The sequence below is a fragment of the Poecilia formosa genome, unplaced genomic scaffold (genome assembly GCF_000485575.1).
Source record: "Poecilia formosa unplaced genomic scaffold, Poecilia_formosa-5.1.2 Scaffold129, whole genome shotgun sequence".
Lineage (NCBI taxonomy): Eukaryota > Metazoa > Chordata > Actinopteri > Cyprinodontiformes > Poeciliidae > Poecilia > Poecilia formosa.
In genome coordinates, this window is record NW_006800068.1 from 1 (window position 1) to 144,179 (window position 144,179).

Below are 144,179 nucleotides of genomic sequence, written 5' to 3' on the forward strand. Positions count from 1 at the left end.
GGAGAGCTGGGAGCAGGTCTCACCCTCTCAGGAGGAGAAGTAGAGAGAAGGGGCAGCAGGGGGCGCTGCAGCAACAAGTCAGAAACACTCAGGATGATGAAGTGGAACCAACATTTAGTCTGTTAGGATTCAGTTCATGTGGCAGATCAACAAAAAGTGGTGAGTAAATTGTAAAATGGAAGCAAAAATCCACATTAAGAGCATGAAAAATGCAGCATGTATCTGTTTTCAGCTGATTCCAATGAAGCAAAACTCAGTCCATCAGTCAGAAACGTAAAAACTAAGGCACAACTGCAAAACAAAAACTTTAATTACAGTATTCAAGAGGCTCCATGTAACTCTGGAGGAGCTGCAGAGATCAACCGCTCCTGTTTTATGGACGAATATTAAAGTTTTTAGTCTGCATGTAGAAAAAAAGCTGCTTTTTGGTGTAACAAACTAAAAACCAAAGTGAAAGAAACTCCTGATATAATTTTAAATCTAACTGAACTGTCTTGATGTGACACTGAACAGCAACATGAGGAAGACCATGGCTGTTAGCTTGTGCCGTGTTGCTAAGATGGTGTCCACTGTTAGTATCAAAGCACATCAAACATATTTGTGTTTGAAATATATTCAGGGTTATGAAAGAATCTAACTACATTTTTCCAGTTGAATATTCTCCACACCTCGATATTTCTGGGCTTTTACATTTCACAGAAACATTTCACCAGAATAATTTCTGATTCTGTCTCATCTAAGTATTTACTTGTGCATAGTTATTATACTTAGGGTGTTTTAACACCTGAGTGAAGTTGGCCCTCCCACCTTCTTCAAATCAGATAAAATTGGTGTCAAACGTTAGTGCTACGTTTGTGCTGGTTTGTGAAGCAAAAATTTTCGTTTGTGCCGCTATCATTTTAGACATATAAAGAAATGTTTCTAGAGGTCATCCAAGGTCAACCAACCCCCCACCTTCTTCAAACCAGACAAAATGGGTGTCAATCAACTCGGCTACGTTTGTGCTGGTCTGTGCAGCAAAATTTTTTGTTTGTGCTGCTTTGGCTTTGAAGATATTAATGAAAGTGTAAAGGTCAAAAGGTCAACCAGCCCCCCCAACTTTTATAAAATCCAACTTTCTTTATATCTTTAAAATGATAGCGGCACAAACGAAAATTTTTGCTGCACAAACCAGCACAAACGTAGCACAAACGTTTGACACCAATTTTGTTTGATTTCATAAAAGTGGGGGGGCTGGTTGACCTTTTGACCTTTTTGCTGCACAAACCAGCACAAACGTAGCTGAGTTCATTGACACCCATTTTGTCTGGTTTGAAGAAAGTGGGGGGTTGGTTGACCTTGGATGACCTCTGGAAACATTTCTTTATATCTTGAGAATGATAGCGGCACAATTTTGACACCAATTTTGTCTGATTTGAAGAAGGTGGGGGGGCCAACTTCACTCAGGTTGTTTTAACACCTGGTAGTCCAGTAGACTCGGTTTGATTGGGAACAGAAACTGCAACATTTGGTTCATTTTCAGACTACATTGTGTCAAACAAACCAAACACATTGAAGAACCTGTTAACCTCCTCACCTGTGGGGGCGCTACACCAGCAAGGTAATAACACAAAAAGCTCTGAAGAAAACACTGAGCAAAACCTCCTTCCTCACAAAAACTAAACAAATGGAGGAGCGTCAGTAGGACCAGTTTCTTTTTGTGTTTGGTAAAAGTCCACAAGATATTCCTCCATTAGCGCGAGATGCTTGTGTTTCTTTCAGAGGTTGGACCAAGTCAGTGTTTTGTAAGTCTCAAGTAAAACTCAAGTCTTTATTCTCAAGTCCAAAGTCTGAAACTTTTAATTTCAAGTCTTTTTAAACAATGCTGCAATTATATGTTAAATGTAAAAAGAATTGCACCTCTGTATTGCACAGTTCAGTTAACCTTAGCTGCAAGAATGGTCAGACTTTAAACTATAATTTTCCAGAACACAGAGTGTGAGGATTTTTGTGTTATAATCTTTACATTTATATTACTTTAGATTATTAATCTTACCTTAGCAGTCTTATATTATAGATAATTGTGATCTTCATTTAGAAGTGTTGGCCCTTCGCTGTCTGTGTTAAAACTTCAGACTGCTGTGTTTAAAACTTTCTCTCACTGATATCTCAAACTGAAGGTTTTCAGAAGGCGCGGTGGGCAGCGCGCTGCAGCGGTCCTCTGCATCTGCTGTTTTCATCAAAGTTTGGTAAAAACTCACAAAAGTTGTCTTTTACGTAGGTTGTCGAAAAATACCTATCAAAAAGTCATATAAAATGTTCGACTTTTAAGATATTTTTACGATGATATATTTTACGCATCATCCTAAAAATATTTATTTATCCCTTGTCTGATCTTACAGGGAGACGGAGACCTCATTCTAAGCTAATTTTTACTTCTTCCGGTCGGCTAACGGTAGCTAGCTACAAGCTAACATGTTTAGCATGTTGAAGTCAATCTGGAGCTCCTTTTTGAGAACCAGCTGTTCAGGTGGAAGAACCTGTTCATGGAAGAACTGTACTTCGTACTCTTCACCATCCTGACATGTATGCAAGACTGTCGAGAGATAAATCACCTTAAATAAATAGCTAATGCAGCGAGTAGCATGTTTAGCTAACTTGTAGTATTTGTCCGTGAAGGATTGTGACCCGTTCAGAGTCCGTACTTCCGGCTCAATGGCCGCTGGATCCTGGGACGATACGCAGGTAAAGATGATGAATGGATAATAGAGAACTATTTTTATTTAGTATAACGTGTTTATCCTGTGTTTGCAGTCTTTTTCAGCTAATATTTATATTGTGTAACCTTTATCGATAGTGTTGAGCCAATTCAAGCCACTTTTGTAATTGACATAAGATTTTGTGGGATATTATATGATCTCCTACTATTAGGTAGTTTGTTTATTTTGCTTTAACTGCATCAAACATGATGGTTTAACTGCAGTTACATAAAAATGCTGAGGCTAACTGTACAGTAAAACTGGTCTATGACTTCATATTAGGGCCTTTGAAAATGGAAAAAGAAACATTAAATTTCAGCCAAAAAACCCTCAAAGTTTGAGCTTAACCTCAGAAATTTTTTATAAAACACTTGGAAATTTTTCAACTCCAAAAGTCTAAAATTAGTGTGAAAAAACTCAGAAATTTTCAGATTAATCTAAGACATTTTCTAGATAAAACATGAAAAGATTTTAAGCTCCAAAAGTAAAACAATTAGCGTGAAAAACCTCAGGAATTTTACGACTAATCTCTGAAGGTTTTTATCAAAAACTTGGACATTTCTGAGCTCAAAGTTCAAAATGTTCAACTTTTGAAACTTTCAACTTTAGTGAAGTTGAACATTTTCAGGTTTAGGAGCTCAAAACATGTCAAGATTTTTAAAGAAAACCTCTGAGATAAATCTCAAAATTTGAGTTTCTTTCTTGCAAATGTTCATCTTTTGGAACACAAATTTATAATTTTTTTTCTAGACTTTTGTTTGGGGTAGACTTTACTTAATAAATGTTTTTCTACCTACAAAATGGCCCTAATACACTGTTGGACAAGTCTGAAAGTTTGCACTTTTAAGCAGACCTTTGGGAACCCAGAAAGCAGCTGAACTGACAAAAGACAATATTTGCATTGATTTACTGTTAAATTTGTGTAGAATAATATAAGATCCATAATAATTTGATTACTCTGTGGGATTATATCATTCTTGTTGATTAATGAAATATAGGAGATCATTCAATATTTGATTTGTTATTCAATAGAGTCCCTGTCTTGCTGTATCAGAAGAACATGTTTTACTGAGCAGGTTGATGATGTTTATTTTTCTTTGCAGTATCATTTTAGTCCCTCATACCCAGGTATTAAGTTGCATTCTGTCAGGATTAGACATCTGGTGCATTGCAATATATTGTTGTTACATTTAATAAGACAGAAAATAATTCCAGTAGACAACACTGAAGCAAACTTTGGTAACTTTATCAGGATGATTCTTTCCAGAACATGAAATATGCTGCAAATACACCAACATTTACCAGGTATTTCTAGTACAAATATCTTTTTGCACTTTAAATAAGACAAAACTCATTTAAAAGTAAGTTTTATGAGCTTGTTTTAATTCCATCCATCCATCCATCCATTTTCCTTCACCCTTGTCCCTCAATGGGGGTTGGGAGGGGTGCTGGTGCCTATCTCCAGCTTTGTTTTAATTCCTTAAAATAGATTTTTCAAAAAAGTATTTGTTCAACTTATAACAACACATTTTCCTACAAGTGAAATAATCTGCTGGTAGGACCAGTACTTTTGATCAGTATTCAATAATTATTGATTTTAAACAAGCTCCTATATCTTGTTAAAACTTAGTTTTGTCTTATTTAACGTGTGATAAGATATTTGCACTATAAACAAGGCAAAAGGATTTGGTCTTTTTCTTTTGTGGCAAACAAAGAATGTCCATTTTTGCACATTTTCACAAAAGTCTTGCAATGGAAATGATTTTTACAAGTCATCAAATCCAGTAGGGTTTTTGTTTTTTTTTAATCAATGAAAATTTCACATTAATTCACTCGGAGAAACCCTGATACTCTGCAGCAGGAAAAGACTTCCAGTTTGACACAAACCACAGGCTGTCGATTCAGTTTCAGTTCACGTCATCTGCATCGCTCTGACAGGATTCATCATAACCACCCTTTGTGATGACACTTCACATTCCTCAGTCAACTGATTGGGTTAAAGCCCGTCTTTCCAGTAACGGGAACCCGGATCCATTCATCACGACAGCCGTTGCCTTAATGCGAAGGCTGCGGCGTCACCCTTTGGATCCGCTGCTTCTCGAAAAATGAGAGCTGAATGTCTAATGGGGGCTTGTGCATTTATTTCCATGAATAATGTCCAAACTGATGGAGTCAGATGTGACACTTCTTGACCTAATTTCAAGACAATCACTCGAGAAAACAGCTGTAAAGTCAAAAAACGGATGCAGACATGATGGACACGCTCGGTTTAGGCTAGCACTGTTTTGAAGCTTTCACCACTACAAGAGCTGCTCTTATATTGACTTGAAAAATAAAAATTAACCTGTTTTCTTCTACACAAAATGAAGCAATTTCTGGCTAACTTCAGAATATTTTAAACCTGGCAATGTGTATCACTAGGGAGAATATTTATTTGATGAAATTGTTTCAAAGCTCGAGGGGTGATAGCGGAGTAACAAAAATGTAATCATACATTCGTCAAATGACTCTGGTACGAAACTATAATTTCCAATCTTCTCCTTTAATTAATTCAGTGTGGGTAGAGTGAAATTAAAGCACAGAGTTTCCACTTTAGGCTCATGTTCAACTCTCAAAAGGACATTTTGAAAATGTTTTCAACATTCAAACCCAATTCTCAAGCTAGCAATCCTCGAGCGTTTAGGAATCTTGGTTCATTTGCTGCTCTCGCGCAAAATGTGTGAGGATTTAACATATGGGAGTGAAGGATAGAGACGTTGGTTGCTCATTGGTGTTTTTTTTACAAACAATCCAAACTAACGCTAATGATGAATTCACACCATTGTGTTTTGTAATTTCTAATACTAGTTTCTACAAAGTTTGGTTCGTTTGGGGAAGTGAACGCGAAATCGAACTCTGGTCCACCTATAAACTTTGGTCTCAGTTCGGTTAAAGTGAATTCTGTTGTGGTTCAAATGCATGTGTGAACACTAAGTGGACTGGAGACCGCTCCAAAATCAGGAAGTGAACTACAGTGCATTGCAGTTTTGGTAAGCACAACTAAAACAAACAAATGTGTGATTCTAGTGCTAGCGGTAGAAATGTGTTGTGGTCTTTTACCAAAGACAAAACAGAAATCCTGCGACTGCTTTTTTTCTGTTTACGTGTTGTGAAGTTGCGCTCAGTGTCTTCTCTTGAGTTTTTTATGTCGTTTCCTTCAGTGGTTCTTTGTGCAGCACCCCCACAGGCGAGGAGGGGAACAGCTTTTTCAATTAGTTTGGATTGTTGGACACAGTGCAGTGTGAATAACAACCACAGCAGCTGGAAATGTAACAAATGTTGCAATTCTGCTCCCAGTCGAGCTAAAACTGCTGGATTATCAGGTGTGAAAACACCCTATAACTTCTCTGGCTTCTTTCCTGACCTGCCTGATCTGTTCCTTGGTCTTCATGCGATTTGTTGAATATGGTGCGTCATTGGGGCCAAAATTAAGACTATTGCGGAGGCAGCAGTGGCTACTTCCTTGTTGTGAAAGTTTATATCCTAAATAAACCCATAAACTGATCTGATTATAGACTGGAGCCAGTAATAAGCAAATGAGAAGGAGGTAATCACTTAAGTTAGCTTTGCAGAGGCTAACAACTAGCATACATACCAGTTACCATTGTTTATCATTATTCAGATCAGTAATTGGCTTTAGAATCGATATAATCTCCTGTGACGAGAAAATAGCCACCTTTGGGTGGATAATCAAATTTTTGGCGCTAAAGTTCACTAATGTTCTCTCTCAAACCTCTAACGGTGTCAAAGGACAGCTGGGTTTATATTTCATGGTGTTCTGTCACATGAAATCCCCAAAACCAAACGTGTTTGCGAGTGTGGCGATAGCTTGACAAATGAGTGTGAAAACAAGGCACCGAACGTTTCTGTTGTGACATTGTCGTTTGAAATGCTTCAGTCCGACACCAGCTTCCTTCGTAGTAATTATCCCTACAGTCGTTCCCTTTGGTGCAAACTGCAGAATGTTTAGATCAATCACATCCCGTTGGTTGCTTTGCAGTTTCTTTTTTAGCAGATTGCTTGCATCTCTTTTAATCCTTGGCAAGCATACAAGGAAATGGCGTCTATCTTTGTGTTCAGGCTTGGCTCAGTCCAACAGCAGAACGGGTCCAGAAGTTTCCTGCTGAGCATGCATGTTTTTCTTTCTGCAGTCATTTTTATCTCGCGTTTGACGACAGAGTTGTAGATAATTGTTCCTCCAAGGAGGCTGGATAACAAGACTGAATGTCCCGAACTCTGAGAACCCAATTAAACGGCGTCGCCGGAAATGCCAAGAGAGAGGTGTAAGACTTTAGCTGACCCGTTTGTGGATGAGTTCTGAGGTACCGTGGTTCGCTGGGCTGAAAGGCACCAGGCCTTTAACAGACCTTTCCCCTGAACGTGTCCAACCCGATCCGGGTCTTGACCGCCAACAGACGATGATGACGTTGACAGAGTCCTGCAGCAAGCCCATGAAGAAGAAGCGGCGGCGGCGCGGTTTTGGACGGAGCTAACGGACGCGTTGGATGTTGGACCTGGGCTGGAGGAATGAGCGGCGATGTGTCCTTGCTTGGTAACGGGGACAGCGGTTCTTACGCAGCGCCCTCTCAGCATGTTGTGGAAAGCTTTTTTGAACTCCCTGCTGAAGCACGGGTAGATGATGGGGTTGATGCAGCTGTTGAGGTAACCCAGCCAGAAGGTTATCTTGAAGATGGTTTCAGGAGGCTTACAGGATGGGAAGATGGAGCCTGAGGAAAGAGAAGTAAAAAAAAAAACTTAGGTAGAAGTGTAAGGGAGGGTTTGACATCCTGGAGAAAGTTACTGAGCAAGAATTTGGTGCACAAATTAATTCTGAATATTTTGTAATTCACAAAGGATTATGGTCCTTTCACACCAAACTCACAACAATCACTTGATATTTTGCTCTAGACGCTCTTTGGAACGAGCCGTAATTTTCTGTTGCCGGTCTCAGATTCATCAGCCGTTCAATGGTGGATGAAATTGAGAGAGTGGCACCAAAATATTACTAAGTCAATTACTAATTCAGTTGATAAAAAAAATGTAATCAGAATACATTTTAATTTAGAAATGTTGACTATAAACTGGTTGAGCTTCAACAGGAGAGTTCAGCATTGCAATAAGTTGACTCCAGACCTTGTTTTTTGTCAGTGTTATTGGTATTTATTTGACAGTAATCCATCAGCAATACTTTAAAAATACAAAATATTACCAAGTAAGACGAGACAAAACTAACGTACAAGTAGCTTTTAATCGAGCTAGTCAGGTTTTAAATTTCCAGGATTCTCAATCAATTGGTGATTTAATTTTAAGATGTAATAAAAAGATTAACGCAGCTCACACCCATCTGATTGGAGCAACTTATGTTTAGAAAGTCTGGTATTTATCATGTAAACAAAAGAACCTGAAATAAGGATCAGAAGCTGAAAATATTTACTCTCTTCTGTCTGCATGTTAATCCAAAGCTGGAAAATGCTGAAATGTGGCATTTTTCCAGCCACTTTCAGACTAAATTAATCCTGTTGGGGCTCCCTGCCTGGTCGCTGGACTGTTGCCTACTGCTGGACTCAAAATGCATGTGCACTCATCCAAAACGCTCGAAATATTAACTTTTATAACCGAAATCCGATGAAAACCACTTTGTGCCTTTCCTCATAGATTCACAAATCTGTCCAGTTTCCTGGTCTGTTGATTCTCTTTAAATCGATGCGTCACAGGCGTTTACAGACACTTTGGTGTTCAGAAAATGGAGCTGCCTTGTAAACAACTGGCTCTCTTGCAGTAACTCTGCAGCTTCATTGAAAGCTGTCATTAACAGGCTTGAAACGGGCTTTTCATCAGCAGAGTTTTGAACATAAATGTGGTTTTTCTGAGAATGTCATAGAAAACGCTGAGGCAGTGATAGTCTGAGAGCAGCTTCATGAGCTGTGAAGGTCTGTCTCCATTGAAATGCATGACTCTCCTTATATGACTGGCTGCTTTGGGAGTCAGCGGTGACTCTGGTATTGCAGTCCATTAAACCTCCTGCGTGTTATCTATAATAGTTTTCTCTTAGATGAGAGCAATAGGTGGGTTATTCCATTTCATCTCGCAGAGGAAGCCCATTGTACCATTTTGTTTGCTCTATTTGCTTGCTTGTAATTGAATTTCTTTGTCTCCTTTCAGCGACGTAATAGACCGAGTTGGGTCAAGACACAGGAGTCAAAAAAAGATGGCCTCCCTGTTGTCATGCTCACAGCGAATTAATTAAAGCGCCAAGGTTCATGCCTCAACAAAAGCGGCTGCTAAAGCGCTAATTTATGTTACAGCTTTGCATTTTAAAGAGTTAATCTTTCCTTGGACCTTAAATGAAAGTTGGCTTTGTTCTTTGTGGCATTGATTCAATGTTCCTCTGGGATTTTGGTTGGTATCGACTTGGCAACATGATGCATTTTTATGTACTACAATTTGTTTGTTCCTCCACATCCTGGCTAAAATTGCTCCACTGGACTTGATGATTTAGAGCAGTCTTTCTCAAACTGTGGTCCGCTGGCACCCCCTAGTGGTGTGCGAGGTACTGCAGTGGGTTCACTCTACTGACTCAGTATACTTCATTATGCCTGGATAGAATATTATATTTTTTCTAGTAAAAATTGACATACTCTTTGGTTTCTTTAGACTGTTCTATAAGTAGATAGTTCTGACGTATTTGGCGATCCTCTCAAATTATAAATGTTATTTAATAAATATTTTTTATATACTTTTATGTATTTTAATCAAATTTTTTCCCCGTCTAAAACTGTTAAGTTTAACAGTTTTGCCACAAAAGCAAAAAACAAAAAAGTTATTTATGTCTCTCTAACTTTACCTGTTTGTGGAAATTCATCAATAAACATCTTGAAAAACTTTTCCAGACTTAAAGTGAACTTTTTAAGTTTATTCTGTATATGCCAACATAAGATTAGGGGCATTGAATAATAGTAGCGCTCAATTTGCGTGAATCCATCCAGGCCAAACAAAGACATTGGTGACATATCCATTTTCTCCTGCATAAATCATCTGACATAATAACTTGTTTTCTTGGCAGGCACATCAAATCCGAGCCTCGCTTGGAAAAGCAGAGCTTAATTGCTCCCTCTGGTTGAATCGCTCAAATCTGCTGCAGCTGCAAACAAATTGCACAGTGACGGCAATTTACTACAGATACTCACTTATGAAAAGGTTGAAACTGTGGTTCTGCAGTTTCTCTGCGGCTCTTTTACTTTTGCTTTTAATAAACACTCAGACATGTTATGTTGGCACCCCTGAACTCTCCTCACAACATGAGGCATAGCTATCTCATGGTCGCAGCAAAAAAAAAAAAAAAAAAACACTTAAAAGAAGAAACTGAAGCTCTACTTGGGTAGAAATTTCACTTATACGTGTTTTAGAATGTGTAGTTGTGAATATGTAAACCAAAATGTCAGAAAATTTAATCTTAGTTCATCCATAGGTCAGATTTATCTCCCCTTGCAGAGTGACTTCACCCCATCCCTCAGCTGGAGGGCAAAAAGTTGCTGGCTAACGATGATTAGCATTGGTTTTAGCTGTTAAGTTGTCAATATAATGCGCTAAATCTGAAATGTACGCATTTAAGAAAACCTGCTTTGCTACTAATTGTTAACACTATGACAACACTGTGTTGGTGGGACTATAATAATTACATCAAAAATCAAACATTTATAAAACGCCTTGCAAGCTCAGTTGCAAGGCGTTTTATAAGTTAAAAAGTTTTAAAAGTTACGTATTCGCTTTGTAACGTCTTGTGTTCTGGTGTGAAGAAACCATGTAGAAACAAATTGTAATATGAATGAAAATTATTAAACTACAAAAGACGAGCGATATCTGTAGCTTTACAGTACGAATAACCACGTCTGTAGGTGACAGGAGAACAGAATATGGTACATTATCATCACAAGGTTTGATGACACCGGCTAAGCCAGGTGGTTGGGGCGATCATCCAGCGGCCCGCCGTGTGTTCGAGTTAAAAAATGTTTACAGTTGACAGGAAATTTGGAGATATGACTTGATAATTCTGTGTTATTGGAAGATGAACATCTGAACACCAACTATAAAGTTTTAAAAATGCAAACATTTTTTAAAAACTTAAATAAATAAGCAATGCTAAACCTGGTGGGGGCACAAATAAAGCCTGGTGGCCCACCAGGCTTATAATACACTGGAGGAAACCCTCTGTCATGAATGTCACGCAAAATTGAGTAATGAAAAAAGTCATCTTGTAGTTACCTACCAATTGGTAAAACCAGGAAAAAGGGGAGCCAGCACAGGATGAAGCAGCCGACCACAATGCCCAGCGTCCTGGCCGCCTTTTCTTCCCCTGAGAACCTCAGCAGCTTCGGCAGAGGAAACGACGGCCGCTTGTGCGTCCCCGCCTCCTCGCCATCTTCGTGTTTCCCCGCCTGAGCCGCCGCGTTTCCCCTGTGCATCCTCAGCGTGACTCCTCCCATCTCCACCTCCTCTCCCTTCGTGCTCTCCCTGATGCTTTTGGTTTCTCGTCTCGCCACGGTGTAGACTTGGCAGTACATGGCCAGGATGATGGCTAGCGGTATGTAGAAAGACCCCAACGCGGAAAACAAGGCGTATCCAGGTTCCTGCGTGATTCGGCACTCTGTTTCGTCTTCCGGGTCGGGCTCCTTCCAGCCGAACAGCGGGCCCACCGATATTGCAGCGGAGACTCCCCAGAGGGCCGCCACCGCCGTCAGGCCGCGCCGTCCGGTGGCGATCGCCGGGTAGCGCAGGGGGTAGCTCACCGCCAGGTAGCGGTCGATGGAAATCACGCAGAGGCTGAGGATGGAGGCGGTGCAGCAGAGGACGTCCAGGGCGGCCCAGACGTTGCAGAAGGAGCGTCCGAACACCCACCGGCCCAGCGCCTCCGAGGTGGCCGAGAACGGCAGCACGGCCGAACTCAGCAAGAGGTCCGCCGCTGCCAGGTTGGCGATGAAATAATGCGTTACGGATCGCCACTGGTGATGGAGCAGCACGGACAGGATGACCAGGATGTTACCAAGGACGCCGAACAACAGAAACACCACCAGCACCGCTGCCAACGCCACCGCCTTCGCCACATGCACCTCGGACTGGGCGGACGAGCTGCAGTTGGGGCAGAAGTCATCTGGCGAGAAAACACTTGTGTTCTCAGTGGGAACCATTATGGTCGCGCTCCAACAGAGGACAAAAGCTTCCCCAGCTGCACAAACCGCTCTGCCGCTTCATTTGCAGATGCACTGTTGACTCTTGCCAACAACCCATAGATCATGAGGTTCGGGTTCCTTTGGCTGAAAGTCAAGTTTGGTCACAGTCGGTCTGGAAATGCTCAAAAAGCAGCCACTGGTCAGGATATCTGTAGAAGAAGGAAAAATATTCATACTAGTGACATTTACCAGTAAACAAAGCGAAGAGATGCTGTTTCTCTGTGGGTGGAGAAGCCAAATGACAAAACACATTAAACGCAAATGGCAAAACAAAGCTCATTACATCTGAGACGTGGTTAAAAGGTATACATAACAATCTTCTCCCTTCATTAGATCTGCAGCAGAGATCAGAGTAATGAAGTAGAGAAAACACACAATTATCCAGAAGTATCGCAGCCTGTTGTCTTTCTGCCTCTGCAAACGAAATCAAAGTAAAGACACCCAGATGGAGTCGAAGGAAAGACTGAAACAAACGGAAAGAAACTGATCAAACGAATTGATTCCAATATGTGATCTAAGAGTCTATCAGTAGAGAGCTGCACCCCTAAGGCCTGGATCCAGGAGTTATTTAGGCACACTAAACTGCTCCACTTTTGGAAATTTTCTAAATTTTAAAGGAAAAATGTTTGCCTTTGAGCTCAAAAATTCAAGTTTCTTCTCTACAAAGTTTTATGTTTTTTACAAACCAATCTTCAACTTTTCAAAATCAAAAATTTCCAAATTTATTCTTCCAAAATTTCTTATATTTATCTGAAATGGTGGATTTTTTTTTACTTTCTGAATCTGGAAATTTTGTTCTTTTCTGTAAAGTTTCCAAGATTAATTTAATCAATTATCAAATTTTCAAACTCTGAAACTACCAAATTATTTCTAGAAAATTTCTGAGTTTTTTTTTTTTTTTTTTACGTCAATTTTGGATTCCTTGAGCTCAGAAATTTTCAATTAAAAATTTTTTTTTTACAAAATTTCTGAGATTAATCACACAAAAAAATTCAGTTTTTTTGGCTGAAATTTTTGACTTTTTGAATTTAGAAATTTTGTTCTTTTGTATCAAATTTCTCAGATAAAACTTTCTGAGTTTTATTTTTTATTTTTTGGTAAATCTTGACTTCAAGCTCAGACATTTTCAAAAGAAAAATTCTATAAAATTTCTGAGATTAATTTTAAAATTTCTGGGCTCCTAATCAGATTTTGACTTTTCCAGCTCAGACATTTTTGTCCTTTTCTATAAAATTTCTGAGATTAATATAAAGAATGTCATAGTTTTTCAAGCCAACCTCTTAGGTTTGGATACAAGGAGCAATTCGGATCCACTAAACTACTCCCAGTTTCCCAGTTTCTTTAATTCCTTCACATTAAAGTTAAAAATAATAGTAATTTTGTTTTTGTACCAAAGTACCCCCTATCTGAACCGTAGGTTCGGTTCAGTTTGGCCATGTTGAAGCTCTGAACTAACGCTCAGCTTCATCACTTTGAATTAAAATAAGATGTAAACACAAAGACACCAGAGTGGAAATGATGATCTCCAGGGAGCAACAGCAAAATCATTCGCAGCATTATGAGAAACCCAACCAAGCATGCAGCGAGGCCATAAATGAAAGCCATATAATTATGTTTTTAAGGGCAAACAGTCCACCAAGCGCCAGCGACAGCTCTGCTGAAGGTCTGTCTTTCTGTGTCTGAGTGCCTGTGTGTGTGTGTCTGTGTGTGTGTGTGTGTGTGTGTTGGGCTTTATGTCATTCGTCGGATGACAGGCGGACAATTGAACCGTGAGGAGTGCGCTACACAAGCCCCCTGCGAGCGCTTCAGGTGCCGATAGTCTCACTCCGTACCTTTCAGAGTGAGAAATGTCACCGGCAGAGATAAGCTGCGGCAGAATGAAAAAGCATTTTAAAAAAAAGTCATTGTCGCATGTCTGTGCAGAATCAAAGACTTGTTGTGCTGCACGTCCTGTTGTGAGGCGGAACCACACACTCCCCATCACTGGATGCTGCGATTTCAGGAGCCTGAGGCGGAGCAGAAATGAAAGAGGTGAACTGCTTGGAATGAACTGTGACTCTGAGTACAGTTATAATGAGATTTCTTAGTGTGAGGAGGCAGGGCTGTAAAAACAACAGGTTATGCTCTATGCAACACATGTGGGTGCTGCCCTACAGGGGCGCCAAACAATGGTGTAGAGATTATTCACAGTGACAATTTTTAACACCTGTTTAGCACGTGTAAGTAAAGTATTAAGGCTGTTGTAGATAAAAGTAGGTTTCTGCCAAAAAACTCTGAAATTTAGAAATTTTACTAGATTAGTTTTTTTTTTTTAGTAAAAACATCAAAATTTCTCAGTTTGAAAAGCTGAAAATTGAGAAAGAACTCAGAGACCTTGAGATTAAAAGTAATCCGGAAATTTCCTGAGTTAGAAAAACTTGAATATTTGTAAGAAAAAAAAAACTACTGGAACCAGTGGGATTAATTTTAGAAAATTTCTAGAAAATATTTGGAAATTTCTGAAAAATTTCAGCATTCAAATTTTTCACTTTTCGAGCTCAGAAATGTAATTTTGTCTACAAAAAATTATTTTTATACTAAAGATTAGTCTCAAAATTTCTGAGTTTTTTTTAGAACATGTTTCTTTCCAAGCTCAGAAGTTTCCAAATTGCTTTTTAGAAGAATTTTTTTCTTCTCTCAAGCCCAGAAATTTTAAAATTTTCTCAAAAATTTCTGAGTTTTTTCCAGAAAATCTTTGATTTAAAGCCCAGAAATTTCCAAATTATTTTCTACAAAATTTCTGAGGTTTATCTTAAAATTTTTGACTTTTCAAACTTGGAAATTTCCAAGTTCTTTTATAGAAAATGTCTGAGATGGACCTCAAGTTTTTTGGTAGAAGTTTACTCCATTTTTTCTTTTTTTTGCTATCTGTGTTGTTAAGGTGCTGCGCTAATGTGGGCACCAAAACAATGGTGTAAATATTATTTCTCGTCAGCATTTCCTATATTTAGCAGCTTTTTGCGAGTGTAAATGATGATTCATAAGAGAGGAACCTCAGAAAGTACAAAGTTGCGCTCCTGTGTGGAGTTTTCTGTCTGAGTGTGGGAGTGTTGGTGTGTTAGAGGGAAATGAGGGTCAACCAGGAAATAAATGAGCGCCGAGCAGAGGAAAGGAAAAGCAGCATCAGTGATGCTTCACTCCTCTGCAGCAACACGCGGTTTGCTCTCTGGTTTGGAGGCGATTGATGGGCGGTGCAGTAAGTCAGCGGCAGGCGACATGTTTATGTTGGGAGGTCGTCTGGGTGACAATCGGTAGATTTTATTTGCATGGGCTTTGATAAATAGACGTATTGTTGCAGCCACATATATAAAAACCCCATAACATTACGACCACTGACAGGTGAAGCCATTTATGCTGCTGTTGTTGTTGCAGGGTGATAATGTGGTTCACACCTGAATGTTTCTGCAGAGTATTCACCTCCTTACAAAATATCGGTTCTATTGATCGAGTAGAAACTGCTTCTGATTGACTCTGTTTTTAAAATTAACTTCATATCAACAAGAAAGTGTTTTAAAATTTTATTCAGGCTTAAAAATTACTGTTTTCTGGCTGGAGTTGTTTCATATTTTCTAGAAATTTTTTGACTTTTCAAGCTAAGAAATTTCCAAATTGTTTTGTAGAATTTTTTTAGATCAGTTGCAAAATTTGTAGTTTTTTTTTTTACTTTTCGTGTTCAGAAAATTCTACATTGTTTTCTAGAAAATTTCTGAAAATGATTACAAAGTTTCCTAGTTTTTTCTAGCAAATCTTTCACTTTTCAAGCTCAGAAATTTCCGAATTGTTTTCTAGAAATTTTATTTAGATTAATTGCAAAATATCTTTGTTCTTTTCTAGAATTTTTTTTTTACTTTTTAAGCTGAGAAATTGTGACTTTTTTTCTATAATTTTTTTTTGGATCAATTGCAAAATTTCCGCAAATTTGGCTGCATCGTTGCTGATACTTTCTGTCTGGAAGGGTTTGAATTGTATGCCATTTCAGATAAAATAGCCAAAAAATTTGCTAAAATAAAATGTGCAAACACTAAAAAACAGACTAAAATAAATTGGAGAAAAACAGGTGAGAATGGCCGCCATCTTTTTAAGTTAATGGGTGGAGTTTCTCCTCCTCCTCCCTGCATTTCCTGCTATCTGCTTTGTGAATCTGATGCAGAAATGAATCAATTAGCATGAGCAATGGAGCTGCACAACATTGAGGAGATTAAACGGCTTCATTAATTCCCGGCTCAGCACGGCGGCTGGTCGTGATGCAGCCAAACTCTCTCCAGTTCATGTTTCATTCATGTATGGTGAGATTGTTGCAGGGCAGCAGGCGGAGAGCAGCACACAGATGAAATGATGATGGGTTATAATGTGTGAAATGACCTTTTCAGGGTGGTCATCGCCTCCCTGCCCTCCCAACCTTCATCGCTTCACTGGAAGCAGAATCACACCACCTTCCTCTTCATTCTTTCTCTTCAATTTGTGCTGCAAAAACGCGACAATAATGGAGATGTTACAATGATGCCTCTCAGGAAAACGGCATTTTCTCTGCTGGTAGCTGAAACTGAACCCCTGCTCTCGTCCTCCAGAGATAAGATTTGATCAAAAGCCAGCAGCCAGCGGTATAATTTACATGTGAAATGTAAAGGCGGCTCTGCTCTTGTTGCTGCATTAGAGGATGTAATGGACTAAAGCTTCGTCCTTGGGAACCATCATGGAGAAAACGCTGTTCAGTTTGAAACAGGCAGGGCTGTTAGTCGGACTAATGTGGCTTGAAAAAGCCGAGGGAGCGTCGTCATCACACATGGTATGGACGTACTGTAAGGCGGCCATGTCTTTTAAAGAGAGGAATCATTTGAATTCCTCTCAGACCGCAACCCAACTTCCTCCATTATTATTATTGTTGTTATTCCTGAGAATCATTTGAATTCCTCTCTCAGACCGCAACCCAACTTCTCCATTATTATTATTATTATTCCCGAGAAGTTTTCCTCTAAACGTCATAGAAGTATTCATATTTTGTTAATTTATAATAACTAATATTTCCTGGTCTGTCGCTTTAATTCTTTCATGCATGTTTGAGAATTTTTTTCATCTCCATGGCAACCATGGAGATGATATGCTCTTCCTCAGAGCATATCAGCTCCTTCAGACTAGTCAGCAGCAATTAGCAGACCACTGGTGCTTTCTGTTTCAGCAGGAATATTTTTCTGGGAGATTATCCTCTAAATGTTGCATGGGCTCTGGTAGAAATATTAATATTTTGTTAATTTCGTAGCAAAAAATCGATTTTCTTTTTTGTGCCATTGTGCATTTTAGGTGATAATTGAACAGATCTGCATAAAATGTTGGGATCTCTTGATAAAGACCTGACCCATCTTTAAACATCTCCACAACTTCAATCCTGACCTTCTTCGTCAATGTACAAGACTCTAACAAGGAAGGAGGCTAATTCAGATAAAAACAGACACTTTAGTGGGACTTCAGCCACTATTTTAATAGATTTTAATGGGTTTTTAGAGCATAAGGTTGAGGGAACAAGTTTTTGTCTTCAGAGAAATAAAACTTCTGAAAGTTGGACATGCATTTGTGTTCACCCCAAGTAAAAGTAAAAAGTAGAGTAACAGTTCAAATTGTCAATCATTTAATATTTAAAAATTACATAATCTGTATAAAGTTAAGTGGAAATGTTGGTATTTTAAGGACAACAATGACAATAATTCATATAATAAACGAAAAATAACAAAATCAAGCAAAATAAATGTTTCCAAATCAGTTTCTTTCTATAAAAAACATCAGAAACTTTAACCAAAACTACAGCTGTGTGTGTCTGGTGAATTTTGGTTAAAACATGTTTGATTTTCATTCAGTTGGTAGAAAATCCAGAAATCTTACTCAAGTAAGAGAAGAAATACTCGGTAAATAAAAGACTAGTCAAGTACCGAGTAACTGAACGAATCATGTAATATTTAAAAATCACATCATCAGACGGAGCAAAATGTAAAGTGGAAATTGTTTGGTTTTTAAGGACCAAAATGACAATAATTTATAAAAGTAAAAAAAAATAAAGATAATTTTTCCAAATCAGTTTCTTTCAATTAAAAACTTTAAGAAAAGCTGCAGCTATGTGTTTATCTGGTGAATTTATGTTTGTTTTTCATTCAGTGCGAAGAAAATCCAGAAATTTTACTCGAGTAAAAGCAAAAAGCACATTTTAAAAAGCCCAAGAAACGTTAGTCAAGTAAATATAACGGAGTAAATGTAACTAGTTACTACCCAACTCTGGTCACGACTTATCAAATAAGTAAAAGACAAGCATATTTCTGTAAAACTTTCACGCTGCAGCTCAATAAAAACTCATTTAGATTCGTCGGCGCGTCTCCAAACTCTGTGATGCTAACAGTTGTTGAGTCGTCTGCAGAGCGAAAAGCACTGGAGTGATGAATTACATCAGAAGAAGTCCATTTCCTAAAACGTTGGCCATTCTCCTCAGGGATGAGTCACTGTTTGAAATTCATAATTCAATGCCTGAGCGACATCCGTGATCACGCTGCACTGATGGGATGCATCTGCGGGAATCCACCGCTAAATTTAAATTAGCACTTTGTTTTAGGGATTTTTAATTTTCATTTCTAACTCCTAAATCAACCTACCTGTTTTTTTTTTAAGGTTTACATTTTCATAATGTTTAATCATTCCAAATTAAAAGCAAAAATATTTATAAACTGGAAGCTGCACTGATTGGTAGTTTAGTGCAGGAAGGAAGCTGCAGGATGAAAGGAGAAAAACAAAGTCTTACCTTTCTTTTAATTTTTTTTTTGAGTGTGAGAGGAGAATTGAGCTAATTTTCTCCGAGGGCAGCCATTCGTCACCGAGGCAGCCAGAGAAAACCGGGAGAGCGCAGTGGAGGAAGTGATTTCTTCCTTCCTGCAGTCGGTCCTGCTGCCTCCTCTGATGGAAAATACAACCAGAGTGGACCTCCAACCTGATCCGCTGAGGCTCCGCCTCCCGCCAGCGCGCTCAGACGCTCTGAGGTGTGAGGCGCTGCCTGCGTCCTCACACACCAACAGCCAAACTACCTCCTCTGGAGCGCTGCATGTTTGAGCTGGATCTGGTAATTACGGTTCCTATAATGAGGATAATAGAGATAAAAAAACGTCTTGTTTGATACTAAATAGTAGCAAAACATTACAACCAATTAAAAGCCTGAATAAGCTCATAAAGTGCCTCACATCTCATTGGATTATTATCTTTTTCCATAGTAACGACTAGTTTGTTTGAATAATTAAATTGCTTCACTATCATCAGAGATCATCAAAGATAATCTACACTGCTAGAATTTGTTGCCTTTTTGTGATTAATTTGTTTTCATTCTTTTTTATTGTTCCTACAATAAAGAAAACAAAGTTTAAGATAATACTTGCTCAAACTTGGTAAAAATGTGCAAGTTATTATCATTCTATGGAGGACTGATGGTGCCAAAACAGGTGGTAAAAATAGAAATAATAAATGGCTTTCTATAATAATTAATGTGGCAAATATTTCATCCGAAAAATTAAAACTAATAACTTTCTCAACTTAGAGCGTGGATCTTGATGTTGATCCCATCTCCATATCTCTGTCGGAGGGCCAAAAGCTGCTGGCTGACGATGGCTAGCTTTGGTTTTAGCTCTTAAGTTGTCAATATAATGTGCTAAATCTTAAATGTATGCATGATATATTCAAGGAAAAGGGATGCATTGCTTTGCTACTAATTATCAACACAATGACAACTAGATAACAAGGTCAGGAAAAAGAAGTAGTTCAGTTATGCTAGCTTGACTTTGACAATCTTATATGTAGATGTGCTGTGGAATTCTGTGTGTTTCGGTTCAGTTAGAAAGTTTAAAAATAGGTCGACCTAAAAACCTACTCTGGCAGATCAGTAGATCAGGTGTTTAAATGAGCTAATCAACCACCGCAGTGGTAGCTAATCTATCACAGTGATCACTTATTAATAATCTAAAATTAACACCAAGCCTGAAAGCATAAAACTGTGACGGACTGAATGTTCTGTTCTCTTTTTGTGGGAAATGTTTGAGTGTTTCTTGGTGTTGAATCCTGAAACATGAAGTGGCGTTGTTGTCGGTTGCTATGGCAACGGGTAGCTTAGCCAACACGGAGCGTGAGAAAAACAGTGGTTTTGAGCTGTTTAACGGTTTTTCTACGTTATTTTCCCCTTTGCTGTGGCGCTCTGCACTAAATAATCACCTCCAGGATTCATTTAGCTAACAGTCGTTCTTTGCAGCATGTAAATGACATTAAAGAAATCTAAATAAATAGACAAAGGAGAAAAAAGGAGGGGACAATGTAGAAGAAATATTAGAGAATTAATCAATTTATGGTACGAAAAAATGCTCCAACAAATGTCCATTCATTTCTTTTTTTAGCTTCTTTCATGTTGTTATGACTTTGTGACGATATTTAATATCGTAAATACTGGTAGTCACGTTTTGTCACATTTAGTCAGGAATATGAGCAACGGTGTGAAAAAAATCTGATTTTAGCAAAACAAAAATCTGCTGTGTGAACGTTCTTTACTTTATTTCTCTGATTCAAATGTCTGGTGTTACACATTGGGAATTTCTTGCATCACAAAACTATATTTATATAATCCACTACATCTATAATTCCCACAATACGTTGAGAATAGATGGTTCAGTATTTTCTCCATCTTTCAAAAAAGAGAAATACATCTTTTGCGAGATGCTCTTCGCCTTTTAAACATCAACACTGGCCTTGAAACAGAATGACACATTTGCCTGGAAATCTGCGAAGCTGACAGTTTGTTTTGTGCAACGCTGCGTGGGTCGGCGGTTTAGGAGAAACTTGAATTTGCGTCTGAAGCGTTCGCCTCCGCGCTAATGTCAAGAATAAGAACCTGACCCTGGCGGCTGTGTTTCTATGAAAGCCTGGATCAAAAACAAGCTTTGAAAAGGATAAATTCACAAATAAAGCCAGAAACAGGAGCTGCAGAGGCTAAATTAAAGAATCCAGGAACTGAATTAGGTGCAAGGCAGAGAAGTGAACTTTACGTTGAAGCAGCAGTAGATGGTTTTAAGTTTATAGGGGTGAGTGGAAAAGCAGACAGAGAAGGTAAAACAAAATAAACATCTTTTCTCGCTGAGATGATTAAACTGAAGCTGAATCTTGATTAAATGAAATGTTTGCTGCATCATCTGTCGATTGTTTTCTCAGCACCTCCTGCTGGGTTTTATGATCTCTGCCAGATGAACATTTAATGTGTGTCAACATTTAAAATTCTCCTTTATTTGACAAGATCCACAAACATTCATGTACCAGTTTGCAGGTCCTGGTCTGTGAAAAACCTTCGTTCAACGCAGCCGTTTCCACGGACGTATAAAACACGGAGATGAGACGAATTAACTAATTCTGAGAAATAAAAATATCCATTTAGAGAGAGAGCGCCGTTTATTACGATACACAGTCAGTCCGTCTGCAGAGGGCCATGTGGAGAAGCACCTGCAATTTTTATTTGTTTCAGTGTTTCTTTAAATACATCACCAGATTGAGTTGGAGTAAAAGTAGCTCAACTTTAACATATTTTTACTCAAGTAATAGTAAAACAGTATTTGGTAAAAAGTCGACTGAGAAACTGGTCAAATTATCAATCAATTAATACTTAAAAATTGCATCATCAGTCGGACCAACATATAAAATTGAGTGGAAATTTTGGTATTTTAAGAACAAAAACAATAATTCATATAAGTAACAAAAACAAAAAATTTGTTTCCAAATCAGTTTCTTTCAATAAAAAAACTCATGAAACTCTAACAAAAGTCTGCTGAGTTTTTGGTTAAAACATTTTCATTCAGTGGGTAGAAAATCCCAAAATTTTACTAAAGTAGGAGCAGAAATGCCTCATAATAAAATTACTTAAACTACACTGTAGTAAAAATACTCCTAAATGTATTTTTTTTTTCAAAAAAGTAAATGTAACCAACTCTAAGAACCCAACAAAACTAAAAGCCCAAACTCTCTCAAATATAATCCTGTTTCCATATTTTAATATGATATTGTCCAAATATCTCAGACAATAGTGTGAAGAAGACTTTAAAGGAATAATGACAGTTATTAAATTATGTTAAAGATTAAGTGTCAAAGTTTCTTTCTGATAGCTTCAGGTATTTTTTACCAGTTAGCCCACGGTGTTTGGTAAATCTGGCCTTCGCTCCTCTTCGGTTCCTTTCCAGATATTTCACTGCCATTTGTTTGACTTTTCTGTGCGCTCTGTGGTTGGGACAAACAAATATTTTACAACCCGTTCCATTTATAAATCTACCATATAGCTCTGCTTTTTCCACTCAACCTTTAATCTTTTGAAGCTAATTCTCTAAAAAGTGAAGAACCATGAAGTGCTTTTTATCAGCTGTCGACCTCTGCAGTTTTATAGGGTGCAGTTCACCTGTATGAGCCTCAGTGTTTTTATAGTTTTTGTCTAAATTATTCATATAAAAAATGATACATCCCAGACCAGATGGCAGTAAGTAATAATAAATAGTTATTATTTGAAGCTAATAGCATCTGAAGTCCGATCTGTTCAGTGCGTTGTTGGTTCTTCTCAGACAACAAAGAACAGTTCTCAGTAACTGAGATTCCTACCTTTTCAAAGGAATCCAGTCGCTAGAGAACGACACATCAACACTCAGTATAATCCCATTAGGGGATTCCACATGGTTGTGTTCTTGGCCCACTCGTATTTTCTCTATGAATACGTTGCATTTTATTATTTACATCCAGAAATTTTGCTCATTTCGCTCAAAAGCGAGTCTTTTACTTATGGTAGAACAATTCTGCTAGCAAAACGAAACCCGGAGACGTAGCTGTTATTAATTTAAATATATGACTCAGAAAAACCGTTGGAAGAAAAACACAAAATCACTCATTCTTATTTTTTTCTCACTCTGTGTCGGCTTCGCTACACACAAACCCCGTTGCCTTAGCAACTGACTGACAACAGCTCCACTAGTGCATCAGGATTCAACACCAAGAAACACGCAAACATTTCCTGCACAAAGAACATTCAGCCCATTACAGTTTTATTTTTTCAGGCTTGTTCTTTATTTTGTGATTATTAATAGCTAATTGCTGTGGTGGATTAGCTAGCGCTGCTATTAGCTAAGCTAACACAGCGGTGGTTGATTAGCTAATCTGAACACCGGATCCACTGACGATCTGTCAGATTTGGTGTGTTTAGGTCGCATTTTTCCTTCTTTTTCTTTTATTGAACCGAAACGCCAAATTCCACAGCACCTCTACATGTTAAGTTGTCATAGTCAAGCTAGCATAGCTGACCTGCTTACCTCTTCCTTGCCATTTTTTATGAAAACTTATTTCCTGAACTTGTTATCTTAGTTGTCAAAGTGTTGTTGTCCTTTTTTCTTTTATAAATCATGCGGACAATTAAAGTTTTGCGGATTATGTTGACAATTTGACAACTAAAATCAAGGGTAGTCATCGTCAGTGAGCAATTTTTTTGCAACAAAGCCCTACAATTTCAGTGTTTTCCGTATTGTTAGCTTAATAAAATAATTGTATTAATTCAAATATTAAAAAATATTTTTAAGAAATATGACTGGCAATTATGCTATTAGGCTAAAGATATATGGAGACGACAGTCGTATGCTTCAGCATGAAAGGCATTCGAATATCGGTACTATATTTTGACAGATTAAACGTAAAACTCTGTCAACTTGTTCCAACTCAGAAATGTGCTTTTTACTACTTTTGAGAAAACATTTTCAACATTCTTAATGAGAAATCATCAACAAATAGTCTTGGTAGTTACTTTTAGATATTTAGGATTATTTAAGGTTTCAACAAAATGTATGGTTTAAAATCTTTTAAAATTAAAACTAATACAATAAACTTTATCATCATCAGTTGTACACATGCTAACTTTCTTCTGCTAGTGCAGATCCTTTGTTTTCTCACTCGACATTTTCAGCTGCAGCCAAATCTAAACGAGTCTACCTGCACACTCCCCCCGTCCAAAACGGAAAGCAGTCTGTGTAAAATTCAATCTTACTTGTCATCCCTTTTGATTTGGGACCAAGGAAATTGCAATTGCAAGCTTCGCTCAGCTGACATTTTGACAAATGATGGTTCCAAGAGTAATAACTGGAAACGGGAAACAAAGCTTTTGGGTTTTCTTCAACTGGGTGCTGTATCAACCACAGCAAAAGAAATTACTGTTGCCTATGCAGAGAGTTGGGTAGTAACTAGTTACATTTACTCAGTTACATTACTTGACTAACTTTTTAAAAAAAATGGAAAAAGAATCATATTTGAGAGTTTTGGGGCTTTTTTCACCTATAGAAATAGTTTTGTTGGGTTCCTAGAGTTGGTTATATTTACTTTTTTTATTATCATTATTTACTTTTGGAGTATTTTTTTTTTTACCATGCTGTATTTTCTTCTTTTACTTGAGTAACTTTATTATAAAGTATTTCTACTCTTACTTGAGTAAAATTTCTGGATTTTCTACCCACTGAATGAAAAACAAACATGCTTTAATCAAAAACTCTCCAGACACACACACAACACATCTACAGTTTCTGTTAAAGTCTTTTTTTAGTTTTTTATTGAAAGAAACTAATTTGGAAACATTTTATTTTGCCCGATTTAGTTATTTTTTGTGACTTATGTAAAATTATTGTAATTTTGGTTCTTAAAATACCAACATTTCCACTTAACTTTATATTTTGGTCCATCTGATGATGCAATTTTTAAATATTAAACAATTGGTAACTTGATCAGTTACTCAGTAAGTACTTGAGTAACGTTTTACCAAATACTTTTTTACTTTTACATGAGTAGAAATATGTTGGAATATTGCTACTTTTTCAACACATTTCAATCTGCTATTCTCTGTTCTTAATGTTGTATAATGTTATAAAAATAGGTTCAGTTTATTCATGTCGGCGTCTGTTTTCCGTTGGTGCTCCATGTCCGTTCATTAGGTTATGATAATTTGTTCAGATATGTGGGTTGAAAGGTAGTGACTCTGATAAATTAGACGTTCGGCTAATTGGAGCGTCTAAATCGCCCTTTAGTGTGGGTGGCTGTGATTGAGTGGTGACCTCTGCAGAGTTTTTCCCACTTATTGGCTATGGATCATTTGACTCAGACGTCATCGTTTTCTGTCGTCTAGCTTTGAAAACATATTTTTCTTCTCAGTAATCAAGCAAATTAACAGAAAGTTGAGTGGAAGGAGAAAGTGTGTTACTCGGCAGACACCTTCCACCAGAAGAGTCAGTTACAGACATAAAAGGTCTTAAATGAGGAATCTGGCTGTTCACACGAGGTTGTATCTAGGTGTATAAAGCAGGAAAGTTGAGTGGAAAGAAAAACTGTGGTAGTAAATATATAACTGTGTATAATGAATTTTCACTTTTGAGTTAAATTAATGAAATAAATTACTTTTCCATGATATTCTGTCTTTCTACAGGGATTTTTGCATTTTCTCCAGGTATTTGTAGTTTCTCTCTGGGTTCTTCAGCTTCCAACAGTCCTAAAACATGTTAGCTTAATCTGTTTCTAAACTGATATAAAGGATTCACATCAGCCTGGTTTAGTCCACTTTAATCCAAATCACTGGTTCTTTTGATGAGGTGTGAAGCAAACTCTTTTTCGCCTAAAACTACTACTGTAACTAATCAAAACTAACCTAAAAATAAACAATGTTTAACCAATAATAACTATAAAATCTAGTAAACACATTCTAATTAAAACTATTAAACTAACTTGAGACAAAAGTAACAATTAAATAAAGCAAACTATGAACCTGAGTTTGGTTGAAGTGAACTTTGGTGTGGTTCAAATGCATATGTGGACGCCAAGCGCTCCAAAAGCAGGAAGTGAACTACTACGCAGGGCATTTTGGGTAAATGCAACCAAAATAAACGTGCGAGTCTGGTGCTAGCTGGAGAATTAGCTTGTAGTCTTTTTACCAAAGACAAAAGATAAATCCTAACCACTAAAATCTGACGCTACTCCATTTTTATTTACATTTTGTGAAGAAGGAGTTTTTTGTGTTGTTTCCTTCAGTAGTTCTTTGTGCAGCGCCCCCACAGGCGAGGAGGGGAATAGCTTTATTCAATTAGTTTGGATCGTTTCATGTATTGCGGTGTGACAGCGAACCGCAGCAGCTGAAAATGTAACAAATTTTGCAATTTTGGTCCTTAACCCAATCAAATCTGCCGGACTGTCAGGTGTGAAAACACCCAATGTGTAAGTGTGCATTCAGGGTTTTATGGCATATGAAATAAAATGAAATTATTTCAAACAAGAAGAAAACATTAGCAATAATAAAACATAAAAAACAAAACTTCCATATCCGAACAGAAGCAGGAAGAAGACAACACTTATTAAATCCAAACTACCAAATATATCCCATATATTACTTATTTACTTATTTAATTTTTCACTCTTGTCACAATTTTATATCTGTTGCCTTAGCAACCATTTCTCCCAATGACTGATTGATAAAACTGAAGAATCACGCCCTGATTATTACTTCTGGTAACCTTTTGCAGTTTCCTGAATGTTAAAGGAAGTGAAGTCGACTTTATTGGATTATCTGCGACGCTTTCTCAGAATTAAACGTGAATAAATTATTCAAATAAAATTTCCCCACAAACACAAAAACTGCTCTTTAAAAACATTCAAATTTGTAATACGCTTCTTTAGTTCTCACGTATTTTCAAACTTACTGATACTTTCATTGAAAGAGCAGTGGAGAAAATAGTATAACCAACAATCCTGACAGTTTTTGGAGGTTTTCTCATGAAAATAATAAATCAAAAGTCTTATCTGGATCATGATAAATGATGGGCTAAACGGTAAATTCCTACCCTTAGTTTCTTCTTAACTTGACGTTCATTGAAAGGCAAATCGTCTCCGCAAAAACACAAAAAATGGAGGCACAATTAAGTTCTCCTATCTCACCAACACAAGCCTTTACCTACCTATGAATAATTTAGTATTTAACCACCTGAAGCTGATAGCAACAAAACATATTTCTGTGCCAAGTGGAGGCTGTGTTTGTCTTCCCCTGGCAGCAGAAGTGGGGAGAGAGAGGAAGACTCTGCCGAAGTGTAATCGGTTCAGTGCCTGCAGTCGGCCAAAGCGAGAACATCAGTTATGAGGGGATGCAGTGGGAATCGTGGTGCAATAATGCCTCTTCCAGACGCCCGTCTGCCAAGACGCCGAGGAATCTGACCTTTAAGCAGTTCTGATATTTGCTTCTAGAAAGGTAGCAAAAAATACGCAGAAACTCCCCAAACAGCGGCTCAGCTGCAGGTTATGTAAAGTTTATAGTTTCAATCATAAAATAGGCAGAGAAATGGAAGGAAAACGGAGGATTGATGAATTAAATGCAACACAGTCGTTTTTTCAAACCACAGGAATACCATCTGAAATCTAATGGCAGTTTATGACAATAAAAGTGTGACCAGTGGGAGAGTTTCAGAAATTAAAAACAAACAAAGGGAATAACATAATTACCCAGTAATATTTTTAATTTCCTATAAACTTTACATCTTTTACTACAGAAACATGGTGGTCCAATTTGGTGTCCCGACCTTCAGGATTTGCATCACTAACCTGCACAAATATTTTCATATTTATTGATACTTCAATTGTAAAAACACTGGAGAAAATAGTAAATCTAACAATCCTGAAAATTTTAAACATCATTAATTGGAATTCAGGGTTTCCACAAGAGTATTATAAGCCTGGCGGGCCACCAGGCTTTAATTGTGTCTCCACCAGGCTAAGTGTTGCTTATTTATTTAAGATTTAAAAAATGTTTGCATTTTTTAAGACTTTGTAGTTTTTGTTCAGATATTCTTCCATTAACACAAATTATCAAGTGATATTTTTAAATTCAATTGTCAATTTTAAACATTTTGCAACTCAAAAACACGGATGAATGACTGCCTGAGCGCCCAACCACCAGACTTAGCAAGTTTTCTGGGTTTTCATCACTTACCTGCACAATTTGATACTTTAATTGTAAAAACACTGGAGAAAATAAGAAAGCTAACAATCCTGACTCATTTAAACATCATTAAGTTGAATTTTTCATGATAAATAAATCAAAATTCTTATTTTGATCATGATGAATGATAAATGATGCGATAAATGCCCACATTTACTCTGTCATCTAGTCAAAAATGTAAACATTTAACACGCAAACTAAAGCCTGTAGAGTCTCAGATGGACATGTTGGGTTTTTTGTAATTTCAGAAACCATTACATGTGGGCGACCTTGGAGTGAATTTGCTGGAACGTCCAGTCCTGAGGAAATTGGTCGCTGTTTGAAAAGCTTTCTATTTGTCAGTCGTGCACTTTACAATCCTTCCCAGATTGACATCAATCGCTTTTAACAATTATACGTCTGCTTCTTAACAAACATCCCCATCGTTTCCCACATTTTCAAGCAACTGTAAAACACAATTCAGAGTTCAGGGAGGACAGTGTGTGAAAAATGCTCAACAAAAAAGTTGCAACAGAAAACCGCACAGCAGGAAGATCTATAACTTAGATCGATTCGACCAGAGGCAGCAGACACATGAGACGTCTCTGTCACTGAAGATAAATATATTACCTCTGCGTCTGCGTTGAAGGAGGCGAAAGTTTGATCACAGATGCCTCAGACACCTGTGGTGAAGTTGCTGACCCGTCGAAGAGGCTATAAATAAATCAACCTGAAACAATAAACCCAGAGAAGAAGCAGCCTGTTTATCATCCTTACGATGTTATTGATGCGTTCGGCGCGTCCTGACCTCCGTTAACGGTCGTCACGCCGCATCGTCACAACGCCCGTTAACGGTCCGCATCGTCAGGAAGAGGGAAACCAGAGCTGCGAAGTAACCAGTTACATTTACTTAATTACATTCAGAGGTGGGCAGAGTAGCAACATGTTTTTACTCAAGAAAAATAAAAAAGAAATGACTCAAGAGTAAAAAGTATTTGGTAAAAAGGCGACTCGAGTACTGAATAACTGATCAAATTATTTAATATCTAAAAATCACATCATCAGACGGACCAGAACGTAAAGTTAAATGGAAATTTATGGTATTTTAAGGACAAAAATGGCAATAATTCATTTAAGTAACAAAAAGGAACAAATCAAGTAAAAGAAAAATTTTCCAAATCAGTTTTTTCATTAAAACAAATAAATAAAATTATGACACTTGTAAGTTGTACTCTAGTAGTATTTTTACTCAAGTCAAAGTAAAAATTACTCAAGTAAGAGTAAAAAGGTGTTTGGTTCTAAGTCTACAGAGTAACTGATATAATTATCAAAGATTTAGTATTGAAAAATTACATCGTCAGACAGACCAAAATGTAAATTTGAGTGGAAATTTTGGTATCGTAAGAGCTAAAATGACAATAATTCACATAAGTAACAGAAAATAACAAAATTAGGCAAAATAAAATGTTTCCAAATCAGTTTCTTTCAAGAAAAAAGTGGAGATTTGTTGATTTTGTGTGAATTTTGCAGATTTGTGAAAAATTGGAAGGACTCGTTGGTGTAATTTGGGCCACATAAAAAGCTACAGCGTGCCAGATTTGGCCCCCGGACCTTGAGTTTGACGTTTGTGGGAAAAATCAAATTTGGAAAAATATTATTTTGTCCGATTTTGTTATTTTTTTAATTAGTTATTGTAATTTTTGTCCTTACAATACCAAAATTTCCACTTAACTTTATATTTTGATCCGTCTGATGGAGTAATTTTGAAATATTAAACGATCAGTCACTTTTTTACTTTTACTTGAGTAAGAATATGTTAATTATATGTTAATTATGCGACTCTTTGCATATTCTGCCAATGTTTCTGTTTTTTTCTGTAAAACTATGTAAATGTTTGAGGCGTCTGCCATCCGCTCCTGCATTTATTTCATGATGCTGGTGCATTTTGAAACAGTCAGGCTTAGTCATGCTCCCACGGCAAACAAGTCAACCTTTAGCAGAGTAGAATTTATTTTATCTGCATCCAGATACTAGAAAGAATAAATACCAGCCTCCAATGCTGCCGGTTATTTATCCACGAGGTTAAACTCATTGTACTTAAAGTGAAATGTGGATGTTGCATAAGAGAAACAAAGAGGATTTTTAATGCATTTTTAAGATCATGGAGAAAGCTGAACGTTATAGACACCTTCCAAAAAGAGAGGAAGCCATAAAAGCTCAGCACATTAATGGAAAGTTGAGTGGAAGGAAGAAAAATGTGCACAAACAAGAACATTTAATTTCTCTGAAAATTTACAATTATGATGGGAAAGACTGAAGACTTAGCAGTTATCCAGGATACAGGGTAAACCAAAAAAATTTATTACTAAGGAAGCTGACTGCAAACATATTAAGGGAAAGTTTAGTGGAAGGAAAAACGGTGCCACTCTGTAGAAATTAGAATATTAAAACCAATAAAAAAAGGTATTTTGTTCATCAGACAATACTCGTCTTACAGTTTAAGAAAATAAGACACCAGAGGTAGATGCTAAAGAGGCTAGGTAGTTTGTGTTATATTCAGATGTATTGATGGAAAGTTTAGTGGAGGGGAAAACTGTGCCACTCTCTAGAAACTTTAAATTTCACTTGTGACCATCTCTGGCTTCCTCTGTAACTATCTACATTTACAGTGCTGTTTTTAATGTAAAAATGTCCATAAGCATGAGTCGCCTAAACAGTTTTTTATTTCTGTATTTTTCAGGGAAGGTTTTCTGTTTCAGGGCTCAGAAGAAAATATTGAACTCTGGTTGATGAGAGGAATCCTGAAGAACATCAACTATTATTGAGCAAAACCAGGTCGGTATTTCTCTGCAGCTCACCGTGAGCGAATCTGAAAGCCTGGAAATACAAAATAAATCTTCTGTGAAACTCAGACCGACTTTAACAAGAATTTATTCCCCGCAGAAATCAGATAAACTCGGTTTCCCCACAGCCTTTCAATATTTCCTCTGGTGTACATCAGTGTGCTTATCCAATGATAAAAATACACTTTTTTATCTTTTAAATTTAACTTTTATTTACACAGAATGCAAGTTTGTGTTTTTCAGTGTTTAAATTATTGTCAGCATTAATTTAACTCATGTGAAGGTTGTAAACTTTTGAACTTTCATTTCTAAGTTAAAGAACTTAATTACCAATATTGCAAATGAAATTATTTTCTGCTTTATCGTGCAACCAAACAAACAATCTGTTCCAATCTGACAGAAAAGAAAGAGGAAAAAAGAAGGAAGAAAATGGGGGGAAAAGAAGGAAAAATATTTTTTTAGCAAAATATTTATTTGTATAATAATTTAACAAGACACTATTAAATACATAATCGGGACATACTTAATAAATAAATAATTATTTAGGAAAAAGAAAAAATGGAAATAGTAGGAAGAGGAAAAAAGGAATAAAACTGGAAAAAAGGAGGGAAAACAGAAGGAAAAAGAAATAAGGGAAAAATGAAAAGGAGAAAATGGGGAAAATGGAAAAACCGAAGGAAAAGAAGACAAGAGAAGAAAAGAAGGAAAATAGGCAGAAAAGGAAAATAGGGAAAAAGAAGTAAAAAGAAAAAAGGGAAAATGGAAGGAAAAAGAAAAATGGGGACAAATAAAAAAGAAAATAGTAAAATATGGGTTGGGGAGCCATTTTACACATTTTTAATATAAAATAATCAATCGAGCTTATTTGTCCAGCAGACTTCAGCAACAATTCAAAATGCCTTCCATCATAAAAACACAGAAATTCTCCTGGACGTTCAAGCCGACCTGCGCGGCGCTTCGGTGTTTTCCTCCCTGCAGAGACACGGCTAAATGTGTTCCAGAGAGATTATGTCGATCCTAATTTAATTCCCTGAGATGGAAACGTCTCTGGAGAGACGTGAGGGAGCATCTACAGTATTATTTAACCTGCTGAATTAAAGCGTACTATGTACCCAATTATTCAACAAATGCATTTAGAGATGAGCCAAACAGGATTTGAAATCAGCCCTTTGGTTTCATTAACGTGTAAAGACTCTGGGGTTTGCTAAAAACAGAAGTAAGTGAGAAGGAAATGAAGTGGAAACGATGCTTAAAGCCAGACGCTAATGGCTGGGATTTATCTCCAGCCTCCTCAGGACTGTATTAAACTCTGCAAACAGAGGGATTATGTTCATGCTAGCAAGCCAGAGCCATTCTTTCTCATCTTACACTGCAAAACATTAAAGTATTAAACTAATCTGTTTGCATGGAGTAAATATTAAGCTTTCAGATTTGTCATTCTCACTCATCTTTTTACATGGAAACACTTCAGTTTTAAAGACAGGCTGCCGAAATGTTTGTTGTTCAACACAGAAAATGGTTGAAATGAGTGAAAAAGCAACAAGACAAAATAGAATATTCAGAAAGTTTGGAAAACCAGTTTTAAAATCTCAAGAAATTAGGGTTGACTCAAGACTTTTACTGTGTATTTATGAAAATAAAATAACTTAACCATAGTTTAATTACCTCCATTTTTCTTCCAATCTAATCCAAACAGTTTAGTTTTTGCTGATGAAAAGGAAGATGTTCATTTTTGGGAATATTGTTTTTTGTCTCCCTGAGGTATTTTGTATGTCTAAAACAATCAGTTTTGGCCTCATTTGGCTTCTTTATTCTTTACCACTCATCTGTAAATGGCAGATTTTTGGAGTTGTCATTTCATCATGTTTCCTCCCATTCGTCCAGATGAGTTCATCCAGTTTAGGTCAAATCTCATTTCCTGGACGGAGAAATCCTGCAGACCTCTCATAGAAGTGTTTGTTCTACTTCATATTGGGTTACAAGGCTCTAACATGATCTCTGACATCTAAAATGAGACCAAGAGACACTCAGATAAATGAAAAACTGTTGGGAACTCAGCAGTCCGGCTCTCCGAGGTGAGCCGAGTTTCCTGCCAGCCCTCCCACAGCGAGAGGAGCCTTTCTGCCTCACAGAGGTTTTTATTTTTAACCGCCACAGCAGCAGGAGCTCAGGTTTTGTCAGTGGTGAGAATAGGACCTTGTTAGCCATTTGATATTTCCCATAAAAGCAAATGCGGCTTGGAAGAAATGCAGGGATTTGATTCCAGCAGCCACTTTTTAGGGAACAGAAGCCAGAATCTGTTACCATGAAATCATATATTGATGCCTTAGTGGGGCAGTATTATGTAAAGTTGACTTCTTTGAGCTTTACATCATATCATAATGTAAAAAAAAAACCTGGAGAATTGCTTTGATTCTTTCATGCTTGTTTGAGAAATCATTTAATCTCCATGGCAACCATTCAGCTGTACAAAACGCCTGGTTGGACCTAGCTCCGCCTTCGAGACGCAGCTCCTCCTCAGAGCTGCAGTTTCTAAGCCATAACGTCCAAACTCATCTCCTTCAAACTAGCCAGCAGCAATTAGCAAACACCTGGTGGAACTGCTGAGCTCATTTAATGAGCTACTTCTCTGTGAAACGCTGGTAAAAATGATGTTAAAAGAGGCAGAGTTTCAGGAAGAGCAGGAGCTTCTTACAGAGACAGAGGCCCAATTTCAAGGCGTTAATTTACAAGGTAAATTTTCTTTTAAGTTAAATTTTATACATAGCATTTTTATAACAACTGAAGGTAACTTAGTCACTTAATTGTGCTATAAAATGGCATTATCTGTCTGGAAAACACATGATACTGCCCCTTTAAGAGGTTCAGTTCATTTAATTGCATCTGTTTTATTAATTGTAACAGCTGGGATATTAAATAACAGCTATCAGCTCGTAATTCAGTAATAGGATTACTAAACATAGACTATCATGTCTCATAAATCCTCAGCTGTGCAGATGAGTCTGATTTACTATAGAAACAAAGGATGTTGCTGACATGCAGTTTGGAGTCTGCAACTTTCTTCATTCCTGCAGTAGTGATGGTCAAAGCTTTTAACATTATTTTTATTTTTTCTGTTTGTGGTTCTCACAATGATTAAAGTGTTGCTGCTTTAACTGTGTCGCCTTATTTATGACGGTAAGGAGTTTGTGTCTGAGTGCTGTTCGTTGTTATGGGACGTCCTTGGTTTCCTGCCATGTGCAGAGACAGACGGTAAATTTTAGATTGTTCCCTGCAGTCGGATTGGGAGGCTTGTTCATGGAACAAAAGTCAGCATGTTGTTTTCAAGGATGCAGTAGAAGTGTCTCAGTAAACAACGCTTTAAGCTAAATGAACTATCATTTTTCCATATATTCATCCGTCAGCAGATAAGTAAATTTACTACCTTCGTCTGACATTAAATGACACTTAAATGTTCCTGTTTTAGTAATGTTTATATTCAGAAAATAACATCCAACTCAACTAAGTCAACATGTCCCCATTCAAAGTCCAAAAGCCAGTCAGAAATGCTAGTTAAAGAAGCTAATATTGCTAACACCATAAGCTAATATAAAATATTTTTCTCACTATTTTGAAGTAAATCTATGGCAACAAGTGTACTAAAAAAATGACTTAATTTCTGCAAAAAATATCTGAGACATTTTTCAGAAAATACAAAGACATTTATGGGTTTCAAAAGTTAAAACATTTGCTAGAAAAATCTCAGAAATTTTGAGATTTAACTAAAAAAACGTGAAATTTTCTGAGTTGCAAAAGTTTACAATTTTAGACTTTTGAACCTCAGAAAACTTACAAAACTCGAAAATAACGGTAATAACGGTACAATTTACAGGACCGTACATTACGGTACACTTTACCGTACTTTACGGTATTTATATTCAGCTGTTCATCCACGTGTATAGTTTATGTAGTGGCAATATTTAACCTTAAAAGACATTTATTCAAAAATAAATCTCAAAAATTGCGTTTTATTTACAACAACACTGTATTGATGATAATTATCTTTCTAGAAATTAATTACAGATTACTTTAATTGATTTCTTCCTCTTTAAATCACGGCTCGACGTAACCGCGACCAGGCAAGAAACAGACGGGATTTGCGTGTGCGCATGCGCCGTGAAGGAAAAACAAGGAAGTTTTTCCCTCAATGGAAACGCAGTGGATGGGACAGAACTTATCAACAGAGTGAGGCTAATTGGGTTTGTTCTGCCTCATGTAAAGGTAAGAGAGTCAGCGGCGAAACTAGAGGAGCCGTGTTCGTCTATTTTTGTACTTCGTTTTTTTCTCCCAGCATAACTTGTTGGAGGCTAATGCTTGAGCTAATTAGGCAGCTAAAACGCTAAACTCAACCAAGAGCCTTTTAATTGAGCGAATATCCCTTCATAAATTAGCTAAGCGTTTTAAAAATGCTCCTAATTTAGTATTAGGAGACCCGGACGCCTTTAAAAATATCCTCAGTTTAACGACTGATTAAACTTGTATTAAAAATCTCATCTTATACTAATACGTCCTTTTCAGACGAGTTGCAATTTAAAGCTGCTACTCAGATTTATTAATATAACCAATAACATTTACTTTAGCTTCAGCTCCTACCTGTCAAACCTGCCTTATTCAGTTTTCCTGCTAGTTTTATTGTAATTATTTGAGCAAGAAATAAACTAACTTCACAACAACAGGCTTTAACGATGACATCACAAAAGACACAAGGCAGCTAATCCCCTTATTAGTGGTCTTAGTAAGTTAGAAAAGAATGAACAACTCCGTTTTTAGTATTAAAAACTCACAAAGATGTAACTTTGACAACATGCAAACACAAGTTGAGAATATTTTCAATCCATTAGGTATAAACTAGATCCCTGCTCCTCCATTCAGACGAATAAATGGAGTCCTAGATATTTCTGTAGACACCTAGGAGGGTTACTTTTTCTCTCCTGCTTACATCCTGGCCTTTTCCAGGATGTTTTTTTTTAACATTTAATATGTTGCTCATGTCTGGGTTTTTTTTCTTTTTTAGCAAAGTGTTTTTCAAGGATTTCAGCTCAACAGCTTCAGAAAGTTTTATTATGGCACTTCTTTAACTGCAGTTTCCTTTGCAGCCTTGAAAAGTGTGAAGTTTGTCTAGTGAAAGTAAACAGTCTTTCATTTTATTTAAACAGCTTCTAGAAGTTTTTATATTTGCCAAAAAGATTAAACTATTAAATGTTTCCACACTTTCTCTTCTATCCAGTTATTTTTGGAAGTGAAAAGCTTGAATTTTGTGAAATAATTTCTACAATTGTGTAAACCACCCTAACAAGGTGCATATTTACAAAACAATTAGCAATGAGTTAACTTAGCGTCTCCAACTTGGTTTAAATATGTTTATTAGGGTAAACACTTTACAAACTATTAAAATCCAAATGCATTATTCACCTTTTCAAGTTTTTGGGAACCCAGAGCTTGTTCCAGATTCTCTTCCTTTTTCTTTTTACTTCAATAGAAAATTAGGATTTTATAGAAACACGTTTCAATAAGGTTATTTTTAATCTGAAAAAAAAAAAACTTTCGATCTGTTCATATTTAGAGTTTAGATGAATGTTTTAGTTGTCATTGTCTTGTTTTCCTGAGAACCTAAATAAATATGGAAAGCAGTAAATGACTATTTAGATAAGGAATTATTGTTAACTGAATTTCATAATAAAAAAGTTTAAAACATTGAAAAGGAAAATCTGTAAAAACCTCCCTTGTAAATCGATTGCTACGTTCATGTTAAAGCTTTGTTTAGGAAGAGTTTGCACCTTTTTTTCACTCAAATTTCTGGAGTTCTCCGTTAAATTTTTTCTGGTTTAAAAAATTAAAGTTTTAAAAGTTAAACTTTAATGAGGTGGATGGTGGAATGCAACCATTAAGCAATGGGAGATAAACCTTTTAAATACAGATCTACTTCCTGATTTATCCACACCTGGATGTTACTAAACTACTACTGAACTTTTCCAGACTATATATTGACCTTGTTCACTTGCCAGTTTTCTGTTTGGATTAATCACAACTTGTATAAAAAGCTGTAAATGATTCGGACTACCAGCCTGCGATTCTCTCCCCAAACAGCTGTTATGCTACGCTAACAGCAGCTGGAAGCAACATGTTGACAGCTGGATTATCCAACAACAAGGTCAAGTATTCCCGACTGGCAGCTGATGACGATGGCTACATCGACCTGCAGGTCAGCGCCTCATCGATACGTTTTTAATATTTTTATTGATTGATTATGCAGTTAGAATTAACACTGATCCACTTATTTCCCTTCTGATACCGATATCTGAGGATTAATATCGTCTGATACCGAACAGACACAGAAAAACAGCCTTTAATTGACTTAAAACGTCTCTTTTTTCTTTACTTAAATGTATTGAATTACAAATTTATTTGATAACTTCACTAATTTGGTCAAATGTCTAAAAGCAACTTTAATTTATTCAGTCAGTGCAATTAGGAGTATAACAGCCAGTGAAAATAAATAATAAAAAACTGAATGTGACAAAATCAATAAGTTGATACCCGATATATCGGCACTAACATCGATATTGGCTGATATTAGTCATTTTTTAGCATATCGGTATCGGCTCACAAAATAAAACTGAGATTCATTTCCATCTTGTTGCTGTTTTTCCCCGAAGATGTCAAAACGATAAATATATCGATAAATAATGGGTATGTGTAATAAAAGCAATATTAATATCAAATATTGGTATTGGCCAAAATATTGGTATCGGTGCATTCCTAAAATAAATTTCAACAAACTTGTATTAAATGGTTCAGAAAGTGTAATTATAAATTATAAATACAATGTAAAATAAATAACAAAGCACAGAATCAGAACAAATACAGATATTGATGTTGGATATCAACTTTAAGTGTAAAATGTTTAATTGAATTGGTTCCAAATTATGATGATTGGAAATCTTTCTTGTTTTACTGCATAATAAAATTTGCTGTGTTACTAGTTCAAGAAGAGTCCACCAAAGATCCCTTACAAGGCGATTGGCGTGGCAGTAATCTTGTTCCTGATTGGCTCCCTGCTGATCATTTTGGGAGCCCTGTTTCTGGCCGGGATCATCAATGTCGAGGTGAGTTTGAAGTTTCTTCTTCAGAGATTCTGCTCAAGAAATTGAAGTTTTTCACACTTAAAGTTAGGAAATTATGCATTTTTAGCTCTGGTTCAGTTTATTTTTGTAGCATGTTTATGCCTGCATGATTTTTATGGTCAATATTTGCCTAAAAATGGTCAAAAATGTTTGTTAAAGCAACTATAGTACAAAGAAGAACCACAAAAGACCTTCAGAAATTATTTAAATAAAATTATAATTACATGCACTCGTTAAATGAAACATATTAGATGTTTTAAAAAAATTATTAAATACAATAATCAAATAGTTAAATGTAAAAATAGTTCATGAAATGAACTATGAATATACATTTTACAGAAAACCAAATAATTGTATTTTTTATCATTACAGTCCAGTGATCTGTGCAGGTTGCTGCTTGTAGCAAGGAGGAATATTAAATAACAAAATTTTATTTTAAAACATTTTTATTTAATTTTGCAGTATAATAAATTCAGGTTTAAATACGTAAATATTTAACACATTATTTATTGAATTGTTGCACTTGTGGCCCTTAATACAACAGAGAAGAGTGAAATAATTAAAATACGCTCTTAATGATATTAAAATATGACAATCCTTAACATATCTATTATCAGATTAAGAAATTATTTAAATATTTTACATTTTATATGGATTTTTATTGGATTGTGACCATCTAGTGAAAGTAAAGAGTATTTTATTTAAACAGCTTTGTGGACTAAATAAAGTAGCAAGTCAGGCAGCCTAAGCTGCACATGAACTGTTATTATTATTTATGCCACTTGGTGCTACAGATATTTTTACCGTATCGTAGCAGGAAAAGCCCAAGTGGAGCAGCACCTGCTGACTTGGTCCCATTACTCGACCCGGTGAGCTGTGAAACCTGAGGATGCTGCAGCCGCCTCACCTGCAGGAAACATGGCTGCTTCCAGTCTGATAATTAGAGCCGTCAAGATGACTGCCACCAGTGACGTCTGCCTCCGTTTTGGACAAACGCTGAAAATAGACACTTCAAAGCTGCAGCTAAAACAACCAAACCTCAGACTGGACAAAGAAAAGCTTCACTGATTGTAACAAAAATGACAGAAATACATTTATATTTCAGGATTTGACTAATATTTAAATTAGACATAAGTTGCTCCTTCAGCTTTTTGCCTGCCTCACTCACTCACTCACTCACTCACTCACTCACTCACTCACTCACTCACTCACTCACTCACTCACTCACTCACTCACTCACATAGTAAGTCAGTCACTAACTCATTCAGTTGTTCACTAACTCACTAACTCGTTTACTTATACTCAGTAAGTCACTCATTTATTTATCTCTCTGTAACTCACTCAATTACAGACTCACTCAGCTACTAACTTCTAACTCCCATTCACTCTCTCACTCTCTTAATAACTCACTCACTCTGTAACTCATTCAGTTGTTCACTAACTCATCACTCGCAGACTCACTAAGTTACTAACTCACCAACACCTTCACTCATATTTACTCGCTCACACTCACTAAGTAACTTGGTAGCTTGCTAATTCACTCACTACTAACATACTAATGCTCTCACTCACTCACTCACTCACTCACTCACTCACTCACTCAGTAACTTGGTTGTTCGCTAATTCACTAGCTGACTCACTAACTTGCTCCAAGTTTTAATTTCTTTAAAAAAGCGAGTAAAGGAAGTTAATCCACCTGCATCAGACTACAGGATTACAGTTAGTTATGCAGCAGTTCTGTTTGGCGAAAAGTTGTCAGAGCTGATTGATGAATGAGTTTGGTTTTATCTTTTTATTTTTATTAATCTCAATTGCCGTTTTTGAACAGCCAGGAAAGAGTTTATCTACCAAACGAGGTCAATTTCTTTGTTTTTAGACAGAAAAATTAAAGATGTGGAGTTAAATTTCTGCAGTGCGGCTTTAGTTCTGCACCAACACAGAAAAGCAGATTGTTTTAAAGCCTTGATGCTGCAGTGATGCTGCAGTGCAGCTCTGGAAACCAGCAAGCACGCCGACCTGCACCGACTCGGTGCACGATGCTGCCATCTGGTGGTGGAGTCCAGCGCTGCACCCTGACTGACTCATGGTTTACATAAAAGCAAAGCCTCCTGCTGTGCTTCTGATTCACGTTTACCTCCCTTGCTTTTTCATTTTCACCCTCACTGTTTGATGTTTGTTTATTTTTTTTGTTTTGCTCCCAGAATCCTGACTGCACCATCCCCGTCATCGTCATAGGCCTCCTGGTCTTCCTGCCCGGCTTTTACCACCTCAGGATCGCCTACTACGCCGCCAAGGGTTACCGCGGTTACTCCTACGATGACATCCCGGACTTCGGCGACTGACCCGAGCGAATGTTTCCTCTCTGAATCGAATGTAGCAGAACGAACGGAGCGGTGGAGGCCGACATGATGGAGCTTTGCTGAAATGTTGCAGAAATGTATAACTGTGAGATGTTTCTTCTTTGCTCTGTTTGCTCTTGTTTCTTCTTCGCTTTATTAGCCTCCACGCCGAAGCACGACCGACCTCAGAGACTCCAGCTGCTTTATTAGCAGCAGAGGAAGCTGGCCTGCAAAAACGCGACACAGAAATCATAATGTGTTTCTTATTTACCGTCGCTCCAAGGTGGCTGCAGCTCCATACTCGCATCCTTACTGGTTCTTCTGGGACGGAGTGTTTGCATTATAATCCAAAGTAGATTTTTTATGGTGTAGGTATATTTTTTAAAGTGTTTGTACTCTTGCTCTGTGTTTAGAACGTTTAAAATCAGTGTTTCCTTTTGTTATGCTGGAGCGACAATAAAGAATGTTTTGACGTTGCTGCAATGAAGCAGAAAATAAAATATTGGGGTGTTTATTAAATGTTACGTGTTTTGAACTTGTCAAAAATGTTAACAAATGTGGTTTATTTAAGGTTTTAATCAAAGCTGCAATAGCATGTTAGGGCAATTATAGATGAGGAGGAAACGGGAGTACATTTCTACCAAAAAGATCTGAGATGTTCTAGAAAAATCAAGTTTGAAAATTGGACAATTTGCTAGAAAAAAATTTTAAGATTAATTTCAGAAATATTTGAGAAAAAAATTTTGGGAATTTTGGAGTTTTTTTTTTTCCTAGAACATTTCTGAGGTTAATTAAAAAAATTATTTCCTTTTTGGCTTTTCAAATTCTGAAAATTTTCTTGATTTTTTTCCAAAAAAGTTTGAAATTATTCTCAGAATATCAGAAATTTCCTCTTTTTTTTATATGTCTATACAATGGCCACATAGTACACTGCTTTACTTGATATTAGTATTGCTAATAATATTATATTCCCTTATATAAAAATATATATTCTGTCCTAATATTACTAACATGATGTTAAATTATGTTGAAAAGTAATTTGTCAGGGTTTTTTTCTATTAACTTAATTTGGAGTTATTTATAATGCAAAATGTATGTAACATTTTATTTTAATCTTAAAAATACAAATGGATGTTGGTATTTTAATTAAATACCAAGTTAATTAAATTGGTATTTAATTAAATTAAACAAATTGGTAGAAAATGTAGAAAAACTTTCTTTGTTGTGTCCGATTGCATAGTTTTATATCAGATGTTCTGATCCGTTAATGTTTTTGTCACCTTTTTAACAAAAGCTTTTTCATTCTTAATTATCTGGAGCTACTTTTTACTTTAACTTGATTAAAAAATATGTTGAAGTATTATTTTTCATTCACTTTATAGTTAATTTCACACTAAAAATAGACAAAACATTGTTTTTCTCACTGACATGAAGTCAGACTCATTTTTTAAACTTTTTATGCCAGCTAAGATAACCAGAATTGTTTGAGTTTGCTAAATCTTGGAATATTGTTTGCATTTTTTTTTTTTTTAGATTTAACAAACAAGCGAAAGAAAGTTTAATTTTGTGACAAAATGGGGGGAAATTGTTTGAATTTCCCCGCACAGTTCTCCCAAAATGTGTGAATAGTTTCTCAATATGAAAAGAAACGTGTTTTAGAAAAACTGCTGATATTTGTGACATTTTTCTTCATGATTTTTAACGGAAGCCCAACAGTTTGGCCTCCCGCAGGTAAAGGGCGCCCTCTGGTGGCTGCAGCTGAGACGGACGTCATCAGGGGATTGGAAATGGAAAACGTGTCAGCTTTAACAAACAAACCCTGGATTTAAAATTCAGGAGCTTCCAGAGTTGGGATGTGCTCTCTGGTCACGATGATGATGATGATGAGTTGGGCTGAACAAGGAAGCAGCAGCAGCGGTGGGAGGGACGGCGAGGTAAGAGGAGAGGCGTCACCTGTACGTGAAACGAACACCTGTTGCCCGGTGGGCTCTTAAAGACGCACAAGAAAAGGTTCGTGTTACACCTGGGGATCCTGGTGGTTTTTGTCGCTTAAAGGAACAAAACCTCCATTCTACTCGGTTTCAAACTGTCGCTTCAGTTGGACTGGAGGGAACATGTAGAGGATTTATTTTTAAAGGGAATCCACCAGCGAACCACAGGTAAGGTTAAAAACACGATCAAAAGTGTTTAAATGTTGATAATTTAACCCTATTGAGCTGTGTGTGACTATTTAAACTAAACTAATGAACTTTCTATGGGTTATAATGTTAGAAGAGACTTTTATATTGATATTTTTGGTTTAAATACACAAACCTCCTGTTTTTTTCTCCTTTACTAACTTGGTTAGCACTTTGAACTCATAAAGGCAAGATAAGGTGCCTGATTACTGATAAGCTGGAACATAATATCAACTCTTTCCAAATGGTTACAAAGAAATGTCGAACGAGTCGTAGCTAGTTAGCATTTAACGTTGGGCGAACGTTCGGACGTTAGCTAGACGTTAGCTTGATATTCTTCGATTGTTTAATGGTACGGGTGGGCGATGTGGACGTTTTATCGCGATATTTTGTGGTACTGTTGTGATAAAAGGTAAACGACACTATTTCTTTTTAAACTAAAAAAAAAATAGTGAATGCATGACGACAATGGTACCTCACAAACATAAATACTGCTCTTAAAAATGTATACTAATTTGTAATTGGCTTCTTTAGAACGCCATAAAGAAGTGTGATATGTCACTAAAATGTATTTAATCATATTTATTTGTCCGAATAAATTCGTCCGAAAGTTGGGCGGACATTAGCTAGATGCTAGCTTGATATTATTCGATTGTTTAATGGCATGGGTGGGCGAAATTTATCACGATAAATTATAAGCGACGCGATAAATGCCTACCCCATTTATTGGTACAGTATTTCATTTTGACATCTGTCTGAATGTTGTCTGCTAACAAAATGACTTTAACTCCACTTTACCAAATGACATTGTCAGTGAAACTTTTATTTGAAAAGTTTAAGTGGTATAGAGCATTCATTTTAATTCGTGGGATGTCATAAGACAATAATTAAATATAAAGGAAAAGTCAGCATTTTATAACAATAATGCTTTGTATCAGAGCTAGGCTAATTAACTCTACTTGCATATATTTTTTTTAAATTAAGTAATAAGCATCCATCAGCCCATTTAATTAAATATTTTTAAAATAATATCAGATGGACAAAAATATGTAATTTAACACAAACAATCTGTGAAGTGCCTGGAAAACACTACATTTAATTACTATCATTTAACTACCTAGACATATATTTTACAGTGTTTAACTATGGTTTTATCAGGGGCTGAAACCTTTATGATGTGTTATTTGGACTTTCTGATAAACTGAACTATAAATTGTTCAATATAAAAGTTTTTTAGGTAGCAAACTTTCAAAGTAAATGCATATAAACAAAAGGTGCTTTTGGGAGATTTTTGCTTCCCAAATAAAAAAAATGTTTGCATTAATATGTATTTGTCTGTAGTGTTTAGTCTATCTTCATTTATCTTCATTTTCCAGTGTTAATTGGCAAAAATATCCATAAAGTCCCCAGATGAGCCCCGTTTAATGATTTCAGAAACCCTCTTGTCGGTTTTTATCGAGCCTCTTGACGCACCAGCTGGGCTCCCGGTTTAATGGATAATTTTTCCCTCTCACCAAGTTTACGTCATCAGAAAAACGAACTCAGTGGAAATTAATTAACCTGAGAAGGAGAAGAGCCCGTATGGTGCCTCTTGATCTGCAGCAGTACCATAAACACTTCATTTTGACAACGAAAGGAGACTGAAGTGGAATTAAATCACCAATATAATAAAGGTCACATCAGCCCATTAGCTGCTGGTGTCAAAATATTGACAGGAGCTCTTTTAAAACCTTGAGAAACTGGAATTAAGGATTTTATAAAAGCCTCACCTTGCTTCTTGGGCTATAAAACATGGCTGTTCAAATATTATTTATACAGAAAAAATGTAGTTTTAGGCATTAGCAAAGCTTTGCAGAGATGAGCTTGTGGCCTTGAGCAGTTTCATTTTTCAGTTCTCAGGATCTAAAGAAGGCGGCTCTGACTTTAAATTAAAACCAATTAATTTTTGGGTTTCTTCTCAAACACCCTTTGGCTGAAATATTAAAATCCTAATTGTAATAATCTCTTAATATTTCATGCAACAACTTTGCCTTGAATCAGTTCTGAGGTGAGTTTTGCAATGCAGATCAACAGAAAGACAATTATTTTATTCAAATGATGAGATACTGTTGTTGTCTGCGCAATACAAATGGCAAAAAGCAAATTTGTTTGTCATAAAAACAATCATTAAGGCCAAAATCGTTGATTTTAGCTTAATCAGACATAGGGAGGGGCATTTATGATTTATCATTTATCGTGATATGCTACTTATAAGAATTTTGACTTATAGTTGCCATGATGAATTTCAGTTAATATTTACACTGCAAAAACACAAAATCTTACCAAGTATTTTTGTCTAGTTTCTAATTTTGTCTTATTACAATTGAAATAAGACAAAACTAACTTACAAGTAACTTCAGCTTGTTTTAAGTAAATAATTCCTTAATTTTGATGAAAAAGTACTTATTCCTTTGGCAGATTATTTCACAAATGAGAAAAATTTCTTGTTATAAGTGAAATAATCTGCCAATGGAACTAGAACTGGGTTGCTAGGCAACTATCTGGGCGTGTCTCGGGTTGCTAGGCAACGGCTCAGTGGAACATTCTTAATAGAACTAGAACTTTTGGCTCAAAACAAGCTTCTATTTCTTGCTTGTATAAGAGATTATAAGTTATTTTTGTCTTATTTCAAGTGAACTAAGATATTTTAACTAGAAACTAGTCAGAAATACTTTGATATTTTGTAATTTTTGCAGTGTAAATGCCCCCAAAACTATCCATATTATCTGGACTGTTAATTTGACTATTTTCTTCACTGTTTGTTCAAATAAAGCATCAATAAATATCAACAAATATGACTACAAGCAGTTACTGTGTGCAGCTTGATGATACAAATAAGTTTTTAATGTAACTAATGTTCTAAAGAAGCATCTTACTAATGGGAGATGTTTTCCCAAGAGCAGTATTTTAGTCACAGCCACACAGTTATCTAAAAAGATGTAATAAATAGTCACGATTTTACCTCAAAATATTGTAATAAAACTTTAAGTCCATGTCGCTCGCCCCAGACGAAGGTTGCAAATTGAAATCTGTTGTCTGCTTCTTTAAGCCGTCTTCTTGTCTGATTGGCCTTTCAGTTGATGTTGGTTCTCGACTCGTTTCACTGTGGAAAAGGACACTATGACTAGCTTTCAGATTGATTTTTGTTTTAAGGTTGTTTTAAGGTTTTAAAGGTTGATAAAGAAGACACTGTAAATGGAAAAAAATGGAGTAGCGTCAGGTTTTGTAGGATTTGTCTTTCATCTTTGGTAAAAGATCACGAACCATTTCTCCTGCTAGCGTAGTTTGCTAGCGCACAATTGTTTTGGTTGTATTTACCCAGAATGCCCTGTGCTGCAGTCCACTTCCTGCTTCACATACGCATTCAAACAGCGCCAGAGTTCACTTCAACAAACCGAGGTTTTTAAGTGGACCAAAGTTTGCTGTTTTGAGTTCGATTATGTGTTCACACCTCCCCAAACGAACCAGACTTTCTTAGCAAAACAACTAGACTCTGATTAAAGTAGCCGACCAGACGGGGTTGGTGTGATTGCACCCTTATTGCAACAGAAAAAGAGGCAATTCGTGGCCACTGTGAAGTTACAGACTGACTTTGTGACATTGGTTTGACCTCCATATTGCTGCTCTTTACTTTGTAAGCCAGGGCTTTACAGTCACTCCATCTATGGGGTCAACAAGACATTGTGGCATTCACCTTGATTCCCAGAAGAGATGCCAAATATTTGCACTCCAAGCGTTTGTATGGCCACTAAAGTGGAACCCTCTTTATTTCGCCGGTCCTATTTTCCCCCTAAGTGCACATCAAACCGAGCCAGACGGAGAGTACCCATTGTGATGGAAGGAGCGTGTTTGGATTTATAAAAACCAGCCTTTCTGACACATGTGCAACGATGGGAAAAAAAAATAAGATGTAGATTAACAGGGGCCAGGCTGAATAAAGTAAGCTCCATGGGGAAAACTCTTATCACGGTAACAAAGACGAACCGAGTTGGAGCAGGGTGAATGCCAATGAAGAGCATTTTATTTTTTATTTCTTTCTTGAGAGAGATGGCTGACAGTAGATGTTCCAACATGACATTTTACAGCCTCAAACGTTCCAGTGATGGTGAGTTTGGCAAAGAATGACATGAAACTTTAAATACAAGCTGGAATAGGAAGCTATAAAAGATGAGGGAGGAATTTCAGGCCAAATTTAAAAATGTATATTTTTGACATTTTTGAGTGTTTGGCCTTTCATATGAAAAGCATGTGTTAACGTTTTGATCTTGGGCGCTGTTGGTTCTTCAGATTCGTGACTGGCAGGTAAGGTCAAATACTGAAAAGTCACTTTTCTTTTTACCTTGTCATTAAGTTCTCTCCTAAAAACAGCTTTTCAATCTGAAAATGCACATTCTTTGCTGCACTTTGGTTTGAAATTGGTAAAAATTAGCCTTGCATTCCCTTAAACTTTTTGTTGCACGCCTCAACAACTACATTGATTAAGATTTCCTTAATTTAAGGAAGGAAACTTCCTTAAAGGAACATTTTAAACCTTGTGCAAAGTTTTATTTGCACACGTTTTAGGACCCCTCCAATTTGCTCTTGCTAATATAGAGAGATTTGCTCTCGCTTATATAGCGAGAGCAAATCCTAGGAGTCCTAGGATTAAACCGTTGTCTTTACAAATTATCTGGCATCTATCTAATAAACTATTTGTGGAAAATTTGTTTTAAATTGAACTTCGCATAAATGGTTTGTTAGATGCAAGTTAATTTGTAAAGAGAACTTGGAGTGCCCCAAGGTTTAATCCTTGGACCCCTCCAACTTGCTCTCGCCATTTCAGGTTATAAGAAGAAAAAGTAAGATTAGTTACCAAAACTACGCTGATGAAAAGCAGCTCTACGTTTCAATGTCATCAGGCAACTTTCTTCAGCTGTTCACATTTTTCTTTGTATTTTTTTGTAGAATTTATCTCCAAATTATTTGCAGAAAATCTTCCTATTTGTCGTTTAATTTTTATGGAGTGTGTCCGAAACAAATTAAACTAGAAGATATTTTTTCTCCACCTTTCTTATCATTCCAGGTAATCAGAAAAGCAGAGTAGGAAATAAAATCCAATCGAGTAATGAAGCAAATCTTTCATCTTTTCTTTCTCTCGCTAAAAAGAGAGAATTTGCTAATGGCGGGTTTGCATTTGGGGCATTTAGTGATCACGAAATCAGCTCCCAAAATGACAAACGGCCATAGCTTCAGTGCCTTTTCTGGCTTATCTGGTGGAGTATCTGGGTTAAAGACGATAATCCTTAAAAGCCACAGCCGTACTTTGCGCTTGGTGCTTTTCAATCCTTTTTTTTAACAGAATTGTGTCGGCACCATTAACATTTATGAAGTGAAATCTCCTGCCTAACAAATTAGCAACTCTATTAACTCAGCTTCTGCGTTGCTGCTGATTTCCACATCTTAGAAAAATAAAAAGAGGTTTTTACATCTGCTGATTCTCTGGAGTAATGAATCAAATTCTCAAACTCAGATTTTCTTTTCTTACATTTCAGCTTTAATGTTGAACAGATGTTGAATGTTTAATTTAATTAATCAGTGAAAGTACAATCTATCCACCATTGATTTAATTAAGCTAAAGAAACAAATCTAAAAAAAGACATTAACACCAGTTTCACCCTCAGTCCCTTTGCTTTCCTGATAATGGTTTTATCTGGCCCAGTTGTTTTTAAATGTTTAAATTTAAGACTTGTAGACATTACATGAAATTAAGTTAAAAATTAAATTTTAACCAGTAAATTTTCCTTTGGTATTAATAAAATATTTTTTAATATAGATTCAAAATTATGTGCAACATGAATGAAAAACACCCTCATAAAAAGATAAAGTGACAATAAATATCTGGAAAGAAAAATTAAAAGCAGTTTACTGTTTAATTTATAGAAACGCATTTTATAATTAAAATTTGACAATGCGATCAGGAGAGGAGGCGTCAGAGGGGCCTGATCGGCCAATCAGAGGTGGAGTCGGGAGAATGATGTCATGCATAGCCAATCAACAAAATTTCCCTTTTTTTTGTTTTTAAGTAATCGTCAGATTGGCCTTCAGATTCTTTTTAGTCGCAGGAGTTTTTTGCATTGGAAGTCTCTTTAATGTTTAATCATAAATATCTGAATTAAGCAGGTGGTGAAATGTTAGTCTGGTATTTGGAGTAATTTTGGTAGACTGACCTCTTTTGAAGGTCACTACTGTGGATAGTAGCTCCGATTGTGGTTTTCTGGAATGGATTTGTGACTTTTTCCAGGTCAATATGTCTTAGTGATTTTGTTTCTCATTTGTTTGTAACATTTTTTAAGATCCGGAGATGATATTTACTTAATGATTTTAATGAAGGGATAGCTGTTTTAAGCCTCCTTTGTGTTGTCTGACAGGTGCTTATTTAATTCACTTCCAGTCTAATTTCAAGTTTTGAAATTAGCAGAGAATATAATTTAGCAGATTCAGTGGGAGAACACAGGAAAAAAACCCTGGTATTTGCTTAATGATTTTAATAATTTTTGCAAAATATAATGTTTATGTTTAATAACTAGTTACTGTATTAAGTTTTTATAGTGTGAAGCAGAGTTTAGATCCTTTAGCTGAAAGGTCAAAGTTGATTCTGCTGTTATTTAACTCCATATTTCAAACTTTTGATCTTGGTTATTTCTCTTGGTTTCACCCGAGTTGTGCGTCTTTTTACCCTTTTCCAAGTGTTTTCTGCTTCTGTCTAGAGGTTAATGTCCAATCCTGTTCCTGGCAGATAGAAATGCTCCACATCCTCTGAGGAAAAGTTTAGTGCTTCGTTTTCCTTAAAGCCGCCGTCTGAGTAAGAATCGATAATCTGGCATGGCGTAAAAAGAGCAGGAAGAACTTTTTCCTGCAGGAGGAACTCAGTCTGATGGGAAAACATTTGTTTCCCTGATGAATCTGAGCTTCAGTCCTGATTATTCAGCCTGTCTCCTTACGCAGATGGAGAAGGCCGCAGCAGAATCCGAACAGCATGCCTGTCACTGACATTTCTATTTCAGTCAGGTGATAAATCAGCGAGAGACAAGCTGCTTTGCTTTGGGAGCTACCTGCTCATTCATTATACCTTTAAAGCGCGTGCCGGCTCCGCAGCTGTGCTGTCGGTGTCGAGACGGAGGCAGAATGCGTCTGAGGGAGACGCTCCGAGTCTCCATGGCGTCCAAACAAAGCGGCCGTGCGTTTGTTTGGCAGCTCTCACAGTTTTTAGTTCTGATTTAATGACGGAAAATGTCCTGCAGCTTAATGAGATTTTTTGTGCCTCTTATCTTTCCTCTCGCTGTGTTTGCCTCTCTGTCTGTCCCTCGTATCTTCTTTATTTTTTTATTGCTTTCTGTTTTGCCACAGACGCACAGTTCTGACCAATAAAGCTGCGAGAAACCGATTTATTTATCTGGAGCTGTCAGTTGTGTTTTCTTCTTCTTTTTCTGATGCGTCCTTACAACTTTTATGTGCAGCTGTGTATTTAAAAAAAGCAAACTGTAGCTTCATGACACATCTTTTAGTCTTTGTTGAAGCTAGCTTTTCAGAGTGATGCGTCCAGGCGTATTTGTGGAAAGTTGAGTGGAAGAAAAAGCTGTGGTGGGGCAAAAAAAATCTGCAAAAGGATCAAATGAAGATCTTAATAAAGCTTTATTTATAAAGTATGTTAAAAGCAACAAGTACCCAACAAAGAATTAATAAAATATATATTTATTTTTATGTGTAGTATTTTGGGCTTTTTTTTTTTTTTTTACCTTAAACTCCAACAAAAACTCCATCCAAATAGTTGCAGATGTTGATAAAATAACATAAAAAGCCAGAAAACTTGATGTTTGGTACATTAAAACCAACTAATGTTACTTTCAATACTACTAGCCGTTGTTAGCATTGTTAGCTTGCAGAATCAATGGCGCACTCTCTGGGTACTCCGGCTTCCTGCAGTCCACAAACATGACCCTACCTTTTTCCTTCCACTCAACTTTCCATTGCAACACTCTATCATCCATTTTTATTACTCCTATTTAAAATAAAAAAATTCAGAGAAATTGAATTTTGGGTTTTCAGAAGCTGTAAGCTGCATTTATGAAAATTAACAGGAATAAATGAATAACTGTTGGAACTAGTTTACCGTGTAAAAGTTTTGGTTTGAAATTAATTACTGACTTATTGTCGAACGCTCCAAGCTGAAGAAAGACACCAAGTGATGGACTGCCAGGCTTGGAGTTGCAGTTTTTATTTCTCCTTCTTTGCAGAAGCGTAACGTTGCGGCTTATCCTTGGCTGCCTTTGTCCACTTTAAATCAAATGCAGTTTGTTCAGCATAAAGTTTTTCTGTGAGGCGGCGAGAAGCCAGGCAGGTGAAGGACTGTGGATTGGTGTGTTTACGCTCCAGCTGACGGTGATGAACAGAGCGGCTGCAGATTGAGTTTTAACTTTCACATTAATTCTGGGGAAAGTCTCGTACGCCGTTTGCTGAGGCATGGGCGTGGGTTGAGCGGAGCACGGAGACTGTTGACAGCCGCCGTAATTGTTTTGCACCGGTTCAGACTTTGCCCCGGCCCTAAAGATGAAGACGGCCATAAAAACTGGAGTGAGAGTGGGAGTGGGGACGGAAAATGGGATCTGCACGGCCGCTGCCGGGGCCGTGGACTGTGACTGCTCACAGTCAGGAGGTGGAGAAATCATTGAGAATGTGACAAGCTGATCGTTCACATTTATCTGACTTTAACGCATGTTTATGGCGACTGATTTTAAGATGCTGTCCTAAACTAAAAACAAACAAAACGCTGAATTTGACACCTTAAATTGACCTGCCTGGTTCAAGTCTTACTCTAGTTCAGTTCCTCTTACCCAACGGGGTGAACATTTATCATGATGAATTTCTTATCTTGGGTATTTCTGTCGTTATTATAATAAATTCTAATTAATGATGATCAACCCACCCAAGAACTGTCCTTTTTGTTCAGTTTTTCTTTTCTTTTTTTTTTTGCACAAAAAAGACAAACACTGTCCTTTTTGTTTTATTCGAAAATCAGACTTATTATTTTTCTAAATTTCCATTCTGATCCAATATTGAGTAAAATTGAAGCTGGTATTGTTGATACCAATTCAACACCAGTACTTTGTTGAAAACATTTAGTTTGCCTGTTAAATAGACACAACTAAGATTTTCACCAGACCAAAAATACTTGGTAAAATTGAGTGTTTTTGCAGTGCAGGAGCCTGAAAACCAACATCAGCTTCTAACTTTGCAGTAGGAGCTGAAACAGCTGGTGGTTGGACCTTTCATAGTTGGAACAGCTGCAGCTTTTATTTTTCTAACAACATCACAAATATTCAGGGTGTGTGACAAATGTGTGCAAAGCTTTGGTGTGTCCCAATCTAGACGGAATGAAAGAATGTTTTAAATTAAAAATTCATCTCAAACATTGAAGCAAAGCTGAACCGTTTGTTGGACTTTATTGATACGGTTGTCCTTGACTGCAAAGCCTTCAGCCAAAGACCTTTAAAGAAAACACGTGACTCCAGAGATTTATTTGGCATTTATACCATTAGGGTGTATAAAAAGGAGAGTCAGGCCAGGCTCTCTGGCTGCAGAAGCTGCTGTTCCCATTTGTGTAATGATATGGGATGAGTTCCAGTTATTGGAAAACTATAGAAAAACCCAGAGTTCTCTTCTCTCCCCTTCCTGTAAAACGATGACAGAACTGACAGCTCGGTTAGAGTCTTCTTAGGTTGGAACGCTGTCACAGATGGCTGTCATCTTATGTGCAGCCAAGGAAGTAATGGGAATGTGACAATTGTGTGTCTTTTGCCAACAGGCTGAACATGCTGCAGGTTGTTTGACTGACAGATATGGGGTCAGGAAGATCACACTGGCAGACTTTCGCTGCAGTTGTACTCATTTGCCACTTTTGTAAGTATCTCTTTATTGATTCCAGTGGAAATATTGTAGATAGAATACCTGAGTGTCCCAAACTAGCCTCTCTTTTCGCTGCTTATAAACTTTTTAGTGACCACTGATGGTGGGAAGTCAGAGGTCCGTGGAAAGGTTGGAGGCTCGGTGGATCTGGAGTGCAGTTTTCCACCAGCAGGGCGGCAGGCTGGGTCATCTGCAACCCAACATGTGGTGGAATGGGTGCGGCAAGGCGTAGACATTCCTGTCCTGATGAAATTTGGATCCTACACACCCCGAGTCCATCCACATTTTGAAGGTGAGTGGCACTTATTAAAGTAATTTGGACAATAGACGCATAACGAATATTAGAAAACTGATGATAAAGTTTTCAGACTGAACATCTGAACCTCATCTTGGGCTGAAGAAACGGCAATCCTGCATGAGAGACGAGGTTTAATGTGGTACTTTAAGGTCTAGAGAAGAGAAAAGTTCAGAACCAACAAGTTTAATATAGTGTTGCAACATGCTAACAGTTGCTTGGTGCTAGCATGTTAGATAAACCCTACTACTGCACTGTTGTTAGCTGCTAGCATTAGCTGTAGTGTTAAAGTTGGTATGTTATTGTTTACATCCGGTAATTTTGTGCATGCGCTTGATGTTGGAGGGTGAAAAGACGATTCTTTCACATGCCGTCCAAAGCTACGCTAGTAGAACAACTAAATGAAACCTAGAGATGTAGGGATTATTCATTTAATGCAGTGTGCCACAGCAAAGGGAAAAGTTATGCAGAAAAACCATTAAAGAATAACTGAAAACCCCTGTTTTCTCTCTCTCTGTTTGCTATACTACACACAGACTCATTGCCATAGCAACTGACAACAACTTTGTTTCAGGATTCAACATTTTAAAAAAATACTCAAACATTTCCCACAAAGAACAGAGCATTCAGTCAGTTACAGTTTATGTGTTTAGGCTTGATGTTTATTTTGCGATTATCAATAAGTGATCGCTGTGGTAGATTAGCTTCCGCTGCTATTAGCTAAGCTAACACAGCGGTGGTTGATTAGCTAATTTAAATACCTGATGATCTGTCAGAGTTGGTGTTTAAGTTGCCTTTTTTTAATTTCAACTGAAATGAAACATACAGAATTACACCACTCCTCTTCATGTCACATTTGTCATAGTCAAGCTAGCATAACTAGCCTACTTGACAATTACTAGCAAAGCACTGCGTTCCTTTTTCTTTTACATATCATTCATTTAAGATTTAGTGCGTCATGTTTACAACTTAACTAAAGTTAAAACCAATGGTAGCCATCGTCACGTTGCAACGGGTCCATATTAGTTGCTAACTGGTAGCACTAGCATGTAGCTATCTGTAATGCTAGCACCTTACAGTGGACCTCTACTTATTTGAAGGTTAGTTCCCTGTGTGCTAATGGTTGTTTTTTTTGTTTTTAGAAAATTAATTAATTAATAATTTCCTAATAAACGTCAATATGAACATTTTAGCTTTTAGAACATTTTTTATTTACTTCTCAGATATTTACATTCTGCTTTAATATAACAGGGTGACTCTTTACCAACCAGATGGAGACTTTGTACTTTATGCAAACAATTCAGAAATAAATCTTAAGATTTGTCAGCCATATAATGCATAGAATTATGGAATTAAATTAAACTTTTGTGTGATATTCTAACTTTTAGAGATGCACCTGTTTGAGGAAGTGTGGCTTAGTTGGAGGGTTTTAAACTGTATTGCAATTTACTGCCCTTTAAAAACAACCTGTGGACATGTTTTGAAATTTGAAGAATGGTTTTTGTAATCTCCATAGGCAGTTTTAGAAACTGAAATTTATGCACGACTGTAAAAGCGGCCATAAACCCTTGTACAGAAAAACCTTTGGTTCCCTGAGGAAAGTTTTTCTGTTTGCCAGCACGCTGATGTCTGCACTTAGCACCATGCTTGAAATACAATTATTCCTGCCAGCATTATTATAATGTTTGTCTGTGAAAATGTTCTCTCATTAAAGGCAATACAGGCGGTGAAGTGAGTGCGCGTCTGGCTGGAGTCAAAAACGAAACGAGACTCTTGTTCTCGGATTTCATTCTGCGCCACACCTTGGTGGCCTTTCAAACAAACTCTGGCATTGCATCACCGCTTATTGTTCACGATCGTAGCCGCGGCACGGTGAACAAAGACAGTCGGAGGTGAAAAAAGAGCCTCAATGGGCGAGGGCCGCCTTTGTTTGGCTTTAAAGTCACAAACAATGGGACAAATGTGGACAAAGAGAGAGCTTGTCTGGGTGGCTCAGAACTTCGCTTTTGTTCAGGTCCAGTTTTTCGCGCCTTGGAGATTCCTGTGGAGATTTTCACTCTAAACTTGTGCAGGGTTTTTGTTTTGGATATCCTACAAAAACACAAATCTTACCAAGTATTTTTGGTCTAGTTTCTAGTGCAAATATCTTAGTATTGTCTTATTTCAAGGGTACTAACTTTTAAGTAACTTTTTAGCAAGATGAACAGGTGTGTCTTAAGTCAATAATTCTTTTATATTAATTAAAAAAGTTCTAGTTACATTGTAGGCAGATAAATTAACTTATAACATGAAAAATGACATGTTATACGTGAAATAATCTGCCATTGGAACCAGAACTGGGTTGCTAGGTGACGGGCTGGGCTTGTTTGGGGTTGCTAGGCAACAGTGGAATAATCTACCAATGGAACTAGAATTATTTTCATCAATTTTAAGAAATTATTTACTAAAATTATTTACTTAAATATGACACATGACACTATTAGATATCCAAAGAAGGTTTAGTACAAAATAAACGACAAAAGGTATGAAGTTAGGAAGAGAAAATTNGCCGTTACTTAGCAACCCCAGCCACGCCCAGCTCGTTACCTAGCAACCCAGTTCTAGTTCCACTGGCAGATTATGATGTCATTTTTCCTGTTATAAGTCAAATAATCTGCCAGTGGAATTAGAACTTTCTTTATCAAAGTTAGGGAATTATTTACTTTAAATCTGTCTCTATATCAAACTAAAAAGTTACTTGTAAGTCATTTTGTCTTATTTCGAGCTTACTACGATATTTGCACTATTATATATACCAAAATTACTTGGTAGGATTTTGTGTTTTTGAAGTGTATGTTCTTACACATCAGGCAAAGTTCTGACTAAAGTGCAGTTTTTTTTTTTTTTAAATCCTGGAGTATCTTGGGGAAAAAAACTTCAAAGAGTGAAATTAATTGGTGCATTTAACACTCAGGTGGGAGGTAAGCAGGCAGCAAACTGGTAGTAAGTATAGCTTTTAACCTAATTCGTTTATTTCCATCAACATGAAAACCGAGGAGGGGTAGCCAGCACCGATTAACATTTGACTGCATAATTACTGCTCTCTAAATTTCCTTCAACACCCGTCTTACTCCCTGTTGCATCACTCATTACACGCTGTGCAACTAAAGGCAGTTCTCACCCACACCGATTGATTTTTACATCCAGCTGAGACATCTGATATGTCTAAGTTTAAGAGAGTTTCTTCAGAAGAATGGAAAACAGATCTAAGGTGATTTAATCTGATGGATGTTTAAATTTTTTATCAGAACTGAAGTTGTATTCGACAGCAAATCTACCTGGGTGAAAAATGTGCATGAACTGTGCCAAGATGTAGTTTTATTCTTTTCTTTTCTTTTCCAAAATCAGACCCTTCTTTAAATTATGTAGTAGCTCATGAGTGGTAAATAAGGGTGGGAAAAAATGTTTTTTACCTCCTTTCTTCCTATTTATTTTCCTCGCTATTTCTTCATTTGCTGATATAGTTGGTATTAATTATTTTTATTTGAAATAATAAAAAAACGGGTTTAAATTAGGGATGCACTGATCCACTGAGGTTTAGTTTTTACTGATATCAATCTGATACAGATGAACTGAAATGAATTAAAATGTTTTGTTTTTTTTTAAACACAGACATAAATGTACTGAATTATAAACTTATTTGATAACTCCACACCAGTACAGCACCAGTAGACACACCAGTAACTCCACAGACATGTTCAAACAATGCAGTGCAGAAATAACAGGCAATGGAAAATAAATAATAAAGAAACTGACAAAAATAATAGGTTTGGCTACTTTGGTCAAACATGCAAAAACAAACTTTATTTCGAATGGTTTAGGAAGCGCAATTAGGAATTGGAAATATAATGTAAAATAAATGACATTGTTCAGAGCAGAAAGCATAGAATTAGACTGAATAGATCTGCCCTTATGCTCACCAATACCCAATCTAGAATTTTTGTAAATTAAGAATAATTGTCTGAAAATGTCTAAGTTTGGACTCTAGTGGGTTGCATACAACTGTACTTTACACTTTTATTTGTTAAAATATTGAAAACCTTTCACCAGCTCCTCTCATGTCACAGACATGCACTATTTTGCTTTGGCAAATCAAACTAAAATCCCCCGAATTTAAAGTTTTATTGGTTGTAAAATGTGAATAATGAATACTTTTGCAAGGCAATTGGAACGAATGGAGTCCATTTTTTAAAGAATGTTCAGTATTTAGATCAAGACGTTTCACTTGCATATCCACATTTCATTGTAACAATGTTCTCAGATTTATCTCTTGTGCTAACGGAGAGTAATGTGCTGTAATCTCCGCCTTTAGTTTTGTGTTTGTCGAAGGATCAGGACCTGCTTTTAGTTTGAGTCACAGCCTTTCCCCTCTGAGTGGGGAGCCACTCCCACTCCAGGAAACCCGATGCTGACATTTACATGGCAGTAAAGTCAGGGTGAACCTCAGCCGATTGGCTGAATTATCAAAAGTGGGAGCAGCAGCCACTTTAATTCCAGCGCAGGCTCGTAAAAGACGCTCGGCTTTTGCTGCTGATTCAGGCGCCAATCTGCAGCATAAATCATCGTCAGAGGAAGCAGGGCAATCTGCTGGTTGCTCATAACCTTAAAATTTGCCTGCTTTTTGAATGACAAATTACACGTTTCTGCACACCTTCGTCATTCCACGTCTTTAAATGGGCAAGCTTGGTAACAACAAACAGAAAACCGTTTCTCCTCCGATTCAAAGGGCTTGAAAAAGATGCTTTGTCCTCGCTGATGCTGAGCTTGAGCTTTCTCACCGGTGCTGGTTGCCAGGGCAGTAACAGGTGCAGCATGGGAAACTTGGAGTCTTTAGTGTTGAAATGAGCAGTGTGCATTTCAACCCCTCAGGCGTGTTCTCGGGTGTCAGAGCCGTTTGGCTTCAAGAGCCAACTGATGTTTAGCTGCTGTGATTCAAACGCCAGGTATCCAAGTGAATAAGTCTGCAGAGGCTGACGCTTCGGTTCCATCTCTGCCCCACTTTAGTGGGTTTTTCCATGTTTTTCTGTGAAGTGGGTTTGTGTGGAGTAGTAATGAGAAGTCAGTATCTTAGAGGCATTATGCAAGAGTCTCCTAGGGAAGTTAAATGGTAAAACGGATAACTAATCTGAGTCAATAAGTCAAAAATGGATGATTGTTTTAAGTATTCTCTTCAAATTGAAGCTGAATCTCAATGAGTTTCTTTACTATAAACAGGCATAGAAATATTTATAAAACTATCTAGTACAATATGCACTTTTTGATGAAACTGCTAGGTAAATTTTATGTTTTTGGTGTTCTACTCTCTTAAATTAACCCACTTCCTATGAGTTGTTAGCTTAGCTGTCAGCTCAGATGTTAGCTTGTATAACTTTTAGCTTGATTGGCTGATAGCTTAATGGTCTGTGAGCTTGGGTAGCTGTTAACTTGACTAGATGTTAGCATCAGTTGCTAAATTTGAATACTTGTTAGCTCATGTAGCCTGCTAGCTTCAATGACAGTTAGCTTGGATACCTGCAGCTTGAATTAATGATAGCTTGAATAGCTGTTAACATGGGTAGAATGTTGGCATGAATTTGAGTACTTGTTAGCTCAAGTAGCTTGTTAGCTTGTACACCTGCAGGTTAAATTAATGATGGCTCAAATAGCTGTTAGCTTGTATAGCTGCTAAATTAAGTAGTTATCTTGAGTAGCTTGTTAGCTTAAATGGCAGATAGCTTTCTCCAATTAATTTTAGATAAATAGCTGTTGGCTTGAATAGTTGTTTGGTTGAGTAGCTGTTAGCTTAACCTAGAATAATTTCTCCCTGGTTTATGGAAATGGTTGGATGCAAAGATGTATCTCTTTTTTTTAATCCCTGAATGCCAATTCGAGCTTATTTTCTCTCCATATACTCCTAGTTTTATTTGATTCCTTCAAAAACGAGATTCGCTGGCGATCCCCCTGGGTTGTGAAGACAGCTAGCAGAGGTCTAAGTGTTTGTTGTTGCAGAGCAAGTGATCAAAGCGTTAATGTCAGCTCTGTGGACAGGAAATATAGTCCCAGGTTGGCACCATGCTTCTGCTGACTTTATTAAAAGCAAATACAGCTGTATAAATGCGCTGTCCCTCTGAAAGCAGGAGCAACATTAAACACGGTTAATGTGCTTCCTTCCCATGTGGACAAACATGATAGCCTGGTGCTGGGATTGTTCAGCGGAGCATCAAGTTAGGCCTCTTATTTAGATGAACTGCTTGAATTCAGATGTTCATCCATGACACGGTGGCCCTGCGTAAAGCCACAAGCAGGACAGGGCGCAACCCGAAACCTGAAAGCTTCTCCTCGACCTGCCAAGAGCTGACGACATCTCCTGGAGATGATGCGGGCTCTCTGCCCGAGGATATCACATTTTCAGGGACATAAATGTCTGAGGCGCTCAAAATGGTATTGAATTTAAATAATTTTTGTCTACAGGCTCTTGTCAAACCAAACAAGACACTTTGTGGATGATTTCCCCAAAGGCTTCTTTTTATAATTTGAAAACTTCATTTCTGAAATGTTACACATCCATTTTGGAAGATGGAAAATCAATACGTCTGATGCGTCTTTCGCTCTCGATAAAATGTTGTAAAATCAAAAGCCGTGGTCTTTGCAGATATTCCTTTTGTCAGCGTTGTTCTGACTCGTTTGAGTGCTTTATGAAGGGCATCAAACTGGAGCTGAGAAGAACGGGAATATTGGTTTTTCTCTGATAGTCACCGCTTGATAAAAATGTCTCAATACTTTACGCAGATGATGACAATATTCCCTCTGCTTGCTTTTGTCTTTCAAGAAAGGACATCAATGACTGTCTCGTGTTATAATTCATGCTCTAATATTTAAAAGCGGCTCATTTCTGAATTATTTTCTTTACTTTTGCAGAGTTTCACTCCATGGTTTTGTGTTTCAGTGTCACCTAAGAGCATTGGGGGAAGGAGCCTTCAGGGGGATTCAGTCAAAGGCAATTTGACAAATAAATGCATTGTGTGGTTGAATTGTGCTGACAAAGGGTATTGTTTGGTTTGGGCGTTTGAAAAACCCACATAGCTGCTACTTTTGATGGCGAGTGCTGTGTGCAAACAGATTAACATAAAGAGAAGAAGTGAATATTGTTTTGAAAAAGTTTATTTGTAGGAACCTCAGGCCTTGTTGTGGTGGGTTTGATGATATATTTGCCGTATTTCTGTCCCAAAAGAGCACGTTTGAAACCTCAGTGTTTGCATTTTGCTTGTTATTCCAAATTTATTTTATGTATTTCAAAGTTGGGTATTAAAATGAAGTCAGTAAGAGATTGTGTGGACAAAAAACTCCCAGTTTCACAGCATTCGCCATTTTCAGAAATATACTAAAATGTTATATTCTTCTACAGTTTTTACCTCAAAAACCTTAGAAGAGATGTGTAACTGAATTTTAACACAAAAATGACTTTTTAAGATGTTAAATTATACTGAAGTGTGAGCAGGTGCAACAGAAACTACAAGGACACCAGAGCAGAACCTTGAGGAACTCCATAATGTAGTGGACTCATAGAAAACCTGTAAACTGAATGAACTGCAGAGACAGATTGGCCCAATTCTGTAGATGTGAAGTAGATCCTGATGGTAATATATCAGGAAGTAGACATTATTTATGCAAATTCAAAAATATCTTATTGATTCCAAAGTGAAATTAAATGTTGTTGACTCAAAGTCTTCAAAGCGTTCCTGTAGATGGCGATGGCTGTTGGCAGGTAGCAGTCAGTATTACAGCGAATCTGAAGAAGCCTCTGACTGAAGACAGTCTCATGAAGACGCTGGTCAGGATTGTCCATTATTTTCTTGAATTTATGAAGAATCCTTCTCTGTATCGTTCCACAGTCGTAACCAGAACAGAACCAGCCTTCTCTATCAGGCTGTGTTCACTGTAAAAACACAAAATCTTACCAAGTAATTTTTGTCTGGTTTCTAGAGCATCTTAGCATCTTAGTAATGAGTCAAACTAACTTACACGTCATTTTCCAGCAAGATAAATAAGCTTGTTTTACATAAATAATTCTAGCTCAAAATTCTAGTTCCACTGTTGGAACATTCCACTGAGCCGTTACCTAGCAACCCCAGCCTAGCCCAGCCCGTTACCTAGCAACCCAGTTCTAGTTCCACTGGTAGATTATTTCACTTATAACAAGACATTTTCACCATATTTTTAAGTGAATTATATATTCAAACAAGCTTCTAGATGTCCTGAAAAAGTTGCTTGTAAGTTAGTGTGTCTTATTTCAAGTGTAATGAGATATTTTCACTAAAAACTAGACTAAAACTACCAGGTATGATTTTGTGTTTTTGCAATGCTGAGCCTTTTTAGGCCCCTGGTTCTGATACTGCAGAAGAGACGACGCGCTCAACAACAGATTTAAAGAAAAGCTGAAGGATGAAAGTTGTGCGTTTTCAACAGTGAAGTTGTAGTTTGGGCAAAGAAGAAAATGGAAATCCTGTTGTGTGTTTTTACATCGGTAATGCAAAACTAAAGCCATCTCATTTTACTACATTTGTGATTTGTGATCTGACAGCTTAATAAGTTTGTCCCTGTGTACACATAGACCTTACCCTCTCAGGTTCATATAGTCAAAAGTTACTTTGGCCAGTTTGACCAGTTACTCAATACTTGAGTAGACTTTTTACCAAACACATTTTTAATTTCTTGAACATCTTTTTACTTGAGTAAAAATATGCTGAAGTAGTGATACTTTTACTTGAATACTCTCTGTGTGTACTCTACTACCTCTGATCCTCTGCTGTGGATTTTCGGTCTCGGTTTGGATTTTTTCTTTTTTCCCCACACAGCTACATCTTCTTTTTGTTTCACTGCAGCCTGGCGTGAAGCTCCTGCCTGCATTCAAATTCAACCACTAAACTTTCTTTACTTTGAATATTTTATTGCCTCCACCTGTGCTGCCGTCGTGAAGGAGGAGAAACAAGGCGAAGAAACATTTTCTTCTGCAAATATACGGATGTTTTTCTGACTCTGCATCACGCTTAAAGAACCGACGCTGCTTTAATACCTTCACCTCCAACCGTGTCGCCTCTTTTCAATCCGCCTGCAGACGAAGCCACGTTGGTTAGCATCCAGCTGTATGTCTGCTCCATAAATTCTCCATTTCACTTGTGAAAATGTCAGACAAGCATGTGGTTGAGGTTCTGCTTGCATAAAAGTTTGGGTTCACTGAAATGTAGCTGGAAACTAACTAGTGAGGATGTTGTTAAATTTAAGTGTTTTGTTCTTAAAGGGGTAGTGTTATATGAAATCAGCTTTTTGGAGCTTTGCATAATGATATTTCCTGGAGTGTTGCTTTGATCATTTAATCTCCATGGCAACCATTCAGCTGAAAACGCCTTGGTGGACCTAGCTCCGCCTTCGAGGCTCAGCTCTTCCTCTGAGCTGCAGTTTCCTCCTTTCAGCTCCTTCAGACTAGCCAGCAGCAATTGGCAAACGTCTGAAAAACATCCGATTTCATTATAGGAGTTACTTCACAGTGAAAAGCTGGTAAAAATGTTGTTAAAAGGATAATGGTCCTGAAGACAGGAGTTTCTTAAAGAGACAGAGGCCCAATTTCAAGCCACAATCAAGTAAATATGTGCCTGGAAAATACATAATGCTGCCTCTTTAACTAATGCTCTCATATTACTTTGCTGTTCTTGACTTGGTTCCAGGTTAGATGGTCTTGGCAACAAGAACATTTAAAATTCTACCTAATAGTGGCTTAATGAGAGACGATCTGTGGGCTCACATAAAGATAGAAGATGTAGATAAGATAAAATATAAAATTTTTGTTTTGTAAATATGTGTGATGTAATTGGTTTGAGTTCATGGGCTCTTATGGAACCAGGCAACCCGATCTTTTGTATTTATTTTTCTTCTAACAGATTTTCTTGTTTTACGCTTTCAAGGTTGAATTTTTTGTTATACAGCCCTTTATCATTTTAAGTCTGTGAAAAGCACCTCAGAAATAAAATATTTATTTACGCTGCCAAAACACAAAATCTCACCAAGTAATTTTGGTCTAGTTTCTAGGAATAAGACAAACTAGCTTAAAATAAACTTTTCAGGAAGAACTATGCACTTGTTTTGAATAAATACTTTAATACAGATAATAAAGCTCTAGTTCCATAGAACTGCGTTGCTAGGTAACGGGCTGGGCTTGGCTGGGGTTGCTAGGTAACGGCACAGAGGAACGTTCTACCAACGGAACTAGAACTTTTTCCATCAATATAAAGAGGTTATTGACTAAACAAGCTTCTATATCTTGTTAAAAAATTACTCGTAATTAGTTTCTTATATTTTCACTAGAAACTACTTCAAAATCACTTGGTAAGATTTTGTGTTTTTGCAGCACACTTCATGTTTTTTAGTTGAATTGTCATATTAGTGATGGAATGAAAATTACAGAAATTTCTGAGAGCTCTTGTATTTCAAGAAATTACTAAACGACAACAGTAAATAAACAAATCTGGAACAAACTTCCAGAAAATGTAAAAACAGTCGAAACGCTGAGTTCCCTTGAATCGGTGCTTCTCGATTCCAGTCGTCAGGCCCCCCTGCTCTGCATGTTATAGGTGTGCCTCTACTTCAGAACAGCTGATTCAAATGATTGCATGACCATCAAGTACTGCAGAAGCCTGTTAATCACCAGGATATTGAATCCAGGTGTGTGGCAGAAGGGAAACACCTAAAGCGTGCAGGGCAGGGGGGCCTGAGGACTGGAATTGAGAAACACTGCCTTAAATCAAGCCTAACCAGTTCAGCGTTTCTTTTGACGCATAATAAATGGATCATTGATCAACATATTTGATGATGTCACTCAACAAAAATGTCAAGTTTGGTTCTGATTTTTTAATTTGTGCCTGTATGTTTTTATGATGTAAAGCACTTTGAACTGCCGTGTTGCAGAACAGATGGGCTTCCTGCTCCAACACCCTGAATGGATTCAGCAGGACGTGTTCCTGCATTTGATAAAAGTTGCTCTAGTGGGATTTTACAAATTTGATCACTTTTCATTTCTGCATCATCTCGTCTCGCTCAGATCTTTTTCTTTTCCACTTCTATCCGTTTTCCCCGGCTGAAATCCAGCAGCATTTCTGCCTCCCGTTCAGCGCTGCACTGACCTATATCACAGGAAGGCAGCGGAGATAAAAACCAGAGGGGGTCAAAGGGCAGGGTTTTGAAACGAGCTAATCCCTTGAGTGTATGCTGATGTGTGTTTTGCTCCACTTTCGCTCCCACTTCTGTCCCCTCCCTGTGGATTTGATCCCCTTTGGCGGCGAGGAAAAGTAAACAGGGTGTGTTATCTCTGGAAGCATACCTGGCTCAAACTTCCTGGATCTTTTTTTTTTTTTTTTTACAGTCAGGCCCGTCTCTCGCCGCCAGGCTCCCTCCAATCCACTGAATCTGTTAATAATTACCATCACAACAGTGACTTCCCTGTGGTACAGAGCGATCCTGCAGTCTGTTTGATGCTTTCACGTTTTATTTTCTTCCCGAGGAGGTGCAGTTTTTTCTTCCTTTCTGTTGGATCTATCCGTTAAGGTGTGAAATCTACATGGACAGTTAGTCTGCAGCCTCCGAGAGATAAAGGGTTGATGTTACAGGCAGCGCTGGCTCCTGGGAGCCGTCACCTGGCAACCAGCAGATCCAGTTTCTGGGTTTGTGTGTGTGCGCAGCGTTGGTTGAGCGCCGGTTTCTGTAACTGAAAAATAAAATAAAAAAAGAAAAACTTGAACCTTTTTTTGTTTTGTTTTTTGGCTTTGTTTTTCTCCACAAATAAAACGTTGAAAGGTGAAAAGTGAAGTCCAGTCTGGCTCTGTCCCTGCAGGGCGGGCGTCTCTGCTCAGCAGCGCCACCCTGAGGCTGGAGCGCCTGCAGCTGGAGGACCAGGGTTTCTACAGCTGCCGGATATTTCAGCTGGACAAACTGGAGGAGGAAGAGCAGAGCAGCGACTGGACTCGACTTTCTGTGACCGGTGAGCTGCATCCTGCTGGATTAATGCTCTGAAACCGAGCCATCTTTGGGATAACAATGTGATTTTTACCTTCCCTGTCATTGGTGAGCGTCAGGATGGCATAGTTACTGGAAAATGTAACTTTCATTGAATTACTGATTACTCCTTGAAAAAGTAACTTGGCTATTTTACTGATTACTCGAACTTTCAGCAGCTGCTGACAACAACCCTCCACCGCCTCAGTACAATAATTACATTGAGTTTTTCCCAATACTTAATAGCAAGTTATTTTAAATTTAATGGCAGAATCAACAATGTGTCTCCACTGAAAAGGTGGAGCTGAAGGGGAGACGGTTAATGATTACAACAGCCCAAAAAAATAAAAAATAAAGTAATTTTTGCATGTTTTTTGTGTTCCACTATTGTCTGGGAAACTAAATAGGATTTTATAGCTAATTTTATCAATATGTTTAGCTAACATAGCTAATTTTAACAATCTAGTTGAACATGTAGCTAAAACTACATGTATAGTTAAAACTATATAGTATTACCTATGTTTAGCTATTTTATTTTTATTTATATTATGTTAGCTACATGTTTTATAGCTAAACATAGTTTTAGCTATATTTTAGCTAATAAGTTGCTAAAACTACATATTAGCTCAGGTTAACTACACAAACAATGCTCAGCGCTTAAATAAAAGGCCACAGGATTTATTCTTTTGTTTGTTGAAGATGTTGCAGCTTCTTCATCCATCCATCCATCTTCTGTACACCCTTGTCCCTTGGTGGGGTTGGGAGGTGCTGGTGCCTCTCCAGCTAATGTTTGGGGCGAGAGGCGGGGTCACCCTGGACAGGTCACCAGTCTGTCGCAGGGCAACACGGAGGACAAACAACCATGCACACACACTCACACCTAGGGACAATTTAGAGCAGGGGTCACCAACTCCAGTCCTCGAGGGTCACCATCCTGTAACTTTTAGATGCATCTCTGCTCAAACACACCTGGATCAAATAAACTGCTCGTTTCCAGCCTATTGCAGAGAGGAATGAATGCTGGTGAGGGAATTCAGACATTTTGGAGCAGAGGTGAATCTAAAAGTTGCAGGATGCTATCCCTTGAGGACTGGAGTTGGGGACCCCTGACCAATTAACCTGACAGTCATGTTTTTGGACTGTGGGAGGAAGCCGGAGAAAACCCACGCATCCACAGGGAGAACATGCAAACTCCACACGCAGCTTCTTCATAACATAGTTATTTCTAATCATTATAAAACATTTTTATATTTGACAGTAACTCGTATATAACTTTATTTTGAACTTTTAAACTGAACTTTATTTTGAAAGAACACAGAAGCTTTTATTATGCCGAGTTTGATTTATCTTACAAAAGTGAGTTTTTACTGGGAGTTGGATGTGAAGATCAATTTGAAAGTCCAGATTTGTAATTGATGGTTGATTTAGGCTAATTAATATTTCAGATGTACTTCTACAATAATTACTAAGTAACTGTTTTAGTTTTGGCAGTTTTTAGATGAATTAAAAACATGTTTTAGATGAAGACACAACCAAACCTCTGCACAGCGGGAAGCTGGTCTCATTTCCTGCTTAAAACTTGCATCATGTTGCAGAAATCTTGTCCCATTCAGTCAGAAACAAAACAATCCTGACCCTGAAAGAGCTGATCAACGGGGTGCAGCTGTGGCAGAAAAACAGATTAAAGATGCATTTATCCAGAATTTAAATAAAACCCCAAACTCTTGTTCCACTTGGTGGGATTACAGCAGAGCCTCCAGCGTTTGCTTGTATGAAATACCCACCTAAACGTAGTTCTTTAGTTATTTATAATGCGCCGTAATGATTTAAGGGAAAACATTTTACCAGAAGATATCCAGCTTCTCTGCTCCTCTTCAGAGGTACATTGTTTTGATCCAATTTCACAGTTTTCTGTTTTTTCTCAACACATCAAAGTCTAAATTTTATTTATTTATAACCCAGAAAATGAAAAGAATGGTTTATAGCCTCATTAGGTAGTTTCTGCCTCTTTAAAAAGTGAATCTTCCATAATGTCTGCGCTTATGTTGCGTTTATTTTGCTCTACAAAATAAGCATCATATGACAGATGCTATAAATTATCAAACTTCTTTAAACGCAAAACTTTTAAATGCTGCTTAAAGAAGTTGGACGTGTCTAAAGTCTCTATTTGCATCAGGTAATATTTAATAATCTCTGATTTCAGGGGTAAAATAAGTAGTTATTCCTGTTGACGGTTTAAATATTAACTCTGGGTATAAAATATGGATTATTATCTCTTTTTTTTTCCGTGTGTGTGCTTTGAAGTCTGTTTGTGTTTGGAAAACCTTTCGCTGTCGCTGCTCAGAAGAAACGATCAGATCAAAGCGAAGCTGGACCGTGTGAGAGTCGGGAGCGATAACGGGTTCTTCACCCGCTTCTTCCGCAACAAACCACAGCGCCTGCGCCCTGCGAGGCGAAACAAGAGTCCAGCAGTCAGCAGTTTTCTCTGAAAGTTCAAATCGAATCTGAGAAATGCAGATTTTATGATTCACATTTATGCATTTAAGTCCTGACTTTAAATCTTTCAAACCTCATGCAAGAAATAATAATCAAATGTGTTTTTATTTTGAAAAACGGAACTGTTGGCGCTACTAAAACTGTTTGTATCATATTTGATACAACAGGCATTTAGGTATAAAGTTTGGCTAAATTACTTTTTCACAAAATTCCAATTTAGTTTAGATTATTTTTAATTTCTTAAGTTAACATAATGTGAAATCTAGTTTGATCTGGAAAAATAACTAAAGTTGCAGCCATCTGTAGCTAATCTCGTTTTTCTCTGGTTTTATTATTTTAATCTGTAATCAAGTGACAGCAGGAAAGCTTAATTAAATGACGAATAAATAAAAACATTTTAAAAAGCTGCATTTCTGTGGAAAAGTTTAACACAGATCAACTTTTTGACAGAAACATTTAACATTGTACTTTGTTTGTTATACAGTTATTCCAGTGTAATTCCACTAATTAAGTGCAATTTATTATAAATTGCATAAATAAATAAATTATGATTGTCCGATGAATTTGCAAAACTAAAGACATTTTAGTTTATTCATGTCTGTAATTTACAAATTTCAATACTTTCATAAATCATACTGAAAGGAAAAAATACATTTGCAAATAACACAATGTCAAAATGTATTTAATTTTCCTTTTGTAATTATATGTAAACATTTAAGAATTTATTATTTGATTACAGTCAGGTGAAATGATGGAGAGAAAATGTTTTGACTCTTTGATAATCCTTTGATTTTTATCTTGTGGGGGGAAAAGATTCATTTCCAGCTTGTTTGTGTTTTCTCTTTAGCCCCGCCCACTTTCACCAAAGCCCCGCCCCCTGTGGTCCAGGCCCTGGTGGGAAGTCGCCTGTCTCTTGACTGCGTTGCTATTGGCAACCCTACGCCAACCATCACCTGGCTAAAAGACGGCAGCGCCGTTCCCAGTGCAAACCTTCAGGTACACAACCAATAATTTACTGGATTTCTCCTAAATAAACAAACAAAATAAACTTTAAAAAGTTTCACTCAAATGACATTAAATTAACTTTTTACTCACTTCTGAAAGCAAAGTTTATTGTTGCGGTTTTCTTGTGATAGTCGGACGTTGAGTGCGATTTGAAGTGGAGTCTTCAGAGTCGTTCAGCTTCCCCTCTTCCCTGAATGTGAAGTGTTTGTCGAGTTTTCCAGTCAAGGCCGCGTTTGGGGGCAGCAATCGTCTTTCTCCCTTTATGCTTCTGTTTATTGTGTAAAAAAAAAAACATGCTGAAAAGAAGCACCTGCTGTTTCTTAAAATGTCTCTTCTCTGGATGTCTGTTTTTTATTTCAAGAGGCATGTTGTTGGAAGAATAAGAGCGGCCGCGTAAACAGCACTTCTGACCTCTGACCCCCGTATTGAATTCAAAATGGCTTCACCCACTCATACGCCGAGCCTCTCTTTCCTCCCCGCTTAAAATTATAGTTTTTATTATTTTCAGTTATTCGTTAGGGAAATATTGACAGAGTGCATTTAAACTGGTACTACTAAACATATAAATCATTTAATTTAATTTATGTTTGTCATAATTAAAATACAACTGGAAATAAATTATTAAATATATTTCAGATGTGTCAGTAGGTTTGTGCTTTTTTTTGTAATTATTATTTAATATTAACTTCAGTTTAACTTTTTACCTGTTTATTTACAAATATTTAAAACTATTTAGTTTATTTTTATATATTACTATAAGTATAAATCTATGAAATATAGCGTGTTTTTCTCACTATATAATGCAAATTAATATTTGTGGAAACCAGATTGTTTTGACTTATTAAACAAATCATGAATCGATCACTATAAGTTTTAATAATTGCCTTTAATGTTGATTTCTTCTTCTTCTGTTTTTAATCCATTTTTTTCCTCATATGTTGTCACCTGTGTATTTATTTCTGAGTTTTCTACCACCTATGATATTTTTGCTTTGTTTTGAGTTTTTCTGCATTAATATTTTTTGATTATTATTTTTTAAAATGTGTTTTTATTATTAATCAATGTCAGTTATTATCTAGTATTGATCATAAACTGATGAGCAATAGGAAGTGTTACTACACCTAATGACTCAGTTTGTTCTTATTTAAGAAGTTTTCTGCTGCTAAAACAAACATGCAGACGGGAATGTTTTCTTATTTTTCCCATTTTGAAGAGTAGCATAGAGCATCATGCTGTGTAGATGTCGCTCCAGCCGGATAAAATCCCAATAAAAGTCACTGGAGTTTCAGGTTTTTACTCATCATTGTCAAAAATTATATTTATTTTACAGGAATTGACAGCTAAACTGATGATTTTCTACTTTCTTTACCTCCAGGAAATAAATGTATTAAAATTAATGTTTGATTTTTGTATTTTTTATGCTTCTGCTGCTGCAGTAAAAGATCGTTTTCTCTTCAAGTATCTTTATTTCATTAGAGTTTAATTAGTGAAGTGAGAGTGAAGAACATTATCTCTTTTGACAGCTTTTGTTTGAAACCAACTTGCAAGAATTTCTTAATTTTTCGACGAGGAAACGTAAAGGAATGAAGTATTTATTCGCTCTGCAGCCGCTGGCAGAGAACAGCAGTGAATATCAGCAAGTTTCTGGCGCCGGTGTTGCATTTTTAATGAGCGTAACTTTTCCTTAAAGCGCCTCTCATGTGAAATCATCCTGAGTTTCTCCGTCTCGTCGCTCTCACCAGGGAGGAGCGCTGTCTCTGCCGGCGGTGACCGCGCAGGCGGCCGGGCTGTACGCCTGCCACGCCTCCAACGCCGAGGGAAACGCCAGCCGCGTGGCGAGGCTGGAGATCAAAGGTCAGCTGTCGCCGCCTGTCTGCCTTTGTGCCTGAAGACGCTGTGATTTATATTCCTCTTTCCTGGCCTTGCGTCAGACGACACCGTTGTATTAAAGCTCAAACTGAAGTCATCCTTATTTTATTTCACTTTGAAACCAAGTGAAAGTTTAAAAGACGAAACTGGGGATTTATTAGCATCGTGGAGTCTTTCTGTTTTAATTTGAGTTTTTTTACGCAGTCATGACTGGCTGTCAGGAAAATGTAAAAATGAGTCAATTTTGAGGACAAAAGCATGAAGAATATGCAAATATGAATCTGTGCATCATTGGATTACACCGACACAGCTCTGCATAACAAACAGTGGGATTTATTTCTGACTTTCTCCTGTACTCCTACTCCAACTCCTACTGCAGATCCCGTTCCTCAGGAGAGCCAGGAAATATATTTACATCATTTTTTAACATATTTTACTACCGAACATCATCCAGGTTTAACTTAATTTGAGGCTCTCGCAGTCGGAGTGGTCACATTACAACTAATAATCCTCATGAGCCGACTGAAATCACTTTATCTGGGCTTTGGCGGCGGCTTCCTGCTGCGTTCCCACACGGGTGGATTAATCCAGACTAATATCTGATCTGCATGAAGTCGGTCTGAAAGCCGTTGGTGACCTCCGACCTGTTACTCATGCACAGATGTTGGATTACCAGCCTGATGTGTGGTGACTGCTGCAGAGATTATTGTTGTTTACATGTAAAGCAGGTGGAGAGACGCGCTTCTGCTCATTAGCCTTCTGCTAACGGCTGACTTCACTGCAAAAATGATTTTTTCTCACTTATTTTAAGTGTTTTGCTTCTTAATTGCTGCAATATAATATTGCAGTTTGAATGTATTACTTACTATGAGTATACTTTGGAATAGCTACAAAGTAAAGAATTTGTTTCAAAGTAAAAATTTATTTTGCTAATAGTTGTTGGTGCTAACTTAGCTGCTAATGCTAAGTTAGTACATGCTAGGGTCAACGGTAATATTATTTCCAAGAAGGAAAAAATGTTACCATTAGGTAATGCTAACTTAACTTATATCCTAGCTAAGTTAGCATTATCAAGTTAGCTAGCAATAGCTATATCTTAGCTAATTTAGCTGGGATATAAGAAAGCCTGTATCCTATCCTATTAATTGGTGTAGAGCTTTAGGGTTAGCATAGGTAATGCTTCTGCTAACTCTAAAGCTCTACACCAGTTAATAGTTATGCTAACTTAGCTTACTTAGCAAATGCTAAGTTGGATAATGCTAAGTTAGCTTGAAAGTATATGGCTTCACAGACGCAAGATATCCTTAATAAGGTATAATACCCTAGGTAGGTTAGCATCAGCTAGCAAATCCCAGCATTACTCAACTTAGCTGGAATATAAGATAACTTTGATAGGACATAAGCTAAGTTAGCATAACTATTAACTGGTGTAGAGCTTTAGGGTTGGCATAACTAACTTTTAAGATCCCAGTGTTGATGTCTCCTGCATTTATGACTAATTCCCATCCGTAAGAAAATGTCCACATGGAAGAAACTAAATTTCAGCTCCAACTTTCTTTACCCACTAAACTTTTTACCCCAACAATAATCATCTTAAGACCCCAGAAACATGACAAAACCAGAACAAACCCACACAGAAAGTAATTCCCGTCATGTTGCAGCTGTCTCTTTCCTGTCATTGTTTGGGCCCAACACGTTTGTTTCAAATAACCACTTCCCACAGGTGTCATAGCTTGATTTTCTCCTTGTCTTTGTGTATTTTCCAGCCCGTGAGGCTGCCCGCTCTCCCTTTATTAGCTCCCACCGCCGCCGTGTTTCTCTCAGTCTCGTGTCTATATGCGGAGCGGTCCAACATCTTCCCTCTGTCAGGTGTCAGCTTGTTGTCGAATCTTCCTCAGACCCTCCAGCTTTTTAAACTTCAGCTGCTTTACTTGCTGTTTTCATGTATTTTGGCCAATTCTGTGAAAAAGCTCTTGCTTCCATACAGATTTTTATTATTTTTTTTATTTTTAATAACACTTAAATTTTTCAGAATATCAATTTAATGTGGTTATCCAACAAAATATGCTGAATAAAATTTCAAATTATGATTTGAACTGTTGAGGGGAAAAATAGCTCTTCAAATTTTCCCCTAAATCTAGTAACCGCCTGAGTCGGAAAACAAACATTTGTCCTCCAGAAGTTGCATCTTCCTGTTTTCTCTTCAGGTTTTCTAAAGGTTTTAGAGTGAAAAAAGGTCAAATAATTTTTGCATGAAAACGTTCCAAAAATCCTGTTTAAAAATGTTGGCACCACTTTTAATATTTAAATGTTTGTTTTTCTACACAGATTTTAAAGTTGTTTTTGTTTCTTCACAAAAAAGAAGCATAAAAACTCTGTCATTTACTCCTGTTCAGGTCCGCCTGTCATCATGGTTCCTCCTAAAGACACAACCCTCAACATGTCCCAGAATGCACTGCTGCAGTGCCAGGCGGTGGCCGACCCTCCCAACATGACGTACGTGTGGCAGAAAGCCGGAGAAAACGTCCATCATATCGAGTGAGTGGAGCAGTTTCTAATCTCGGTTTTACTGAGTTTAATGTCTGTATAGATTCACACAAAAGCTGCTTCAAGCTAAATCTATAAAACTGTTTTCTAAAAGCTTGTTAGGCTTGGATGACAAACTTTTCCTCTGTCTGTGGCTTGAAAATTGATGGTTTTGACCTTCGGTCTGTCCCTCCTGTGCTGTAAAAACGATTCTTTGCTAGTAGCAGTAGTGCTTCTAGTTTCTCTATTTCTCTGGGATCATTTATTCTTGTCTTATTACAGCTTCTAGTTGATCCAAATAAGATCTGCTGAAGACAGAATTGCTCTTTAGTCAGACTGAAACTTTGCTCTTGATGTAGAAGATGTATTTATGTTTTGTTGTGTTTGTTACAAATAAAAATGATCATAAATTTTCATTGTAACTACATTTTTGGGTGTTTCTACCATATTTGAACATCTAAATCTATGCTGCTCCTCCAGTTACGGTCGACCTCTTGGATTACACGGCACAAAACACCGAAATCTTACCAAGTATTTCTGGTCTAGTTTCGAGTGCAAATATCCTATTACACTTGAGATAAGATGAAAGAAACTTATAAGTAACTTTTCAGCAAGACATGAGCTTGTTTCAAGTCAGTAATGAAAATCTTCCATCAGCAGATTATTTCACTTATAAAATGGGGAAATTGTCCTGTTATAAGTGAAATAATCTGCCAATGGAACTAGTACTGGGTTGCTAGGTAACGGGCTGGGCTTGGCTGGGGTTGCTAGGTAACGGGCTGGGCTTGGCTGGGGTTGCTAGGTAACGGGCTGGGCTTGGCTGGGGTTGCTAGGTAACGATGGGACATTCTACCAACGAAGCTAGAACTTTTTAATTGATATTAAGGAATTATTGACTTAAAACAAACTCCTATTTCTTGCTGAAAAGGTACTTGAAAAGTTAGTTTTGTCTTATTTTAAAAGTTCTGAGATATTTACACTAGAACTAGTCCAGAATTGGTTAGTAATATTTTGTGTTTTTGCAGTGCAGGAATTAAAGATGGTCTTTGTGTGGCTAGTTTTGGAAAAAATAAAAAGATTAATGACACTTTAAACTGTTTTTCATTCACCGGTTTAAGGAGATTCAGATGTGCTCACCTCAGTTTCTGGTGTTTAATTTCATCGTAAAAAAGCGAAAACGTGCAGCAAAGATCGAGTTTGTTGATGTTTAACTGGGAGACGGAGGATCTGAGTGTAAATGGTTGTGATTACCAGCGTTCGCCATCCAGCTGCTGCTGGATATGGCGCAGGTCAGACGAGCAGATGGGGGTGAAGAGGGTTGGGGTAATTTCCATTAGGGCTCCCCTCGTTAGCGTTTCCCCATTGAACGCATCGCGACTCATTACAGTCGAGCTCAGGTTAATTCTCTACACGATTTTAATGAGGGCAGAAATTCAGAGGGGCATTTGGAGTTGATGTGCAGGAAATAGCTGGCAATGCTGGAGTTCAAAACATGGAGATGATTTAATTATCTCTTACTAATTCTGGAAAATTGGCTCCTATGGAAACCAGTGGAGGTGTCAGGCTGGAAATCCAGTTTTTGAACATTTACCTTCAAGTTTTTACGTCATATTTTGATAAGTTTGGAGTGAAAACCGTCGACTTTTATGAGCCTAAACAGGAAAGGAAGGAAGGAAATACGGAAAAAAATGAAAAAAAAAAACAGTAAAGGAAAAGAAACAGAACAAATGGAAGGAGGAGGGAGTGAAGGACAAGAAAAGAGAGGAAGAAAAAAAGAGCAATGGCACAAAAAGCAGAAAACCAAAGAAAGAAAAAAAAAAGATGGAAGGAGTGAATGTAGGAAGAAAAGAGGGGAAGGAAGAATTGATGAAAGAAAAAGGAGGAGAATTAAGAAGGGAGGAAAAGGAAGAAAAGAAATTAATGACGGAAGATGGGAGGAAGAAAGGAACAAGGGAATAAAATGAAGGGAGATAAGAAAGCAAAAAAGAAATGGGGGGAAGCAGAGAAATAAGAAGAGGAAGAATGAAATGAAGGAAGAAAGGAAGGACTGATGGACTGATAGAAAAATGAAAATAGTCATTTTTCAAACATCCTTGAATCAAAGCGTCGTTCTGACCCAAAGTGAGCCTCAACACAACAGGAAAACCTTCCGTTGTAAACTCTGTTCTGCTCCGGCGCCGTAAACCCAAAGGTCGTTTCCCAACGCCGCTGTCTGCTGGCGCGGCCAGAACCGGGTCGGGCCGTAAATGGCTGCCATTTACAGCCAGGCAGGACGCATGTGACCCACACCGTCCTGCTGCTGGGAAAATGAAACCACAGCAGAGCTGGGACTGGAGGAGCTGGGGGAACTGGGAATCTCTGGTCACACCTTCTCCTCTCTCCATCAGCTTCTGATGTTGGTTTGAGAACATTTGCTACTGTCTGTTATCCTTAAAAAGCCTTAAATTCACAAATGAAAATTAGAAAATTAAGGCATTAAAAAAGTCTAATTCATCTAAAACTAAGGCCTTAAATATTTTAAAGTCTTAATTTCATGTGCAAAGAAATTAAGGCCTTAAAAAGTCTTTAAAATTAATAGAAGGCCTTAAAAATGTCACACAAAAAATTAAGGCCTTAAAAAGTCTTAAAAATTAATAGAAGGCATTAAAAATGTCTAAAATTAAGGCCTTAAAAAGTCTTAAAAATTAATAGAAGGCATTAAAAATGCATGTGCTTTATTGTAAGCCCCAACCATTCCCTATAAATACATACATATATATTTTGTGTCTTAAATTTAATTGGGGGTGGCATTAAAAGGTCTTATAAAGTCCTGCTGATGAAGTAACATAAAAAAATGTTTTTTTAAAGTGTTTTCTGTCCACTTCAGATATAAACAAACCTCCACTGTTTTGGTTTTCGTTCCCCTCGTTGTTCAGATTTACTATCTGGATGTTTCCTGTGCAGGTCTCTGAAGTCGCGCGTGAGGATCCTGGTTGATGGAACGCTGCAGATCGTCCGTTTACGGCCAGAAGACTCCGGGAACTTCACCTGCGTACCGACCAACGGGCTGCTGACCCCGCCCACCGCCTCCGCCATCTTAACTGTGATGCGTACGTAGCGTTTTAAATGATTTCCTAACGAAGTGAAGGTTCTGCTGCTGCAGGCGATTAAAGACGGGAATTATTTTTACTGAACTCTGCAACAAAGGAGGGAAAGAAGGAAAAACGTCTCGGTTTCCACTGAGCTGCAACCACAAGGAGGGATGAAAATGGGGATGAAAGAAAGGAGGGAAGAATGATAGAAGTATAAAAGGAAAGGAAAACTAAAAATTGGGAGGAAAGGAAGGAACCTTAAAAAGATGGGGGGAGGAAGGTAGGAAGAAAGGATAGATCAGATAAAAGAGAGGAAAATAAAAAAAGGAGACAAAATAAAACGAAAGAAGCTAAAATTTGGATAGGAAAGGATGGAAAGAAGAATGAAAGAAAGCAAAAAAAAAGGAAGAAATGATGGTAATAAAATCAGGAAGTGAAGGAAAAATGGACAGAAAGGAAGGAAACAAAGATGGTAATTTCTACTCGGGTGTAGATTCAGTGTCTCCCTTCCTGGCTCTAATAATCTGACGTCACTAATTTAGCTAAATATTTATTGTTGGGGGTTATTGTGCAGCACCATTTTCAGGACCTACCTTCCTCATCATCACCTCTGATCTAACAGGATTTATTTATTTTTAATTCACGCAGCAGGAGACCCTGAGTCAGAGCAACAGATTAAAGTAACCAACCCATAAACGGCTCAAAGGAAGCGAGTCCTTAAATAACGGCTTTAAACTCCACTGCTCTGGTTTACAGGCTCCCCATTGATTATTGATGCCGACCTGAGTGAGAGCGGCCGCTCTCTGGATCCATACGCTCTTTAGCTTCTGATAGCAGAACATCGACTTTTCAGTTTTTATTTAATAGACGGAAACCTTTAGAGAAGGGCTCAGGTTGAACTGCCGTTTTTTTTTTTTTACATCTTACAGGAAAACCCCAAAACTCAACTTATTAAACTTTTACCTGTTGTTTTAGAGAAATGGCTAAAGCTAAACGTTTATTTGTTGTGCACAGTTGACTGAGGCTTTAGAGCAAACCGTCCAAACTTTTAGGTGGTTTTTCCATTTTAAAATGATTTAAACAGACATTTTCATCAAACAACGCAGAAAAAAAACGATTTATTGTAAGTCTTAAGAAATTAGTACAGTTTTCTAACTATTTGGGTTGAATGTTTTCAATTTTGAGAGAAAAAAGTCTCAACAACCAAAAACTATAACTTTCTTCTAAAATGTTGCCAAATTTGATGGTGGTTGCCCACGTTGTTGCGTTTGTGCCTTCAGATGATAGAAGAAAAAATACCAAACATTTTCCATTTCAGAAAAAAGATTGTAAAAATAGTAATAATAATAATACTGGAGTAAAAGCATTGATACTCATTCATCTAATCATCTGCAATTAGAAGTTGCTCTGGCAAAAGTTAAGTCAAGTTAAAGTACTAAGGGAAAAATACTTTCTCTTGTAAAATAAATACTCCATTATTTCCTTTATGATTTAAAAAGTGACTAAAATGTGCTTGTTCAAAAGGTTGCTGGTGTATTCAAGAAAAAATGCCAAGTTTTCAGTTTGTTTGTTTGAAGAGTTGCTGTTTCTCCATAATTACCTGTTAGCGAAGAAATGCTCATATTGTAGCATAATTAATCACACCGTTTCCTTGCCGATTCAGCGTTTTCCTCTTAGTTCACTCAGAGAAAATACATCATCCTCAGCTCAGCTGGATGTCAGAACGAACAAGTTTTAGTCTGCAGATTCTCTCTGCACAAAAACAGCAGGCTGCTTTTAAAATTGCATTATTGACCCCAAAGGGAATTTTGTTTCAACTCCAGATTCTTCAAAAAGTTATGACAGATAGTGATGGCTGTGTGTTTCATAATGTTTTTGATTTTATGTGAAGTCCTTTATGTCCCTGGTTGATGGCGTCTCCATGTGGCTGGCAAAGAGCAACCCGATCTGTTGCCTCAAATGTAGGGCTTCTTCAGCAGTTCTTTTTGTACAGGTTCTCTCTGAACAAGGAGTTTGTCTTCTGAGCACAGAAAAACAAAGTTGTGATCTGATTTTTTCCCCAGAGGAAACCTTTGATTTGGAGATAATTAAATCCTTGACATTTTGTGTAAAACAAGTCTAATATCTCGTTTTCTTTGGTAGAACTGTTGAAACATTTTCAGGATACTGAGGCATGACGTAGCTTAAGAGTTTAATAACTCAGATTTGTGTTTTAACTCCACTCAGACCCAGCCAAGGCGCTCCAAATGCCCGAGGAGACATACCTTCCCACAGGTATGGGCGGCGGGATCCGATGCCCGGCGGCAGCTCAGCCTCCGCTGCTCCGTGTGGATTGGATGAAAGACGGACAGCCTCTGGATCTGTCTCTGGTAATGAACAGTAATCTCACCATTAGTGAGCGGCGCTCACTTTCAGAAATAAGCAAATTTCTGTGCATCATTATGTTGTCAACAGCAGTTTAAGTGATGGTGGTTCCAGGTAAAGTAGCTGAATCTATTCATTTTCCCTCAGCAGAGCTGGATTTTACGCTCCAGTGGATGTTTTGAAGGATTTGCAGAAATGAAGTTATTGACGTGTCTGCTTCAGGCTGGGAAGGCGTGCGTGTGTGTGTGCGTGCGTGTGTGTGTGCGTGTGCGTGTGTGTGCGTGTGCGTGCATGTGTGTGTGAGGAAAAAGAGTAAACAGCCTTGCTTTTTCAATGGGAGTTGGGAGGAAAGTAGCAGCAATCAGATCCCCTACAAGGCTGTAAAAACTGTTTTGTCAGATAATTTTTTTTGCCTGTTTTTGCTTTTTCTGTTGCACTTAAATGTCTCAGATCATCAAAACAAAATTCACTTTTTTATTAAAAGTGATAAAAATCCACTTTTAATGATGATTTTATCTGTTATGAAACTTCACTCCTACTTACTTAGAACCTGTCTGACTTCATGAAGTAGGCTAAAAGAGTGTAAAAACACATCACGATGCATCCTGTCTGTTATTCTCATAAACTCAAAACTGCAGAAATAAAACTATGTAAACTGTATTCTGAGAGGTTTTACTCTGGCAGTGATTTTTACTCAGGCAAGAAGTTTGTTTCTGATAGAAATATGAGCAATACTCCAGATAATAAAACTATGTAAAAGGATTATCAATAAAAATATTAATTTATTTAGCGTTCATTCACATCAGCCATGTTTTCTTCTTTTGATGTCTTTTCATGTCGTTCCTTCAGTAGTTCTTGGTGTAGCGCCACCACAGGTGAGGAGGGGAACAGCTTTTTCAATTTGTTTGGTTCTATGACAGCCTCGTTCATAATTTTCCTGATTTTATGGGTTATGATGCTGTCTACACAGAAGTTTATATATTTGGCTACATACTCACTCATGACATTTATGTCCTCTCCATGTGGCTGGCAAAGAGCAATCCGATCAGTAACCTTAAAAAAAGCCTGCAGAGTTTCTGCAGCTGTTCTTTTTTGTACAGGTTCTCTCTGAACAAGGAGTTTATCTTCTGATCACAGAAAAACAAAGTTGTGATCTGATTTTTTTGCAGAGGATGTCTTGATTTGCCACTCCTCTAATCTTTTATTCCCTTTGCCAATTCAGATTTAATTCGTGAATCTGTCTGGGCCGCTCCAAAGTGTTTATATTATATAAAAATAGAACTTTAAACATAAATCTGCCAGAGATATGAACAGTTCTGGGCTCAGCTGTGTATAAATATATATGTAAGGGAAGGACATCCTCTCTGACATTCCCTCTGCTCATGATGGAAATTTCCTGCCGGCTTTGCAGTGGAAGGCCATTCAATCACGTGCATTTTAATGGATATGGGTAATGTGTCCAGTCTTAAAAGCTCTGGAAGCAATCCCTCAGGAATTCCTCACCTCCCTGTCGTCCCCGACTTTCCCTTCGATCTTTTTCCCCCTTCATGGGAGGAATGAGTGGAGGACCCATTACAGATTAGGATTTCCCTTCACTTACCTTTTACTTCTCCTGATTGGAAAACCGCTTTTCCTCTTATTGGTTTCTTTCTCTTAAGGTAAAAGTTAAACTTTGTTTTCTCTTGTAAAGCCTCCAGGTTTTCCTCCCATCTGTATTTTTGACACTGGGTGTGATGGATGCGTCAGCGGATGAGACGCACTGCAGGAGATTGGAGCAGAGGCCTGGAGTCGGGCTGTTATTCTGCCAATTATTCCCGTCCTGCCGTGGTTTTCACCAGCCGCAGCGATACTTACGGCTTCAATCCGCGGAGAATAATGGCACTTTTGGCTTCATTAAGCCGAGTGGAGAACTTTTTGAACACAGCGAAAGCTTTTCACTAAAGGCATAATGGAAAAAATTACTTTGAGTGCTTTTAATTCTGTTCCTCAAAAACTGATCATGAAACCTGAAAAGAACATTTGTGCTTCGTTTGATTGAAATAGCCAGAAAGAATATATGTATTTATGTTTTATGTGATTTTTATTGGAGATAATGTTTCTTTTCGTCAATGCCAGATGGATAAAAATGCATAACATGGGAGAAAAAGAAAACATACTATAGATTAGTGACAGAAATCTCCTCTCAGAAGGTCAAACACCTTCGTAGTTTCTCACATTTTTGCTTTTCCCATACATTCAGGTGAATGTGCATGAATTATAATGTAAGTAAAAACACATTTATGAAGTAATTCAGCTGAAAAAGGGAAACTTGTACATTATATTGGCCAACTGGACAAAGATGGATGCATTAAGCATTTCTATCAGTTAATTTTGATGACAATGGATAAATTTGAATATTAAATTAGACACAAACACACACAATCTAAATGATTGAAGAAGATTGAACAGATTACCATTATTTCAGTTTGGCTTTTTTTGCAACGACGCATATAGGCAACCAGTTTCTCTATGTCACATGTGTCAAACTGAAGGTCCGTGGGCCAAATCTGGTCCACCACAGCGTTTTATGTGGTCCTCTAGATTCTAGACTAAATGTGCTTAAATATCATGTTATCAATCAAATCAATGCAGTTGTATCTGTTTACTGCCAAATTATATAAATTTCTCTAGTTTCTTGATAATTATCATAGAAATTCACTGAAAATCAACAAATTCCCACACTAAGAAGTGAGAGTTTATTGCAGATTCTTCTCAAAAATTGTCAAAAGCTTTCTTACTAAATAGCTGCCTCATCTTTAATTGATATCTGATTATAATAGTCCATGATCTACATAGCAAATAATAAAAAGTTGCATTTACCATCAGAAATGAGCGCAAATATTTCCAAATTAACCACTAATACTTTGACTTTTATTGCAGAAAATCACAAAAAGAATCATGAAATCCTGGAGGGACTAAAAAGATGTTCAATAATATTTAATTTTAAGAATTCATTAATATTTTAACAGTTTTTATCAATGCATTCCAGCCCTTTAAGAGTATCCGTGATCTTGATTTGGCCCAAAACGAAAATGCTCTAGATAATTTAGATGCTGTAGATGTTACGCCTGAAATGTGGAGACAGGACTAAAGAAAAACAAAGTTAAGTTGTGCGCCTTTCCTCCAGTATCCAGGATGGACTCTGAAAGCCGACGGCTCTTTGGCGATGGCGACTGTCAATGAGGACGCAGCGGGCAGCTACAGCTGTACGCCATACAACAGCTACGGCACCATGGGGCCGTCTGGACCCATCAGGGTGGTTCTGCAGGTCGGTACGAACACGTGGGTCACCTGCTGAAAGGTCACGCTTAACGAGAGCCAAAGCTCATTTCACCAGCAATTAATTTAATAAATCCTGCAAAAATAACAAATTTTACCAAGGGTTCTTTTTATCAGAATTAACCCATTATTGACTTAAAAAAGCTCATATTTCTTGCTGAAAAGTTACCTTTAACGCTGATCAATTTGTGAAAAACGCTAATGGAGATGTCATTAATCTGTCTCGTTTTGTATTTGCTCATCATTTGGCCGCACCTTCATCAAACTGTTCACATTTATTGATTTACTTCTCTTTCTCTGTGATGAAATATTAAAATATTCAAATATTGCTGCCATAAACTCTGAGGTTACGATGACATGTTACGTCATAACCTCAAACTGTAATATATTTTATTGGGACTGAAATCGACTGACCAACACAAACTTGTGTAAAATTGTGAAGTAAAGAAAACATTTTCCTACCTAAAATACTGGCTGGCCTTTAACTAGGCCATTCTAACGCATGAAAAGTTTCATTGCAGCTCCTCCAGAGTAACTTTGGGTCTCTCTGCTGCTTCCTCCGATCAGTTCTGTGTTTACAGTTGGGCGGCCATGTTGTGGTAGTTTATGCTAATTAGTTGCTATGGTAACTAGAGGAAATATGGACATAATGAGTTTTATTAGTATAAAAATGTGTATATTTGCTGCTGTTTACCATCTTTGTGTTTGAATAAAAATGTTTGGTTTGAATTTATGTGTTTTTAAACTTATTTGACATTAAATCTCTATTCAAATCCAGCATGATGATTTTTCTCACTGTGTATTAAGAAAGAAACATTTCCTTGACCTTTTCCCGCCGACCTTTTGAGACCCTCCCACATTAATAGAAGTCAACTTGGCCCGACTACAACGATGTCGCTTAGCAGGGGAGTTAATTGTGTGGCTAATCCTCTTGTTATTAAGATAATCTAGTCCAAGGCGGCGGTAATCCAGTCTGGAAATCCCTTGTTTTGCTTTGCTGCGATGTCCTTGATTCAGCTTTCTGCTTTGGCGCTTGGCAGGACCCCCCGTCTTTCAGCATCACTCCAGCCGAGGAATACAGGCGGGACGCTGGCAGGACGCTGCTCATCCCCTGTCAAGGAAACGCAGCCGCAGCAGCCACCTGGAGCAAGGTAAACCTGACAAATAGAAATACTCCAAATGAAAACTTACATTTTTTCTTTAACCAGTGCTGCTTGTCTCTCTATGAAACAAAGAAACGTCTAAGAAATGTTACCGAAAGCCTAAGAACGGACAATTAAAGCCTTGAATTGGGCGGGAAATGCTTGGGCTGGCATTGTGAGACCAACTCTTCCCTGGCGGCCATATTGATAGGCTGTTGCTGATTATCCACAGAAAAGGTTATTAAGAATACTAATGACAGCAGTATCTCTGGCAGTACCAGAGATTACCAGGATCCAAACTTCATGGTCGCATGTGACGGTCAGAACCGGATCGGTACATCAGGAGCTTTGCTTTTGGACTCTGGTCGCTCTTCACCACAACAGACCAGAGCAGCGCCTGAATTACTGCAGCCCAATCCTAATCTGTAGGCCCGACTCCCGCCTCATCCCAACGTCACGTTCTGACACTTCGACCTGAAGCAGAGAGCGACCTGGACCTGGAGGGAACGGGCCGGAGTTTACTGGAGGCAGTCCGGAAGAACCAGAAGACTTAGAATAGCTGACCGCTTCACAGTCATCCATTCAGTCGTTACATCCGATGTAGCTCTTAGATCAGTAACATTTCGGCGTTGTGTGTTTAAATATCATTTGTCTGAATCGTTGTCTCCTTGTCTCTCCAAAGCTTTGTTGAAGGTTTAATAAACTGGTTTCTAAATCCTCCCAGAGTTTCTCTGCTGCGGCCAAGGAAAAGACGAGGAGGTTTGGAGTGTTGGAGATGAAATGTTCCCTACAGTAAGACGCAGCTCAGTCATTTCACACACTCGCCTTTGGCGATCCAGTCAAAGCCCAACGGATTTCACACAATCCCCTGTGATCTATTATCCACACCGTCCATTTCACCTGGATAGAAGCCACATTATCGGGATAAAGGCCGGACTACCTCCAAGAAGAGAGCAGAGAAACACCATCCAAAGGGATGACGAGGGGAGGCATGACTGTTTTTCCTCTGCAGGGATTTAGAAAGAAACCAGTCTGGAAAAAGTTACTTTAACTCTGATTTACTCTGGACTAAGTTGACCCATATAGTTCACACGTAATTATCTAAAGTTGGGTTGTCCTGAACATCTCGACTGCAGGGAACGTATGAAAATATTCTAAAATTGTTTTATCAGTTTTATCTCGTTTTATTCTGCTTGCTATAACTGAGAGATCATCTCTGGTATCTCATTCATTCCTTTAACACATTTTGTCAGATCACTACCACCAACATTTGTGTTTTTCTGGGATTTTAGGTAATAAATCATCATAAAGTTGCATAAAATTGTCAAGTGAAAGTAAAAGACTCTTAATTTTGTGAAAACTGAAAGTATTTTCAGATGTCTGTTCTGTGTAAATAAGTGTACTGTTTTTTTTTTTTAGGTTGACCCGGTTCGTTCTGTTTCTTACTCCATCGAACCCAACGGCTCCTTGCTGCTGCAGCCTCTTCTGAAGGACCACCAGGGGGAGTGGGAGTGCAGCGTCTCGAACCGCGCTGCATCCATAGAGACCCGCACACGAGTCTTTGTCCTGGGTGAGTCCGACATGTCCAGCAGGTGATCAGTAAAATAAACAGCAAACATGCTAGCATGACAGAAATCAGCACACATTATCTCTGGTAATGAAGCTGGATGTTCAAAACGCAGTATGCAAGTATTCTGATGGAAAGTTTGGTGGAAGGCAAAAGTGAAGCAGGGGAAAAAATGGCTAAGACCCATTTAACAACTCTTCATTTACCCCCTCTTAAATAAACTAATATATTTGCTAAACAATTCTCACATGACTGCTGTGCACCTTTTTTCCTTCCACTAAACTTTCCATGAGTATATTTGCATCCAGCACTCTGAACGTTTATCTTTTTTAGCAGCAGTCTCCCCGCCAAAAAAGAAAATACTAAAAAAAAATACTATTTTTTAGTATTTATTTTGAGATGGTGTGTCATGATCACATGATATGCTACCATATTTTTTCCTTCAACTAAACTTTCCATGAGTATATTTGCATCCAGCACTCTGAACAGTTATCTATTTTAGCAGCACTCTCCTCCCTAAAAATAAATGCTAAAAAAATAATTTTTTCTTTTTTTCTATTTTTTTTATTTTTTTGAGATGGTGTGTCATGATCACATGTTACCATATTTTTTCCTTCCACTAAACTTTCCATGAGTATATTTGCATGCAATGCTCAGACCGGCCACCAGAGGGAGTGGCAGTGCTGTAGTCTTCTTCTTTGGTTTTTTTTAAGTATTTTTTTGACATGGCATATCATGCTCACTTGATCTACTACAACCTTTTTTCTTTCCACTAAACTTTCTATGAGTATATTTGCATCCAGCGCTCTGACCGGCCACCAGGGGGAGTGGCATTGCAGCAGTCTTCTTTTTTTGTCTTTTTTAAGTATTTTTTGACATCGTATATCATAATCGCTTGATCTTCTACCACCACATTTTTTCTTTCCACTAAACTTTCTATGAGTATATTTGCATCCAGCGCTCTGACCGGCCACCAGGGGGAGTGGCATTTGCAGCAGTCTTCTTTTTTTGTCTTTTTTAAAGTAATTTTTGACATCGTATATCATAATCACTTGATCTTCTACCACCACATTTTTTTCTTCCCACTAAACTTTCTATGAGTATATTTGCATCCAGCGCTCTAAACGTTCATCTTTTTTTTTTAGCAGCTATCTTCTTTTTTGAGATGGTGTATCATGATTACATGAGCAGTTTTCTGTCCTAAAATCTTCTCGGTCCACCTGTACCAGCCGGCGCCTCCGCTCCGCTCCGCCTCCGATGTATAAATGCAGAACTTCAGTAGCTGCACCTCTGACCTTCTGCTCCGTCGGGTATCTGGAGCACTGGCCGGTTTCCACCAACTCCTCTCCTCTGCTCTCGCTGCAGGAACCAGTCCCCACGCTGCCGCCGCGCTGGCCGTCTCTCCTGGGCCGAGCCGGGCCAACCTGTCCTGGGAGGCCGGCTTCGACGGGGGATCAGCACAGACGTTTTCAGTCTGGTGGGTGTAAAGCCGCCTGCTCTCCTCTCGGGCCGTAACCATGGCGACCATCGACAGCCCGGTATTGCTCTATTGATCTCCGGGATGAGGAATTCATTTATCTGCCATCACCTCCTGGCGGAGTGGAGTGTAGCTTTACGATGCTACGGCCCCGAGAGCGACGATAGAGAACGGCTGATAAAAGCCGACGTAATAAGCTTGTTTCTTTTGTGAGTCAGAGTTTTTATCATCCAGCCGCGACCTTCAGGGAGTTTATTTGGGGTTTTATGTGACAGAATGGAAGTAGAAATGGATCCAGACAAACTTCACTCAACCAGAACAGGAATAAAACTAATTTTTCTTTTGTGCCAATCCAGATTATGGATGGTCTTAAAGGGCCGGTTGTGCCAGAATGTATTCACATTTTTAAATCCTTAAAATGTAATATTATTAAGATAAATTAAGTTGCCTCACAAATTTCTCAAGAGTTGCTGTAGATTCTCCTGTAGCAGTCCGTATTACAGCCAGTCTGAAGAAGCCTCTGACTGGAGACACTGTTTCTGAATGTTTTGACACATATTTGCTCTTATTTAACAGAAAACAATCAGCAGATGTGTTTTATTGAGCTCAGACTCATTTTCACATTGAATCTGATCCAGTTTTTCCTTTTATGTTTTGTTTATGGCACCTGACATGGACAGAGTTCATGGCTGCTTGTTTTTGTATTTCCTTCCAGTTAAACTTTGTCTTTAAAAGGATTGTATTGTTCCCTGACAGACGGTTTCACTTTTCACACATCTTAAAAAGGTGAAGGGTCAGATAACTGATAGAAAAAAATCACCTTTTCCATTAAGTTTTCTTAAAAAATCGAACCACTTCACTTCACTTGCATCAAAGCTCTCGTCTTTTATTTTCAGACTGACTGGAATATTTTCCTGTCGTTCTGAATAGGTTAATGATTATTTTTTCCTCTTAAAGCCCTGAAGGTCAGATAAAAGCTTCATCTCTGGTAGAAAGATAAAAATCACACCTAATTGGAGTTGCGTGCGCTCTGTGCAATATCGGCGATCCATCAGAGCTTGTCTCTGCCGTGAAATCCCGAGCAGATGATGAGCATGAATGATTAATGAAACCTACTTTCCTGTCATGTTTCATACAGCCAGACTCCCAGAAACCCTTGCTGCTGTTTTGTTCTCACTCCTCCTCCTCCTCTCTCGGTCTCTCCGGCTCTGCAGGGTGAAGAGGATTTCGGCGAGCGGTGGCGACGGAAGGCAGGAATGGTTCTCCGTACCCGTTCCCTCCTCATCCGGCACCAGCCTGCAGGTTTCGGGCCTTTCTCCCGCCACCGACTACCAGTTCAGCGTCTTGTCTCAGAATAAGTTTGGCACAGGGCCTTTCAGCGAGATCGTAATTGCACGCACTTTGGGTCAGTCCAGTTTTTCTGGTTTGCTCTATTTTTTTTTGTCTCTGCAGAGCCAAAACCAACTATTTACACACAACCTGCTTCTCTCAGTAGCTTAAAAGCCATAAAATTGAAAGTAGGAAAATAAATTTGCCAGTTCTGAAGAAATCTTTAGGATGAGGTGGTTTAGAAATGGATATATTTCACAAAACTGCAGTTGAAACACTTTTTTCGCATCACATGACGAACAGCTGGATGTTACTACTGGAAGAAACGCCAAAGAGAGTCTGACTTTCAGCAAAAAAAAACAAAAAAAAAAAACACTTTTTTATGCAAATACTGGTAGTTGTACTCAAGTAAAAGTAAAAACTAGCTGCCATGAAGTTACTCAAGCTCCACCCGGGCGTTTTCAGCTGAATGGTTACCATGGAGATCAAAGCAACACTCCAGGAAATAATATTTAACGTGATGTAAAGTGGATTTTATGTAATACTGCCTCTTTAATTATTTTCTCCTCAGTGGAGCTAACGTTAGCTTCTCTTCCTCCTTCGTCCCGAACACTCGGGGTTCTGCTTTGATTTAATTTTTTTCCCTCTGATTGACTGAAAGTCTCTGATTCTCCCCGCATTAGATTCTCCAGAGAGGAGCGTCAGACCGAAGCCCCCCGCCTCGCTGTCAGCTAATCAGAGCTCAGCAGGTGTCGTCCTGCAGTGGGCCCTCCCTGACGCCCAGCAGCCGCCCATCACAGGCTTCGTCCTCCAGTCCCGCTCTGCCGCCGCCGCCGCAGCAGAGGACTGGTTTAATCTGGAGGAGAACATCAACGCCAGCAGCAGCCACTTCCTGGTCAGGGGTCTGCAGAAGGTAAAGAGCCGGTCGCTCTGCCCTCTGGTTCCGTCTGTGCTGCAGTGGTTTCAGTTAGTAGACGACATGACAGTCATCACTTCCATCTTTTATTTTTTTATTCCCTCCCTGTGCCTGCCTCATCTCCCCCTTCCCTCTCCTGTACGGGTCTACATGAATTCAAATGAACTTCATTAGCATTGCAGACAGCGCCGTGTGTTGACAAAGTGTGGCTTCATCTTCCCTGTGTGTGTGTGTGTGTGTGTGTGTGTGTGTGTGTGTGTGGTTTCAGGACCGTGTGTACGAGCTGCGGATGCTTTCTCGTCGGGGGGAGCTGCTGAGCGAGCCCGGTCCATCAGTCAACGTCTCCACCACAGGTAGGAGTTTGAGAGAGAAAGCAGCCTCTCCTCTTCAAAGTGACGCCGTCGCTCCTCAGCGAGAGGAATCAGAGCGAGACCCCTGGGAACGATGCCCATTTCGAGCCCGGCCCACAGAAATAGCTACACTAATTTTTTTTTCTTCTTGTTCGACTTTTATTTGTGTGTGACGTGAATGTTAAATCAGACGTAAGAGTCAATCAGCCTCAACTCAAATCTGCTTTTGTTTAAACAGCTGTGCTGAGCTTCAGTCATCTGGCTGCAAAACAAACATGTTCAAGGTTTGATTATGATGATCAGGCTCCATCAGGAAACCAGACTAACAATTAAATTTAAGAAAATCTATACATTAGTACCAAAACCATTATGATATGACAATGACTGATCTGTTGAGACATTTAAATTGTAAAGAAAGAAATGAAATAATGAGTTGATATGCAGTTAAGCTTTCAGGATTGTAGAAAGACAACAATGAGAATAATTATTAAGAGGGAGACATAAAAATTAAATAAGATGGACTCTTTCTCAAAACTGGGCTCACAAAACGATACAAAGAAATGTTTCAAAATAAATTGGCAAAAGATCAAGTTGACTAATCAGCATTTAGTTTGAACAAATGGTTTAAAACTTCCTAATTTGAGTTTATTGATTTATTTATTTCAAACTGTTTTTTAAAAACAAGGAGAGAAAACATATGAATACATAACCAAGAACAAAATAATTAGCTTAAAACTACTTTTCTGTTTGAAAAGGAGCAAAAAGAAATTAACACTAATTTAGCCCTACCGCTTATCACAATTTAATGAAATATATCACTCAATAATTATCAAAAATTTGTAATTAAAACCATGTTAAAATATTCATGTGCTTGTACAATATACTGGGCGAAACAGCCAACAAAAAAATTACATTACATAGACAAAATTATCACAAAATAACTCCCAAGACAAGAAAATCTACGTAATAATAATAATAGTAGTAGTAATAGTAGCAGTAGCAATAACAGTAACGGTAGCAGTAGTAAAAGTTGTAGTTGTACTGAGTTTTGTGACTTAAATGCTGTCACTTGGAATTTAGTCATTTATTTTCCTACTTGTGGCTAAACTTACAGTCACTTATTTGTTTGTTCTCAGTGACGGAGAGCTTTGCGGCTACGTCTACGTTTGTCCCGGAGCCGTTGCTAGCCGGTGTGCTAGCCGGGATCGGCTTCATGTTTCTGGCGCTGGTCTTGTTGCTCGGTTCTGCCTGCTTGGTCAGCCGCAGGAGGGACCGTCGCCGCAGGAAGACGGAGAACGGTACGTATCCATCCTCCAGTGAAGACTCGGCACATTTTAATGAACCGCATGTTGAATGTGATCATTTATTCAGTAAAATATCGAGCCACTTCATATCTGTGAAATAAATTACCCTTCCTCATCCATCCAGTTGTAAAAATTATGGATGTTGTTCATATTGCTTACTGATTTGTGTAATTTCTCAATAGGCAGTGATAAATTAAAGGGTAATTAACTTTAGCTAGCCTAGTTGCCTTGAGTCATCAAAGGGATCCAAGATTAGTTTAACATGTTGGCCTAAATACGTTGTACTTTTTCTATTAACTAAAACATTGGTGTTTGTGGTACACCAAAACTCATAATTACTTCAAAAACATTTACATCTTTTGTTAGATTTTTCACCCATGGAGGTCGCCATTTTTACACCTGCTGGGTTGATGATGCATAATGGTCCAATCTGTACTGGAATCTACAGAGTAAACACAGAAAGGCTAACTTTACCTGTTCATATTATATTTCATAGGTGTAATTTTAGATGAAGCCACATGGTGTCACTTTTGGCTGTAATTTAAAAAGAAAACAGTGAGGTGAATCTGGATAATTTCCCACATGACAAACAAGAAGAGAACAGTAGGAGAGAGCTGGAGCAGAACACAACTTCCAAAGATGTACATTTGTGCCCTCAACATTTTTCTCCAGAAGACTTGGAGTCATTTGTACGAGCAAAACTCGGCACTGGAAGCTCTTTTAAGTGCTAACAGAGCTCTGTGCCAGTAGCGGGGCATAACGGGGCACTACTGGCGCCCCGTTACGTTCAGACCAGACACAGAGCTATAGCAGTACTTACTGGATCACACAGTCAAACCTGAAGTACGTGTCACTCATTGTTTCATTTACAAAGCTGAAGGCAGCAGCAGTAAACACCAGCTGCTACGGCCAACTCTGTCCCTCTTCCTCTGTTTGGTTCTCCTCATCTTCATCACCTCTTGTGATTTTTACATTCCCATCGATTTCAACGCACTCCAGTTCAAATTGAAAAGACATTACTCATGCTGTTTTGGCTGGACCCAGCCAGGCAGTGAGACATCATGCATTGCAGCGTGAACAACATGTTCCTGTGACAATATTTTATTAACATTTCTAAAAACTAAATAACCTACAGTATTATTACTGTATTCTTACAACTAAAATATTTCTCAAATAAAGTATACTGTTAAAACTAATCATGGATCCTTCTAATGGACTCTTGATGGGGTTGATTGGTTTTCATTTCCTGGTCAGAAAGTCATGCACCATCTTACACCTCATCCCTCCCTTTCAGAACCCCTTCCTGCCATCTATAAGTGCTCCCCATCAATGTGAGTACCCCTTTATCACTCCACTGCAATATTAGACAGTAACCTTTCCTTTTTCCTTCCTTTGTATGTGCTGAAAATGCCAACAGGTTTCTGTTTCATCTTCTTATCTCCCTCGCGATGATCTATCCAAGCTCCTGGCTGAGCTTAAATGCAGTCAGTTTTTCTTCCACTTACAAATCTCTCTCCTCTGCCCTTCCCCATCTTTCCCCTCACTCTCACAGTAAGACTTCAGGCTCCAGTAGTCCAGACAGTCTGTTGAAGAAAAGCCTCCTCCCAGCCAGCTCCCACTACCCCACAATCTCTTCTACCACTTCCTCCTCTCAGACGGACTGCTCCAATTTGAGCACAGAGAATAGGCGCAGGACTCTAGAGCCAACCTACAGCAGAGGCCGCCTTACCAAGACAACTTCTTTAATTTCTCCCTCCATTGAGTTGATCTCTAGAGGTCCGGATGGCCGGTTTGCAGTTGGTGACTATGACACATTAAGTGTTAACAGCAGAACAATTTCCAGAGCCAAAAGATCTGTGTCACTCCACTTGGAAAAGGAGGACAAGAAAGACCTGCCGTGTGTGCTTTCTGTTGACGTTCCTCCGTTTAAACTGGAGGGTGATTCAAGTCAAATGCGCAGCTTGGGTCAACTCCCGCCACTTCAGGAAAACTACATTGTTTCGCCTGATCAGAACAGCTTGTACTCAAACACCAGTTTTTGCACCATGCCTTGTCTCAGCAGAAATACTGGACTGCCTCCAGTATTTCCCGTCCTCCCACATCTCCGAGCCAGCATCGGTCAGCCTTCAACAACAGCGAGCAGCTTGGTTCTCCAAATGGAACATGAACGTGAGAAAGGGAACCTTAGTCGGTGTCTGAGGCTGGCACAGGAGAGAGAAGAAATGGAAAGGGAGCTTCGGTTGTACACACTAGAAAGAAACTCCATGAAAGTCAAGACAGAGCAAAGAGAAACAAGCAATGGGGACGAAAGTGTTGAGAGTCTTATGTGGGAATACAAAAGCAGGACCTTGCCAAACATTTATCGTCACGTTGGTAAGGAGAGATCTAGATACCTTACATCGTCCTCAATCAACTGGGAAGCCCATCCTTATGACTCAAGTTCAACTTTGAATCCAATCAGAGATCATTTGAATACATCTCCCCCTTCCATTCCTTCTTTTTCTCCCTATTTTCTTGAGTCATTTAATAAGAAACCCAATGGTGTCCGCCACTCTTTTGTTGACACCTCAACTCTCCCTCACCAGAGGTGTCGAGTAGATCCATCACAAGGCTACGATAGTCCAAGACGATTCTCATCCTTTGACCCCCAAATAAGTCACTCATTCCACAATCCACAAAAAGAAAACATTCTCAGTAATGGCACAATGTTTCACAGCAACAGAAACACTCCAGATACAGTAAGAGACTCTACAAGATTGGACGAAATGCTCAGTGAACCATTTGGTTCAGTTGGCAAAGAGTCGTATGTCGAGATGAGCGTAGACGAGCCGGAGTACGAGTTGCCCACGTTGCAACCTGCGAAGCCCATGTTACACCACAGGATTGCCTCTCATGTTCAACATGGCTGCTCGCTGTCTCAGAGAAGCAGGCATGAAGATATGAAAAGAAGCACAAGCTTCAATTGCAGCAGGAATGCTTCTGTCAGCAGCTTTGACATGGCCCATCACGGTCAGCAAACCTCAGGACCAGAACACTGGAGAGCTAGGACCCGAGGTTCCAAAACCTTGGACCGCAGTCAGAGAAGTCAGAGTCTAGACTTGAGGAGACAGAAGAAGAGTACCTTTCTCACACCATCCGCATGGGTAGAGTCACTCAGCCAAGAGGACTGTTCAGTTGAATTGTCTCATACAAGTACCAAAACTGAGCAACAGTTCTCAACTGCTGCGGGTCCAACTCATAGTCCAAATCCTGATGTGCCCCATTACCGCCAACCTAGCCCCTCAGCTGACACTGCCAATCATCCAACTCCCAATCAGGGCACAATGAAGGAATCGGGTTATATTGTCAGCCTGAAGGAGGTTTCCACATACTTGCCGCCCATCAGCAACGACTTGGAGGCAGTGGAGGTGGACTCGGGAGGCTACGAGGAAGTGGCAGACTCTGGTGGCAGCTACAGTAGCTACGCTAGCAGCGGCCGCGGCAGCATGGAGACTGCTAACGGGCATATGCCCTTGTCTCACCTGTCCCCAACGCTGACAGACTCACCTGTGACTGCAGAGGACTCTCAGGGGGGATCAGACCACAAGGAAGGTGGACAAACAGAACCAAAACGAAGGTGATGAGTCACACCGACTTACTGAATTTTGGTTTAGTTGAAGACGATGTCAGGGATTTTAGATAATCCTCTATGGTCACCATCAATGTGAGCCCATTACTCATCAAATGTCTGAAATGTCAATAACTGGTAACTGAATAGAACAAAGCACATTTCAGAATATAATTCAGAAAAGGTTGTGGATAGTGGCTTTACATGCAAATAGTAAGCTTAGCATGCTGATGTAAAAGCTATTATGCTTTAGTGCATTTAGGATCTATTATAGGCAACCTAATAATACGTACTAAAGTTAATACATCATGCTTAGAAAAATGTTTTGGGTTTTTTTGCTTGTTAAATTTTGCCTCCTGGTGTTTGATAGAGCTAACAAAATGTCAATTTTATCATGCTAAAGCTAAAATTAGCATGAAATATGATGGATATAACAGCTTTAGCATGGCAGTATATACAAATTTTGTTAAATACTGCAATTAAATAAGTCACTCCTATAATAGTGACAATACTAAAGCTAACATAAACATGCTAAAGATAATTGTGCTAAAGTTAGCATTTATAATGCTAATGTTATAGTACTTAATCTAATATAAGCAGAATAATTAGTATACAATGCACATTTAGTCATGCTAAAGAATTGTCTTCCAATTTATTATGCTAAGGTAAACGCTAGCATACTAATTCCAATGAAGTGATTGTTAGCAAGCTAATACTAGGGCTATCATGCTAAATCTTTCAAGAGTTCACTAATACTAATTCCCAACCAAAAACTAATGTAAAAAAAGTAAAGCATGCTAACACTAGCGCCTGCGGCTAATGTTTTTGTTCCTCTTTAGGAGGCAGTGTTCGGTAGATGAGAATTATGAATGGGATGCTGGTGACGTCTGCTCACGGCCTGGAGAAGAAGATGGTGAGAATTTTAATTTTCTAGATTGTAAATTAATGTTTTAAAGCAAAATTACCCAAATTATCTGCTTAATAGATTAGTTAGTAGATTTTTATACTTATCCACATAGTAGCTCTGTTTCACTGTTGTCACCTAAACTGTGTACTTTATAATATTAATCTTTCTTATTTTGTATTTTTGTATTATGCAGCAAATTTACATTATTACATGCTGTTATTTAATTTTACTAATTTTTGTAGTTTTATATTTAAAGCCTCACCTCCAGTGAAATATCTACAGTAAATTCAGAATGAAATATTGACATTTAGATTAATTGATCAGGTCATGAGTATGGAAAAGAATATAAATTATGTTGCAAAAATAAGTCCAAAATGATTAAAAATATAGAAAAAGTACATTTTAGGTGACGTATTTGGATTTATGTTGACCTTTTGAAGTTTTGAGCATGACATATTAAATATTTTACCTGGTGCTATGTTTAATTTTTACACATTTCGAAATGGCAACCAAAAAAATTTGAAAGATATTAAATTTAAAAAATGAAACAAAACACCAAGACCTGCATGACGTAGTGAGAATTTCATATCAGGGTAAAAAAACCCCGCAATTACAAGCATAGAAATTCTGTCCCTTTGGCTGTGGTTTAAAATTCCTGTTTAAACCACAGCTGTAATAAAAGTAATATTCTTAACCAATAACAATGGCTCTAATATGTTCTTTAACTTTCACCGTTTGTCTTATTGAAGTAGCTTTGGATTGTGATGGAAGCCAACATTTAAAAAACTAATTTCTACAAAACTTTCTTCTGCCTGGGTGACATTTGTAAATATATATCCTTGAACAAATTTAGAGAAAGGTCAGGTCTCTCTTGGATAAGTCCGTTTTTAATATCCAGCCCTTAAACTGTGACTGTTTCTCACACATGGATGTTCACCATCAAGGAGATGAAATTTATACATCAAATACCAGCTGAGGTAAAAAAAAAAAGAATGAAAATTCACAGCTTGTAATTTCACAAACTTCTTTTCCTTTTGTACCTGCAGGCGTTCTCCCACCACCGAACCCACAGAAGCTCGCTGCCAACAGGAGCCGTCCCAGCATGCCGCGCTGCGAGAAAGCACAGAAACGTTCCCCAGCATTCGCGTCGCTGCCGGGGCATCAAAGCAGGCGCTCTGCTGAGCCAGAACCAGACGCCGTGCTGTTCTGACAGCGCCGCCGCTCGCCTCATCTCACCTGGCGCTCCGGGTGACAAAAGCTCACGCTGGAGAAAGTGAGCTCTTCTGTGATCAACCTCATTCTTTTTTTATTTAATTTTATTCCAAGAGTGGATAAAAGATGACCAAAGACGAGAGCTTTTTTTGGCAGGTTTGGTCTTTTTTAGCACAGAAATTCACATTTTATCTAATTATGCTTAGCATTTACTACAAAGATTACAAATCCTTTTGTTTATTTTGCTAACTGTGGATGAATCATCTAGTAGGATTTAGACAAACTCTCATGCTGTGAGATTCAGCAATATGCACTGAAACAAAGAAAATACTTTTTTTTTCCCAGCTAGTATTGATTTGCTCACTAGGGAGAACGAATAGAGCATTAAAATGTAATTTCTTGTTCTTAAATATGGGAGAATATAAATAACATGAGGCAGTAGCTGCGTTTCCGTTACAAATGTATGCAAAACTTTGTCAAAACTCCACAAAAATGTGGAATACGCTACCACGAATGTTTTCTTTATAGCTAAAATCTTGTCTTGCCTTGTGTATTGAACCTATGTGTACAATAATATTAAACAAACTACATGGCAATAGCGCCCAATAAGCAGCTAGCAGCTGTTAGCAGCAGTTAGCATGTGTAAAATTAAACATAGCTAAAATGTACAACATTATTAACAGTTAAAAACGTAAACAAAACACAGCAAAATTACTTATGAAACACTGTATAATACTACATTTGTCTAAAATATGTGTTCAAATATACCTTGAAAGAAAACCCAGAGCTGATCCTAAAACGTACAACGGTTACCGACGGCAACAGAAACGGGGCAGAAGTGTCGGCTACTGGTTACTATGGTAACCACCAACTGCCAAGAGCAGCGTAACAGAATTTAAAACACAATAAATGTCTGGAGAAAATAACTTGAGTCCTTTTTGCACTGCACAGCCAGACCTGGGTCGACCCGGGCCGGTCCAGGTTAAAAGCAGGGTTGATCGTTTTTGCATTAGCACTTCCAGCCCGGTACCACCCGGCTCCCTGGAACCCCGAGAGCTGCGGTGCCAATCAGGCCAGCCAGATCAGGTCGGTTTGGAGTTGGCTGTTGATTGGTTCACTGGCTGTGGAGGCGGGACAAAGACCAGATCGCTGGATCAGAGAAGCACTAGACTTTCTCGATGGCTGTCATTTCATTATGCTGCATCTATAAATTCCTGTCATAATCTATTCTTACCCTACACTGGGGTTACATTCGCCTCTTCAGCCAAAGGTTTTAATGGTAAATGTAAATAACATTTCTCCAAATGAACCAATCAGAAGTCGTTTAGGCTGTAAACGAGGCGTCGCTCCAGCCGGGAAATCCCGCCTGCTGCAGCGGTAGTTCAGCTGGCCGCGAGTCCAGCTCAATGCAAAACGACCAGGGCCAGAGCACCAATGGGACCGGGTCGAACCGAGCCGGGCCGGGCCCTGCAGTGCAAAATGGACTTTACTGAACTTACTAAACAAAATGAATTCAAAGTATAAATCAACACATTTTGACACACTTTACATCTATCACATTACACGCTAATTAGTGTTAGCTTTTCTGTAAATCAACTCTAAATTATTCAGGGAAAATTTCAGAAATATTTGGCAATGCAGTCGAGTCCCAGTGCTACTTGACACACTGTTGGCTATAGCATTTACAAACCAGCCAATCAGGGAGCGGCATTTATTTTCTTCACCTATAATTGGCTTATAAAAAAGGAAGTAGTAACGGTGCTAAAACAGTTTCCACTGAGCATGTTAAAGCACATTAAGCATATTAGGCGTTCGAACTACTAAACAGGCAGGTATAAGCATTTTACAGGAGGTTTGAAGTATTCGTGGGCTCTGTATGGTGGTATGAGCTGAATGCGTCATCCAGGAATAAATCAGAATAATTTTATCTGTTTTCAGGTTTTGGTTTGAATGATTTCATAAAACTGGTTAAAAAAAGTTTTTTCTTTTCTCTCTAATTAATTTTAATCAACTCACCGGGTTTCCTATTTGTCTAACCGTTTTTTGGTTTTATCGCCTGTGATTTATTGTTGATATATTAAAAGATGTGAATATTTTTTTAATAAAAGGATAAATCAAGGCCAAAAACTAATTAACTATACATGAATCCTCATGAGTTTCTGATTCATCTGCAGAGGCAAGAATCAATTTGCGTAAAATTTAATTAATCGAGAATATTGTAGTGTTTAAAAAATCGTCAAGCTTTTATTGTAATTATAAGGTTTAGACGTGTAAGAGGTGTAATCCTTTACACAGAGGATTAATTATGCTTTTTATCCATTTTATTCCTTTCTGTTAGGTTTTCATGACATCTAAGAAATTGAAAAGAAATGTAGAATAAAGATGTATTTTTTGCAAGAGATGTTAAATTTATGACGGTTTCTTTTTAGAACGAGATACTCGATTGAATGTTACAGGTTTTATTTTCAGGAAATATATTGTCATTTTCTAAAAGTTCTGGTTAAGAAAAACCTCAAAAGGAATTTAAAATTGTAAATTCAGCATTTTAATTTGGTAGAAAAGACAAATTTGTTGTAAATAGATGGCATTAAAGTATGAAACAATGGCTGCCACTTTGTAGGTTGGAGATCTGAGCCGACTTTTATGCTTTTAAATCAAAGTTGCTGTATGTTTGTTAAAAATTAAAGTATGTTTTTATATTTTGAAATTGTCACGAGCTTCATTTCATGTAAGTTCAAACAATAACAGGAGAACATCATTAGAATATTTTAAAAGTAGAAGTCTGTGTTGATTTGCATCGCATCACAATCCCGCCACGTTTAGCTCCGACTACACAAACATTGCTGTTAGCTTAGCTTTCTTTTCATTAGCTTCCTTCATGTCCTGTTCACACAAAAGTCTGATTGTGTTCGTATTAGTAGTTATGAACAGTCACATAAATACACAAATTTGAGCAAAAACAAATCAGAATTTAATCATGCTAAAGAAATGTCTAGCATGCTAATGCTAGTATTGTGCTAAAGCTAACATAAACATGCTAATACTAACGCTAAGGACAATGCAGTTGTGCTAAAGTTAATGTAAAGCTAATGTTATAGTGCTTAGGCTGATATAAGCAGGATAATTAGTATACTAACAATATTCATCAGTATTGTTGGTAGTTAAAAATACTGATGTTAGCCTTAATATTGTGCTAAAGTTAACATGCTAGCATTTTTATGCTATAATGCTGTAATAAACCTCTGTGAAGTGAGTTTTTGCAAAAAACAAAAGTTCCTGCAAATCTTTTTAACTGTCGTTTGTTGTTGCGCCTGCTGAGCGGCCCTTTAATAAAATCCGTCACTGCAACCATTTGTGACAATGCTGACCTTTTAAGGGAACAGAAAGAAAAATTCAAATTGGATACTATTACCTGTGCTGCAGCAGGCACTCGGTCATTTTTAGCCATTCAGACGGTGAGGAAGAGGAGGAGATGATGATGATGATGATGCAGTTCAGCGTCGCACGGATCGTCATGTTCACTTCAACAACTTTGTGCTCTTTTGTTAGTGATCATTTTAGGCTTTTAGTCGCCTAATAATCATGAGGGAGTCGTCAAAATGGCTAAAAAAGACTAAATTTGTGAGCCGCCTGAATCTTTGATTAACACAAGGACAATTTAAGAGTTTTAATTTAGTCAACACTTTAAAAAAAGGTTGTTTCAAAATGAAAACATGTTTATTTTAAGGAGAAGCAAGAGACGGGGTCAAGTGGTATTTTATACTCAAAACAACCAAGAGAATTAGATTAAAACGTATCAAATAGTAAAAAATAATTAAACACCTAGAAATGCCTTCAACAACCCAGTTTAAATGTTTAAAACAAGAATTTGCAAACAGTTATGATAATTATTGTCTAACAGTGAAATAATTTAGAAATGAACAGTTTTAGTCATATTTACTATATGAAATGGCTCCCAGCAACAGACTTTAAATGAAATTACATTGAATTTATTTAAAACTAGTTAGAAATCTGTCAAAATAAAATAAAATACGTTTTTGTTTTTCTCCACGATACATGCAGAAATATAAGAAATAATGACTTTATGATTCAGTTTTTGTTTCATTTTGTAGTTATTTAATGGAGGAAATTCCCTTGTGCCATCACATGTTTTACTCGCATTGTTCTCACCAATAATTAACTCAAAGCTGCAAAGCATTGTGGGAAATCCATTCAATAAGTGAAACTGCTCATAAAGGCCACATTTAGTCCAAATCAATGTTTTTGTAGCTTTCTCTCTTTAAGGTTGTTACTGTGAGGATTAGTTACCACAGAAATCAAATCTAAAACCTCTTTCTAAAACCATTTTCCTCGACAGTCGGAGGCCGAATGAGAGAAATAAAAAATAAAAAGTACCAGACTGACTGGTGCAGAACGAAGTAAACAGGATTGTTTTGGGGATTTAGCGCGAAACGTCGGCTGGACGCAGAATGAATGACTTTCAAATGCCATGAAGCATCAAACTAATTAAGTTCCTGTGAAAGAAAATATCACATAGAAAACTGTAAAGAGCAGCCATATGGTGCAGGTTTTCTCTGCGACGTTTTAATTGAAAGATAGAGATTAGTGACGCCCAAACTTCACCAACTGGAGGCTAAAATAAAAAAAATTAAAAATGTTTATCCAGAAGTGTTGGATGAGTTTTTGTTTAATTAAATTACACCAGAATAGTGTAATTATTTTGTGTATTTTCTACACACATAGCACCAACTTTTATTTTATTTTTTTTAACCGTTACCTTCAGTTGTCATAAAAAACACAAATGAAGTTTAACACCTTGAAATTGGGCTCTGTCTCTTTAAGAAGCTCCTGTTCGTTCCAGCAGTGCTCCTCATTATGCCGTTTACACCCGTTTTCATGTGGTAACTGCTGCTGCTTTGTGGAAACAGCTGGTTTGTGTGTGAACGGTTGCCATGGAGATTCAAGCCAAACAACACTCCAGGTATGTACCCAGGTACCATGATACAAAGCTCAAAAAAAGTTGATTTTATATAAAAAAATACTCCTTTAAAAGATCCAGGAATTCAGCAAGCAGGGATTCTTTGGTTATACTTTACTAAAAACGGCTGACATTTAGTTTGGTTCGGTTTTATTTTTAGTGTTTAAATGTTTTAGTTTTGCCAGCTGAAGCGGTGATTCGGTGAGATGTAAAATGTCCGGTCCTGAGAGCTGCTGTCCGTTTTGGACGCATCGTTCCTCCGTCCAGTGGCTGAATCCCTCATCAGCGCTCATTCAGCCCTGCAGAATCCCGTTAACGAGCCATTTAACCGATCCATCCAAACGTTGGAGGATCGTCACTCTGGACGTCTCTCACCTGGCTGGATTTTCTACGCTCCTAAAATCTGAAGTCGACTTTACATCTGTTTATTCTGCTCCTTTTTTTCTGGTGAACGCTTTATGTGAAGGTTTGTTCATAAGGCTGACATAAACGTGAAGGAGTCTTCATGGATGTTCATGGCTGTTGGCATCGTGTTTCATCTGGAAAATAATGACACTTTTAATGTGCTTTGCATTAAAAGTGTCATTATTTATAACTTTTAATGCAACTTTGGTTTAAAAGCCGCACTTTAAATCTGACTTTGGGATTAAAAATGACACTTTTAATGTGACTGGGATTAAAAATTACAATTTAAATCTGATTTGAGATTAAAAATTATGCAGTTTTACATTAAAAGTAAGACGTTTTGCGCAACTTCACACAAACATTGTTTACTGAATGACACTTTGTGACAACAGTCATAAACATAAACACTCCTCCATGTCAGTATTCAAATAAAGTTTTAAACCACATTTTCTGTGCATGGCTTAGAAATCTGGACATGCTTTTTAAAATAAGAGAGAAAAATTAGCTTTTGGAAAGATTTTAAAGTGAAAAAGTACCAGTTATGAAACTGATTTAGTTCATGGTTGTCTGCTGCAGAAATAGACAAAATGATTCCTCTTTTCTTTGTACCTTTTACTTGAACCCAGGCAACTGATAACAAATAGAATAGTAATTTTAATCTGGAGGACTTAGTGTGAGCTTTTTTTTTTTTTTAAATCAAATTATGTTATTTGTTTTTAAATATAGCTGTAACATTATTTTTTCTGGGTTTTTTGTCTTCTAAAGCTGACTGACATTAAGGGATGTGTTCTCCCTTTTATTTTAAATACAGTAAATCAGATTGTGCTTTATTATTTCCTTTTGTTCCAGCAGGTCTGCATTCGCTGTGATAACTGCCTTCTGCTGAGAAGCTGCAGGTGTGAAACGAAGCTGTAGGTAAAGACTTTCATGTTACTTTGACAAAGTGTTAAAATCCTCTGCTTTAATTAACTCTAACTTACTTCCAGCTCACAGCGTCTGATTAGCTTTAGGCTCCTTTATTTTAAAACCTACTTCCTTTAGTTAGCAGGACGTTATTTGTTTCAACTGAACTTTGACTTATTTTGTTTCCTGTAAGTTTCCACTTCCAGAGAAGCGTTTAGTGTTTTGAAGAGTCTTTACATTTATGTTAAGAAAGCATAAAGAATCAACATCACTGATGCAAAAAGATACAAAGTTTTTTAATTTCACTGCAAAAACACAAAATATTACCAAGTATTTTTGTCTAGTTTCTACTGCAAACATCTTAGTTTACTTGAAATAGGAAAAAATTAACTTTTCAGCAAAACACAGAGGCTTGTTTTAAGTAATTCCTTAATATTGATCAATTCTAGTTCCATTGGTAGATGTTGCCTAGCAACCTGAGCTAAGCCCACGCCGTCGCCTAGCAACCAAATTCTAGTTCCATTGGCAGATTATTTCACGTTTTTCTCATGAAAAACGTGAAATAATCTGCCAATTAAACTTCATAAATATTAAGGGATTATTAAAACAAGATCATATTTCTTGCTGAAAAGTTAGTCATGTTTTATTTCAAGTTACTAAAATATTTCCACTAGAAACTGGAGAAAAATACTTGGTAATATTCTGTGTTTTTGCAGTGTTGTGGCTGTTTATGGGCTGGCTAACAGAAATAGTGACTAAACCAATCACATGGACGCTTGCTGGAGTTCAAAGTGAGATTCAAAATGAATAAAAAAGGAGATTAAGGGAGTTGGAAATGTTGCCATGTTTTATTGGTGCTTATTTGGTTCATCTGGAAACATCAGAAACGCCTGAGCTGTTGGACCTTTCATGCACAGAGAAATGTAGAATGGTCAAAAGAAAGAAAAATATCCAAATAGCAGCAGTTTGGTGTATAAATATGACCTGTTAATATATGTTCTAAAGCAGGGCCGGCCCAAGGCATTTGAGAGTCAAGCATCTGCTTAGGGTCCAAAAGCACCAAGTTATCATGAATAAACTAAATGTTATTACACATGGAAAAACATTGTCTGCTATTTTATAGTTACAAAAGTAGAACAAAAACTTGATTACTATAAATCCAGTGTTTATCAAGTGAAGCTACTTTCGGAAATTCTTTTTAAAAGTCCTTTATTTATCCCAAAGGGAATTTAAATTAAATTAAAATGATTAAAAATAATATGGCACACTCTACATTTCAAAATCTTTTTGTTTGTGTTTTGTTTGCTATTTTTGATATAAGCTAATTACAAACAACACTAATACTAGTAGGTTTGTCACTTTGGAGTGACATGTTGGTTTTTTGGGCCCCAATGAAAATCTGCTTAAGGCCCCAAAAAGGTTTGGACCGGCCCTGTTTTATAGCGCAATTAATCTGATTTAAATTTCTTAATCAATATAGAAACTAAACTAAACTAAACTCACTGCATCCACCTTTTGTTGCCAATAATTAACTGAACACCAGTTGAAACATCAAGAAAATCTTTTATCTACCTTCAGCCGTAGAGAGTTGTTCCAACATGACTGTTAGGTTAATTGGTTTTTCTAATTTGTCCTTAGGTAGGACTGTGTGTGTGTCCAGTGTGTGTGTGTGTCCCCCATGCTGCAAGGACAAACAGACACAGACAGTAGATCAGGTTTTCTCGAATAACTCTGGGTTGTCTGCATTTTTTTCAACAAGACATATTTTATCCAAATTTTCTCCCTAAAATGTAAATTTCTTTAATTATCCAAAACTCCAAGTCCAATTAAAGATGGAAGCTGTAAGCGCTCACCCATGGCTTTACCTCGAGGCCTAACATGAGAGCAATTAAAAGCTGATTAAGTTCTTTATTTAAAAAAAGACAGCTTTGATGAGTTAACATCTATGATTAGACTGCAAGCAAAAACATTTATTTAATAATCAAAATCAGCTGAAACAAAAACTTTTAAAATAAACAAGAAAAGATGTGGAGAAAAGCGAAAATGAGGCAACCTTTTCATTTTTATTTTAACCTTGCAGACTGATGATTATTTTTGTTTTCCCTTCCTCACGCACCAATCTACTTTCCCAGGTATTATTTTTTGCTTGAAAGAGCTCATAAATATAGCAATTAGTGCTTGTAGCTGAGGATACCTGCAAGTATTATCTCCAACCAAGTGTAAAATAAGTGTGATTATTGTCGAAATTAAAATAGAAATATGTTTGGAGGTGGATCGTTTGAAGAGAGACATTTTCTGCCTTCAATCTGCACATCCTGTGTTTAGTCTGAGAGAATCCACAACACGCTGGTGGAGTTAATTACCTCGCCGATTGTCTCCCAGCAGAGTGTGGAATAATATTATCAGGGGAGAGGAGGATTTTCCCCTCTGTCGTACCGGCTGTAGAGAACAGCAGAATCTCTCTTAACCCCCATTTCGCTTTAATTACACGTTTGCCCAAGAGGCGGACTTTACGGGGGGAAGAAAACCCAAACATCCGTGTTTCAGTCGTCCCAGGGGTAATATCCTTGCAGTAAGTGTTTCTGTGTTCAACCAGAATTGATGACCTTATTAAAATGGCTGCTTCGACTTCGTCCTCGACAATCCACTCGCCGCAGAACTTTTTGCGGCGACTGTTTGGATTGTAAAACACTTTGTTGATTAATGGCGACTTTGTTTGACTTAAAAATTGTTTCGGTTTGGAAAAACACTTGTCTTTTCGCATTGCTTGTTTTTATTTCTTCCAGTTATTGGTGGCGGTCTTCACTGTGCCTTTCGCTTTGAGGAAAAAGTTATATAACTGCAGAAAAACTCTTCTTCAGTTTCATGTTCAGCTGCAAGTCTGTTCTGAAATCTGACCTGAACCTTCAGAGTCACATAAAGACAGTTGCAAAGTCAGCCTTCTATCAGCCGAAGAACTTTTCTAGGATTAAAGGACGAATGCCCCAGCAAGCTCTAGAGAAACTCATTAATTTGTTTGTCTTTAGTCACATCGGTTACTGCAACAGTTGTAACCTTTCTATATTTGTCTCAGTTCCAGTAGGTCGACGTCACAACAAAAACATTCAGGCTCATTGTATTTATTCTAACAAAAGAGGATATCAAGTTGGTGGCTAACATCAGTCCAGCAGCTTGTGTCCCTAATCATTAAGTAAAATGTAATAAATAACCATAGAGAGACTTCAGAGCAACAGCTCCCAGTGAGCATTTAGTACCAAATAGCACCAGTTAGCAGTGGTTAACAATGGTTAGACATTGGCAGTGGTTGATAACAGTTAGCAGCAACTAGCAGCATTTAACAACAGTTAGCAGCATTTATATATTTTCTTCTCACTGTATGTGATCAAATTTGTCTAAAATATAATACTTGTAAAGAAAACACAGAGCTGATCCTGATTCGTGCCACAGTTACCGACGGCAACAGAAAAAAGGGGGAGGAGCTGTCAGTTACTGGTTGCTATGGTAACCACCAACTGTCAACAACAGCGTAACAGAACTTAAAACACCAATAAATGTCTGGAGAAATGACTTCATCTTTTCCGAAAAGGTAAAAGTTTCCTCCTGATAAATCTTGAATGAAAGTTAATTTTGTTTAGCCCTCTTCTGATCTGAATCAACAGTAGCAGCAACTCGCTGGATGTCCTGTTTTTTTTTTTTTTTTTTGAGACTTAAGAAAATTCAAAACTTGTGTAGCTGGCCAGGTCTGAGCAATTTAGTCGATGTTTTGAGCGTCGTCTGCTTAAAGACTCTTACAGTCACTGAAATGACTTTTTGAAATAATCTGAGACTCCTCCAAGTCCTTCAGGTCGTCAGAAATGTGAAAAGTTTCTTTTTCCTCTCAAACACGACCATCAGCTTTTGCAAAGCCAACCTATCAATAATAACTTCGTCAAGGCCGGGACAGAGTTATTACACTTCAGTTTAGTTTCTGACAAAACATTTGTTCTCCCAGAAATCACTGGCGCTCTTGCAGTCGAGGGGAATTGTTGGCCTACAATTTGCACATCATACATTTTAAATTAGCTTCTAAAATGGACCACTACTTTGACAGAAAAAACAAGTAAAATGAAACAAATTGCTCATAAATACCTGTGTGCACTATCAGTGGGTTGAGTGGGCAATTTTATACTTCCTCAGTAATTACAGCAATGAACCTGCCAGATGTGTCTATTTAATTATAGACAGTGACATATGAGAGCAACTCCAGAGACTGGCTGCAAGTTCGAGCTCCAATTATAAAAGAATAAAAACTAAACTTGTTTTGATGGTAAAGAGAGGCTGATTGAATAATGAGGCTATTAAAATTTTAATTGTTTCAACAAGATCTAGTCTAGTTTACCTGAAGTTGAACATCATGAAAAGAAACATCTTTTCATGCTTACAGACAATTAACTACTTATGTTGGTTTGTATGATAGAAACTGAAGGAAAATCTTCAAATTAAGTACTAGAAACTATGCTAATATCTAGCAGATTATGTTTTCTTAATCAAATCTTCTTTTTATACTGCAAAAACATAAAATCTAACCAAGTGTTTTTGTCTAGTTTGTCTTAGTACACTTAAAATAAGACAAAACTAACTCATAATTAAGCTTTTGGGGAAATTTAGGAGCTTGTTTTTAGTAAATATTTATTCAATATAATTTGCCAGTGGGACTGGAACTGGGTTGCTAGGTGACGGCCTGGACTTGACTGGGGTTGCTAGGTAACGGAGCAGTGGAACATTCTACCAATAGAACCAGAACTTTTTATTGACTTAAATCAAGCTCCAACATCTTACCGAAAAGTAACTTGTAAGTCAGTTTTGTCTTATTTCAAGTTCATTATAATCTAGACAAAATTTACTTGGTAAGATTGTGTTTTTGCAGTGTAGGAAAATGTGTTAAATGGGAATTATACTAAATTACATAATATTAAGGTTAGAGTTCCATTGGGATCAGTTTTTGCCCCTTGTGTTTTTCCATATCGTTACCTTCCTAAAATAATGGCCCCCAAAAAAAAAAAAGATCTAGGCCGTTATTTTAGGAGAGTGACGATGTCTAGATTTCTAGCAAAGGTTTCTAAAAAGGCGCCTTAGCTGGAAATATACCCTCTCTTCAATGCTTTAAAGTAATGTTTTTAACCACGCCTTACCACAGACTGTAATGTAAGATGTTTTGAACTTTTGTTGTAAACAAAAGAGGCCAAACAAAACAAAAATGATCGCCTTTTTTCTTTGTCTAGCTCTCACATCTGATTTAATGTTAACTGCCTTTTCCCTCCCAACATAACAAGGCCAAAAATCATCTTATGTGATGCAACATATGCAAGATCCCACCCACATCTCTGCTGGAGGGCAAAAAGCTGCTGGCTATCAAAGACTAGCATTGGTTTTAGCTGTTAAGTTGTCAATATAGCATGCTAAATCTTAAATCTTCTTTAAAAGAGGAAAGGATGCAGTGCTTTACTACACTGACAACTAGATGATAAGGTCAGAAAAAAGTTTTAATTCAGAAAAAAAAGAGATAGGGAAGTAGGCCAGTTATGCTAGCTTGACTTTGACAACCATAACATGTAGATGTGATGTGGAATTTTGTGTGTTTTGATTCAGTTAAAATTTTTTAAGAAGGCGACCAAAACGCCATCTCTGACAGATCATCTGCAGAGCAGGTGTTTACATGAGCTAATCTACCATATTAGCTTAGCTAATAGCAGCGGAAGTTAATCTACCACAGCGATCATTTACTAATAATCACTAAATATTAAACATCAAGCCTATAAACATGAAAACGGTAAAAGAACCGACTGTTGTCTTTGTTTTTGAAATGTTTGATTTTTGGCCTTGTTGTCAGTTGCTATGGCAACGGATCTGAGTGTAGCGTAGCCAACACAGACAGCGAGTGGTTTTGAGTTATTATTTAACAGGTTTTCTGCTTTATTTTTCCCTTTGATGCTCTAAATTAATAGTACCTACATCTCCAGATTTCATTCAGTTCACTGAATCGCGACTTGCGCATGTAGGAGAATCGTCTTTTCACCCTCCGACGTTGTGCACTTGCGCGAAATTTCCAGATGTAAACAAGGAGCCCACAGACATTTCGGCATTCAGGTCTCTGCATCTCTGAGATTTGTCCCCAGCTGGAGAATCTCTCCTGATCTCTTTGACTTGTCGCTCTTGTGATGATTGGGCCCCATTCGGGAAGATGAGGGCTGTCAGCAGCTGTTCATTTCAGCATCAACACCTGCATAACGTGACGCATCCTCTCAATCTCCATAACCTGCTGATTTGTTCCATCTTCCACATTTATCAGAAACCTCAGACGGCAAACAGAAGGGACCCGATTATTTAATCCATTTAAAAATATAACCTCATACAACAACAGACTTTTATTTCCCTACAGAGGCTTCACAAAATGGCATATGCTGAAGTGAAATGAAATACAACAGGGGAAAAACTGGCACATTCATATCAAGGTGAGCTGTCATTCCGACACAAACAGCAAGCGAAATGCTTTGCTGGAAATCACTAAGGAACAGCTTGTTTACACAGTCTTACTTTCTAATTGCTTGTCTAAGGATGAAAAGACGCCACAAACATTTTTTTTTTCAAACTGCAATGAAATAAATTTGACGCATAGCGTAGCAGGTGATGATTACAAGGCGACAGATCTGTTTTCACTCGCTGACAACGGCCGTTTCTGGACTGTTTTACTCAACGAATGTTCACCGCTTCAGACAAATAGATTACTCCATTAGTCAAATTGATTACAAATGGTTTAGTGAGGTCGACCATGCTTGCCAAGCTATAAATTAGATAAAAAGTAAATGCAATCGGGATTGTGTGCTAAGAGCTGTTGAGTACGTCATGCCTGCAGATTTATGTTCTACTTTGTTGTTGTGTAGTATATCATAATCTAATTGTTTTAATTGCTTTGCTAGGTTTTCGCTAGGTAAAATTTGGTTTTTTGATATGTTGGACATTGACATGTAGGGGGTGGGGCTTGAGCACCTGCCCCTTTTGCTCCTTGTCCCCAAGTACTCTTTTGGTCAAACTTTTTGTTTTTGGTATTATTATCTTCTGACACATAATATGTACTAAAATTATTTGTTTTTTGTTGGGGTATTTTTTGTACAACATAATAAGCCTTCCGGTCACCTTGTTACCTTTGACCTTTTGCCCGTGACGCATGACGCAGTTGTCTCTCGCGCAGTCGGATAAGGCGGCTAACTGGAGCTCAACGTAACGAACGTTCCAGATTACAGATCAGTTGTTGGTGAATTTAAAAAAAAAAAAAAATGTTATTGGTGAATAAAGTGGAGTAGACTTGCTGCTTGTCAGATGACGGAAAACGTTGAAGTATCGTTTCTGCTTCAGCACGGAGTCGCGGTTTAAGCAGAGAGGTAATGAAATACAACAGACACTGACAGGCCTCTGTCTGCCTTTCTCTGAAGAACTACTGAGGGGAGGAGACAGCCAGGTGAGGAAAAACTGTTCTTATCTATCATTCAGTATATTTATCATACAGACATTAGGCTGTTGTTGTTGTGCTATTAGCTAGGTGCTAGCTAACGACTTTGCTAGCAAAGCTAGATAACTAAAAAGCTTCTTCCCTGCATCGTTAATGATATCAGTCATTCTTCAGTATCGCTTATGCAATACGAGGCACATCGCCCGTATAAAACCGATCATCTCCATAATGGATATATGTCTTCTAATTTCCTTTGCTGCATAATTTACATTGCATTTATTCTAGCGTTGGGTAAATGTATTTTGAAGGAGAATAGCACTTAAATAAAATCCAACAAGGATATCCATGTAGAATTATACATAACTCACCCTGAATTACCATGATAGATATAATGTATGTAATAAAAGTGTCATTAATGAAGGGGACAAAATTCAATCCAGACTTTAAGTTTAGGGTCTGGTTCGCAGAGTATGAAGTTAAATTGTTTCCCCAATTCAATGAAAATTTTTTTTAAAAAAAAAAGCAACTAACCTCAGTTAAGTAAAATGAAATTGTAATCAAAACTTTTGGAATTGTAATGATTTCTTTTTTAAAACAAAATGTTTTGTTTAAAAAACTTTTTTTTCTAAATTAAATAACTCATTTTTGTCTCGTGAACTTAAAAAGTTATTTGCCAAACATAAACTTTTATTTGCACACATCAGAAATATTTTGTTGCGATTTTGGGCCCTGCCCACGACTTCATGTGAGGAAAAAGTTTTTTAAGCAAAACTCAGTAGGCTTTTCTCATGGTTCCATGCATTAACAATTCAATTTTTGTTTTTGTCTTTTTTCTGCAGTTCCACGTTAGTTTGATGCAGCTCTGCTTTCCTGAATGGACCATCTTCATCTCCACTGCAGCAAACAGGCAGCTCTGTTTTTATAGATTACAGTTCATTAAAAGGTTGCATTGTGCCTTTGTTTATATTGTTAATAGTGTAATTCTGTAAAGACAAAATATGTCTGCTGGTCTAGCTTTGATTTACATATCTTGCTAAATTGCGGGTTTGAATATTGCAATACTTTCCTATAACAAAATAGACCTGCAGAAAGAAATTACTAATAAAATATCTAACTTATGCATAGTTTTATGTTCTATATAGAGATTTCCCTTAGCTTTGATTGTATATCTCACAATTTAGTAATTTATCATTGTTTATTAAACTCTGAAAGCTGTGTGGCTTTGTTAATATTCTGTCCTAAAATGCGGTTAGATGAGCCCTTTTATTTTTGAGCACCTGCCCCTTTAGTGGTCTCTGCACGGCCCTGTTGTCATTTGCGGTTTATCCCTCAGAGATTATCTGAGGAGTCAAAAGATTAAAGTATGTTTTGGTCTCAAATGAAAATAAAACCAAGAAGGAGAGAGCTATATGGACTCACTGCAGCGTGACATCACTTCCCTTCTCCATCTGCCTGCTGGAGAGCAAAAAACTGCTGGCTAACAATGGTTAGCATTGGTTTTAGCTGTTAAATTGTAATATAACACGCTAAATCTTAAATGTATGGCTGAAATAGAAGAGAAAAAATGATGCAGTGCTCTGCCACTAATTGTCAACACTACAATAACTCAATAACAAGGTCAGGAACATTTTAATTCAGGAAAAAAAAACGAGGCTGAGGGAAGTAGGCTAGTTATGCTAGCTTGACTATGATAACCTTACATGTAGATTTGCTGTGGAATTTTGTGTGTTTGGTTCAGTTAAAAACTAATAAAAAGGGTGACCTAAACACCAACTTTGGCAGATCATCAGCAGAGCAAGTGTTTAAATTAGTTAATCTACTCCCGCAGTGTTAGCTTAGCTGATAGCAGCAGTAGCTAATAATCTACCATAGCGATCACTTTGTATTAATCGCAAAATGAACATCAAATTTAAAAACATAAAATTGTAACGGACTGAATGTTCTTTGTGTGGGAGATGTTTGAGTGTTTTTTTGGTGTTGAATCCTTAAACATAAAGTGACAGTTGCTATGGCAACGAGTCTGCGTGTAGCTTAGCCGACACAGAGAGCGAGGAAAAAGTGGTTTTGAATGGTTCAGCGGTTTTTCTGTGTTAGTTTTTCCTTTGCTGCGGCGCTCTACACTAAATTAATAAAACCTACACCTCCAGGTTTAATTCTATTAACTGACTGGTTCTACTGCCACAGCGCAAAAAAGTCTTTTTACCTCCAGCGTTGTGCAAAGTGTCCGGATGTAAACAATAACATACAGAGGTCCATATCAATATGTTGGAATTGGACTCATTGTTATAAGAAAAACTGAAATCACACAGTTGCAAGGAAGGGATGAAATCAATTCTCAATTCTGGTCCTCAGAGCCCCAGTTCTTAATTTTATGTGTTCCTCTATTACCTCACATCTGATGTAAATGAATGGGTAATTAACAGGCTTCTTGTCGGCTGCTGAGGTAATTTAATCATTTGAATCAGGTGTGCTGGAGCAGAGGCTCATCTAAAGCATGCAGTGCAGCAGGCCCTGAGGACCATCACTGAGAACAACTGGCTTACAAAGTAATGGTTCAGTGCCGTCTCATTTACCCAAGCAGGAACAAAATATATTTACTTTGTAAGCAGAGAGACTTTTGTAAGCTGCAGCACAAAAACAATATGGTCTAAAACTGAATCTGTGCTAATTGAAGATGAGTCGTTGATTAGCAATACTGATAAAAGTGTTAGCTGTAGCATAGAGGAGGATAATTTAAAGTATTTATTTCAAAAACAAACAAGTTACACTTATTTCTCTATATGTACATGCTAGGAGTTGTCCTGCAAAACAACTATTAGCAAAATGCTAGCAACAATTTTGTTAGCTGAGGTGCTGTTATAGAGAACTTACATTAGCCTTCGTTTTATTGCTGTGATGCCTTCAAATGCAGCTTTGGAGGATTTGGATGCAGCCAGAACTGTTATTTATTTCTGTTCAAACACTAGCATTAGCCAACTTTAGCATAGACTTTAGCACTGTAACCCTTTCAAGAAAGACATTAACAGATGTTATTAAATAACTGAAGTGCGACTAGCTATGTTCCAGATGGAAAAATACTGTTGGCAGAAGCGTTCTTAAAGAGAAGACTTCATGGAAACATAATAAGAAATCTGACAAAAACAGAAAATACATATGAATCTAAAACCAAACTTTCAATTTGTGTTGTTGGTGATGCACAAGCTAGCATTAGCACTGTAGCACAACTAGTCACTCTAATCCATATGTGTCAAACTCAAGGCCCGGGGGCCAAATCTGGCCCGCTGTAGCTTTTCATGTGGCCCTACAGATTCTAGATTAAATCAATAAGTCTCTGACCAGTGTGAAGAGATGATCATTGTTTTTTAATTTTAAGAAAAACGTATTGAATACTGTAACAAACAGCTATTTATTGAAAATTTTAATGGGTTTTATCAATACATTCTGGCACAACCGGCCCTTTAAGAACATTCAAAAATAAAAATGAGTTCATTGTTTCTGCTCTAATTCATCCTTTACATGTTTAAATACTTTTAAAAACTGAAAGGTAATACATTTAGTTATTTTATTTACCTTCTAGGGTGGCGTAGTCATATTAGCGCTGTTAGCTTGCAGCACAAGCAGGTTGATAATCATTGTAATAGTTTACAGTATTGGTGTTGCTGAAGGCGTTGCTTCATTATCTATAATTCATTTCCAAATGAATTGTGAATATAAACATCACTTTGTTCATCTATATAAGAGAAAGGGTTTATTTCTGAATCTGGATTTGTTGACTTAATTTGTGCCTGCGTGATAGCTTTGAAAAATCTCCTCTTGGTAGCTTTATGCCGTTGTCCTTATCTGCACCGTTGCCTCAAAGGGGGACAAAATCCATTTGGACGAGTGGCAGGTAATTCATACGCCGCAGTTCTACAGGATTAAACCAGAAACCACTAATGAAATTGAGCACCGAGCTTCTTCAAGGCTATTTTCCAAATGTCCTTGAATGGCCACGGTCACAATTAAAACGTGATGAGAAAGAAAGCCGGTCTGTGGGAACATGCAGGATTCAAAGAGCGTCTCACTCACACAAAGCTCAGCCTTTTATGAAAGCAACATGTTGCTCTGTTAAAATGGAGTTAGAGGAGACGTTGTGCAATTACCATCACAACAACTTCTGAAGTTGTTTCATGACGGTGTTGGGATCAGAAGTCGTGTGAGATCTACCTGACTGGTACCTGGAAATCAGGAAATAACTGCTGCCCTGGAAGTGATGATCTAAATTTAGTCGGGCTTCGTGTGTAACTGCAGCTGAGGAAAAGCCAATAAAAATTCATTGAGGAAAGGTTATAGCCCAGAGGACATTTATTCAGGACACTTGAGTTTGAATAACCTCGGGCATGAAAGTCAAGACGGCAACAAGTCGAGAAAATTAACGTCTCCGATTTAATTTGAGGGGTTTTTTTTAAATCGGTGTATTTAGTAGGCTGGTTAGGATGAGCTAATATTAGCATTAATGATTCACATTCAAATATATTCTCTACCTAATTAAACTCGGACCTTAATCAATTAGTAAGCCATCCTGCTGTGTTTGGGTTTTGGTTTATTTTTGTGTTTATATTTTGATCTTTTCCTTAACTAGCCTCACCGACAGGCCAGTTGGATGTTATTGTTGAGGTCAAAAAGACGCAGTGGGACAAATCAGTTCCCAAAATGAAACCTGGAGAGGCAGCTGCTATTAAATCACAAGGAAACAAAAGGCCAAAAACCATTAAAGAATAACTGAAAGCCACTTCTTTCTCACTCTTTGAGTCGGCTAAGCTACAGGCAGACTCGTTACCATAGCAACTGACAACAAAACCACTTTATGTTTTAGGATTCAACAAAAAATAAAACACTCAACCATTTCCCACACAAAGAACAGAACATTCAGTCTGTTACAGATTTATGTTTTCAGGCTTGATGTTTATTTTGTTTATTTTGCGATTATTAATTATTATTAGCAACTGCTGCTTTTAGCTAAGCTAACACAGCGGTGGATAATTAGCTAATTGGAACACCTGATCTACTGATCATCTGGGAAAGTTGGTGTTTAGGTTGCTGTTTTTATTCTTTAATCGAACTAAAACACACCGAATTCCACAGCACATCTACATGTTAAGATTATCATAGTCAAGCTAGCATAGCTGAACTACTTCCCTCTCCCTCGCTGTTTGTTTTCTCTTAAAACTTTTTCCTGACTTTATCTAGTTGTTGCAAAGCACTGTGTCCCTTTTTCTTGAATATATCACCCGTACATTTAAGATTTAGCATGTTATTAACTTTGTAGCTAAAACCAATGCTAGCCATCGTTATTCAGCAGCATTTTGCCCTCCAGCAGGGAGATGTGGTGACATCACGCTGCAACGAATCTATAAGCTGTAGTAATATTGTTATAATCTGTAGATGTTAGCCCTTTGTTTCCTTTTTGGTAATTTCTTTGTTTACTTTCCTACATCTTACCGTTTTAGTTTAGTCCTTGTTTTGGTTAACTTCTTTTGATTGTTTCTACTTTGAAGGCTAATTTCAGGGGTTAGTTTCCTCTTCATCCCTTGTTTCCCCAACTTTCTTTCTTTCTTTCTTTCTCCTTCCCAGCTTTTTCACATGTCTTAATTTCCCTCTCCCTGTTTTCTTCCCCAGCTGCCTCTACTTACCTCTGATTAGCCCCTCTGGTTCCTGTGCCACTCTCTCCTCTCCTCAGTGTATTTAGGCGCTCTTGTTATTTCCTGTTGCTCCTTGCTGTCCTATAGAGGCCTGACTGCCCCTTTGAGCAAAATTTTACTTTTAAGAAAGCAACTGGCCGCATGCAACAGACACTAATGAATTTCCTCACCTCCATTTTGTGTCACCTTAGCAACTCCTTCTGCATATTAAGCAGCAAGTGGCACAAAAGCAGCGAGGCATTCATGACATATTCTTAAGTGTTACAACAAGAGCACTTCATCTGCTTATAAATTGATGCTGGCTTTCTGGGTCATCTGCAATTGAAGGAAAAGTAGGCAACACATGTAAGCTTGAATAGGCTGCTTTCCTCCCAAATGAGGCGCAGCGACACGGTGCTGACTGAGTAGCACTGCAGGATATTCAGAAAGTTAAGTGAGACTTATTAAACATTGAAGCTTGAATTTATGCAGATTTCTGAAGGTCTACATGCTTGTGATACTGATGGTTTGGCATCAGGAAGTTCAGAAATATGTGATAGATTCTCCACTGGAGGCCCATTGTGCTAATAAAATCTCTACTTAACGTTGTATATGAAGTATCATAGCACTGCAGGTCACTGCCATTTGAAAGTTTATGAATGGTTGTAAGTGGATTAGTTATTTCACGTGAACGTAGACGTCCTGTTAGCTAACGGTCAGTGGCGTACATCGACAAGTTCAGCTACTACAAGCTGAAGTAGTCAAGAAAAGAAAGAAAAGTGCAGAAGATAATCAGACTGTAAGTAATGCGCTCCTATCAATCACGCGTCCCAGAAGATTTGCACCTGACTCACTCTACGGTTACAACAAGCGGCTAAAAGGAGCTGAACGCAAAAGTTACACTACTAAACCAGAGGTCTGGAAGTATTTTAAACTGGTAATAGTTTATTATGCTTCCAATTATGTAACATCTTAGAAAAGCATTAGTGGAGCTGCCTGCACAACCAATAAGAATTCAGCAAGTGGTCTCTTGATGGTAAATCAACAGCAAAACACTTGGCTTTCCCAGCAGCCATTGTACAGTGGTAAAACCAGCTGACCAATTGTTTTGGAGCTCTGTTTGGGTTGCTAGGTGACGGCAGTGCCCGCTGATTTGTGACATTAAATTGTGGAAGCCGTCGTACCACAGCAGGGTTCACTGTACCTCTGATTTTCTCACTACTCTAAAAATTGGATGGTCTAATTAATGCTGTCAAACTCGTCAGAAAAGAAAGAAACATCCAGTTGTGGTCAATCATTAACCAGAATTTAATGATTAACCATTAACTTCTTCAAGAATCTTCATCACTACTTAAAAATATTCATATTGTTTGAGCTTGAGAGTTTAATTATCATTATTGGTGGATCGAAAAGAGACAATAGCAATATTTCAAACTTATCTTTATGAAAACCTGTAACAAGAATCATTCCACCTTGCTGAAAGGGCTGAAATGAATTATTAAAATCAGTGTTTAATGACACTTTTCAGGAAGTATTATTCCTCTGTTAAGTGTGTTGGATGTAAATCAACCCACTGATGTTAATTTCAAAAGCCTCTCTGTTAATGAGGCTGTAAACAAGATAGAAATGAAATATTTAATAGTCATAATTATGGTATATTTCACTGCTGGAGGAGAACCTCCCCACTGTAAAACAGAGAAATCAGACCTCTGTGCTTCGTTTGCCACCCTGCAGACTCCAGCAGTCTCCGCCGTGTTAACCTTTAACCCCGGGTTGTCCAAGTTGCGTTTGCTTCTTGTCATTTATCCCTCACATCACAACTCCAGTCTGCACAGGCGGCTAGCTCTCTGCTGCAGGAGGTAATTTACTCCAGACGAGGCGTTTCAGCTCTCATCAGTAAGATCCCTGTTTACTCTTCTGTTCCCTCTCCATCTTCACTTCTGTCCTTCTTCGCTCTACATGCTTAGCATGCAGCCTGACTGACCGTGCAAGGTGGCGTCACTGATAACGCTGCAGCAAACAAAGGCATTATTTATACCCACACGCTGTAATTAGAGTCAGTGGTGCAGAATGTATATAAAAGCAGACACTTCAGATTTCAAATAAAGTCCTGTGCTGCTGGGAACGTGAATTAGATGCTCCTTTGACTTCCTTATGAGTGAAAAAGACTTACTGCAGCTTTAAATAAAAAAGGTTTTAGTGGTTTAATGCTATTAGTTTGGACATTTGCATAAAGACTCCCCCTGTGATTCACTGCAACAGATTAATCAAAACGAAGTGAAAAGTTTCCAACTCAATGTCTAAAATGAGCACATATGTCATTTATGTGCAACAAGTGTCCAAAATACAACATAATTTCATATTAAATACTACATTTTTATAAAATTTTGCAAAATGGAAGAAAAAAAAAAGTAAAAATATGTTTTCATCACCAAAGTGCTCCTAGAAAATAATGAAAAAAAGGAGAATAAAACAAAATGCAAAGTTCAGGAAGCAAGAAAATCGAACTGAATACAGGAGGGAGTGGAGGTTATCATGATGAGCGATATTGTTGTTTTGTCAAATTTATTTATATAGCATTTTAAAAACAGCTTTAAAACTGCAGAAAGTCGATCAAAAGAGAAGAAAAATAATAAGACAAATAAATCATAAGTAATAAATAAAGTTAAAGGCATTGACATTGTTGTTTTAATATCTTTCTTATTTTGTCATTTCTAAACTTTTATTTTAGTTTTTTGGGGGGTTTGGATGGAAGCTGCAGCACTTGGCTCAGCTTATCTTCTGGTCCGCTGCTAAGTGACCAACTCTGAGGGATTCCTTTCTTCACCCACTTCCTGCTTTTAGCCAAACAGGGCAGCAGCAGCAGCAGCTCTGGATCAAAGGACTTAATCACCTCAGTTATCGCAGACAGGTAGCTGGATGTTCCAGCTTTGTAGCTCTGGCAGCATCATTAAAGAAACAAGGCAGACAGCAGGAAACTTCTTTTGAAAGCTGAGATCTGCATGGGAGCAAACGCGCATCAGTACATCCACACTGGAGCCGTTTCAAGTCAAGGCTGAGGCAGTCGGAGCTGATTATTTTCACATTTTTCTTTTCTTTTAGAAAGTGAAACTGAAAAATGGTCTCCTCCTGTTGGGATGAAACAAAAAGACATTAAATCTCATTTCTAAAAGAAATGACACCCTTTGGGTTTAATGGATTTTTTTGCAGATATATTTGCTCCTCCTACGAGGAAATGGGTTTGAATTTACAGAGTAATTAGTTGAGTATGGGAGCGCACCCTCTAATTCTCTCTCCAGTTCTGCTCTGCAGCGATGCTCGCATTCGGTAATGAATTATGAGTCGTGTGCTATTAAAAGAGGGTTCTGCTGACGTCTCTATAAGCCTAAGATAAGCCGCGCCTAAATCACAAAAATGCACACTAAGCACTTTGCAGTACCATTCCTTTCAGCGGCAGATAACAGCAGGTGGATTTGCCTTTGCATTACGAAACGCTGTGAAGTAGCTTCAAGTTGAAGGTTGGCAAGAAATGGCTGGAACAGAATGTCCTTATATGGACATGGGAAGAATGGCGACGATGGTCGAGTCCTTTAAGGCTGAGACGATGGTTCTGGATTCCCTCATTGAATGAGATTAAAAGTTTGAATGAGATTAAAAGTGTTGCTAATGCTAATGGTTTGCAGTTTTTTACTTCTCTTTACGGTTGGTCTTTTCTCTCCTACGTAGGGAGTTTTCAGTCCTCATAGTCCGGTAGACTCGGTTCAGTTAGGGACCAAAATTGCAACATTTGTTGCTTATTTTATTCTTTCACTTCACTGCATCAAACAAACCAAACGCTTTGAAGAAGCTGTTCCCCTCCTCGCCTGTGGGGGCGCTGCACCAAGAACCACTGAAGCTACAGCGTAACTTCCTTATTTACAAAATGTAAACAAAATGGAGTGGTCATTGTATTTTCCTCGTTTGTTTGTTGAAAAGCCACTAGCTATTTATACCATTAGCGCTGGGTTTGTTTGCTTCCTGGTTTTGAAGCGATCTCTGGTTCGCTTGGCGTTCACATTTGCATTCAAACTGCACCAGAGCTTTTTAAGAGTTTCCAAACAAACTGGATCTGACTGAAGCTTTTTGGTTGATGATTAAGAAAAAGGTCATTTTTTAAAGGTTTGCTAAAAACAGATTTCTTGGTTAAAATGTTTAGTTTTCAGAAATATGATAAAAAAACTTTTACCTTCATTGTATTTAATTGGATAATATTGATTTGGTTATATTTGTTTTGTTAAAGTTGAAACCAAATGTTTACACACACAATCAAAAGACATAAATCTTTTCACTGTCTGTCATTAAATCATACTTAGCCTTTCCTGGTTTAAGTTAATTACATTTGCCTAAATTATTTCAACAAGAGAAACAAGAGAGAGAAATTAAATATTAAAGAAGATGTTGGCACTGATTGGTGCCAACATTGGTGGCGGACTAAATAGATTCATAAACACAAAAATCGAAGGATATATCTATATATCCAGTATATTTTAGTTAGTTTTATAAATGCACAATATAGTTCCAGTTCCAATATAGTTCCAGTTATTTCTAGTTTCCCCCCATTAATTACTGTTTTTATTAACTGATTAATCTGATTGTAGGACTGTTTTGTAGTTTTTAAGCTTCGCCACCAGGGGGCGCGGCTGTTTTGTGAGCAATGTTTTGTTCTAATCAGAAAGCATTTAAATCGACATAAATGTGTTTGTAGGATAGTTTAAGTGTTTTTTTTTTATCAGTCTGCGTTCATATTACTAGGAAGCTGCAATCTTATTATGCTTAAGAATTATATGTATTTTATTACTCATTTTATTACATATTTGCCCAGAAGAAACTAAGCTAGGCTAAATTTTACTTTAAAATGGTGAATTCTGTTGTTTAGTTGCTCTCTTTTACTGTGTTTCACTTTATCAGTGACTGCAACTAGAGTAATGAGAAGAACGTTTTATTTAATTTACCAAACATGGCTAATTTATAAAGGCCTTTGGGCCCAGTAGAAAGTCTTTAAAGTCAAGTATATAATTATAATATGGTGTTATTGATGTTTATGGTGGATTTAACCACAACAAACCACCTAAGATAACCACTTATGCATGTGGTTATCTAAATTTCCCTTTTAAAGAACCAAACAATAATCACCTGCCTTTGTCATTTGCATTGATTGATACATCTGATATAGACCAGTTCTACAATCTACCATCAGTACAATTTGAATTGATTTTTGTGTTTTGTTGGAGACGTTTTCCTCAGATTTTTGTCTGTTTGTTCTGTTCATCCAGCTGTCTGATGAAGAGAAGACTGCTGTCCTTCCAGCAGCAGGCGGGGAAGTTAACGAGCATCCAATCCGCCCCTCATGGAGCCGATGGAGATCTTTCAGATGGACAAAACTCAATGATAAATGACACGCATTTTCTCTCCACGCCTGGCTGACTTTTACACCAGATTATTGTGTTTACGACATTTACGTGCCGTCTGTTTGTAATAAACCAACTTAGTCTTTGTGTGGGATCCGCACACTAAAGGTTACCGTTGGGAGACGGAGATTTATCATGTTTGTCACTGACAGTGGGGAAACTTTGCTTCCTGAGTTCCTGAAGGCTCCAGCAGCGATGACCGATGTGTCGCCAGGCGGGTGATAACGGGATTTTCTGGGGATCCTCTGACGGTTCTGATAAGGTTTTCCGATCAACTCGAGGCCCTCTCTGGGGATTGATGCAACACAGTACAGATTAGCTAGTTTACTCACCGCATGAAAATTACACCTCACTGCAAAAACACAGAGTTTTACCAAGTATTTTAACCTCATATTGCACTTGAAATAAGACAAAACTAACTTACAAGTAACTTATCAGCAAGACAGGAGCTGGTTTTGTGTAAATAACTCCTTTATATTGATGAAAAAGTACTAGTTTAATTTGACTTGTAACATGGAGAAATTGTCTTGTTGTAAGGGAAATAATCACCAATGGAATTAGAACTGGGTTGCTAGGAGACAGGCTGGGCTTGGCTGGGGTTGCTAGGTGACAGGTTGGGGTTGCTAGGTAACAGCGCAGTGGAATTTTCCACCATTGGAACTAAATTTGCTTATAACAAGACAGTTTTCACAGTATAAGTGAAATAATCTGCCACTGAAACTTTAAATTTTTAATCAATATTAAGAAATTATTTGCTTAAAACAAGCTCCTACATCCTGCTGATAAGTTACTTGTAATTTCATGTGTACTAAGATATTTGCAAAGCTGACATTTATTATATATTTTTGATTAATCGCTTTCCAATAAAAAACATCCTTATTGACTTTAGGGCAGCATTTTAAGCATTTATGTGTTTTTTAAGGGGGTCAAGACTCGTATAAAAATCTGACGTAATATGATACTAAAGTCAAGGAAAAGCTCATCTGCACTTTCTGGCAGGATGTAATTTTCTGTCTTAATTAAAATAAAACCAAGTCACTACGGGGTAAAAACATAAAAATTAAATATAAAGAAAAGACTTTCTGTAATGTTCAGACTAACAGATAAAGTGTTTCAGGCATCAGACAAGGAGGCATAAGGCAGCTTTAATGTCAACACATTTTGACAAAAAACACTTTTGAGAACATTTCCCAATAATTAACTGCTTATACAGCAATTAGTTACATCAGAATCACATTTATAGTCTGCAGAGAAGAAGACATAACAGAAGTCAGCAAACAAAATGTTATTATTTCTGTAAACCTTTAGATGCTAAACGTAATTTAGTTTAGCTTCTATAGAGAGAAAATAAAAAATCAGGCCTTTTAGAACTTTTAAATTATGATACTTAACCTTTACTTTGACGTGTTTAAGATTTCTTTTGTTTGTAAAAACTTTTCAAAAAGTTTCCTTCCCCAATAAAAAGAAACTGAAAACTGGTTCTACATTTCCAACCTCAGTCAAAAATCACACAAAGCCTTTTTCTGTAAGAAACTTTCAAGGTTAAATGCTATCTGTTTACCTAAAATGAATATTGTCAGTGAAGCTTTTTGTTGTAAATCAATGAGGATGGCTGAGCTATGGTATTACCGCCAGCTTGTTGTCATGGTAACCTGTGCTCTAGTGTTTGAATTGACTTCCTGTAGTAGTTTAGCAGATAATACAAAATTTTCAGCTAAAATCTTTAGTATGTAGATACAAGAACTTTTCCAATGTCTGTGTTTGGGGAAAAATACAAGTTGAGATGAAAAATTCAAGATGGTCATAAAAAGAAATGTATTTTTTTAACAAAAGCTGGCAATATTTATAACAGATGACCATTTTTGGTGTCAAATCATACATAATTTGACCCATATAAATCATATTTAACAACACTTTTTTTGTAATTTTTTGATCTGGTTGTCATGGAAAATTAACTCACCAATTGGATGATTGTTTTTGGTATCAAATCATAGCTTACAAATGTTGAACCAAAGAAATTATTTTCTTGATTTTCCATTTCCTTTGTTTGGTGGATGTATTACAAAATGGCTGCCATGGTTGTAATGGAGAACATATGTAGATATAAAAATCAACGATAGCTACTGCCAGTGGTGGGCACAGCTAACCAAAACGTTAGATTCATTAGCCACTAATTCACAAAATAAGAAGTTTAGCTATGCTAGCGCTAAATTGCTAAACACATAAAGATAATATCAGAAGCTAACACTAAACCGCTAACCACAAAACACTGTTTAGCAGTTTAGCTAAACCGCTAAACACAGCTAATTAGCTAATTAATTCTAATCAGCTAATTAGTATTAGCTACTTAGTGGATTAGTTAATTCTAGTCCACTAAATATAGCAGAAGATAACGCTAACCATTAAGACACAAGAGCTTATTCAGGTCATTTTAGATAATAATAATAAAAAACGTTTCTGAGTTATTTGTAGCAAATTTTCAACTTTCAAAACTCAAAAATTTCCAAATATTTCTAGAAAAGTTTTGAGATTAATCTCAATTTCTGAGATTTTTTCTTGTAAATTTTCAAAATCATTTTGAAATCCTTCCAGTTGAGATCTGGTGTGAGACTCTCAATCAGAAAACTCATCGATTTCTGATTTTGACATATTATCATTTTAAAGTTGTCAATAGGACGACCAAAGTTGAAAAATATGACGACATATGAGGTAATTGAGATAGGCTATGCTTTTTTAATAACTGGTTGAAACCGGCAGCCATCTTTAATTTGAAGTGGCTAATGGGAAATAATGACAACATGAGGGGTGAGCATGCTAAGTGTTTCCACACCTGAAATGTTTTTAGAGTAATATGCTACTTGTTCTTTTCTGTTGCGTTAAAGGAAAGGAAAAAAACAGAAGGTTTATATTTGGTTTTGTAGATGTAAGTTTGAAAAATGTAACCTATTTTTTTGGCGTGTTCTCCACTCAAGCAGAAATGATGGAGGTTCATGAGGCAAATTTGTGAAGCTACCTTAAGATCCAGACCCTCCGGTTCTCTTAATTTGATTTCCACACCAATATTTTGTGCGTTTTCCAGTCCAGCTTTGTTTACCAGAAGCATTTTGTGGAGAGAAAAAAGGAGCTGACACAGACGGAAACAGAAACTACATTTGTTTCTGTTCTCCTTTTTGATGTTGAGTCAATAGAAAAATGTCTCAAAAGTTGCAATGTTGAGAGAAAAAGCTGCTAAGTTAGCAACAGAACAATACATTTCTGTTTTTCGATAGCATGCATACCCATTTTTCTCCATTTTATGCACAGCACAGCCTTTGTGTTCTTTTATTTATAAATTTTCACTCAGATATTTTTCCTTTCGTTTCTGTTAGATCCAGACTTTTGGGATTCTATAGATATAAAATACAAAACAGTGACTCTTTTCATTTGCATTATGGATTTGTGAATAATTTTATTGCTCAGAGACACAAACTTGCAGCTCAGAGATGTTGATGCGCTTTTTAGAAAAATGTTTTCTCCTTTTAACAAAACACTTCATACTGAATGAATGTCGATGCTCCCAGAGGTTTCTGCTCTCTAATCTAAATATTTTCTTTGAATATTTTCAGTTTGGCTTCATCAGTTTTCTTTTTTTGCTTGTTGGAAGCGTTAACCAGAAAAGCCTTTGCTACTTTTCCTGCAGCTAAAAGAGCCAGAGATTTTGTTTTCCTTCACTCAGCCAACTTGACACCAACGACATTTATGATAAATCTCATTCCTCAGTGTTTTACTCTACGCCTACATTCATCCCTTGACACTTCATTTAATGCCAGGAAGTGGAGCTGTTTAAATATTCCACTGTAAAACAGGAAAATGCTTTCATACATCAGAATTCCCGCCATTTTTCATTATGAAAATATTTTCCATCTTGTATTTATTCTGACTTTGAATTCAGGTCAAAACATGACGATTCTTAAAATATTTTCTGTCATTTCAATTTATTTTGAGGAAAGACACATTTGATTAAAAACTGGATATGAAAAGAAGAAAAAAGAAAATATATTTGTTAACCATATTGAATAAAATAATATAAAATAAATAAAACACATTATTTAGTTACATCTTTTTATCATTTTGGTAGTTAGTTGTTTCTAATATAAATTTAAATATATTTAGTAATTTATAAGACATGTTTTATTTTTAATTCTCTGGTTTTATTAGTTTTTTCTCTACATAATTGGAGTAGATTTAAATTAATATTTAGACATTTTAAGGAAGATTCAACAAAATGCGTCTGGGAAAGTTTAGTAAAATAGTTTAGAAATTTATGTGCAACAGCAGCAAAGTAAGATTTTTTAAAAGAAAGAAAGAATAAAGTAGAAAAAGGGCAAAATTTCAAAAATAAATAGTTTAGTGATAAAAGTTAGTAGTTTTAAGTTCAAATTAGTTTGTTTTTGAAGTGCAAAATGTGTTTTTGAAGGATAGTTGAGTAAAGAAAACATAAGAAATTGTAGAAGTTTCCTGCAATCTGGAGACTTTAGAAAAAACCAAACTATTCTCTCTCTTTAAAAATATTTCGCTGCACTCGTTGTTTCACATCTACTTTATTATTGTTTCCATTTGAGCTCAAACTGACACATTAAAACTCAATTATCTGGAAACAGCAGCTCACAGTCAGGCCTTGTGTGAAACATTTTCTGTTTTTATTATTAGACATTATTTTTATTTTAATTTACGAACCTTATGTTTCATCTGCATGATGCCATGTGTGGTTTGTGGGAACAAGAGGAAGATGATTGATTCAAACATTACAAACAGATTGGTATTTTTAATGCTCTTCTTCTTCTTCTGCACCACATTGACAGAATAAATGCCGTGAAACTCGAGCAGAATGGTGAAAATGGAAAACACCCTTCAGTTTGAGTTTCTTTTTTGTTTTTTCTGCTCGGCTCCATCTGTAGAAAGCGCATGCAGAGATGGATCCTGCAGCATTCATTAGTCCATGACTGAGAGTACATGCTTCTGCTAATGGCAGGGAAACGAAGCCCTGGGCTCATCTCGCTGTCACCCACTTTAAGATCTGCTGATTTAGCTTCTTCTGCCAATGTTTCCCTGTTTTTATTATTTTTTCTCCTCTCTTTCTCTCTCTCCAGGTATGGAGCGGCCGAAGAAGCGTCTCTATTCTGGGGGTAAATCAACGATAAGCTGCTCAGGGACTTTAGATCACCTTCAACGGGTTTTATGCAAATCTGCCCTAAAGAAACCATCTTTACAAACGCACCTTACTGCCATCACATTTCCAGCTGAGACATTCTGGTGCATTCAAGGTTTGAACAAATTGGCCAGCAACACTTCACACCATGTTACAAAATATAGTGCTTTGCACAAACATTAAATTGCCCCAGAAGTTTATTATATTTTCCTTCCCAGCAGCCAGACTTGCTTAGTGTTTAAAAATAGTTCAGATCAGGAGTTCTTCAGGTCTTGAAGGCCAGTCAGACTTTACTTTTCTTCTCTTTTCATTTCTGGTTTTATTTAATACTGTGACATAACTGCAAGGCTCTGATGAAGGTTTTATATTTGGTTTTTAACTTCTGTTAAAAACTAAATAATTTATTTTACAGAAGAAGTCAGAGTTCTGATTAATAATCAGAATTCTTAGATTAACAACTAATTCTGAGATTAAAGTCAGACTTTGATTTTAAAAAGGTCAGTATTTTGATTAAAGTCAGAATTCTGATTAATAAAAGTCAGAATTCGTAAATTAACGTCCAAATTCTGAGATTAAAGACAGAATTATGAGAATAAAGTCACACATTTGCTTTTAAAAAATTCATAATTCTGTGATTAAAGTCATACTTATTAGATTAACGACTAATTCTGAGATTAAAGTCAGACTTCTGATTTTTTTTAAATGTAATTTTTTGATTAAAGTCACTATTCTGAGTTTAAACAGTCCAAATTGTTAGATTAAAGTTAATAAAAGTCAGAATTTGTCAATTAAAGTCAAGCTTTTGATTTTAAAAAATCCCAAATTCTGAGATTAAATACAAAATTCTGAGATTAAAAACAGAATTATGAGGTTAAAGTCAGGCTTCTGATTTTAAGAATCAGAAGTCCAAAATTCTGAGATTAAAGTGAGGATTCAGATTAATAAAAGTCAGAATTCTAAGTTTAAAAAATCAGAATTTTCAAATTAAATCAGAATTCTTAGATTAAAGTCAGAATTTTTCTAGGCTTCAGGGGTAAGAAAGTAAGGAATGTCTTTGTATGTATCGGGACCTTGAGATAATAAAACTGCACCAAAAGCAAACAAAAGCATCTGCTGGAAATATTTTACAGCTTTGAAATGTCTGATGCAAGGAGCTGGGCTCTCAATTTCAGAAAATCTGTTCCTAGAAAAACGGCTCTGAGCTACTAAGAAAATCTGTATAATCACAAGGACTTAACGAATGCTAACGGAGTCGAGCTACTTTGACAAGCTACGTCCTTGAACACAAGGAAGAAGTTTCACAAGAACATTTCCCAGTAACAAAAAGTTTCTAATTCTTAGGAAGATTTGAATAAACACCAAATGCTTTCAGAGACTGGAGAAGATTACTCAAACTTGCATAATGTGAAAAATGTTTAGTTTCTGCTATTGGAGCGTGTTTCCACAGACTTTTGTTGCAGTTTGAAGGGCTTTTGTCTCGTATTTAGCATAATATTGTGGAAAGTTTTTGCTCATTTCCTTTCACTCACCTGAACTTGAGTGACATCACACTGCAAAAAACACAAAATCTGACCTAGTTTTCTTTTTGTCTAGCTTCTAATCTAGTGCAAACATCTTGGAAATAAGATAAAACTAACTCAAAAGTATCAGGAAGATATAGGAGCTTGTTTTAAGTACCGTATTTTCCGCACTATAAGACGCACCGGATTATAAGGCGCATCTTCAATGAATGGCCTATTTTAAAACTTTTTTCATATATAAGGCGCACCCCATTATAAGGCGCATAGAATAGACGCTACAGTAGAGGCTGGAGTTACATTATGCATCCACTAGATGGAGCTGCACTACAGGGAATATCAACAAAACAGTCCGACTCCGGTCGTTAGGAGAGCCTCCTGCGATTGGGCCGGGGCGTGGCCGGACGATGGTCACCCTTCTCCGTTCTCGCACAGCATGTTGGTGGAGAAAGTGGTGCTAAATTACCTGCAGACGACCTGATTATAGACGGTTGGTAGGTAGATAGGTCAGTCAAACTTTATTAACAAACCAGCGTTCTGACAACTATCCCAGCATGCACCGCGCGCTTCTTCTTGTACGGGCGAAAATTAAGTCGGCGGCTGCTTACCGTAATTGCTAGACATGTTTTGGCTCAATATTGGTCCATATATAAGGCGCACCGGATTATAAGGCGCACTGTCGGCTTTTGAGGAAATTTAAGGTTTTTAGGTGCGCCTTATAGTGCGGAAAATACGGTAAATAGTTCCTTGATATTGATGTAAAAGTTCTAGTTGCATTGACAGATTATCTTAAAACATGGGAAAAATGTCTTGTTATAAGAGAAATAATCTGCCAATGAAAGTAAAACTGGGTTGCTAGGCGACAGGATGGACGTGGCTGGGGTTGCTAGGTAACAGCGCAGTGGAACATTCAACCAATGGAACTATAACGTTTTCGTCAATATTAAGGAATTATTTACTTAAAACAAGCTCATTCGCTGTTGGGTAGCCTTCTCGTTAGCGTAGCTGTGAGTTTGGCCGCCGCCTCCCACTTTATGATTTGTCGTCTCTTCAAACTTAGTTAAGACAAAATTGTGCCCAAATTCAGAGGCTGCATCCTTCGAAGGCCGATTACGTCACAACAAAGCGATGAAGGAGGTTCAAATTTGAAAGCAAAAGCATCCGACAATCTGGTTTATCCTTCACAGTCCAGCCTATTCACAGATTCACTGTGGGTCCAATTGGAGAGTTTTGTTTAATGGAGGACAAATCTGGAGGGAGAAAATTATTAATATTGGGTTTAAACAGAAGTATATTAAAATATGGTGATTAAAAAATTTAAATCTTAAAGTGAGAGGGCTCTTATAATTTGAATCAATGTATTTATTTGTATAAAATATGGTGGAGAACTAGGGCCAAAAATAAAAAATAAAGTCTAAATAACAACAGACTAAATTTGTTATATGAAAATAAAGTCATTATTTTAAGAGTAAAGTCAATATTATGAGAAGAAAGTTATAATATATGACTTTCTCGTACAACTTTATTCTCTGATTTAATTATTTTTATTGTAACAATTAAATCATAATATGAGAATAAAGTAAGATGTACAAGAATGAATTCAAAATAATACGAGAATAGAGCCAATACATGTAATAATTTAAAAAATAAACTCAATGTTACCATAACAAGGTGGTAATATTTTCCTTCTTTATTCTCAAATTATTTTGACTGTGTCGTCTGAGTTTATTCTCTTAATTTTATGAGTTTATTGTTGCAATTTTAGCATTTTTATTTTCTTACCATGGCCTCCATCGTAATAAAATGTTTGTAAAATACAAAGAAAACTGATTTAAATAAAATATTAAATAAGAAAAATGAGATAGCAGTCTTCATTTTTGCCAGTTTTATTTTTTTGGTTTGGCCACGGTTGCTAGGCAACAGGTCCAGGTTATAGGTGGGAATAAATCTGAAGGCCAGACTTTCCAATTTAATACCTGAACTCATTGAATCTCCTCAGATAGAAAAAGGAGCTGAAATTATTCTGTAAAGTTTTGAAAAAAAAAAAAAGTCTTAGACAAACCAAATCAAATAATAACAAAAAGAAAACAACTAACACAGTACATAAAAGATAGGAAGGAAAAAATAATTTTCATTTGGCTCCTTTAATTATTGGTTGTCATTAAAACATGTCAAACCGAAAAATTAATCCGTCAAATCACTATTTTTGCAGCTACCGTTTTTAGAAGCCGATCAGTAGGGCGAACCAACCACATGGCTGCTTTCCCTGCACATCTATTTTTATTTCACTGCCTTTCAAAGCACAACGTGAAAAGGTATTTCCAGTCTGCTTGATGAACAGCAACACCTGTTAGCCAAACCCACTCCTTTGGCAGAGAAAACGCAACAGCATGGAGGGGAGCGATGGCTGGCTTCATTCACCACGCAGCAGAAACTCAATAAAAACTCTCTGAAGTCGTCTTCTTTTCATCGTCTGAACAACTTTTTATTCTTTACAGGGACAAATTACTTTAATGAGAGAATAAAGCAACAAAACAACAATCGAGTTTGGACGGATGCAGCTAAAAGTGCCAAGAATCAGAGATGATTACGTGAGTTTTGCTGTTGAGTCACAAAAACAAAGACTCAAGTCTCATTAACAATCTTTATCTCAGGAGAAAGTAAGCCAGTGAGCATAAATAAACTTAATAAATGATTATTGTCTCTTATAAATTATGAATATTGGATCATAGCAGCCTCTCATGAAGACTTGAACTTGCCCCTCAAAGATTTAAACTCACTCCTCAAAGGCTTGAGACTTGACTTGGAGTTAAGACTTAGCATGAACCTACTCTTCAACCACCTGACTTGAAGTTGCTCCCAAAAAAACTTTGTCCCTGTAAGACTTGTTCCATGACTTGAACTTTAAAGAGTTTGTATGTGACTTAAGCTTGTACCTGAAAAGACTTGAGATGTTACTTAGACTTTCCCCTAAAAGACATAAATTGGTCTCGCTCCTTAAAGACTTGAAACATGACGTGGACTTGGCTTATAAACAGTTTATGCGTGACTTGTACTTTCCCTGCACAGACTGGAAACATAACTTTGACTTGTCCCTGACAGACAGGACTTGTAATCACCCTTTAACGACTTGGAACATGACTTGGGTTTAAGACTTGACTTGAACTTGTCCCCCAAAAAACCTGACTAGGTTTGGACTTGCTTCTTAAAGACTTGTTCCATGACTTGGACTTTAAAGAGTTTGTAAGTGAATTGAATATGTTCCTGAAAAGACTTGAGACGTAACTTTGACTTGCCCCTTAAAGACATGAATTGACTTGTCCCTTAAAGTCTTGAAACATAACTTGGACTTGGCTTAAACATATTTAACTGTGACTTGGACATTCCCTGAAGTCATTACTTTGACTTGTCCATAAAAGACATGACTTGAACTTACCTCTTAAAGACTAGCTTAATGACTTGGGCTTAAGACTTGACTTGAACTTGGACCCAAAAAGCCTGACTGTACTTTGACTTGCTCCTTAAAAACTGGCTCCATGACTTGCACTTGGCCTATACAGGATTTCTATGTGACTTGGACATGTACCTGAAAAGACTTGACATTATTTGACTTGCCCCTAAAAGACTTGACTTGGACTTGTAAACAAGTATTGGTCAACATCTCTGCAAAGAATATCATCAGAATATTTGGGAATTTTTTTATTGCTCACTAACATTTTTGTAAAGAAAATGCGACGCAGAATAATAAAACATATTCTACTTTTTTGTGTTGGCAAGTCATCCCTCAGATCTAGATTTTAGTAATGGATGTGCATGTAGGGACAAATAGCTCTGCAGAAACTAGACCAGTTGTATCATAAGTATGATCAGCAGATCAATACTCTAAGCATTACTGTGTGTTAGCTCAAGGTTGTTTCATTTTTCAAGGTCATCTGTGATGCAATAATTCAATTATCCTGGATGGATAATGTATTCTGTGGAGTCCAAAGTGACAGAAAGTGTCTGTTGTGGACTATATAGGAGTTTGAACAAAACCTGAGCTGTACAGAAAAATCGTTGCTTCCTTTGTTGTACAAACAATCCTGGGTGCTGCTGCAGTGGCAGGCGCTGAAGTCTGGTAACACAGATAATGGGCTGGCAGCGAGACTCTGCAGGCATCACACCGCAGCTGTTATCCTCGTAGCGTTCTGTGTTTATGCATCTCCTGAGAAACTCGGCAAGGTCTCACATTCAAGGTAGACCGGCCAGGTGCCGTTCACAGGGCTGAAAGTGTGAACGCTGAGGCTGCAGAGGGATGGAAGTTGTTTCAGCTCCAGTTGTGGAGTTACTGGAGCAAAGTCTAGACAGATTGGCTCTGCGGTCTGCGCTCCATCTTTCAAAAACGTTGGATCTGATTTGATTGCATTAGCATTTTTTGTGTAGCTCTGGTCAATGAACTGAAGGGATTGTGTATTTTGTTGATAGGAGCTGAGAGGATCAGAGTGCTTATTAGGACTGGTGGTTGTTTGTTTTCGTCGGATAACTTTACCTCTCCCTAACGAGGCTTTGCTTTGATAGCGTCACTCTGTGTTCCCACTAAACCGTGTTCAGGGTCACATGAGTCTGTTTCAGCAGGAGAACACCTTGGACAGGTCATTAGTCTGACTCAGGGCCAGCACACACTAACACAACCGACTGTCTCTTACTTGTATTTACGTCGTCCGTCACACTTATCGGCCCCCCATGGGGAGCAAACGACTAAGGTTCTGTTTACATGACAATGCTGGGACAGTAAAACACAAATGTTTTGCCTCTTAACATGGTAACAGTTTTTGTTTTTTTTGATAGAAAGTCACGTATAAATGTGTGCAAAGGTTTGTCGATATTCTGTTTGTTATTAAACACAGTTTTGTATATGTGGTGTTTCCATGGATTAAGAAAAGCAATTAAAATTACACCTGAATAAGTCCTTAAGAAAAAATGTAGCGCCATGATCGTCCTACCACTTCCTGTCGTCTTCTTCTTCGCCTTTTCCAGCAGTAGTAACATCCGGTTGTTGATCACATGAAGATCTGCTGTACTTGATTAGCATGTTCTTTTGTCTTTCCCATGGAGAACAGAGGTTAAGAGACATGATATCCTGTGTTACATCATATTTATTCCCTTTGGAAATGGGATGTTATGTTGCTGTAATAAAGGCAGACCGCCTCACACTGTCAGATGTTTGAACACATTTTGCTGCTTTAATCTAACATGGCAGCTACACTGTGAGGTCGGTTCTGCCTCCTATTCTCACATCTTATTACATAAACTCATTTTTGATTTATTTATGCTTCCTGCTGCCTCTTTGACACCTGATTAGTTGTGATCATTCGCTTTTAGCTCCTCTCTCTGACTACTTCATCTTGTGTGACCTCCGTCTGCAGATTGAAGTTTCGGATCCTTCAGATTTTTTCCGTCTTTGGTGCTGTGTGCTTGAATCCCCACTTCAGAGGAGTCATCACAGGAGGAGGAACAGAGATCAAAATGTGAACTCCTTCCTGCAGTGGCCCTCAGCTTGAAATGCTTTGCTGTTTTGGCAGGAGGCAGTCATCCTCAGCCAAGAAATCCACCGACTTAAGCCGCGCCCGCCATCTTCTCACAGCTTCTGGGAGTTCCTCTGTCCTTTTTTCTTACTTTTAAAATGAAACGCAACAAGATCGTATGCATGTTCTGCCTATCTCAACTGATTATTTTATTGCTCATAAATCAATCTCTCCAAATGGCAAAAGTGAAAAATTTCTAATAGCTAACTTTGATATGCAGTTAAGCACATAAATATTTATGTTGCTACTGGTGAAAACCACGAAGAAGATGACAGGAAGTAGAGGAAGATTGTGCGACATGGTCTTTAAAGACTTATTGTGCAAACAAACTTATTTATATGTAATTTTTATTGCATTTTTAATGGGAACAACTCAATTTTTGGCACACATTTGTAATGGGAACGCAGCTTCTGTTTCCACATTCAATCATTATCTGGTAATCTAAAGAATTTAGTCTCTTAATAGGACAAGATTTGTCACAACATGCTGTATGATGGATTATTTTAAAGCTATTTAGATTTCTAAATGAAACAGAAACATTACATAAACTCTTCCGTCAAACTCTCATGTTAAAAAATGGAGTAATATCAACATTTAAAGCTCTTTGGCTCCTCGTGTTTTGAAATATGTTCTTCTAAATGCTTGGATAAGAGTTTGGTTTGACTACATCTCTTGCTTTCAAGGCCAGTTGAAGCGGCCCGTGAAACGACAGTTCAATAGGTTTACATCTGAGGAGTGTGTGCTTCACTACAGTATGATCCCTGCATCTACAGAAAGGCCTTTTTTTGGTTTTTGTTTCATGTCTGAGCAGCTGAGGGGGAGCTCTGAAGTGCAGGTTAGCAAGCCTAATGTTTGTTCAACAGTACCATCCAAGAGAACAAAGCTCTCCTGGAGGCTGCAGCCTGCACCTCTGCCAATCACCGGTGACAGGCAGAAACTGATTCCGCCCCACTGCCCACAGATGCACCTTCTTTCTGTCACCGCAGGGATTATGCTTTTATCATTTGCATGCGTGCAGGTGAGCCTGCTGCATTAGTATGCATTTATCCATAAGCTTCAAGCGTGATATGAAGCAGTATGGACTCCTCGCATGTTATTGTTTACATCCGGTAATTTCGCGCACAACCCTGGAGGGGAAAAAGACGATTTCATTACATGCTATTCATAGCCGCGCTGCCGCGGTAGAACAACTCCGTTAACAAAGTTAAAGCTTTAGATGTATTATTAAAGGGAAAGGGAAAAATAACGTAGAAAAACCGTTAAAGAACACCTGAAAAATATTTTTTTCTCGCTCTCTGTCGGCTGCGCTACACGCAGACTCGTTGCCATAGCAACTGACAACAACCCCACTGTGTGTTTCAGGATTCAACACCAAAAACAAACATTTTTCACAGAAAGAATATAACATTCAGTCCGTTACAGTATTATGTTTTGTCAAAGTCAAGCTAGTATAACTGAACTACTTCTCTCTCCCTGGCTGTTTTTTCTTAATTAAAACTTTTTCCTTACCTTATCTAGTTGTTGTAGAGTTGACATTTACATTTACTACTATATGCAGTACATTGTACAACTTATATTATATATAAATATGTATTATATATTTAAGATTTAGTGCTATATTGACAACTTGCAGCTAAAACTAATGCTAGTCATCATGAGTGTGATGCACCTACAAATGCCACCACATTATTTTGGTTGTTTTATAATTTTTAAATATTTTCATGAATAATTTATTCTATTTTTTTTTTTCCAAAAATGAAGAAATTATATTTCGTTTGCATTTCGGCACGTTAATCTGCCTGCATTTTTAGCGCTTTCCTGAGGTTGGGATGGGAGCAGTTGAGGAGATGCAGGAACCTTTGTTTGGGGGACGTTGCTTCCGTGTTGGTTTTGGGGCGGACTTCCGGTTTGCTTCACGCAATCTGGATGCTAACGGCAGCGCTTCGGTCGTCGCTATTGACTCCTATTTTATTGTTCTTCAGGTCAGTACACGGTAAAAACACACCAAAACTACTTTGTAAGATATTTACCTCTTATTTGACCAGTATATAGCTCTGTGTTTCGGTTTCTATGTACCTTTCTGCCAATAGTTGGCAGTTTTATCAGACGAGGGTAAATTTGGTATAATGCCAACCCGTGCTGGGTCCCGCGAGGGAAGGCGGTAAGAAGGCCGTGATATTTTACTGACTCTGGGTTTTAGGAGTTTTATTTTGAATAATATTCAGTGCAAGTTGCTTGTTGATCCATAAAGTAACTCAAAGCATGAGAGTAAAGTGAGTCCAGCCAAAGTTAAAGGTATAAAAACTATTCTTTTTCATGAAGTGTGGGAATTGAGTTTAAAGTTGAAACTATTTTTTTTATCGGTATTCAGTTAAAATCGGTGTACAGTACATTTTGGTGCTTATGCTAATTAGTATACAGTTAAGTGCAGTTGATTTATCCCTTTTGATACACTACACCTTGGTTGTCTTCAGCTAAGTGAAGGATGGAAATATGAATGTGTGAAGTTAGTACTTGTGAGAAAAGTGAACCATGTTTATAAGTCAATGGCAATGTAAAACATTAATATTGTACACTGTGAAAGGTTTGTTTAACAAACAAATGAGACTCAATCTGGAGCAGCACTTTGGTCATCATTGCTGACTCCTATTTTATTATCCTTCAGATTGGGCTCATCACTGTTACAGCAGTCCTGACACTGATAAAAGTCCTAAAACAATGTGATGCCTCAAACAAAGTTTGAGTCGAATTTACTGCTTCCCAGAATCCTTTTGGGATCATTTATTAGCAAAGATCGACTGATATGAGTTATTAGAAGACTGTCCACGTTCAATTACGAAGAAATTATGGTCAGTGTGGCAGAAAATGCAACCTTAAGCTTGTTTTGGACACATAATTCAGGCTCTTTCCATTTAACTTGCTGCCACATTTCCCTTCCCCTGTCGTTCACAGCATGCTGGTTGGCAAGGTTGACGCAGGCGTCCTTCCAGAAAAAGTAGATCTCTCCAAACGAGACCCTCCCCACAAGCTACAAACTGCGGCCAAAAGGTTTCTGCCCTCCTGGTCCAAAACAAAGACAAAAACAAAGCAGTAAGTTCCAAAAGTGGCTCAGAGTCAGCGCTTAGGTAGTTTCTCTTCCAAATACAAGGAAAACACATCAGGACACATATAAAACATTAAAAACACACAGAAATGCATGCATCATCCATTTTCTGTAGATTACGTTTCCCCTTTAGTGAGGACGCTGGAGGATTCACAGCTGGACTCGTTTTAGCTTCAACTTAGAGAGACAAAACAAAGGAAACAAGGATAAAGATTCATTATTTTATCTCAAATGTTTAAATTGCAGGAGGCAGCAGGAGTAGAAATCATTTTCACCTGACTGGAAAATGATTTAGAAAAGTCTCTTGAGTTATTATTAGGCAGCTTGACTTCTGGTTATTTATTTTTTTTAAAAATTGACCTTTTCCTCATTTTGTTGAGTTACAACCTCAAAATTAATATTTAATCTGGAATTTATGTGTCTGTAGTTTGTGGAACCACCTTTTGCTTTAAATTTTTGCCTATTTTTTCTTTGTGAAATTGCTCAGGTTTGGATGAAGAGTGTCTGTGAACATCAGTTTGAAACACATTCTTAGCTGGATCTATGTCTGGACTTTGACTGGGCCATCCATGTTCCCAAGTAACTGTGACCAGATTCATTAACACTTAGCTGTATTTCCTCCTTACAAAAGGTAGCAACTGCTACCAGTAATTTTTTTACTGTTCTTTAACGTAGAAAAAAACAAATGCTTCTGTAGCTGCGTATTCATCACAGAATGTTCACAAAATTATGTCAATATTCTGATAATGTCGAAACCCCCCCACAATTTTGTAATTATATTGTTCCCATTAAAAAAGAAACTCAATTAGAATCAAATTGTTGACGGGATAGGACATTAAAGAACACGCTGAACCAGGATCCTCCAACTACTTCCTGTCATTTTCTTCTTCATGGTTTCTGCCAGTAGTAACAGCCGGTTGTTGATCATGTGACTCATATGATGCGTCATAAAAGTGTTTCCCCTACAGTTTGTGAAATAAACCAATACTGATTCAGCCAAACAAAAAACATCTCTGTTTTTAAAAATGAAACAAATTTATTTCTAAAGTGTTAGATTTATGCAGTCACTGGAAACAGTTTATTTTGTTTTGTGTTTTTTCTGTCTTCTCAAACCCGCAGCTGGTCATTCACACTGAGAATGATTCTGGTTCTAGATTTCTTCCTGTTGAAGAAAAGTGTTCCTTCCCACTGTCGCTACATGCTTGCTCGGTATAAGGGATTGCTGCAATGAAAATGACTCAGTGCAAGTGACCGGCTACTGTTCAAACAAATATATCAATGATGTGAAGTTATCTACTGTGTTTCTTATCCAACTGAACTTGATTGCATTAATAACAAGTATCCAACTATATTTGAAATTTATCTTTATCGAATTGGATTGAATTGAATTGCCACAATAATCAATAAATCAATTTATCACATAATAAACTAAAACAAATTATTTCCATTGGCATGATTCGTTGTTTCTCTTTTTCTACCAATGATAAAAGTTTTCAGTTTGGTACTTTTGTCTCAACAGGCCTTTTTTTTTTTGAAGGACAGTTTTGTTTACAAAGACTTAGTGATTATTTTTATTTGTTGTTTTGTTCGTTTATTTTTAATATTTAGAATGTCTTCCATTTCAGTGTTAAATGTTCATTAAAATGTAAAGTTTACCGATATTTTTGGAACATTCTCCTGCAGTATTATTTTGCCATTAAATTACTTAAAAATGGTCTCGAAACAACAGTATTGTTTATCTCTATAATTTCTTGAACAATTTGTTATGTAATATAATTTTACATGATAACATTTTTTTTTTTGCACTTCAGTTTTGTCTCTTGAAAAACAAACAAATTTCTTTGTCGTCGGGTGTTTGCTTGGCGAAGTCTTCTGGTTTGTGTTTCCAGACTGAGCTGCTGAAATCTAAAAATTCCCTCACTGCTTAGAAAATGTAATCAAGGCTGAGAAGGATGTTAACGAAGGGGCAATCACAGGGTGAGTGCATTTTGTTGTCAGGGCTCTCTCTCTGTGGTACTGACATAGCCGGAGTGAACAATTTAACACAACCCTTTTTAATGTATCCTACTATTCTCTACTTGATTATGGGCGACAGTTTGACTAAGAAGACAGTAAAACATATACATGGAAATGGGAGAGAAGGAGTCGCATGAATGATGCATGCATACAAGTGAAGTAGTGGGTATGGAGTTGTTTACCCCGTCCACGTTTCAGTGTTTGTTGGTGCTGTTTGAGAGAATGAAAAACAAGGGAGCAGATTTATTCCAAATGAAGTTTTGAGAGCATTGATTTGTCAAAGCCCACAACATGACAAAGCACTCAGGCCTCATTACTTTTTAAAGCGATGAGATCCTGCGCTCCGCCAGAGCAGAAGTGCCACACAAGGCTCTGTTGCGGATATTTGTCGGGAGTTTTGTTTCGGAAAGTTTTGCTGGTGAAATCTCACAGACGACAGTTTGAAGGACCGTCTACCAATTGTAAAGCGCGACTGATTAACATTGTATTGCCCAAAGGTGTGTGTGTGTGCGCGCGTGTGTGTGTTGCAGAGTGTTAAAGTGGAAGTACGGCAGAGCCGAAGAGGCAGAGACTTCCCCTACAGCCTGATACTTTGTTTAGAAACTTTGACGATTGAAAAGATTTAAACTGCATCGAAAAAACACAATTTTCTCCAAACTATCTAACATGAGGTCAGGGTTTCTTTTACTTTCTCTGGATAACCACTCTTCATACTAAAGTATTTATAAAAAAATATAATTTTTGTTTTATAAAAATATCTTAATTATGAATATTTAATAATTTTAAGCATTATTAATAAGTACTATTTTGCATCCAAATTCAGATTTGTAGGCTGATTATGTCATAACGCATCCAAATTCGAAGACTCCTTCAAAGGCTCCTCCTTTTCCCCAGATTTGAAGGATGGGTCCGGTGTATCCTTCACTGCCCACCATATCCCATGATTCATTGCGGGTCCAAACCGGGCGTTCAGGCAAAGCAGCAATGACGGTGAAGAGCGGCAAATTGTTTAGCTATGTTTCACTTTAAGTGACACAGCATGATTTTTACAACGTTTTTAGGTGAGAATGAAGTGTGTAAATCTCAAATATCTGCTCGGTTTACCATGACCTAATTGCAAAATTGCTGCGACGTTTTTGGACATGTCCTGCTGTATTAACGGCCAGCTCCCTCAGCAGCTGTCAGCTGGCTGGGAGCTCCAGGTTCAGCATCAGTTTGTGTGTAATTAATCTGTATAATGTTTCACTTGGGGAAAAAATAAAGATTTTCAGTAAAATTAAATTTTTTTGTTTGAGTTTGTGGGTTTAAATCCCAACCAGAAGTATTTGCTCATGGAGTTTATCTTTAAATTTAACGAATCCGATCAGATTCTGATGTAGTTTTGTCATTTGTATTTTTCTAGAGTATTTCCGTGTGTTGTTTTATCACCAGTGTAAACAATGTTGAATTATTGCATGAATTATGCATAACTTTCATTTATTTTCCGTTACTCTGGATTTTTCTACATGGTTGGACAGTTTTTCCATGTGGACCTCTATTAATATGACAAGCGTGTTTCCTCTCACCGGTCGTGTCAAAAACAAATCAATTTCCCCGGCCGTAAAACGGCATAAATCAAACCGGTAACAGCTGCCTTTCAGCCGCCGTGCAGACGCGTTGGGAGGAGGGGATGTTCGAACCTGCGTCTCTTTCTCTCTCTCTGCTGTGACAGAATCTGACTCTGACATCAGGGCTGCGGCTCGTCCTCCGTAGCATGCTTGTGTTTATGTTTTTCTCCTTTCATCCGCTCCACTCTGGGGATTTCATGATGCACGAGAGCAGCTCAAGAGAGAGAGAGGGAACTGCATTTGAAGTCTCATCATCCTCCAGCCCTCGCAGGACTCTATTCAGAATTAGATGACATTAAATATTTCACTATCACTTCCACCGCTATTGACACTGATTTATAGCTCACAGGGCATCATGACACACTGCTTGTTTAATATTCTTCCAGTTAATTTGGTACTCCCTGCTGTATTAGACTGTGTCAGTCATAAACCATGAGCAGGAACGTCCAGGGAGAAATAGCTGGTTAGTTCAGAAAAGGCAGTACTCAAAGCGGCAGGGATCTCAAAACAACCCTCAGGCTAAAAAATTAATTTTTAAAGGGAAATTATTGTGTAAAATAAATTTTTTAGCTTTACATTGCGTTATAATGTTATTCCCACATTAAAAACATACCTGGAGTGTCTCTTTGATTCTTTCATGGAAGCTTAATCTCCATGGCAACCACTGAGCAGTGCAAAAAGCCTGGGTGGACCTAGCCCCGCCTTCAGGTCGCAGCTCCTCCTCACAGCTGCAGTTTCTAAGCTGAAACTCCTTCAGACTAGCCAGCAGCAATTAGCAAACACCTGGTTGAACTACAAAACTGCTGATGTCATTATACAATCTACTATTCAGAGCAACGCTGGTAAAAATGCACTGCATTATCAAATTAAAAGATATATATGTTTTTGTACCATACACCACAATGGATCAAGATTTTAAGTGGTAATAAATTTGGCTTTGATTAAATAAAAAATGTCAATCTGCTTCAGACACCTGTAATATTTGAATCCTGCTTTTTTGTTTTTATCTAATACTTTGTTCTTTTATTTGGTTTTTAGACAAAAAAAGTATTATTTATGCAGATTTGGATAGCAACTGGTTACATTTACTTGAATAACTTTAAAAAAAAGTCAGTTTAGGAGAATTTTTTACCAGACTGTACTTGAGTAATTTTATTATGCAGTATCTCTACTCTTTCTTGAGTACAGTTTCTGTCCCCCACCCCCTCCGAATAAAAAACAAACAAAACTTTACCAGACACAAACCTGCAGTTTTTAAGTTTTTTTATTGAAAGAAACGGATTTGGAAACATTTTTCTTTAACTTCACTTTATTTTGTAATTATTTTTATTAAAATGAATCATTTTGCTTCTTAAAATAGGAACATTTCCTCTTTTTGGTCCGGCTGATGAGGTAAACTTGAAAAATTATTGATATTTTGATCAGTTTCTCAGTACTTGAGTAAACATTTTCACCTTTACTGAAGTTGTGCTAGTTGAGTAAAATTTTTGGATTCTCTGCCCACCTCAGATGCCCATCTATGCGTCACATTTTGTATTTATATGGGAACTACAGATCTAATCAAGACCGAGTTGAAGTTGGAAGATGAAAACTCTTTAAATAACAGGCTTACTTGACTGATTTTGAGCTCTGATAGCTGCATTAGATCCTTCATAGGAGAATCTTTCTGGAACGCAGCTCCAGTCAATGCTGCTCTGTCTGAAACAGCTTTCTACTGATCCATCATGTCATATTACTCACACTAAGTGAATCTGCTCTCAAACTGACAGTCAGTTGATATTGTTCAGCTGGCGCAGAGGGGAGGTGACTCACTCTGCTTAGCTCTGTCAACAAGCTCCGTTTGTAGGAGACAATCAAAGCATACAATTACACCATATGGTGAATAATTCCTCTGACGCCGCTATCGCTGCTGTAAAACGCACCCCTTGTGTTGCAAATAATACCGATAATTCTGGAGGAAAAACCAGAAATGCATCTGTAAAAATCTGTTGTTACTATTATAAAATGATGATGAACTTTAGTGGGATTTTATACGATAGAACACAAGAAATGAAAACAAAATCAACAAATAGTCATTTTTTTGAGATTGTACATCACATTTTATGGCAAATTTTCCAGAAAAATGATCAAAAACATTTGTTTTAAGTGATGCCAACTCCGACCTGCAGGCGGCAGTATATTTCACATCTACACGAAGTTGCTAGTAAGTAGAAGTCACATTTATTATCATATCTAAGTGCAAATATTGCAACATTTCTTAGAAATATTTTTAAATTAGCAGCAGACATTTTTGATTCTCATTGCAACAAAAGTCTAAAAAATGTTAAATTGTGGATGTGAGAAGATGTTTGATATTCTAAGAAGTAGTTCTGAAATGAAAAGACAGTTCTAACTGTTTATTGGGTTTATCGACACATTCTGGCACAACCGGCCCTTTAAGAACATTCCACATCTCAATGTGGCCCAGAATAAAAACGAGTTGTGATAGAAGAACAGAACCGGTCCATAATTACATATCAATTCACTTCTGGTGACTAAACTGTTTGTCAATTTTTGTTGCTTTCGCTCAAATTGGATGGAAAGTGTTGTCTTGATATAAATTCTCACATATTCCCAACTATTTTTAGGTCAGGACTTTGTCTAGAACGTTATAACAAATCGATATGGTTAGATTTAAAATTATTTCAGGAGTTTTCCATTCTAGTTTTTTACACCATATGGCAGCTTTTTTTCTACATGCAGACTAAAAACTTTAATATTCGTTCAGAAAACATGAAATGAGCCGTTGATCTCTGCAGCTGACCACATGGAAGGAAGACCCAGTTCATCTTCTTTACCTTTGTCTTTGTCTTTATCTTCATATTTGTCTTTGTTTTTGGGGTCTGAACCCAGCTGATGAGAGAAGTGCGATGTTACTCAAAACTTTTATGCTTTAAATAAGAACAATTATAACTATTTTTTATAAATCTGCAAGCTGGAAACTTACTTCCTCTTTTTTCAGGAAGACTGCTGTTCCTGTTTCAGGGCTTGGCAACGCTCTCTATCTGTCTGTGGTTTCTTATGATTCAATAGAAAAAGAAATAGAATTAAAGCAAAGTTTGCAAGACACAACACATCCAACCTGATTGATTTTATTGAAGTTTGAGTCTACTGTTGGGTCTAGATGTCACTTGTGTGATTAATTTTAAAGGTAACTTCATGTATTGTTACTGTTAAACTAATATCTCCAGCATGGGGAAGTGGGATGATCTCGGGTTTTCTTGAGAGTTGCATGCAGTGCAGACCTGCTTTTATCGCAATAATGATTAGAAAACTTTCAACAATTCTCTGAAATCAAGTTTCTTTATTGAAGACGAACAACAGACATTTATTTCTGATCTAAATCTAAAAATATNTTTAACTTCAGTTAAACCTTTTACATCATTTCAAGATCAATGTCAAAATCACATCTATAACTTCTTGAGCTTCTCTGATTTAGCATAACATTATGATAACCATAATGGGTGCTCCGATTAGGTTTTTTGTTGCCTATTGTGATACCAATCACCCATGAGGCCGATCTTTGCCGATCGCCTGGATTGACTGTTAATTTTTTGCTTTAGGTAGAAATGATACTAAGTGATCTGGCAAAATTTAAAAATTATCTGGCAATAAATTCACCTAATTTAGACATAAACATGGAAAATACTTGCAGCTATTCAGTCAAAAGGACAACTGAAAAACCTGCAATCATTAAAATAATATTTAACAGTAAGGCCCTCAGTTCCATAAATTATTAATCAAATAAATCTGCCTATATCATATAATGTCACGTAATCAAGAAGACATTCACTCAAAGTCAAAAGCAGGCTGCATCAAAATTCTTCTTGATAGCATGGCTAGCTGATTAATGCTGGTTCTGATTGGTTGTTTCTGACTGAGCGGAGTAGAACAGAGGAGGAGGCAGAAGAGAACGATTGTTACGATTGTTTTTCAGAGATCATCTGTCTTATGTTAGCCATATTGGTGTCTTATGTTAGCCATAGATGCCATATTGTATTCATTGTGTTAATGCATTTTGACGTGCTTCACTCCCGAGGTAATTTTCCGCTGCAACACACAAACTCAGAGTGTTATAGTTCCACACGACAGGATTTGTTGCGGCGTGCTTGGGCAGTGTGAAGAAAAGAGGAGATGCGGCTGCGAAATGAGATAAATGTGATCGTTCTGGTGATCGGTAACGAGAGATTGTGATCAGCGATCACCGATCATACACTTTTTCATGGAAATCGGTCGATTATGATCGGTGGCCGATCGATCGGCACACCTCTAACCATAACTCATCAGTTACTCTTATTATAATCACAGTTTGAGTTATTACAGGCGTCCTTCTGAAAAGAAACCAAGAATCATTATTCTAATTATTTGATACCAAAGTTACAGTTACTTGTTTTACTTGTAAGCATTCCCACAAGTGTAAGTGTAAGTATTCTTGTAAGTAAAACAATATTAATATAAGTACTTTACTTTTGGTCTTGTTCAGTTACTCAAAACTTTTATGCTTTAAATAAGAAAAATTTAACTATTTTTTATAAATCTGCAAGCTGGAAACTTACTTCCTCTTTTTTCAGGAAGACTGCTGTTCCTGTTTCAGGGCTTGGCAACGCTCTCTGTCTGACTGTGGTTTCTTATGATTCAATAGAAAAAGAAATAGAATTAAAGCAAAGTTTGCAAGACACAACACATCCAACCTGATTGATTTTATTGAAGTTTGAGTCGACTGTTGGGTCTAGATGTCACTTGTGTGATTAATTTTAAAGGTAACTTTATGTATTGTTACTGTTAAACTAATATCTCCAGCATAGGGAAGTGGGATGATCTCGGGTTTTCTTGAGAGTTGCATGCAGTGCAGACCTGCTTTTATGGCAATAATGATTAGAAAAC

General features: G+C 37.5%; 3 protein-coding genes and 1 long non-coding RNA gene across 10 annotated transcripts; 3 read left to right on the top strand and 1 right to left on the bottom strand.

Moving 5' to 3' along the window:
• Positions 1-1,656: 1,656 nt before the first annotated feature.
• Positions 1,657-28,813, top strand: LOC107837276 (uncharacterized). 3 transcript variants are annotated; one of them, XR_001663297.1, is made up of 5 exons: positions 1,657-1,784; positions 2,160-2,228; positions 2,382-2,565; positions 2,659-2,724; positions 28,334-28,813. It is a non-coding gene; the product is annotated as an uncharacterized LOC107837276 (long non-coding RNA). The 3 variants fall into 3 exon arrangements; XR_001663296.1 differs by lacking the exon at positions 28,334-28,813 and adding an exon at positions 13,928-14,428; XR_001663298.1 differs by lacking the exon at positions 28,334-28,813 and adding an exon at positions 8,940-9,660.
• Positions 6,789-19,013, bottom strand: adra1ab (adrenoceptor alpha 1Ab). 2 transcript variants are annotated; one of them, XM_016676179.1, is made up of 3 exons: positions 18,822-19,013; positions 11,044-12,153; positions 6,789-7,504 (listed from the first exon to the last, which is right to left on the bottom strand). In XM_016676179.1, the coding sequence occupies exons 2-3, from the start codon at positions 11,960-11,962 to the stop codon at positions 7,026-7,028; spliced, it is 1,398 nt and encodes a 465-aa protein (XP_016531665.1). In that variant the 5' UTR covers positions 11,963-12,153; positions 18,822-19,013; the 3' UTR covers positions 6,789-7,025. The 2 variants fall into 2 exon arrangements, with proteins under 2 accessions (XP_016531665.1, XP_007561664.1); XM_007561602.2 differs by lacking the exon at positions 18,822-19,013 and having other exon boundaries at positions 11,044-12,567.
• Positions 28,814-30,804: 1,991 nt separating the features above from the next.
• LOC103144554 (transmembrane protein 230-like) lies at positions 30,805-40,933 on the top strand. Of its 2 annotated transcripts, none has more exons than XM_016676180.1 (4): positions 30,805-30,899; positions 37,034-37,148; positions 37,930-38,052; positions 40,272-40,933. In XM_016676180.1, exons 2-4 carry the CDS (start codon positions 37,068-37,070, stop codon positions 40,410-40,412), a joined length of 345 nt encoding a protein of 114 aa, XP_016531666.1. In that variant the 5' UTR covers positions 30,805-30,899; positions 37,034-37,067; the 3' UTR covers positions 40,413-40,933. The 2 variants fall into 2 exon arrangements, with proteins under 2 accessions (XP_016531666.1, XP_007561661.1); XM_007561599.2 differs by lacking the exon at positions 30,805-30,899 and adding an exon at positions 35,019-35,167.
• A 1,184-nt stretch (positions 40,934-42,117) lies between these two features.
• LOC103144556 (protein turtle homolog A-like) lies at positions 42,118-98,081 on the top strand. 3 transcript variants are annotated; one of them, XM_007561603.2, is made up of 21 exons: positions 42,118-42,568; positions 52,467-52,561; positions 52,659-52,859; positions 64,762-64,908; positions 68,266-68,414; positions 70,166-70,277; positions 72,689-72,830; positions 75,762-75,907; positions 78,116-78,258; positions 81,420-81,560; positions 82,612-82,722; positions 84,133-84,283; positions 85,646-85,757; positions 86,972-87,162; positions 87,770-87,999; positions 88,271-88,355; positions 89,489-89,650; positions 90,951-90,987; positions 91,209-93,272; positions 94,103-94,176; positions 95,217-98,081. In XM_007561603.2, the coding sequence occupies exons 2-21, from the start codon at positions 52,501-52,503 to the stop codon at positions 95,378-95,380; spliced, it is 4,623 nt and encodes a 1,540-aa protein (XP_007561665.1). In that variant the 5' UTR covers positions 42,118-42,568; positions 52,467-52,500; the 3' UTR covers positions 95,381-98,081. The 3 variants fall into 3 exon arrangements, with proteins under 3 accessions (XP_007561665.1, XP_016531641.1, XP_016531642.1); XM_016676155.1 differs by lacking the exon at positions 91,209-93,272; XM_016676156.1 differs by lacking the exons at positions 90,951-90,987; positions 94,103-94,176; positions 95,217-98,081 and having other exon boundaries at positions 91,209-91,341.
• Positions 98,082-144,179: the final 46,098 nt, after the last annotated feature.

What these genes read in the sequence shown, in the direction of transcription:
- adra1ab (XM_016676179.1), bottom strand. Translation starts at nt 11,962, where the DNA reads ATGGTTCCCACTGAGAACACAAGTGTTTTCTCGCCAGATGACTTCTGC. An exon ending in TTTCCTGGTTTTACCAATTG is followed by an intron (nt 7,505 to 11,043) that starts GTAGGTAACTAC and finishes CTCTTTCCTCAG; the next exon opens with GCTCCATCTTCCCATCCTGT.
- LOC103144554 (XM_016676180.1), top strand. Translation starts at nt 37,068, where the DNA reads ATGTTGACAGCTGGATTATCCAACAACAAGGTCAAGTATTCCCGACTG. An exon ending in ATGGCTACATCGACCTGCAG is followed by an intron (nt 37,149 to 37,929) that starts GTCAGCGCCTCA and finishes CTGTGTTACTAG; the next exon opens with TTCAAGAAGAGTCCACCAAA. An exon ending in CCGGGATCATCAATGTCGAG is followed by an intron (nt 38,053 to 40,271) that starts GTGAGTTTGAAG and finishes TTTTGCTCCCAG; the next exon opens with AATCCTGACTGCACCATCCC.
- LOC103144556 (XM_007561603.2), top strand. Translation starts at nt 52,501, where the DNA reads ATGGGGTCAGGAAGATCACACTGGCAGACTTTCGCTGCAGTTGTACTC. An exon ending in TTCCCAGTGCAAACCTTCAG is followed by an intron (nt 68,415 to 70,165) that starts GTACACAACCAA and finishes CGCTCTCACCAG; the next exon opens with GGAGGAGCGCTGTCTCTGCC. An exon ending in CAGCAGCCACCTGGAGCAAG is followed by an intron (nt 82,723 to 84,132) that starts GTAAACCTGACA and finishes TTTTTTTTTTAG; the next exon opens with GTTGACCCGGTTCGTTCTGT.